At 51.5% G+C, this 139,859-nt stretch overlaps 2 protein-coding genes and 1 long non-coding RNA gene across 4 annotated transcripts; 2 read left to right on the plus strand and 1 right to left on the minus strand.

Annotated features, from left to right (window-relative positions):
• The first annotated feature begins 1,662 nt into the window (after positions 1-1,662).
• Positions 1,663-61,758, plus strand: GRK3 (G protein-coupled receptor kinase 3). The gene is made up of 21 exons (XM_086855460.1): positions 1,663-2,160; positions 15,558-15,634; positions 29,680-29,753; positions 32,228-32,329; positions 33,115-33,189; positions 34,123-34,184; positions 35,277-35,328; positions 35,952-36,043; positions 38,606-38,705; positions 44,114-44,192; positions 44,605-44,735; positions 45,474-45,568; positions 46,391-46,498; positions 48,489-48,555; positions 48,730-48,830; positions 50,346-50,412; positions 50,844-50,939; positions 53,042-53,204; positions 53,931-54,067; positions 55,013-55,126; positions 55,635-61,758. The coding sequence occupies exons 1-21, from the start codon at positions 2,048-2,050 to the stop codon at positions 55,794-55,796; spliced, it is 2,067 nt and encodes a 688-aa protein (XP_086711586.1). The 5' UTR covers positions 1,663-2,047; the 3' UTR covers positions 55,797-61,758.
• Positions 61,759-63,042: 1,284 nt separating this feature from the next.
• On the plus strand, positions 63,043-116,023 carry MYO18B (myosin XVIIIB). Of its 2 annotated transcripts, none has more exons than XM_086855905.1 (44): positions 63,043-63,115; positions 64,102-64,161; positions 64,728-64,885; positions 64,964-66,211; positions 66,442-66,508; positions 66,631-66,743; positions 66,887-67,063; positions 67,717-67,915; positions 68,562-68,704; positions 69,593-69,693; positions 70,117-70,180; positions 71,409-71,553; positions 75,078-75,242; positions 76,088-76,178; positions 76,416-76,608; positions 77,244-77,324; positions 77,670-77,817; positions 77,950-78,103; positions 79,125-79,308; positions 80,303-80,495; positions 80,974-81,083; positions 82,680-82,745; positions 84,024-84,152; positions 84,407-84,550; positions 85,736-85,825; positions 87,028-87,147; positions 87,258-87,366; positions 87,933-88,057; positions 89,018-89,172; positions 89,474-89,597; positions 90,190-90,384; positions 90,487-90,597; positions 91,308-91,412; positions 93,391-93,537; positions 96,781-96,894; positions 97,291-97,407; positions 98,104-98,187; positions 98,967-99,104; positions 99,266-99,451; positions 106,351-106,484; positions 107,104-107,145; positions 107,890-108,051; positions 113,301-114,586; positions 115,318-116,023. In XM_086855905.1, the coding sequence occupies exons 2-43, from the start codon at positions 64,125-64,127 to the stop codon at positions 114,583-114,585; spliced, it is 7,653 nt and encodes a 2,550-aa protein (XP_086712031.1). In that variant the 5' UTR covers positions 63,043-63,115; positions 64,102-64,124; the 3' UTR covers position 114,586; positions 115,318-116,023. The 2 variants fall into 2 exon arrangements, with proteins under 2 accessions (XP_086712031.1, XP_086712030.1); XM_086855904.1 differs by having other exon boundaries at positions 115,357-116,023.
• A 12,377-nt stretch (positions 116,024-128,400) lies between these two features.
• Positions 128,401-131,132, minus strand: LOC111936462 (uncharacterized). The gene is made up of 2 exons (XR_002868161.2): positions 130,582-131,132; positions 128,401-130,138 (listed from the first exon to the last, which is right to left on the minus strand). It is a non-coding gene; the product is annotated as an uncharacterized LOC111936462 (long non-coding RNA).
• Between the last annotated feature and the right edge of the window lie 8,727 nt (positions 131,133-139,859).

Here is a 139,859-nt window from a genome sequence, read left to right on the forward strand (position 1 = left end):
ACCCTGGTGCCTGCTGCTGCTGCCACACCAGCACCAAAAGCAGAAAGAAGAGGACAAGTTCCTTAACTTGGCCCTGACCAGACCTCACTTCCTAGAAACTGTCGCCAGGAATGTGTTTGACGTCTACACAACAATAATACCCAGCTAATAACGGTGAAAACGTGGCACAGGAATAAACAGGAGAGCATTAGGAATCCTGAGGGACATCTCGGTGGCCACTTTTGCTGTCACCACCACTGTCAAGCCATCCAAACATCTGAGCAAACACAGGGCCCTCCTGGCCCAGGCGATGGTTTCTGTTTGCCTGGGGTGTTTAGCAACACCCTGAGGTCAGAGCAGAGATCCTCCCCGTGTGCTGCTGCTTCAGGAAATGAAACCCAGCTCTTTCTGTGGAAACACCGGTGAGAGCTGGGCAGAGGGGCTGCAGAAGCCAAAACTGGGGAGTCCCCTGGGAAGAGCCAGCACAAGGCACGAGTCCCCAGGCTGAGGATGCGGTGAGAGGAATTTCTCTCCCATCACACCCCTGCAAATGGAGAGCGCACGAGGAGGCTTTGCAAGAAGCTTTGGAGTGGGAGCCACAGGAACCATAGCCAGCCCAGAGGATTTCAGGAGATAAAAATACCCCTTTCCATGTTGCACCTTGGATAAGTGAAACCTTTAAACAGGGCTGGTGGGGGACTTGACCCTGAACCTCCAGGAGGAATGTGCCCCACATCTTCCTCTGCTCTTTTCCACACTTGCTTGGGCACCCTGAGCCTCAGCTTTGCTCTGGGGCCACTGGTGGAGGAGAAACCTTCCAGTGGATCTGTTCCGGTGGAAAGTGTTGGCTTAAATTAACATTTTCAACAAAAAGCAGGTTCTCAGACGGTTCATAATGAGGCACATGGTGAAATCCTCCCAGCTGTATACTCTACCTCGCTTTAATCAGATCATTAACTTTCATAAAGATGTAGGCAGGAGGAGTGGCGGCACTTGAAAAGAGCTCAAAACACGCTGAGTTTCAAACTTCAGACTTGTCATTGACTTAGCCTTTCATTGAGCCAATTATTTATGACATATTTGACGAAATTCAGAAAAGAAAGCACTTGAAATCTGCATATCTGCTTGGCTGCAGTGGAGCTACTACTACTTGAAGGAGGAACACGAGCAGGGAGCTGTGCTCAGAGCCCGAGGACACCTGGGTGCCTTGTTTTGCATCATTATTTCCCAGCAAGTGCTTCAACGAGCAACGCTGGGGTGTCACACAGATGCGTTTATTTGTATCCCGTTTTTGTTCTGCACGCGTTTTAATAAATGATGAGGAAATGAATTCTGAGTTTACGCGTCCAACCGGGCGCTGAGGCTCGCGGGCAGCTCGGAGCTCCCCTCTTGTGGGACCGTGCAGTCCCACACAAGCAGTTTGGGTCCAAAGAACCTAAAATTCCCATCCCACCCCCTCGCCGAGGGACACCTTCCACTATCCCACGTTGTTCCAAGCCCCGTCCAACCTGCCCTCGGGCACTTCCAGGGATGGGGGCAGCCTGTTCCTCTGACGGGCCTCAGGTCGGAGCGGAGCCCCGGGGCTGGCCGGGCCGCCGAGCCCCGCGGCTGCGGTCCCCGCTCCGGCCGCCGCCGATCCACGTCCGGATTTTCGGCGGCGCCGCGGGGCAGCCCGGTCCGCCCGCCCATGGCCGCGCGCGCTGCGAGCGGCGGGCCCGGGGCCGCGGGGGCCGCGCAGGCTGCGAGCGGCGGGGGCGGACCGGCCGCCGCCATGGGCCCGGCGGGGGCGGGCGGGCGCTGAGGGGGCGCGGCGGGGGCTCCCTCCTTCCTTCGCTGCCTGCCTGCCTCCCTGCCTGCGCCGTCCGTCCGGCCGTCTGTCCGTCCCTCCTGCCGCCCGCCCGGGGCGCGGGGCGGGAGGCGGGAGCGGTCCCCGCGCTCCGCACACGCGCACCGGGAGCCGCTCGGCCGCACCGGCGGAGCCGCCGCCGCCCGCCCGCCGCCAACCCCCGCCCCGGGGGCGGCTGCCCCGGCGGAGCCTCCATCTGCAGCCCGGCGGCGGAGCGGGAACATGGCGGACCTGGAGGCGGTGCTGGCCGATGTCAGCTACCTGATGGCGATGGAGAAGAGCAAGAGCACCCCGGCGGCCAGGGCCAGCAAGAAGATCACCCTGCCCGAGCCCAGGTACCGCCCGCCCCGCCGCGGCCCCGGCCCGGCCCCCGGCGCCCTCCCCGGGCCGGACATAACGGTCCGGCCGTGCCCCGGCTCCCGCGGCCTCCGCCGGCACCGGCTCCGGCCTTGGCGAGCGCGGGGCCGGGCTGGCTGTGCTGGGTGTGCTGGATGTGTTGAATGCGTGTGTTTATTTGGCACAACTTGTGCGGGGACCCTCGGCGGGTGGAGGGGGGACGCCGGTCCCCTCAGGGACGAACCCCCCGTCGCTCGGGGGTTTGTGGATCCCCAGCCCGCTGCTCCGTCCGGCGGCTGAGGAATTCCGTCCGGAGCAGTCGGTAGCACCGAACCGAGCCGCTCTGGCCGTGCTGCTCTGCAGAGCGATTTTTTGGTGATGCTTCATGGGGTTTGACAGGGGATGCGGGAGGAGGACGGGGCCGGAGCTCGCCCTTAGCAGGCAGCTCACGGAGCGGAGGTGCCGGTGCAGGTCCCGGGCTCCATCGCCCCGACCTTCCCCGGTCCCACCGTGGGAGCAGACGAGTAGTGCCCTGCTACAGCCCAGGTTGTTTGCTTGGGTCTTAAAAGCAGCCTTTCTTCTGCAGAAACACAGCTTTTTCCTGTGCTTATGTGTTTGTTACAAAATCACCTGAGCATCGCTTATTTATTGCTGAAATTAAAGCTAAGCTTTTTTTTTTTTCCTATGGCTGTGTATGTATGTGTGTGTATATATATATATATATATATATATGTATTTGTATGTAATGAAGATTCAGCCAGCGAACAAAATACTGCAACAGGAAAAATCTAAACCAAATTTTACTGCAGAATGTGTAGGCAGTTTGGAAGCCTGCTGGTGGCCTAGCCTAGCTGTCTGCTGTGAGCCAGGGATCGCTAGAGCCCTCTTCCCACTTCTTCACTCATTTTCCTGCCTTTCTGCCGGAATGCTGGAAGGCTGCAGAGCAGGGGAAGGTGAAGGGTGGCCAGCCCATGTTTATCCCCCTTGCAGGGGCAGTGAGACCTCAGGTGATGAAATTTGGCTGTTGTTTTTAAAGTCTGGTTGAGGATGATCTGTTACTGGACAAATAAAGGTGCCTGCTTTGCTCCTGGTATGTGTTTACACTTTAAAACCAGTACAATATCCATGAAATTTCGCCTGCCCTGTTAGCCCGAGGTGCAGCTTTGCTGGTGGCTTCATGTGTCTCAGCGCTCAGGTGATGTCAGTGATGTGCAGCGGTGCTGCTCCCTGTTCCCAGCAGGGACCTGACCTCTGTGGGCAGGTGAAAGGTGGGACGTGGAGGGTTGCAGGGCAGGAGGAGCCCTCCCAAAGCCATCAGCGATATCAGCACAGCTGGTGCTTGTGGAGAGGCTCGAAGCCGCTGTCTGCACCGACATCCCTCGTGCCCGGCGCGGCGGAAGCCTCGTAGCAAGCGCAGCACGAGGCCTGAGGAACCTGCTGCGCTCTGCTCTCCTGCTCCAGGATTGACGTGGTGCCAGGGTTTCCCTGAGCTGGGAGAGATGGTTCACCTGCATTTGGCTCCACAAGGTGGGAAAGGCAGCCAGGTGCCAGAGGAAGTTTTGCAGAGTAGGAGGGAAGCGGAAAGGATCGGTGGCCAAAGTGCCTCGCTCCTTGGGCTGCCTGTGGAAGAACCTGTTGGCATGAGATATTAAAGGAGAAGCGTGGCTTGCCACCCTCCCTGCTCTGTGGTGCTCTGCAGGAGGTGAGAAGCCTTCAGAGAGGGGAGGTTTGGGGCTGTACGTGGCCCTGTGGCACAGGGACGTGCCAGGCCCTCGGCACAGGAGCGGAAGGAAGCACGGACATAACCGAGAGCAGGGACTTACCTCAGCCCGGGACCACAAACGGCTCTAGGGTGCCCGAAATGACTGAACCTCTCAGCTTCTAACTGAAACCAGGGATTTCCTCATACAGTAGGAAATTGTGACCGTTATTCTGGTGTCAGATATCTTTGTGCTGGCTTCTGGCTGGTTTTTTTGATCCCTCTCATTAGAGCAGACATGATGTGCTGGGTATACTGAAATATTCTGTATCGCTGGCAAAGTGATTCATTTAAAATGACATAAATCGGCTGGTTAAAGGCAGGTTGATATAGTAACAGTAAAAAAATACAACACACAGAGTCCTCTCTTGTTTGAAATCAAACAATTTTTCCAGATATTCATTATTTCTATGCGTGTGAGCAGCTACTTGGAGGAGCAGGAGCTCGTCTCTGTAACGCAGGGTGTGCAGCCATCCCCGCTGTCAGTCCTGGCTGTCACTGGGACAGAGAGCAGGAAGGTCACTGGAATATCACAGCCATGCTTGAGAATAAATGTCGCTGCATTATTTCAGCACTCTGCTCACGGGAATGTGTTGGTTTATCTCTGGCGGGCATCCACAGCCCACGGACGGGTCCTGTGCGCTGGTGTTATCTCCTCTTGAAATATTACAAAGGTTTTACCCCTTGTCTCCTTGCTGGAGCCCAGTACACCTGTCGGCACCCTTTTATCTTTCCTAGATAAGGCTGAGGCTAAATGAAACAAATGAGTTTACTGTAATGCAAATTTGAGGGGGCTTCCTGTTTACAAGGAAATAGCTGTAGTGCCGGCAGAATGAATTCCAAGGCTGCAGGCCAAGGCTTAGCAGCAAATAAACTATGAGGGTGAAGAGTTTATTGGCCGTAGGGCTGATTATTGCTGAGTTTTTGTGAATTATCCTCAGACTGGTTTTGTCCTGAAATCGTTGAATATTGCAGTTTGGGGAGGAAGGGCAGAAAACACTAATGAGCCAGGAGTGCCTAAGGAAGAGGATTAGTGTGTTTTTGGTTTTTTTAAACACCAAAACAAAACAACCCTTCTTCCATCCTCTGTCATCTGCTTTTCCTTCCCTTCTGCATTTCCTCCTTTCGTTTCTAAGAGCCTTGCCAAGAGCTGTGGTATCTTTCTGTTGTACATTGTTTCCTAAAAGCCTGTTTTTCAGGGAGATTCGCATGGGTGGGCAGAAAGGCTGTCTGAGACAGAATACCCTGCTGAAATCAGGCCTGGAATGGGAAGGAAGTCAGCCCTGTGGAAATATGATCAAATATGAAACCTAAGTCTTATTCTGGAGCATTGCTTTCAAATATCTTAAGTTTTGGTGGGAAAGCAGTAAATTAGCTGCACTCTGAATTTTATTTGGCTATTCAGCAGGCTGCTGAGGTTTTTTACTTTTCCATGTAAATTTTACATTTCCCTTACTTTGGTCAAAGGGACTGGAAGAGCACTATAGAACAGCTGTTTTTATTTGCCAGCAGCTTGTTCTGGTTTGAGTAAAGGATTTGCGTAATGTGAAGCTGAGAAAAATGGTCCAAGAAATCAGGTAACAAATGGGAGAGGGTTCAGGGCTTGCAGAAGCCTCTTGTGTGCACCACTGGAAAGTTGACATTAAACCTTTCTTACTATAAACATCACGTAAGCTTTGGGTGCTTTTGGTATACAAATACAACGGGCATGGTAACAAAACACTGCATCCATCTGTCCAGGCTTCTCTCCCTGAGGCTGTAGATATTTCTCATCTCATCTCATCTCTCCATTTCTAACCTGCTTTTGCTAATTACCTCTGTTTCAAGTTAATTCTGATTTTTGTCCCAGTCTTTTCCTTTGGTTTCCTGCATTCTTCTGAATCTTGCTCTGCTAGGGGAAAAGGGAGCATGTTGCAGTCACTTTTTTCTTAAAAACTATGCTTTTAACATGACATTTTTCCTCAGTTATCATCCCATCTTCACTTGTAGAGGTGAATTCTGGCCCCTGGTACCCAACTGCTTCTCGTAGGGTGGCTGATGTGCCCTTTGCTTTCTTACCCAGTATTCAGACTGGCTTGTTAAAACTCAGATTGAGGGCTGTTGAAAACACAGAGGTTAATTTGCCTTCCCAATTCTATCCCGAGCTGTTTGTGATTTGTTTTCCTCCTCTGTTGGTGCTGAATATTGTTGAAGTCCAAGCAACATCTCCTGCTCAGGTTTAAGCATCATTGCTCTGTTCTCTCTTGCTTCTGATTTTGTAATTCTGTGCTCTTGGCCTTACTTTGCTCTTTCTGTGGATTTCAGTTCTTTCTTTAAGGTGGCCTTCAGGGAGTTCTTGCACCTTTTGAAACTTCTGTAAATCTCCAGGTTGCAGGCTCACATTCCCCTGTCTCTGCTGTCAGTCTGGGTGACTTTGGTGGTGTTTTCTCTGGCATCGTTTAACGCCTCCGTGTTGTGTTTATTCATTTACAGCGCTGTCTCTGGGAAAATTTTCCTGACAATTGCTTGAGTAATTTTCATTTTTGCTGCTATTCCGCCTGTGTCAGCCCTCTGTGTCTCTCTAGGTGCTTTTATTTTGCTGCAAGAAAGTTCAGTTTTGGGCACCTTCCTGGGCAGCCCATTCCAATCAATGCCTGACAACCCTTTCCATGAAGAAATTCTTCCTGAAGTCCAAAATCTGAAGCTTAAATGAGTAAACCAAAGCTTATCTTGCTATCTAGCACTGCTAGTGTGAAAAGTCACATGTGAGGGTTCATTGGGAACTGCTTAAGGAAGGGGAAAGACTTGCATTTTTCTGAACTAACAGTACAAGAAAGGCTGAACACTTGTGTTCTTTGGTGGATTAGCTCAGGGTGAGACAGAGGAGTGAAATTTTGCTTGGAAATTCATCCTCCCTGCTTTGCTGTCAGCAGAAGTGTGTGGTTGTAAAAGCAGTAAGAAGTGGCTCTCAAAATAATTAGTTGTGCATGCAGAATTCTGGTGCTGCTGACAACGTGTACTTGCTTTTTATCTCAAGTCACCTTTGTACCACAGCACTTTCTTGGGAAGAATGGGGATGGATTCTGGCCTGTCAGTATAGCAGGCTGTATCCTGCTTGCTGTGGGTGCTGCTCTTGGCTCTGTTTGGGTGCTCCCTCTCTCTCAGGAATTCAATTTTTAGTGTACCTGCAGTGTTCCATACCCTGACAACAGACAGGCCTCTACAGGAGAGCGCAGGAGGATGAAAGTCCTTTGCAGAGCTTTATGAGATACAGAATGAGAGTGTGGATGAAGGACAGCTTGTAATTATCTGTATTGTCCAGATCAGGAGCCAGTTAGAAAATACCAGATGTACCTCTGTTCACGTGTAGCACCTTGAGCAGGTGCAGGAGTTGAAGCTGAATTTTCTAAGCCTCAGTGGAGGTCCTTGACTGTCTCAGCTCCTGAGCATCCAGTGCTTGGAGCATCTCTGGGCACAGGAAGGAGAGACTTGGCCTTTAGAGAGATGCTCCAATTACTTCTCCCTGGGGATGCTGAAGGATCTCAGCGTGTGTTTTGCAGCACAGACCTTCCCTGGGGCGTCATTAATTTAAGTAAGAAAAAAGGTAAATCACAGTGATCTGGGGGGAGATCAGTGTGCAGCCTTCTGTTCCTGTGCTGAAAGCAGAGGGATGATTCTAGATGTGTTTTTGGGGAAAGTAAAGTGTGATGTTGTGTTACAGGTGTGAAGCACTCGTTTGATCCGGTGCCTGGTGCAGGTGGGCTGCAGGTGCTGTGGGACCTGCCAGATGTGTTTTTTTTTCAGTAAAATTAATGAACTTTATAGCTCTTACTCCTTTTATAGCTGATGGCTTTTCAGTGCCCAGACCTTCCTGTGTGAAATGGTTTCAGCCTACTCTGGAGCTATAACATCAGGACATGAGCGTGTGCAGCCCTTGGTTTCTGTTCTGGTGAAATCATGTGGAATGGCCTGGTTTAATCTTCTTATCAATAATAGCTTTATTTTGTTGGTAATTAATAAAATTAGTAGAAAGCCGATCAGGAGCCGTCAGGTCCAGGTGCATAAATCAAATAACAAAATTTAATTGGACTAAATTGGTGCAAAAGCAGCAGTTTCTAGCTTAGAAAATACAGCTGTTTTCCACAGAGCTTCACTCCATTATCCAAAAAAATTATTCCAATACTGACTAAACACCTATTTAAATATGCCTTGCAGAAATAAATAACAAATTTTGAAAGCATTTGAAGGCTCACAGAGCCCCTCAGCCCCCTTCCAGCATGCCAGGAATTTGTCCTGTCAGCATGTGTCACGTCCTGTTGAGGAGGGAGCCGGGGAAAGGGCGGAATTCTGGGGATCTGGTGGAGCTGTGCAGATCAAAGGCATCATTAGGGATCGAGTCTGGGATGTGTGACAGCAGACAGGCACCAGCTGCACTCCCAGCTCCCGCAGCCCCGCTGGGATCTGGGATTGGAAGCTGGGAATTGCTGGGTGCTCCGGGGAGTTCCACCTCTGCTCAAGGTGCACATGAGGGAAGAGCTCCTGGCAGATTCTGCATCCTCCCGGGAAATTAAAAAGCTCCGGGGAACCCAGTGGAACGCTCAGTGCTTCAGACCTTGGGGAAAGAAAAGACACCCCTGTCCCGAGGGGCCAGCGCAGAATGAGCCTCCTCGTGACAGCTCCGGGGATGTGGCTTGGCTGCTGCTGTTTGTTGTGTTTCTGCCTCAGTTTCAGCAGGGAAAACGAGCTCTGTGAAAATGAGCTTCAGGTGGAGAAAAGGGGTGGTGGATCCAGGGTGAGTCCAGAGGGTGGTGGAGAATGGAGTTAGATCCACTTGACACCCAAGGGAAACAGCATCAAGTTGCATCAGGGGAGGTTTAGGTGGATATTTAGGAAAATTCCTTCATGGAAGGGGCTGTCCAGCCCTGGCACAGCTGCCCAGGGCAGTGCTGGAGTCTCCATCCCTGAAGGGATTTAAAAGCCGTGTGGATGTGACACTTGGGGACAAGGGTCAGTGGTGGCCTTGCAGTGCAGCAGGTCTTGGTGGTCTCTGAGGGCTTTTCCAACCTCAACAATCCCATCACTCAATTAAAAGAAGGCAAATCGTGTGTGAGTGTTTTGATGTCTCGAGTAGGGATGGCTGGGACAGCCACGGGAGTGGGACACAGCTTTGAGAGCGACATTCCTTTTTGAGCCTTCTCATCATTTGCTGTTGTTTTCCAGTCTTCAGCCTGGCTTCTCCATTTCTTCTCTATCCTTTTCTGTTCATTTTCATGTTTGAAGCAATTCTATGTTGTCCATCAGTCCTCTGATTTTTTTATTAATTGTTTTGATGTTTGTTTTTTTTAACCTGAGATTTTCCTAATTACTCAAAAATACAGAGACATTCCCATAGTTTTAACTTGTTGTTTAAAAGAGCTTTGAAAGATCTGATTCTTAGGCCAAATATTTCATCCCAGTTTTCACTTTTGATCAATCTTGCATTGCTGAACCTTTTAAATGCACTTGTACAAAGAGAAAAAAACAACCCACTTTCGGCTGTGGTGGCTCTGGGCCATTCTGCCACTGCTTTGAATTGTGCTTGTTGACCCTGTCATGCTTTCAGTTCAGAGGCCTTTGGGGCAGGATCTTTGGTCCAATTTTAGCAACTTTATGATGGATTTGGATAGTGGAAATAAACATTTAAAATCTCTGTAAAATTGCATCCTGAGCCTATAAAAGAATAAATAAATCAGAAGCGTTTGTCAGTGTTGGCTGTAGTTCTTGGTCTCTCAGTCAAGGTTTATACTTGCTACTTGCAAAGAAAGTTCTAAACATTTGAGATTGAGAAAGATTAGAAAAAATTGGCACGTCTTCAGTAATTTTGTGGGTTTTTTTAAAAAAATGTAATTTATGATTGGCGAATGCCTTAATTGCAGTCAGAGCGAGGAGATGTGATTTTGCTCTGATTTCCCTTTCTTATAATTTCTCAGCAGCAGCAATCTGGTGGAAGGGCAAGTCCTTGACACTGCAATTTGGTGTAATTATTCCTGAAAAATTCATGTACTTAGAAGCTTTTATATTAGTTTCAGATTTCAGCGCTGATAATGCCTCAAGGATCTCGGGGCTGGTGTTTTGTGAAGTTGGAGCTACACAGCTCCTGCTTCTGGCTCCCTCCTTGTAGACTTTCTCCATTAAAATAATTTGAATAAGTGAAGCTGCTGATGCAGGGACGGGAGGGGGTGTGGGCAGGTGTTGCTGAGCTCTAATCCCTTCCATCCCACAGGGCTCTGGGGTGAAATATGTCGCTAATCACCCACGACAGTTCTAAGAGCATTAGTTCACAGCAGTGAAATGACTTCGTATGAACTTCAGGGGGTGTGAAGGCACAAAATGGGGCAGAAATGGGTGAAGTTGGGCCAGAAAATGGTAGAGTCCCGTGGAGGTGGGGTGTTGTGTTTATGGAGAGAAATCAAAGTTTGGGGTCACTCATTGCTTTGTCAGCCGATGAGGCCGAGCACATGCACTGATTAATAACTGACTCACAGAGGGATTTGCTTTGGGAAAGACCTTCAAGAATGAGTGGATTCTGTGAGTTTACAAGTCATAGATGAACACATCAGTTTAGATGGTGTAATGATTTTTTTCTGTGCTGGGAATTTCGCCCCACGAGGTGCTGGAACCACGGTGACCATGTGTGAAGCAGCTTTTAGAGCATTGAGAGCCGAGTCATTTGGAGAAGTATTGACTTCTGCTGAACTTTGAGCTGAGTGCAGCCTGAGAGGAAGCAGAATTAAATGGGTTCAGTAGTTTGTGAGTGTTCAGTGTTTATTACCCCTGACACAGGAATAAATGAAGGTGGCTGTGATGTGGAGATGTGATGTTGGGAGTGCAGAGAGTGGACAGGCACTCTAAACCGTGGCAGTCAAAGCACTGGCCATGGGATTGATAAATATCTGGCATTTTCTTGAAATAATTATTAATTTGGATGTGCCAGGCGCCATCAGGAACTTAGTGTGCTGTTGGATACAGGAGGCACACGTGGCAGAGGGATGGTACCTGCTCTAATGACAAAGAGGAGGGAAAAAATAAATCCAGCTTTATTTTAGAAACGGGGGATCTGTGCATATAAAGTTTATGGCCTGCTTTTGACAATACAGGAAGTGTTGGTAGAGTTAAATCCTGAACTAATCTCTTCTCAGTCTCTGTGAAGCTGCTGTTTCATTCTTGTTTTGTTTTTCTGTTCTCCTGTTTCTGTTTCGGTCTGTTGGAGAATATATTAATGACTGGAACTGCTCATTTTTAATGCAGGTATGGCTCTTTAATGCTGCCCATTGTTTTTGCAAGCTGTGGTGGGTGTGTGTGCACCTGTACACCAGATAATATCCCGTAAATCTGAATTCTTATTGATTTACAAGAAAAAAATCATCTGCTCTGATGATAAATAATTCAAAGCTCCTTTAAGGGCCAGTAGTAGGAAGGCCAGTAGTAAGGAGCCTCTTGACCTAGTTCCATTGCCTCGTTCTGTGCCCTTTCCTTTTCTGAGGTGTGAGTTGCTTTCAGAAGAACTTCAGGGACAAAATCTGTGTGAAACGAATAGCACAACTTTTATGGAATTGTGGAATAATTTAGGTGGAAAGGACCTTAAAGCCCATCTAGTTCCTCTCCCTGCCATGGGCAGGGACACTTTCCACTGTCCCAGGCTGCTCCAAGCCCTGTCCAACCTGGCCTTGGACACTTCCAGGGATGGGGGAGCCCCAGCTTCTCTGGGCAACCTGTGCCAGGGCCTCACCACTCTCACAGGGAAGAAATATTTCCTAATATCTAATTTAAACCTCCTCTTTGCCAGTTTGAAATCATTCCCCCTTGTCCTGTTGCTACATGCTCTTGGAAAAAGTCCCTCTCCATCTTTCTTGGAAGTATCAGAACGAGTGCTGTTTGTTTTCCTCTCCTCTGTAAATCCTGGTTTTGGGCATATTCCCACACCCATTGGGGTTGTGCTCTTGGTGCCCTGTGGATGTTCCAGTGGGCATCCTTGGGCACACACACTCAGACACCCAGCAGAAGTTTCATTTCTCCTGCTTGGCAGGTTCTCCTTGGGCTCACAGGCTGTCCCTGCTCTGTTCCGGGGAAGCAGCAGGAGTGGCTGTTGTTGTCCAGTGCTGCAGCCAAGGACAGGTCCTGGCTTTGGCTGAGCTCCTTTCCAAGGCTCCTTCAGCCCTGCTGCTCCTGCTGGAACTCGTCTGAGAGGGAGGATCGTGGATGCTCTTGCCTTACGTGGCCTTTTCTGTGTTAGAAAGGACATAATGTGTTTTCTTCTTAGCTTTTCAGACATGTTTTTGAGTAGACATTTTCTGCCTGTGCCGACCTTGGCACTGCGGCTGCTGCCTGTGCCCTGCCAGGCTGCTCACAGACAGCGAGCTGTTTAATTCCAGAATGGAGTTTAACCTTGAAGGCTGCTTTTCAGCAGGTTTCTTTGATCAAGGCTGGAGTAACTAGAGCTCTAAGATGCAGCTTGAAGCTCCTTTCAACAGACTGTTCAGCTCATACTTGAAATAAATCCCTTTTCTGGGTAGATGGAGGAGCTGACCAGGTTAGAGCGACCCGTGCTGCTCGCAGAGTTTATGGTTTGCTGAGGATGCAGATAAGTCATCCTCTGCCTGCTTGGGGCAGGCAGTGTGCTCCAACCTGCTCTGCAGGCCTGGGGTGTTTTTTCAGCTCCTTCTTTGAGGGCAACTTCACCCAGGGGCTCTCAGAAGTGCAAGACAGCTGCTCACACCCCAGCAGTGCTGGGCATCTCCCCGGGGCCAGTGGCAAAGGACTTCCCTGTGTCCCCAGTTAAACCAGCAATCACAGAATCCCAGAATCACTGAGGTTGGAAAAGTCCTCCAGGAGCATCAAGTCCAAGCTGTGCCCAATCCCCACCTTGTCACCCAGCCCAGAGCACTGAGTGCCATGGCCAGATGTTCCTTGGACACCTCCAGGGATGGGGACTCCAAACCTCCCTGGGCAGCCCCCACCAATGCTTGACCACCCTTTCAGTGAAGATGCAGATGTCCAGAAAGAGGTACCCAGGGTCCAAGCTGCATTTCTCACCAAATTCTAGGCCTGACTTTGACTTCCCCTGAACAATACTTCAGTTGACTTGTGGTATGTGGATAGTAAACGGAGTGTTTCTGAATTTTTTGTGGTTTGCTGTTTTCTTCCTCTTCGAAATGAAAAAAAATATATGAAGAAAAGGTTTTGCTGCAGTCCAGTTGGATGTGCTTTTGTTTCTGAGGTCTCCCTGGATTTTGTTTTTAGCCAACTTTTGTTTCTGCTCCCTGTGAGTGCTGCTATTAAGGTGGATCATGCTGTGAACCGGGATGAACTCGTGCAGAAACGGCCACTTCTCGCATTAGTGCGTGGTTTGTGCTGATGGCATCTCTGGCCAGGGAAAGCTTTTCAGAAATGGCTGCATTTCTGTGAAATGCAGCTTTTAATCGCAGATTGTTTACGTGTAGGGCAACTAATGAGTCAATAGACTGAAGCAGAGAGGGAACCTTTCTTCCTGTTTGTGGAATGTGCTAAGCTCCATTTTAAAATTTTCCATCCTTCTGAAGGATACATGGACTCTGCTTCAATTCTCTGAACTCCAGAGGATTTCTACCTGAAACTTCTATGTGAGAATTAGGAGGTGATTATTCTGGGTAGTCATAATCCACTCCACATAATTTATTCCTATTTATTCATGTGGATAAGCGGCAATGATTTTAAAGAAGTGCGAGCATTGAGGAGCTGGAATGTAGCACGGACTCCTGTAGCCTGTGATCATTTTACAGATTTGTTCAGTTTCTGTGGCTGCAAAAGACATTTTGTTCCTTTGACGTTATCCATCAGACCAGAAGTACGGGATGTTGGCAGAGGAGGAGGCGCTGGAGAGGTTTGCTCCTTACACAATCCCTGTTTTCCTGGGCGCTTCAGTCGCACGTTAAATTTTCATTATCTTCTCCCATTGTCTAGACCGAAGATCTGTTGATGTAATTTCTTGCAGTGCACTCGTTGGAGCAGAGGAAAGCTTTCTTGATGTCATTATTATGAAAAAGGCTTATTCTGTTACTGCTGGTCTGGTGGTCAGTGGGAACGGGATGGTGCCAGGGGGTGATGGCAGCGCCGAGGGGCTCGGGGAGGAGGGGGAGCTGCGGGCTCTGGGAACTCGTGCCAGGCTTGTTCATCTCCAGTGGGTCCTCTGCAAGCACAGAGGGAAAAGGGGAAGGTTTGGTTGGCAAAAGATTTGGGTTGGATTTTGGGAAGAAATTGTTCCCTGTAAGGGTGGTGAGGCCCTGGCACAGACGAGCTGTAGCTGTCCCATCCCTGGAAGTGTCCAGGACCAGGCTGGATGGGGCTTGGAGCGACTTGGGATAGTGGAAGCTGTCCCAGCCCGTGGTAGGACATGGAACAAGGTGTTTTTTAAGATCCCTTCCAATCCAAACCATTCTTTGATTCCACGATCTCTTATTTACTGCTCCCTCTTCATTTAAATCAATATTTTGTTTATATTGTTAAAATACACAGAGGGCAGACCCAGTTCTTAATGAACAAATAAACAGCAAGTTCGTCACTGAATAATTTATAACCTCAAACCTGATTAACAGTGTTCAGCCCTCCCAGTTCTTGTCTGACTTGATGTGGTGGTTGGCCTCCAGAGCTCTCGCTTTGGATCACACTGTTTAGAGATCCGTGTTCCATGTGGGACTTGGAGATACACAGAAAACTATTAATAGGATATTTTCCTACATGGGAGTTTAGGGCCTTCCAGCAAAGTCCTTGGCATTATTATATACTTTTTTCTGGTCAAGTCATTCAGACTTCGTGCCTCAGGTCCTCCTCTGAGGAGGAGTGTGGATACTTTCCTCCCTCCCTGGAGGAGATGTTTGTCAGTATTTGGGAGGATTCACAGAATTTTAACGCTGGGGTCCCTGTGAGCACACGAGAGGGGATATCCCTGAGGTCAGCAAGGCTTAGCTGCTCAGTCTTGCTACTGCAGAAATACAAGTGATACTTAATGGCCTTGTATAGAGCAAGAGTACTTTGTTCAAAGTTATTTTTATAATAATAAATAGTATAATTATAATAAGAAGTAGTATAATTATAGTAATAAATAGGATGTATGGAAATTATCGATTTTAAAATTGGTAGCAGAGAAAGTCTGATGGAATTTTGACTTGATACTGTGACAATAGAGTTGCTTTACCAAGGCCCAGCACTGCTGTCCTGCATTGATTTTAAGATTTATGTACTTGTATTGTTGCCCATATGAAATTTTTATGGGCATTATATTACAACGAATATTGAGGATACTTGATAAATAAAGGAAATCTTTGTTAATGTGGTTTAAGTGAATGATTGTGACATTATAAATTAGGCAAAGTAGATGTTAAGTGCGCTGCAGCCAAGCAGGGCCTAATGGAGCTGCTGCTGTTGGCTCCTTGTGTGGCTGATCCTGGGTAGCTCAGGGCAACTTGTGACTTATTTTATTGTGCAGGCTAAACCTGAGACAGGAATAAAATGGTGACCAGGGTGTCCCCAGGGATCAGCTCACCTGAGGCCAGGCAGGGCTCCACCTGACTTTTCTTCAAAGGTTTAAAAAAAGCAATTTCAAATAACCCCTCTTTTTTTTCCCCCCCCCTCTTTTTCTTTCAGTATTCGCAGTGTTATGCAGAAATACCTCGAAGAAAGGGGTGAATTAACCTTCGACAAGATCTTTCATCAGAGAATTGGTAAGTCATGTCTCAATAAAATGTAACTCGTGTAGATATTTTTCAATAAAATGTAACTCGTGTAGATATTTTCAAGATCAGTCTGATTTTTACATTTTTCTGTGGTGCTTGCTGAGAAGTCAGTGATGTAGATTGTCTGAAGAACACTGGAGGGTGGACAGGACTTAGTGAAACAAAGGTCTTCAAGAAGATGAAATGTTGTGAAAGGGAAGAAGACGAAGCGAGGCAATCTGTCAACTTCAGGTTCTGGAAAACTACAGGGAAAATAATTCAATTATTTGGAAACATCGAGGACAAAATTATATTACTTGGTATGGGCTTGTCAACAATGTAATGTGACACATCGGTTAAACTTTTTTTTCTTTGCAGAGGTAATGAGCCTGTTGATAAGGGAGCAGGAGAAAAGGTCCCAGATGTGTTGTCTTGGCCCTCTGATATGGTGTTTCTGCTCACAACATGGGGGGATGTAGCCTGGATGAAACTGCTATGTGCAGGGGCTGAAACTGCTGGGAAAATGGGCTTGTGGAGCAGTTAATCAGTATTCCATGGAAAGGTGGATCCAGGGAATGGGAACATCAGAGATCAGTGTTTGGTTAAGTGACTGCTGCAGCGAGGAGCCTCTGTGTTCTGCTGTGACACAGCGAGGACAAGGACAAAAACTCCATACACCAGGGGAGGGGGAAAATGCAGCAGTGTTCTTCCTCTCCACCTGTGCCAGAGCAATCACACAGGCACAGCCTGGGGACCCTCGGGCCAGGGACTTGGCTGTGACAGCCAGCCCTGGGCTGTGTTGGCTCAGCTGGATCACACGACTAAATATAAAATCAGTGTTGTAGCCAGTGAGGCATGTGAAATAATCCTCTTCTGGCAGAATGTTGCGTCCATCCTGGCAGTGGATTAAAAAAATATACATGGACCTGCTGGGAAGAGTCCAGGAAAGAGCAGTGGGAATGAGCAGAGACCTTGCTGAGCAGTCTGTTAAATGTGACCTACAGGGAAGTATTGAAATGGGGTGAGATGTGGGCAGTGGATGGGAGAAGTGAGGTTGAACATGATTCAAAACCAGAAAAGCTGTTGCAGAAATGATGAGGTTAGTCCATTTTCCAGAGCTTTAATGTGTCAGTGAAAAAAAAAATAAAAAATCTGGCTATGAATAAAATTTAGAATGTTTGTGGTAGTGTGGGTAATAAAAGCAGGGAGTGGATTTCATGAGGGGCTCTTGGGATCTTTGTCCAGCAGATCTGAGGAGAGTGAATTGGCAGGGATAGCACAGTTGCTCCTGTCTTGGAAAATGGAGAATGGGCTGGGAAACCTTGAGTAGGTCAATGTTTTTATTCCTGTCTCAAATGAGGCTGTAGGGAACAAAGTACCTGGTTTTGGTGCAATGGGGGCATCTTTGGGCTGGTTGAATTTTCACTGGGCTCCCTTCTGGCTAGAGCAGAAACACCCCAAAATCTTCCTGCTTGCCTGGCAGTGTGCAGCTCACTGGAGTGGGAGTTTTAGGTATTGCCAAATTAAAATAATTGGTGTTTCTGTGTCTCAAGAGTATCATTAAAGGGTCTCAGAGCCATTGGAAGTCTTGGGCAGCTTTTCAGTTTCAGCAATTGGAGTGTGGTCTGTACTTGTGCTTAAAACTATGACTTTTTATTGTGGCCAAAACTTTAGCCTTGTAAATGCACAGATACCTTGTTTGCTTGTACTGACACCTCAATATGTGCTTCAGCTCCAATGCCTGTGCTGAATCATTAATATTTTGCTGTAGCCTGGCAGTTGCAAAATAAGCGGAATTTTAAGCAACCAAACATAGCCTGACTTCAACAGAGTCTCTTTGGGGGCAGTGAAATGAAGAAGTCCTTTTTTTTTTTTCCTTTTTTTTTTTTTTTTTCTCTAAAAAGAGAAGTCAAACAGACCATCTTCTATGTAATGGATATTTCTATTTATGTAATTGAATACTTTTCATTACCTGTTACAGTGAGGACTGTTGCAGTTATTTTGATAAGTTACAGCAATTACAGTTAGGTAACTGGAACCTTGGAAGGATTAGATCTTGATCTTTTTTTCCCCATGTTGGTAGTAGCCATTAAACCTGGAATTTTAGAGCCCAGTTTCATTAACATTTCAGTTTCTATGCACAGAGGAGAGGTTTCCTCCTCTTCTCCCCGGGAACAGGACTTGCCTTGGATTACCTGGAAATGAGGAGCAGTTCTGTGACTGCTGTGCAGGGGTTTCAGTTAATTCTGAAGCTGAAATAGGATTTAGAATGGAGTGAAAAAAGAAGATTAAAGCTAAACACCACCGTTTTTAACAGCAGACTTTGCATCACACTGGAAAATACAGTATTTCCTTGCTGTGGTTGTTCATTTAAATTTGATTGCGTTTTCTAGCGTGTTCTTTGCCATTCAATTAGCTCTGTTTCCAGACATTAATTAGCATAATTGCTTGTGGTAAAGTACCTGCAGTTTTAGGCAAGCGTTATGCACAGGGCTGTGAGAAGAAGTATGGGGAGGTAATTAAAACTCTAATCACATTTTTGTTCTCCTCTTGTCTCTTTGTCTGTGGTGAGACCACAGGTGGGGCAGGTGCCCCAGTGTGGGGGGACCCACAGGAGGATCCTCCTGCTCCGAGGAGTCTCATGAGCCTGGATCTCCAGTAATTTTGCTGGATCATCCCTGTTTTCTCCTCAGCTCAGGAGCCATCCAGCACTCCCTCCTTTATCCTTACACACTGAATATAAAGCCTGCACCAAGCTTCCCAGTTTTTCCTTGGCAACTGCTCTAAGATGAGAACTGTTTTCTTTTTTTTTTCTTTTTTTTTTTTTCCCCAGACCTAAATTCTTCCTCACAGCTCCAGGTCACTGTTTTTGGGGTTTTTTTCTGGTTTTCAGTATCCTTTCAAATGTAAACCCAGGCTTTGATCAGCTGTCTGATCCAAGGGCTCTGATGTCAGTGTGGAGTCGTTCCTGTGGATGTTTCCCTATGAATGTGTCTAATTATGGTGCTGATCTCATCATCTGCAAGCGTTTATTCTTAGTGAGCCCTAAAATCAGCTTTAGGGTCAGTGCTTTCCCAGTTCCACTGCCAAAGGTTGGCCCAAATTCCCTTCCTGCCAGGTGTGCAACTGCAGGGAGTCACAGGGACAGCTCTGGCTTGGAAACCAAAACCTTTAGGATCAGGATAAGAGCAGGAAGCTCATCAGGGTTGAAAATGGCCTGGAGGCTCCATCAAATCTGCATAAACAAGTCTGTCCCCTATTTACATCTCTTCCCCCAGGAAGGCAGATAGGCTGCTCTCATGCCTTTGGTGCTGGCACTGCTGTTTGCCCCCTGAGTGATGCTCCAGAACGATTTCCAGCTCTCTAAGAATGTCCTGGTGAGTCAGAGGACATGGAACTCACAGAAGCACCCAGAAGAGTGCTCTGGCAGTGCTGGCAGCCCAGCCCAGCTGGCTGTTCCTTCAGAAGCTGCTTCCTTCACAGCAGAAGCCTCTTGGGGAAGTACAGCCTGTCTCAAAGCCGAGTGCGTAACCACCTTAGCTGGTTTTCTTTTACCACATCCTGTTTGCTACAACACCAGATTATGAGTTTCTTTAGAAAAAGAAACGTTTTGGAAGCGTTCACGGCCAAGTTGTGCAGTGCTAGGAGCAGCCTGAGCTGGTGGGAGATGTCCCTGCCCATGGCAGGGCGTGGAATGAGATGGTCTCATTCTATAAGGTCTCTTCAAACCAAACCATTCTATGACTCTGGTAGCCCAGTATCCATAATTTACATGTGGAATCCACTCTGCTTCACAGCTGCACGTGGAATCCTTGTCATGTTCCCTTGCCCTGTGAGTTGGGGACACTTAGAGAGACTCTGCCCTCAGAGCAGATCAGGGGCTGCTGCAGCCAAAGCCTTCAAGGGAATTTATGAGATCATAACATTGCTTTAGAACAGGATTATCCTGGCTATTAAATGCTTTGGAGCAAACTTGCTGCCAGTTACAGTTCAGTGACTCCCGTGTCTGACTCGGCTTTCAGACGCTGCACTGCAAGGCAGGGAGTGAAGCTGGGTTAGAAATCCTGGGATGTGATGTTAAAGCATCCTACAGCTCCCTGCCTGGCTTAGGTTCAGCCTTGGGTTCTCTGGTGACTGCTTGAGACCCTCGTGAAGGCAAACAGGCTGCTCTCATCTCCTGAGGCTGGTGGGACGTGGCGGTTCCTTCACACCCTTCTCAGTTTCTCATCTCTTGCAGCGCCGTTGGGTCTGGGGGAAGGATGAGAACAGGACGTATTTTAGCTGTTTCAGCAGCTGGTCTTGCTGCAGTGTAAGTTTTCCACCTTGCCTAGGAAGTAACTTGCATTTTTCCCCCCACCCTGAAGTGGCTCAGTTTTATTTTCGTGAAGCAGACCTAATTAAAACAACTTGTAGTTGACGTAAGAAGTTACAAACCTTTTTTATTTTCCCTTATTTACCATCCACTTTCGCAGAGTGAGGGATGATCTTTCTGAGGTGATTCATTCCACTGTCTTCCATATCCTCCTCAACCAGCTCCAAGCTGGAGGTTTTCCCAGCAGGGGGGGTAGCATTTTGCCATCTGCATCAGTGCTGGTTCCAACCCACGGGGGCTGGTGGGGGCTCTCAGCCCCTTCCCTGCTCCTGTTGTCCTGATCCAGCTCAGCATGGATTGTGTTCATTCTGTGGCTCCTCAGCTGAGCTTCCAGAGGGGTTGGTGTGTTTTGCAGCTCATTCTGCACAAGGACTTTTGTGCCTGCCCTCCTCAGTTTCAGGGAAATTCGCTCAAACTGACCCCGCTGGCTGCTGTTTCCTCCAGCTTGGTCAGCGACAACTCTGTTAAAAAACCAAAACTAGGGTGAGAAGAGCTGCAGTGGGATTTTTTTGGGGGCAGTGAATTGTGTTTTCTGTTGATTCTTTCTCTAGTTATGGACTCATATTTCATTATTTCAGAGCTTTGGTGCTAATCATTAGATAGGAGGTAAAAATCTGTTGAGAAAAACATTCTTGCTCTTCCTCTTTCTGCTGGCACCACGCTCCCTGAGCTGCCTAAAAATAACAGGCTGGGAAAAGTGACTCCCTAGAGCATTATTTAAGCTATTGTTTAATTTAAGCAGAAGATCTATGTGCTGTTGGCATTCTGGACTAATTAAATAGTCCTCTGAGGAAATAACAATGAAGGCTATAAAACTTGGTTGGGAGTAAAGAAAAGCACCTGAGTTTTTGGCTGTGAAGTGAGCAGGATGATTTTTCTGAGCTGTATCATGAGAACTGTGATAATTTTGCTCTGTTCTGGTACCTTGATGACAAATAATGTGCAGTCAAGTAGCAGGGGCGTCATTACTTGGTGGGTTTTCTGTAAAAGCAGGGTCACAGGTTGTTTGTTCAAAGTGGTTTTATTCTGAGGTTCTGGTTCTGACCTGGCAGCCACCACACAGAAGTAGTCACCACCAAAATTAGGAAGTTGCCTTCCAAACAAAAAATGACATTTGAAATGCTGTTTGAAGACTTACCTTCTTCTTCCTCATGGTATTTCTAATTTCCAGTACAAGCTCAGCCTGGGATGTGGGCTGTGGACAGGCTGCAGGAGGTTTTCAGGGGCTGTGGAAGCCCTTCTGTCCTTGTGCAATTCTGTGATCAGTTAAAAACAACACAGAACCCAAACCACAAGGAGACATCGGAAACTGTGTGGCTGTAAACTGAAACAGAAACCGTTAATGTGAGATATTTCACAGGGGATCTGCTCCTCACACAATTCTCTGCTTGTACCAAACGGGGTGAAAGAGAAAATCCGTGCTCTGAGCTTTCTAAAAGTTGGCCTGTTTTCCTGTTTGCAATGTTTTTCACCAAATGAGTGTTAGATTTGTCTTTATTATGTTATAATTTCAGTGTTACTGGAAGCTACATTTCTTTCAACACCCTCTTATTTTGTGGTAAAATAAAATGATACTTGGCATGAATTACATTGAAGATCATTTTGAGGGGTATTGCTGAAGCTCCTGCTGTAGATTTTATGTGCATTGGAGTTGTCTATCTTGGTCAGGGATAAAGAGTATCCAAAGGGACTTTCAAAATGCATGTATTCATTTTGGATTTTCTTTTGATGATAAATAATTGAGCATTTCTTTGTTGGGCTGCAGCCTGATCCCCCTGCCTGCCTTTGTGGGGGGTTGAAGATGCTGAGTTGTGTGATTTCCCAGGGGAGCTGCAGATTAAATCTGAGCTTTAAAATAGGAAAAATATATACCCTATCATCTGGAAGGTCCCATGATGGATAATGTACACATCCTGGTGGATTAGCATTTATATGCACTGCAGTTCTTGAAAGATATAAGGCATGGGGAAAAAGTCTTTATCTCAGCAGAGCAGTGCAATTATATGTTTTTTAGGTTAAATTATCAAGAATTCAAGAATTCCAGGCAAACTGTCGATTTTGAACTGAAGTAGTATCATAGGAGAGTATAAAAGCTTGTTAAGGAGTATCACTCTATAAGAGAGAGAACAAATAAGAAATCATTTGCATGACATTTCCCTTGGATGTTTCCAGGGAAGCTTCCAGAGAACAGACACAAACACAAACACCTACCCTGATGTGCACCTGCCAGAGGTGTGTTTGGTTTGCCTCTGGAGAATTCTGGAGAATTGCCTGTAGGAGAATTCATTCCTTTTGGATCAGAGGGGGCACTGGGTTGTTGGTTCAGCCCTGTCCAGTCTCTTCTTGAGCTCTCCTTGCTGTGACTTAAAACTACATGAGGGAGGTTTAGGTTGGATATCAGGGAAAGGTTCTTTCCCCAGAGGGTGCTGGGCACTGCCAGAGCTCCAGGAGTGTTGGGTCAGCGCTCCCAGGGATGCACAGGGTGGGATTGTTGGGATGTCTTGCAAGGCCAGGAGTTGGATGGTGACCCTCTGTGTCCCTGTCAGCTCTGGATATTCTGTGGTTAATACTGTGCCAAGTGACTTCCACACCAAAGGTGGTGTTTCCTCTCTGCTTCTCCTCACTTGGGTGTTCTTTGGCCGTTCCTGCTGGAATCTTTTCCTTGAGCACTGCCACAGTTCACACACAATCCTGATTTCCACTTCTTCCCACCCAGCAATTCCCCAGTCAATCCGAAGCTGTTGCACTCCCATGGAGTTTTTATCAATGTGTCTTGGAACAGTTCATGGGCTAATGAAGCCTCTGAACAGCACTGTGAAATAGGGCAGTGTTAGTTTGCCATGTCTGTAAGGTGGCATAGTAACAGCTTTAATGAGTTTTACCTGCATAGCTGTGTGTTGCTAATAAAGCAGATCCTCTGGGCCTGCCAGTGCTGCTCATTCCCGTCAGTGGGATCACTCAGCAGCAGCAGGACAGCTCAGAACCAGCCCCAGTCAGTACAGTATGAATTACTGGAGCTATTAAGTGTTACCACTTTCAGGAGTGCATTTAAGGGATAGAGAGGTCAGAGGTGCAGAACAGAGGAGCTGGAGAGCTCTGACTCTCAATTACCCCATTTCCAGATGCTTTTATTGGTCCATACCAACATCTGTCCTAGAAAAGAAATATCCCTGGCAAACCCCCTTCCCTGACAGTGTCCTGTCCAGCCAGGGCCTCTGTGACATCCTGCTGTCACCTGTGTCCGTGGAGGTTGGATAGATGGGGTCAAAAACATACAAACTAGTTTCTTAATGTGTCTAGGTACTTCTGCCCTTGATTTCTGTGGTTGAAAGAGGAAGAGCAGCAGAACCATTTATTTCTGAGCCTCCAGCTCACAGCAACTTTCTTAGAGTGCCAGAATGAACCAGAGGAAGGCTCAGAAATTCCTGTAGGAGAATCAACTGGGCTCTGTCACTGTTGTTTTAGTGGTTTTGCTGCTCTTTACCTAAGTGCTGTGTGTATTTACTAACTGAATACTGCTGGCTTTGTGTTTTGACTTTGACCACAGCACAACAGTTCCTCGATGCTCTGGCTGAGCTATTTGGCTCTTCACAGTGGTTCAGATACTGAGCAGAACTTGCTGAGGCAAATACTGGCACCAGGGGCTTGAGAACACCCTTTGTGTCTTCATCATCACTCCATGTCTTCATCAAATGATCCATCACCTTGCTCCCACTGAAAGCCACACCTGGATCTAGGCCCTTCCTGAGGAGCAGAGCTGCAGCTCTCAGTGGAGTTTCTGTTTTCAGTAATTGGTAACAGTGGAGTTCATAGCTTAGAGCAGGACAGCAGGAAAAGTGTCTTTCTCAGTAATAAAGGGATATTGGCTTGTATTATGTAATTAATTTTAAAATGTTGTATAACGGAAAAATACTAGTCGGGAAAATAACAACTTTCAAGACCTTGGTAGGGCCTGAATTTTGATGTGGGGGAAGAACAGAGATAACAAAACCCAATCCACCACCATGAGGTTTTTAAGCTGCTCCTGGTTGTTAGCTTGCTCACAGCTTGCTGGTACTTTCTATTACCAGTTGCAAAGGGGTGGGAGTTTCTTCTGTTTACAAGTGAAGAAAAAAAGAAAACCTCAAGTGCTGTGTATTCCTTGATGGGATTTTGTGAAGGAATTTAATCACTTTCTTTGTAATAACTGATTGAAATGAAATGCTTCTGTGTTTAGTGGTCCTTTTAAAAATTAGAATCTTTTTGTGTATTTCTGTTTAGTGTTTTTACTCCTCCATCTTTTAGAGGAGCTTTTTCTTGTGTAAAACCCTCTTTTTTCTTTCACCTTTGATATGTTGAATGCCTTTGATACTCGACTTCAGACAGCTGGAATCTGCATGTTGAGTGAAACCAGAATATGAAATATAAGTAGTAAATATGGTTCAGAGCTAAGTTTTCCCCATTATTTTCTCTCCATGGCTTCAAAAAATGATTGATCACACAATCAGTATTCAGAACTACTATTTCATGAGGATATTCAGAGACTCCCTGAGTGCTTTGGGTTGGAAGGGTCTTTAAAGCTCATCCAGTTCCACCTTCCACTATCCCAGGTTGCTCCAAACCCCGTCCAGCCTGGCCTTGGACACTTCCAGGGATGGAGCAGCCACAGCTTCTCTGGGCAGCCTAAATAAGGATAATTGAGTGCTTTCAGTAAGTCTGTATATTCACTGCTTGAGATGCTCTACCTGTGTCAGGCTCAGGCTTTTGAGGTTTGACACAGAATTTGTGAATACCCCTCCACTGTGTCCCCAGTGTCAGTGCTGGAGGAACAGCTCAGCTCTCCTACTCCTCTTCCTGCAGGAATCCCAGGCATGTACAAGTCTGGTGTTTCAAATGAGGGCTGAGCAAGCTTGAAAAATTATTTCCCTGGAAAAATACTCCTATTTTTCAATATTTCCTATTGGAAAAATACGCCTGGAAATAAAATGTTTTTCTTTGACACTTAAAACCTTCTAGCCAAAGCTTATTTTCATATAATGATTTCTAGACGTCATTAAACAAACTACCTGGCAACTTGCAGCCTAATTTTGAGCTCAGTTTGGTTCTGTTCTGGGGAAATTGTTCTGTGCTCCTCACCATTGGATGCACGTCCTCATGAAATACAGTTTGTTCTCTTCCCCTGCTTTCTATGCACAGGAATATGTTTCAGTCTGTTACAATGTATTATTTTTAATGCAAAGTGAACGAACATTAGTCTCGATTAGGAAAGAATGGATTAGGGAAAGAAAAGTAGTGGAATGTGTGGTGCTTTCTGGGCTGAGAGGATTTTTGTGGCTTTGGACCTTACCAGAGCACAATTCCTGCACAGTTTTGCCTGGTAATCTTTGTTCCTGGAGAGGGAAATTGGCGGTTCTGTCAGTTCTGGAGCTCTGAGGTGGCCTGAATTACTCAGTGCTGTGGCAGCTCTGTGTGGGCACTGCACAGAACAAGAGTCAGAGCCTGGCCTGGTGTTCTGTGACACTTGCAGGCTGGTGGGAATCACAGTTTTTACATGGTTTTGGTTTCAGAGTAGACTTTGTCCCGATGCTGGTGTCTGTGACCCAGATGTGTTCCTGGTACTGATGGATCTGAGGGTCACTGAGGGCTATTTCAGGAGGTTGAACACAGCCACAGCTGGATTTAAACACAGCTATGCTGTAATGTCACCGTGCTGTGGTGATGAGCTTTGCTGTCCTGTGGCAGGGATGGGGAGGAGATGCCCCAGAATCCCAAAATCATTTGGGTCAGGAAATCCCTCCAAGACCATCGAGTCCAAGCTGTGCCTGATCCTCAGCCCAGAGCACTGAGTGTCACATCCAGGCCTTCCTTGCACACCTCCAGGGATGGGGACTCCAAACCTCCCTGGGCACCCCCTGCCAAGGCCTGACCACCCTTTCCCTGAGGAAATTCCTGCTGATGTTCAACTTAACCCTCCTGTGGCACATCTTGGGGCCATTTCCTCTCATCCTGTCCCCCCCCTCAGTACAGTGACCTGCCAGGGGGGTGCACAGAGCAGGATGTGAGATGTTCCTCTGGCCACGGCTTCTTGCTGTTGTCCGAGTTCACCAAGCACCAAAAACCCTGAGAGATATCTTGGAGTGACTGAGATTGGAGACCTTTAAGTGCCCTAAGCAGGGTCAGACCCTGTGTTGCAGACTTTGCAGAGCACCATCCCACATTCCCAAAGCTTTTCCTGCCCGCGAGCCGTTGGCCGGAGCGCCGGGAAAGGAGCCCGTGTCTGGTGCAGATGTCACTGCTGCTTTGTTTGTCAGGATTCTGTATTTATACACAGCACGTTTCGGGAGGATTTGGAAACAGCTTGATATTTTTGTTCTCTAATTTGCTATTTTGCCTACTAGAAAGAGGCTACATCAGCATTTTGGACCATGTTCAGGCCGGCTGTAAATAGATGCAGCTTCCTTTCAATCAGTGACATTGTGAACGCTTGTATTGGGGCTAAACATGGCTATTTTTAGCTCTGCTCTCTCACCTAGTCACTCCTGTTTGCTTTAATAAGGTTTTTATTTACTCCTGTTAAAAGGTTACTTGCATCAGATGCTCATAAAATTCCAGTTAGAATTAGTTAAGTCATTTTCTCTGAGTGTCTTATGGTGGAGTTCCTCGTTGTTGTTCTGGTTTATTTTATTTATTATTCCGTGCTGTCAGCTAATTGACAGGGATGAAGAGGTGGTGCTGTGGCTGCAGGTGACCTTTAGACTGCTGGAGGAGGCAGAGGCCAGTGCTGGCCCCTGTGGCTGCTGTCCTGGGGGGATGTTGGTAGAGCCACAGCCTGGGAGCAGGGCAGGAAAATGCCAAGGAAGTGGAAAATGAGAAGGTGGCTTTAATCCTGATGAGTGGCCCTAGTGAGGCCACATCTGTGTTCAGTTCTGGTCTTCACTGTTCAAGCAGACAAGGAGCCCCTGGAGAGGGTCCAGTGGAGGCCACAAACGTGATGAGGGGTCTGGAGTGTGTGGCTGGTCACCAGCAGCATTTGTGTTCTTTGATTGTGGGAAGGGCTGAATTCTGGAGACAAAAACCAGGGGTGGAGGGGTGCTGTTGATTAGAGTCAGGATTTAATGCAGAATTCCTGTGGTCATACTAGAAAAACATACTTGTTTAAAATAAATACTGAAGTAAACATTCATGTTCTGTTTTAAAGAGGTGGGTTAACTTAGCTCCCCTCCTTGTGCCCTCCAAGCTTGTGACAGGGAAGAGCTCTGGGAATACCTGGTTACAGGTGAGCTGTCTGACCTGAATCTGCTCTCCCCACCACCCAATCCCTGCCTGCTTGTGCCTCTGGTGAGCACTACAAACCTCAAAGTTTGCCTTCATCCCTCCTTGAAAGCCATTTTGCCATGCTAATTAGAGTCACTGCAATTCATGGCACTTGGCAAATTTGTTTTAGGATTGTCTGCACAAAGCTAAAGGGAAAATGATTGTCCAGAGACTGGGAAGGAGGAGGCTGGGAGCCCAGAGCAGCTGGGTGCTGCCTCGCACTCTGTGTGTGTATTATTGATATCATCCATCACTTTGGTGTTACCAGAAGAAGCTTTAAAAAAATATTTTTCCTTTCCCTTAACAACCAGTGATCTGGTTGTTGCAGAAATTATATAGTTATAACAGAAGGAATCTTTAAAGCCAAAGCTGTCAGCATCTTTATTTCATAAATAATTGCTGGTTCTTTTTAGCTGTTACTTAACGCTATCATTTTATTAATTCCTGCTTTCTGTTCCTGGGCTTATTTTTCTGTGTGCTGTTAACTGTGCTTATTGTGCTCCTCGTCAGCTCTCCCTGAACTTCTTAAAACTCCTGTCACTTACTCAATGCTGCATCTGTCACTTCGTTGTGCCATTATGTGAGAGCTGCAGTTTCTGGCTGATCATTTTTCACTCAATCCAAGAGCAGCAGTAAAGGAGGAGATTTCCTTTGTGTTGCAGGGGAAGTGCAGGGTCTGTTGATAGAATGGGAGGTCGAAACAGAAACAATTTCAGTCTGGGGAACATTAGGCTCTATTTGGATTTGTCTGAATCATAGAATCACAGAATGGTTTGGGTTGGAGGGGAACCTTAAAGATAATCCAGTCCCATGGGTAGGAACACCTTCCACTCTCCCAGGCTGCTCCAAGCCCTGTCCAGCCTGGCCTTGGACACTTCCAGGGCTTGGACAGCCCCAGCTTCTCTGGGCAACCTCTGCCAGGGCCTCACCACTCTCACAGGGAATGATTTATCCCGTATATCTCACCTAAATTTCCCTTTCCCATCTGAAGCCATTCCCCCTTGTCCTGACTCCAGTTCCTGATGCAGAATCCCTCTCCAGCTTCCTCGTAGCCCCTTCAGATCCTGGAAGGTGCTGTGAGGACTCCACACAACCTTCTCTTCCCCAGGCTGAGCAGCCTCAGCTCTCAGTCTGTATATTTTGGGTATATCTGGGATTTTGCAGTGCAGTGCCAAGGGGCCTCGGGGAGGAGCAACCCCATGTCCTGTGGCTGCATAAGCCTCTGATTGTTCCCTGTGCCATGGGCTTGGGAACCTCTTCTTTCTCTGCCATAATTAAATTTAAAAAGTTTGGAAAATACTAAGCAGGGCTGGAATGTTTGGCGTGGCCTTGCTGGAAATGTGTGTTGGTATATTTTCACACTCCTCCCACAGTTGTCTTTGTGGTTTATTGTTGTGTTTTTTTGTTGTTTGTGGGTTTTTTTGGGCCCCAGCCAGGAGCTGGGACCAGGCCAGGGATTTTTCTTTCACTGCATTCAGCGCTGTTTGTGCCACTCTTCAGTCTCTTAATTACCCAATCTTCTTTGGTTCATTGTCCTAGAAAAGTTCAGTCCATTCAGCAGGATTCTGCTCCCTGCTGCCGCTGGTTCCGTCATGTGGGAAATAAGGAATTGAAGTCAGCTCCTGAAATTTCACTTTTTGTCCTCAGAAAGCCAGGCTGGCAAGGAGAGGTGGAGGTGCAGGTCTGGCTGGGGAGGTGGGGGACTTTGGGTGGTTTTGGCAGTGATGGGGACATTTGTGACACAGATTCCTGTGTGAAATTCCAGGGTAGCAGGTGCCAGCTCAGAGGCAGGGAAAGACAGTGCTTCCATGGGATGAGGCTTCTGACAGAGCATTAAAATGCTCCTAATGGAAGATTCTCATCTGCAGCCTGCCGGGGTCATGCTCTAAATTACTTGCAAAGGAACTGTAAAGACCCTGATGTAATTTATTGAGCAATAAAACCCATTAGAGGTAACATGAACCGGTAATTCTGAAATGGGAATGCAGAAGAGGTTGTGCTTCATCAGTGAAATGTAGGTAAATCTCTTGCAAAAAACCCCAAAATGGTGAATAGTGTCTAGTTTTTACTGGGGGGAAAAAAAAGAAGGAAGAAAATGTGGTCTGTGAGAAGGATCAGGATATTTTGGTGCATTATGGAAACGCCTCATAAAATCCTCAGCAGGTGGAAGCAGTAATGGGCTTAATACACCTGTGGGCTGCGAGGCAGGCTTGGCATCCTTTTGTGCTGGGAACGAAGAGCTGGAATCAGAATCCTAAACCTTGGCAACTGGGGATGCTCCCACAGGTTTATCCAGCCCGTGGTGGAACTCAGGTGGTTTCATGAGCCCTTTTACTGGACATCAGCGCAATGAGACAAGGTTTTCTGATTTTTCTGGTTTTCTTTCCAGGATTTCTGCTCTTTAAAGACTATTGCATGAATGAGATCGATGAAGCTGTCCCTCAGCTGAAGTTCTATGAAGAGGTAAGTGCTGGTGATGGAGGTTTGGGGCTGTGCAGGGAGTGAGGCTGAGGCAGGCTGTGCAGTTCCTCCATCAGGGAATGCTGAGAGGGACGGAGAGGGTCCATGGTGGGGAGCAGTGTGGATTGCTAGAAAAGGAGCTGGGGTGAAGTTGCTGGTGTTGGGGTGACACTGAGACCCTTCAGATCTTTTCCCAGGAGTTCACCTGTAGAAAAGGCAGCAGGGCACAGCTGGAGGGATTGTGGAGGGATGTGGGGTGGGAGCTGCTCAGATGCTCCAGGAGATGCCGTGGCAGGGCTGCAGAGGGGACACGAGAGGTGGCCTTGGATGAGTTGTGTCCCTTGTCAGGGGATACCCAGTGAAGGAGCTGACAGGCACTGTGCAGGGCACGTCCCAGAGGATCCATAATTCCAAGGAATGCCCTGGCCCTCTCCAGCTTCTGCTGCTGCACGGTCTGAGCTCCATGGCTCTATTCATTCGTTCCCTGTTACATCTGTGGCACTGAATAAACCCCCAGTGAATCCTCTGCAGGTGCTGATTTCAGGGCTGACCTGCCCATGCCTGATGCTCAGGGTTAATTAGAGCTGGGATAGCCTTGGCTGCCTCACTCTTGAGCTGAGAATTTAACTTTTTTCTTGCTATCAGCACAAACAGCTGGTATCAATTTGGAGATCAGTCCTCAGCAGGACTCCATTCCCCCACTCAGATCAGATACCTGCTGTCAATAAAGAACCTTTTTCTGTCATTTCTATCTCTTTATACACTTGAAGATATCACTGTCATAAGTAATCCAAAAAGGCCTGTTGTACCAGATTATTTAGCAAGATATTTTTGGCTGCCTCTTTATCTCTGAAACAATTCAAAATTGTATTTTTAGGTTATTAGCAAAGTGTTGCCTCAAAAGAATTTCAGTGCTTTGTCATGTACTTTTGGAAAAATCCCATTAAAGATATTTAAAGAGAGGTTCATTGTGTTTTCCTCTGTGACATACCGGATCCAGGAGCTTTTCCTTTTTTTATATATTTGATTTACTTGCTGCATTTATTACACATAGAATAATCTGAGTACATTGCTACATTAAAAATCACTTGATGTAGAAGAGCTCCGTACTCCAGGGATTTCATATCACTGCAGCTGGAGTCACGATCAGGCATTTAACAGGATGAGTGATTCATCCCGATCAGTTTCAGAAGGAAAAGAAAAGGAATTAAAAAGAAAAAGTAGAGGAAAAAAAAGAAAAAAAAAAAAGGAAAAAAAAAAAGAGCTTCTAAATACTTGAAAACAAATTCCCTCTGATCCCAGTTTTTGAGGAGATCCTTTTGATCTCTGGGGGAGCTCTGCTGAGACCCCTCAACACTGGCTGGGGAGTTGAGTCCTTTAACAACCAAACATTGAGGGACAGGAGGTTGTACTCAAATAAAACAATCAGATATCCATCAGGCTTCCCTCCTGTACTGCTAATTATTTTGTGTCATTGCATTAATTAAAAGTGTTTCTTGGGCAAAGACATTTTGAGTCATTTTAATTATAAATTGGTATCAAGGGGGAAGCAGCACAGATGGCAAATCGGGGTGGGACTGGTGCCTTATCATGTCAGCAAACAAGAGGAGTACAGCTAGAAAGATACTGAGTTTAATTAATGTTCCACCTCCAGAGGTAGGTAGGTTGATTCCAGTTTGTCTCTTGATAATTGGATTTGATGATCTTGGAGGATTTTTTCCCAACCTAAGCAATCCTGGCATTCTGTGGCACAGAGCAGATCTGCTCACTGCCAGGTATCTGCGTTCCAGGACTTCTCAGGCTGGGAAAGTCCAGGAAGTCACAGCTGAGTCTTTCCCCTTCCATGTTTTTTTTACATTTTGTCATTCCTGGAAGAACTCTTTTCCTTTAATACGCTCCAGAGGACCTGTGGACTCGGTGAACTTTTTGTTCTGGAGCTGGTGGTCAGGTTTTGTTCTGTAAATGAATTATCTGGGATTGCTGTTTCAGCTGGGACGTGCTGATCTCTTACAGCACACCTGAGGAGACGTGATGTATTTTGTAAAGCTGTCTTTTAGCCACCTTTAGGGTTCAGATCCACGGTGTAGCTGAGCTGTATGAGCATTCTGAAATGTGCTTTATATTCTTTCTTGGACACCTGTGCCCGATGTGCAGTGATCAAGGAATTTTTGGGTTGGAAGAGCCCTCTCAGCCCATCGAGTCCCCCTGTTCACTCAGCACTGCCAAGGCCACCACTGAGCATGTCCCCAAGTGCCACAGTTAAATCCCTGCAGGGATGGGAACTCCACCAGTGCCCTGGGCAGCTGTGCCAGGGCTGGAAAATTCCAATATTAAAGGGAAATCCCAGCTGTAACTGTGCTGTTGCAGGTGATTTTTCACCAATAAAGAAAATGATAAAATAAAACTTCAGCCAAAGCCCCGTTTTGAGGGAGAAATCACCAGAAAATGTGTGGTGTGTGCTTGTCCTTGTGCTGCAGATCAAGGAGTACGAGAAGCTGGACTCGGAGGAGGAGCGGCTGTCGCGGAGCCGACAGATCTACGACACCTACATCATGAAGGAGCTGCTCTCCTGTTCCCACGTGGGTATCCTGCCCTTTCCCCCTGCCTGGCAGCACCAACATCTGCTGTTCCATCCACAGGCTGCTCTGGATTTGCCTTTGAAATCCAGAATGATGCTTTTTAAAAATTTTTTTTTAATTTTTATTTTTGAGGTGTAAATTGCGTGCTGCAATCTTCATTTAACTTAGTGGCACACAAAGGAAGTATCAGGAGATTTTTCTGGTTTATGTTTCTTTAGACTAAATGCCTGTTTCCAAAAGGATGAAATAAATGCAAGGTGTGTGTATATAGAGATGTGGCTAAAGTCACTGAAAAGACACATTTCCTCCAGCTGAGGTTTGGGCCTGTTGATCTGTTCTTAACAGTTTCACATGTTCTCATTTGAAAGAAGGATTTGCAGGGTGTTGTATCATGCTTTGGGTGGAGGGTTTAAGTTTCTAGTTTGTTGTTTTGTGTTTTTTTTCCCCAAAATGCATTATTTTATTAGTAAAATGTCCATGTCTGCTTCTGGCTCTGGAGCTGTGCCTGTAAATGGGATTTTTCATGGATTTGTTAAAGGAGGATCATCACCCTCTTTGATTTTTACCTTCCTCCTCCTCATCCTCCCCTCTCCTGCCTTTCTGCATCGGAATAATCCTGTTACCTGGATCATTCTGCACATTTCACACAATACCTGTGGGAGCCCCTTTTGATTCTCCTTGGGGTCGGTGTTTTTATTTGGGGAAAAGAAAAACAGTGCTGTGACCTGAAATGAAACTCCTGACAGTTCCAACTGTTTGAAATCTTCCTTTTTCTTTTCCAAAAGCCTTTCTCAAAGCAAGCTGTAGATCATGTACAAACACATTTAGCCAAGAAACAAGTGCCAGCCAGCCTTTTCCAGGTGAGCTTTCACAGTCTGAACATTCAGCTTCTGTGACAGAAAGTGACTTTCTAGATATTGTTTAAAGAGACAGAATAAATGGGACTGCTACATATTCTGTGCTGTAAGTGGGACTGAAATGCTTTTCCAAGTCAAAATTACAATTTACTCTTCTTATCTATAATATTTTCAAGCACATTTAGAAAAGCAAACTATACCTTGGTGTGTGAACAGAAGAGTTTTTATAGTTGTGTAATTTTAAGCCATTAAATGATTTAGAGTAAATCACTTTCCATCAGGAAGATGCTCATCCTGTCAGGGTGAACTGAGCTGCAACAGTGGAGAAATTGTCTTACCCATCGTGGGGGTGTTTGTAAGCTTAAATGTCTTTTATCTAAATCTGATGTATTTTTATATGCTGAAAAAATGTGGAGGTTGCCCCTGCCTGGTGTCTCTTGTGCTCCTGAGCTGTTCTGGCTGTTGCCATGAGCTGGGAAGTGGTGATTGCAGTGCTGGGTGATGTCTCAGCACTAACTGGGGGAAGGTTGGGCCATCACACACCCAGGGAAGGGATTTCCCTGGAAAAAGTCACCGGTGGTTTCAAGGTGCTGATCTCTCAGCAAGGGCAGAGAGGAGAGAAGCACCACAAAGATGAGAGAGCAGCTCTGGGAAGTTTGGGTTCCACAGGGGTGACAATTTACTGTTTAAATACATTTGAAAGAAGAATTTTTTGCCCCCACACCCCTTAAGGATTTCTAGCTCACAAAAATATTTTGTGTTTGACTTCAGGGCACCTGCTCACATTCCAAAAGCCAAATAAAGCTAAAATCCTTTGTTGAGGGTTCTTGAGGACAACCCAGGAGCTGTGTGGGGCCAGCTATATAATGGATGGGACTGAAAAAAGCCATTTATTGTCTGCTTAAATACTAATTGTGTTTCCTCACCCTTTTTTAGCCATATATAGAAGAAATTTGTGATAGTCTCCGAGGAAAAATATTTCAAAAATTTATGGAAAGGTATGAACAGGGAATATTACCTGAATTATCTGCCTAGTGTAGTGGGAAGGCAGGTCCTTTCAGTACTGCTGTAAATAAGGCTAAAAATGTGTATTAATGCATGATTAATCAAATGGAGTTTCTCAGCAAGCTCTGTAAATACCCAGCTTTGTGGGATATCCTGATCAGTGTCGGGATGTGTGAGTGGAACAGCTGGAAAGCTGAGGGATTTCTCAGTCTCAGCAGGGAGAGGTTGGAGTTTGGGCTGTGAAAAGGCAGAACTGGGGTTTTGGGGGTGTTCTGTGAGTGCCCATCTCTGGTGTGGGACTGGGAGACCCAGCCCTGATGGTTTGGGGCTGAGCCCCTCGAAATGAAGGTGTAATAAAGAATTGCAGGCACATGTCTGGCTCTGCAGAGCAGCCCTTTCCTGCTCCTGTGTCTGGCTCTGGAAAGCTCAGCTGCCACCCAGGAACACCCAAATCCATTTTCTAAACTGGTTTGGTGCCATTCTGTGATAATTATAAAAATGCCTCCGTAAAACTGTTATTTCTTACTTTGAAAATAAATACTTAATTATTCATGTAGGAATAAGCAACTGTTTTATTCTTTTTTTTTTTTTTTTTCCCAAAGCCTGTGGTATTGCTGATGTCTTCCCTATTTTAAGATAAAATGAGTTTAAAATGTTCCTTGGAGTATATGGAGGTTCATTAACATAAATCGAGCTGCCTGTGTTTTCTTATAATTATCTTTCTCTTGATGTAATTTAAATGTTTGTTAGCTCCAAACGTAGTTGTTTAAAAATTGAAAACCATCTTTGAACGGTTGAAAACCATGCAAGAGAGATGTGGGGACACACTGAGCACTGCCAGGGATAAGGTTATCTGCTCCCTTTCTCTCCCAAGGATGTAGAACATGGAGTGTGCTCTGCCTAGGAATTGTTTTTCTTGGTGGGGGTAAGATTACAGTTGGTGAAAGGAAGGCTGTCATTTATTAAATACCACCCCACGCCCTAGCTCAGACTAGATTTTAAATATCAGAGTCTTGACATTTCCTGTAATACTCTACACAATAGTCTCAGACAACTTTTAAACTTTTTTTTTTTTTCTTTTGCAGTGACAAGTTTACTAGATTTTGTCAATGGAAAAATGTAGAGCTAAATATTCATGTAAGTACTTACAAGTATATTTATCTTGTCAGAGGCTGATACAGGAAAGAGAATGTTCAGTTTTGAATCCTGCTCTGCAAAGGCCTCATTAAGGAGGGTGGTGGATGTCACTGCTCTGCTATTCTTAGGCACAGCCCTGATGATTCCTGTCTGGACGTCCCCTCTGCCTTCCTCAGTTAATAGAATTGTGATTTTTTAATGGCTGAAAGAGCTGAACTGCCAGAATTGCTGCTCTTTATCAGCCCCAATCCCTGTCCACGTCCCTTTCCCACTCCGGTCCTGCCGTGACCCCAGCACCCTCTGAGCCCCTTCCCTTGGCCTCTGCTTTTGTCCCTCTGCACTTCTCTGTGACAGCTTGGGCTGCAGAAATAGCCCTGAATGAGACTGGCAGTTTTTGGGAGCAACAGCCTCATTCCCCTTATTGCTACTTTGTGCTGTAGTGCTTCCAAGTACATGGAAATATCAACAATAAGGGGCTCCTTTTCCAACACAATAAATGCTGTTGAATTACAGTTGAGGATCTCAACACATTCATGGATCATTTAGATGTTTTCACAGTAAGTTTTTTTTTTAATGCTGGAAAAATGAAGGTCTTGTTTTGTTGTTTCTGTTTCCATTTGCAGCTGACTATGAATGATTTTAGTGTACATAGAATAATAGGAAGAGGGGGATTTGGTGAAGTGTACGGCTGCAGAAAAGCAGACACTGGAAAAATGTGAGTATCACACACTTTATGGCAGAGGTGATTGTAAACTCTGGACTATTGAGGAAATCCTTCCAATCCTTTCTTAGGAAATCACTGGAAAGCAGCATCACGTTGCTGTAAAGTTCTTTGTAATGAAGTTTCATCCCCAGAGGTTCTGATTCCTGGCTCACTGCAGTTTGCTCTTGGATCCTGTTCCATGCCATGCAGGGGCTCAGTCTCACACAGCTCCTGGGCACATGGAAATATCCTGTCAAAACCAGTGGAAAATGCCCATGTGTTAAAATCAGGTGTGTGCTCCAACAGTTCCTTGGGTCAGAGCCCATTCCCCGTGTGCTGTTCCTGGTTCCAGGCATCAGTGCCATGTGTGGTGAAAGCAGTGATCCCATCTGGAAAGGGATATGCCACTGCTGCACTTGTGCTTCCCAGAGCTCTCTGTGGGAGCACCAGGGTCTGCCCTGGGTGGTTTTTTATTCTTTTTGTGGTCTTACCACTCACACACCTCCCCTGATCATCAGATTTCCATTCCTAGGCATCATTGTCCCATTGTGTTCTGATCTGAACATCTGGGCATGGATTTAACCAGTTGTTCTCAATGTCAGTCCATTTCTTTATTTACACCCCACCCTTCCATCTTGCTTTTCTCCTGACAATTTTAGTCCACAGCCCATCCTTAAACATTTTCCTTCCAAGTGAGCAGGGCATGTGTGAGGTGCCCTGTGTCTGGTTCCAGCTGGCTCTTGTGTGTGCCTGACATCCTTGTTAATAATAAACTTCTGACTCTTAACAAGTGGAAGACATCTTAATGTTGCTATTATTATATTCAGTATTTCTGCAGTGACTTCAAGTATTTATATTAATACTCTTACTAACAACGCTGGCTTTATTCTTGCTTTGGTACTTTTTGTCCATGTACAATTCATTCATTTGTCCATGTACAAAAATAAACATTTTATTTAGCTTGAGGCACGCTCAGCAGGCAGTTCTCAGAGTCCCAGCCATCTCCATGTCTGAGCAGGGCTCTGCCAGGAGGTGGATAAACCCTTGGGAAGTGAGAAGGACAGGAAAAGTGAAGCGAAGGACAGGTTTTATCAGATATAAATAGAGCAAAGGGAAGCGAAATGCGGGAAAACCGACCTTCTTTTTCAAATTTGAAGCAAAAATTAAGATGAGGCTCAGCTTCTGGGTAGAGATTTGGTTTAGTTCTTCTTGATCCAAACCCTGTGTGCCCATCCCTGACCCAGATCCCATCCCCTCTAGATGGCTGCCTCTGCTGCATTGGAGCCTGCCAGCAGCGTGGGAAGCTTCCCCTCCCTCCCAGGTAACACCAGCAGCGTTCACTGAGCACCCACACACCTGAGGCTTCTGCCAACCACCCCTGCCAGCACCTCTAGAGGGGCCAGAAGCAGCATTCCAGGGACAGCAGGACAGCCACAGACTTGATTTGGGACGGGTTCCAAGAGAAACTGTGGCTGCCCCATCTCTGGAAGTGTCCAAGGCTGGGTTGGACAGGGCTTGGAGCAACCTGGGATAGTGGAAGGTGTCCTTGCCTATGAATTTAAGGTCTCTTCCCACCCAAAGTATTCAGTGATTCTGTGATTTCCATCAGCCTTGAACATCCCCAGTGACACTCTCCAATCAGGGCAGGGTTAGGGCTCATTTTTACTCACCCTTCACAGACTCCTCAGCAAGAACACATGAATATATTCCCAGCCTGGAAACTTAAAATTCACCCTCACTCCCCCGCTCCCAACACACTGATGTCAGGAATGACGTGGCTGTTTCAGGGAGCTGCAGCCAAGGTGAGGTCCCAGGGCTGGATGGGGATGGGCATTGAAGCACTGCTGTAATTTGGTGTTTTCCTAAAAATCCATGGGTTCCCATGTCTAGGAGTCTTCTGTGGAGGAACACACGTGTCCTTCTCACTGATGTCTATTAATGAACACCCCACAACGTCTTGGAAAAATACCCAGCCTGTATCATATCCTCCTGTGGTTGGTGGTTGTTAGGGTAACATCCTTTGTGAGCAAAATTTTATTAATTTGTGTAGCACAGATGGTAGAAGACTAAAAAAGCTTTCTTGTGTGTATCTGACCTTTCTCTGAGTAGAAAGAAAATTAAGGAAAAAAATAATAAAAATATATATATATATATATAAGACTCAGTGTGTGTTCAAGATATTGCTTTCCTGGTGGAGCTGAAACTGTTGGAATTAAATTGAACCATAACAGAGTTTCTGTTATTTAATTCCTATGGCAGATCCTTGCTTGTAGGTATGAGAAAATGAATATATGTTGTGTAATTCCTATCTCACTGTGATGGTTTGGACATGGAATTATTTGTTAAAGCACATTTCTCTGTCAGGAGGCTTCTGCTAGAAATATGTTAATTCTGGGAGATTTTTGGAAGTTTTGTATTTAGCCTGAAATGATGTTTTTAGTCCTGGGTTTCAGAGTTTCAGGAGCTTGCTTGCAGGATTCTGTAAATGTGCATGGCCTGACTGCCAGTGAATAGTTCTGATAGAGGAGATTTTTGGTGCTTTTTCTGAGTGGTTGTTTTGGTTTTTTTTTTCAGGTATGCAATGAAATGTTTAGATAAGAAGAGAATCAAAATGAAGCAAGGAGAAACATTAGCCTTAAATGAAAGAATTATGCTGTCTCTTGTCAGTACAGGAGTAAGTATCACTGTGTTTTTCTTTCTTTCTTCCATATAATGTAAAAGCTGTTACATATAATGCATATTCCATCAATTCTGTTGAGTGAGATGCAAAAATTAACCCCCACTGGAGCCCTCCCCCTGATTCTTGCAATGTGTGTGAAATGAGAAGGGAAAACCAAACTTGCTTGATCAGTTTGGGTCCTACAGAATGAGCATCCTTGCTGCAGAGGCTTGAGGGGGTGCCCATTTCTGAGGTAATTCATCCTCCCACCCTCCTGACTTTTTAAATATCCTTTTTTAAGTATTTTTGTTTGAAACTTTTCCAAAACATGATTCTGTCTTGTAAAAAAGATTCTTTTTTTCTTTTTCTATATATATTTTTAACTATAGTTAGATAGTACTTTGTGGAATCTAAAGTGCTAGTGCAGACAAGACTCCAGTTCATCTTCCCTTTCCTGTTGCTCCGATATCCAATTTTTCCCTTTTTGTTTTCTATGTCCTGTAGCTGAGCCAAGTTGTACCAGGCCAGTCTGCCCATCTATTCTATTTATGAGCTGGATTAAAATTGGATTAATTAGAATCTAAAGTGGAAACCATCACTGGTGTGTGTAAAAAGCCAGGACCTGCCTGGTGTTGGCTCCCCAGCCCTGGGGCCGCTGGGTGGTGGCTGAGGTGTGTTGGGCTCCGAGAAATTCCAGGCAGGATTGGAGGTGGCTCTGCCCTCATTGCAGTGACACTGTGGTTGCCATGGCTACGGGTGATGCTGGCAGGAAGGTTCACTTCCCTCACCTTGCGGTGCATGAATTAAACACTCAGTGTGGGAACACATCCCCCGTTCCCAGCAGACACGGGAGGGATGAGCGGGGATCCTGGCTGGTTTTGTTCCAGGCTTGTGCAAGGAGCAGGATTCCCAGCAGGGAGCAAACAGTGGGCTTTGTTCTGAGGCACCAGGGCTCTGTCCCCAGAGATGAGAGGATCTTTTCTGTGGGACAGATCTTGAAGGTCCTCGAGTCCAGGCATTATCTCTGCATTGCCATGGCCACCATGAGTGGAGCCAAGGCTCCAGGGAGAGCTTAGAGCTCCTTCCAGCACCTAAAGGGGCTCCAGGAGAGCTGGAGAGGGACTTGGACAGGGGAGAATGGTTTCCCACTGCTGGAGGGATATTAAGAAGGAATTCTTCCCAGTGAGGGTATGAGGCCCTGGCCCGGAGAAGCTGTGGCTGCTCCATCCCTGGAAGTGCCCAAGGGCCAGGTTGGAAGGGCTTGGAGCAACCTGGGATAGTGGAAATTGTCCCTACCTTGCAGGGGTAGAACTGGATGAATTTTAAGGTCCCTTCCAACCCCAACCATTCTGGGATGTGTGATTTATCCCTTCAGACTTTGAGAACAAGTTACCTGTTCTCACCAGAGATAGGTCGTGGTTTGTCCATGTCTCAGGATTCATGAAAACCAGTGGGGAGTAGGAGACTAGACCAGAAATTGAGGCAAATGACTAATAATTGTCCCATTAACTTTGTGTTTCTGTGGCTCCAGCACTGAACGTGAATTTGCATGTCTAGAGATTCAAAGAGAAAATAGATCAGGAGCTGCTGGTGGAGGCAGTTTTCTCAGAGGCCAGCACACAGTGAGGCTTTGAGCAGGGGGAGCAGCAGGAGGAACCATTTGTTTCTTTTGTTAAGGATTATCAGCTCATTAGAGTGACATTTCTTTTAGATTCTCAGAAATCTGAAGGACTTTGAAGAGAGGTTTTGTACAAAGTGCTGCTCATTCAGGTCAGGTACACCTGGGCAGGAGAGGCTGGAGCACTTGGAATATGCAGAATGAGACAGGTTTTGAAGGTGGTGGAATAAGAGAATTCCTTCAATCCCTGAATAGAAGCTGGGAGGCTGCAGTGGCACATGGTGTGCCCGGGGACAGTTCTATGCTGCTCGGGGCAGAATGGACTGGGATGTCCATCACAGTACAGTTAGTCATTTAATTGGGAATCCAGATGTCTCTGCAAAATGCAGAAGAACAGCTGTGCAGATGACACAGCTGGCTGTGTAATCAGTTCTGTTCATCCACCTCAAGCTCTGGAATTCCTCAGCACTCCTGGACCAGGGACTCCACGCTGGAGTCGGTCGTGGCTGCGTGCTGAGAGCAGCTTTCCATGGCCCCATTTCCAGTGGGTTCAGGAATACAGCAGGCACCTCTGCAGAGCATCTGGAGCCTCTTGGATGGGCCTGGTGGCACCAGGCTGGGCTCTGCAGGGCTCAGTCTCCCTTGGTGCCTTTGCTGTGTCACTGTGGTGTAACGGGGACAAACTGTCACTGAGCTTTGGGTTTCCTCTTCTGCAAGACACAGGCCCCCATCTTCCCCTCCCACAGAGACCTTCAGGCTGGAAAGGCATTGTGAAATCCTTGGAAGGTCACAGAGTAGGGAAAAGATTTTACTTTCAGTTAAAAGAAAAATATATTCAATTTATGTAGTAGCCTGTATTTGGCCTGATTTCTGTTCAAAAACTGCAGCATGGAAATCACCAAAGCAGTGATGGACCTCATGAAACCAGCTGGTCCCAAGGTGCTTGTGGAAGGGAGTGGTTATTCCAGGAATCCTTTCCTGAGGGTAGGAGGGGATCATTCCATCTGTCTGTTGCAATTCCAGGGGCCTTGCAGGGCTGTGGCTCCTCTCTGTTGTGGCTCCCACTTTTTTCTTTCTAAAAAAACCCAGCAGTTCAGCTTCCTTACCCAGATCTTGAGATAATTTTACTGATGGCTGGATTCAAGATTTCCTCCAAGGGATGATAAATAGAATACCAGAACATCCTCACTTGGAGGGCCCTGTTTTCCAGGGATTCCCACCCATCATGAGCAATAACCCTCTGAGATCAATAATCTGTTTTTTGGGGCAGAACAGGTACTTGGTTTTAATGTGTTTCAGTCAGTGACTGACACATCTTTGAGTGGCATGTCAGGACAGAGCTGCCCTCCAGTTAAAATGGGACACAGCTGCTCTGAGCACCTTTGTCCCCATTTTGCTGTCACTTTGTGTCCCAAAGCCGAGTGCTTGGCTTTCAGTGAACAGCCAAAACCAAATGTTTCCTCCTAGAGCACTTTTTAATGTGCTAATGTCTTTAAAATATCACATTCCTATTTTATTTTTTTTTATGGTTGCTCTAATACTTCTTTTTTTTTCCTTCCACATGATTTATTGCCACAAATTTGACTTCAGCAGTTCTCTGGACTCAATCCAGGATTGTTTGGATGTAAGGAACTCTTTCCAAACTGGTCTTAATTCACACATTAATGTCGTAATGTTGCTTATTTTCATTAGAGCAGAAACTTGACTGCAATGAAGAATTGCTCTCCTGGGGAAATAGGTTTTATTGCTTTATGTGTCCTTTAAAAAAATAATTGTATGGTGGTTTCTTTTTTTTTTATTATTTTTATGCTGTAAAATACTCTTTTGCTGTGGTTTTTGTGTCAGAAAAATACAGAACTGCAGTAGAGTTTTTCTCTCTGTTAAGCAGGGATGAAAGGCAGCGATGAAATTAGGAATGCTCACACAAAAATGAGTTATGCATCACATTTACACTTCCAGATAACTTTTATTTTTAAAATCCATAAAAATATAAGCAAGCTATGCTCTGATGTAGAAAAACCTCTTTATTTGTCTATATGTGGTGTTTAAAAATTCTGCCACTAAATCCTTCTGGGTAATTAGATTGCTCTGAAAATTTAGGAGCCCTGCTTGGGCACACTTCTGAATTACCCAGTCGATGCAGGAAATTAAGTTAATAATTCTGCTAAAGCTGCTGTTGTGAAGTTAAGTGGCAGCTACAATAGTCCCCAACACAGAGTTCATAACCAGAGGTTGTATCTTGTGTTAAGACACCACATCAGGCTCCTTATTTTTAGGGCCATTTAGGAATTTGGCTTTTTTTCCTGGATGTTGTGCAGGTGTTTCACACCCATCCCTTCCCTCTGCAGGGAGCGTTTAGGGGGAGCAAAACATGAAGTGCAGTGGGGTTGGAGAAGGGAAGGATGTGGCGCTGTGGGGATCCCTGGGGTTACAGTCAGGTCTAGAAACCTTTATATTTCCACCTCGTGGAAGGATGAAGGGGCTCTGAAGTGTCCCTGTCCCTCCCTTTCCTCTCTCCGGAGCCGGCCCGCGCTGCCCAAGGCCGCCGTGTTTTGCTGTTTCTAAATTGGGAAGGGAGTGAGTTCCTGTCAGAGATTCCCAGAGCTTTCCCTTGTCCATCCTGCAGCACCAGGAGTTTTCCTCATTGTTGGAGTCACCTGAGGCCACGCTCTGCTTCCTGCGGGGTGTCCTGGGCTCCTCTGGGATCGTCTCCCTGCCGGCCTCGGTACTTTGGGATCAGATGTGGAATGGGGCAGCCCAGCCTGGCCTGGAGCCCAGCCATTCCCAAATGGATCTCTGCAGACTCACCAAACAGCCCTGCTTTTGTACCACAGCCTCCCATCAAAGTGTCCCTGCCCATGGCAGGAGGTTGGAATGAGATGAGCTTTGAGGTCCCTCCCAACCCAAAGCAGTCCATGGTTCCATCCCGTAGGGCTTTGGAGAAGAAGTTGATGAGGTGACAGCCACCCCCTGGTCTCTAGCCAGGAGCCTCCTGGCTTGTATCAGCAGTAGTGTGGCCAGCAGGACCAAAACAGGTCCGTTCTTCATGGAAAGGATTATCCAGGCCTGGCACAGCTGCCCAGTGCCGGAGTCACATCCCAGGAGGGATTTAACAGCAGTGTGGATGTGGCACTTGGGGACACGGGTTAGTGGTGGCATTGGCAGTGCTGGGGGATGGACTCCATCATCTCAGAGGGCTTCTCCAACCTCAGCAATTCCATAATTACGAATTAGCCCTTGCATCCAGCACAGCCCAGTGCAGAGGAAGATCTGCCAGCTGCTGCCTTGGGGTTTTGAACGTGTGTCATGGAGGTGCCAGCACCTGAGCAGACCTTGGGAACAAAGATGCGTTTTTCCGGTGGAATTTTTTATGGCTGCTTAAATATGGAGTGAATTGAGGTTCAGGTGCATCAGGAGGTGGGGTGTAACCCATCCCTGCCCTGGCTGCTCTGCTCTGACCTCCTAAACTTGCTCCCACCACCCTTGTGTTGTGGGTTTTGCATGATCTGGATGTTGCTGTAGCTGCATCCTGGACATTGTAACGCTCCAGAATCCCAACTTCCTGCCTGGTGTGTTTGCATCCCTCTGTTGGAAATGCTGCTGGGGGGCCAAACACCTTCACTGTCACCTGGGCAGGGCCCTCACGGGGGGACAGGGGTTACCAGGGTAGCTGCATTTCAGGAGTGAGGAGAGAACTTGGGAATACTGGCAAATAGCACAGGGAAAAGAGCAGATGTATTTTTAGCTTTCCTAAGTCACACTTTGCTTTTTGCCTGAGGTGAGCCTCTTTACTCTTCCCTTGCAGGACTGTCCTTTTATAGTCTGTATGACCTATGCCTTCCACACCCCTGACAAGCTCTGCTTCATTCTGGACCTCATGAATGGTAAGCAAGACTTGTTCAGATGATGATGATGATATTACAGAAATTTTGGCAGGATTGCTGAGGTGGTTGGTCCCTCAAGCCTGGGCTTCTCTATGAGCTGATTTATTGAGCTCTCCACAAACCAATGTGTGGTACAGCCTTTGCTTGTGTGGAAATCCTCTTCTGGATTAGTCACTGAATGCAAATGTGTATGAAATAAATGCATTTTAAAATGGAGTTTCAGACTGATCAGATCTCTGCATGAACTTTCTCAGCTATTTTGTCACCACACAGATTTGCAGAGGGTGGGGCTGTGTGCTCCACAGGTGATAAGAACCTACAAAAGCTGTGCTGTTCCCCCACAGTGTCACCCTGGGTGCCTGCAGGATAAGATTTTACTGTTCACTTAATTACATCTCAATTCCCATTTCAGGAGGAGATTTGCACTACCACCTCTCCCAGCATGGAGTGTTTTCTGAAAAAGAGATGAGGTTTTATGCTACTGAAATCATCCTGGGGTTAGAGCACATGCACAATCGCTTCGTGGTGTACAGAGACCTGAAGGTAATGGCTGTTGGGTGCCTGCCTTGGATAACTTCCATGGATTACCTTTCCTGAAACCTTTCCTTGGCTGGATTATTTCTTTATCTGCCTGATTTCTGTAATAAGTTTTCAAAGTCGTTCTAATCTGTGCCATTATCCAGTTTAACCAGCCTGGGAGAGGCTTCCTGGGGGTCACAGTAAATCCTGTGAAATGTTACTTCTCTCCCTGATGGGAATAATCTAGAGGATATACTGTATTTCTGGGAGCTTTGAAAGAGGCCTTTGTGTGTGTGATGGGGGACAACAGCAGGAGAGATGCTGAGGGGTTTCACTGACAATTGGGAAATTGAGGACAGGTCCCAGAGAAGAGTCCCTGGACCAAGTGACAGCACAAGGGGATGTAAGTTTGCCCAGAGGCTGGGAATAAAAGGTGTAAGAGCCACACACAGACCCTGCTGTGTAGAAACCCAAAGCAGCTTGAGGCCAGAATGGATTATTCATTTATTACCTGCTTTGTGTTTCAAACCTTGCCTGGTTATTCCCTTCCGTTATTCAGTATTTCATAACCTGTGGAGTTGATGGTAGTGCTCTGTGAGAAGGTAGATTTTTATCTAGGAAGTGCCTGGTACATTGATGTTAAATAAAAGAAGGCAATTACCAATTACCAGGGAGTATTGATGTTTGAGTTGCTGTGCTGTGAGAGTTTGCAGTTGTCAGCTGGGGAATACCAAGCACTCACCTCCCTGTGTTGATTTCCAGCCTGCAAATATCCTGCTGGATGAACACGGGCACGTGAGGATATCAGACCTTGGGCTGGCTTGTGACTTCTCCAAAAAGAAGCCACATGCCAGTGTGTAAGTATTATGTCTGGTAGCTTTGCTGCACATACAGGTAGTGCTAAATTCATCCTGAATTTGTCTTTATAACTTGACTTTGCCTGAAGGGGAGGAATGACACTTGTATGGCCCAGGCTTGCTGAGCTGGAGGCTCTAATGAGGTTTTTTGGGCTCCTCTCCCTGTTTTCCTGCACAGTTGTAGCAGCTGATGTGTAGGCATGGCTGGGAGATGACACATTATTTCAGGATGATTCACTGCTCAGAGAAGAACCTGACTGAGTTAAAGTACCAGATTGCTTTAATTGTCCCAACCTGGTAATTAAATATTCCCAAACCGACTAAAATCCTGGATTTATTGTGTCTCTTTTCTGGATCTTCATGGAACTGAAGGCAAATTATGTTCCTTTCTGCCTCTTGCCATCAGGATGTAACTAGGATCTGAATTCCTGGAGTTGTGTGTGGATTCACATCTTACCTGGCATGTTTTATTCTTGGGTCCTCAATTGCCCTGATTTAGTCTCGAAATTTATGCAAAAAAGGAAACTCCAACCTGTCACACTGAAGACATTTGCAATTCAGTAGCTTCTTGAAAACAGTCCATATGTTTTGAGCATGTCAAGGTTAAAAGCAATGCGTGGTGGTGCCCAGGGGTGAGTTCAGGAGTGTCCTGTGCTCACCCAAGTGCCACATGAAACCCCTTTGGAAGCCAAATAAAATGGTTAAAATTAATTCTTTCCAAACTGGGCTGTCTTATTGATAGAATACTGATTTTTAATGATTTATTTTTTTTTTTTTGGCCAATGATAATGTTGGATGTAATGAATGTTTTGTGCTCTGCAGAGGAACCCACGGGTACATGGCCCCCGAGGTGCTGCAGAAGGGCACAGCCTACGACAGCAGCGCCGACTGGTTCTCCCTGGGCTGCATGCTCTTCAAGCTGCTGAGGGGGTGAGTGGGGCTCCTGCCTTGCCTTCGGGAGCCTCTGTGGGTGTCCCTTGGAATAGCAGGCCATCCTGTGTGACAGATTGTCTGAAGTGATCCCTCAGTGCTGACCCATGTCAGACAAAACCAGGCTTTTCCTTCCAAACCCAACCAAACGCAAGCCCTGTGTGCTGTAAAGCTATAAGTGTGGGGCATGAGGAAGGCAGGTCCTCCATCTGCTCCTTGAGCTGCTGTTGCAGCAGTTGAGTCCTCTCTTGGCAGCTGGTAGTGTTTCAAGTGCTGTGATGTTGCTCCTTGGAGTGCTCTAAGCAGCCCTGTTAAATCGTGGGCTTTGTGTTAGGCTGAGACCCGGTGGTGTGGAGAAGTTCTTGGCTGCACTGGTCCCTTTTTGTGCTCCTCAGCCTTCCCTCCTGCAGGGTTTGGGCCAGGTACAAAGTGTGGGTCCTTCCATTTACCTTATCTGTGTCCAAAGGTACACAATAATTACAGCTTTGCCAGCAATTACCTTCTCATTAAACTTACATGTCTAGAATTGATTAATGCCATGGGGTTTATCTGAGCAGTCAGCAAGCACTGATGGGCAAATGCTTGTTGAAAATGGCATTCTCACTGTTAATGGCAAACCAGAAGAAATCTGAGGCTTTTCATAGTGCTTCTCTGTAAAGATTGATCATTAGGTCATCCTGTGTTCTCACACATAATTAATTATAAGCTTTTATCTCCATGCAGACACATCACAAAGGAAGGTCAGAGTGTGACTTGTGAATTGAACTCTAGAACTGTATCAATTTAACATTAATTGTGCACAGAGCAGACTATGTAAGGGTGCAAATAAAGAAAGAAGTGGTGTTTAAATTGCCAGTCTTTGGGCTGTGATTCTCCCTGGCAGAGATGTTCAGGGTGGCATCAGTGCTCAGCCAGAAGCCAGAGCATTATTCACGATGAACTCTTATTCCTCATCTGTTCTGAAGCCAATTAAACACATCCCAAAACAAGGGCTGGGCACATGGTGCCATTTCTTGGTATTTGGTAAATTCAGTCTGGCACAGAATCTGCCCATCAGTCGCCAGTGAATCATTTTCTTCCCTGATCTACTCAGAGCATCCTTGTCAAAGTACATGAGGCTGTGTGGGAACCATTTACCTGTCACGCTAAAAAGAGAAAAATTGGAGTCCTGGTCCATCCATTGCATCCATCAATCAGAACATTTTTGAGAATAAAAGGAAAGTAACTTGGGAGTAGCAGGTCTCCAGTTGAAACATGCTGGTACACGCTGCCATGTGGTAAGCCAGAATGCTTTAGAATAGCTAATTAATGGAATTGATAAGTGAAAAACATTTTGATTGTGAAAAACATCATCCCCTCAAGACTTAAAAGAAAAGAAGCAGGGAATATATCCTGAATGTAATCAAAATATCTCTTACTACAATACTGCTTCTTTCTTTCATGAGGGACTGTGTGATAAATCTCTAATGTGCCACGGTCTTCCATAGCTCAGAGGAAAATTCAAATTCAAACCAGAATTATGAAGCAGGAAAGGGATGAAGCTGATAATTTACAAGATACCATCAGATATCTTTCCAGTGGCTGATGCTGTGGGATCTGTGATCTCTTATCTCCTTACTGTCCATGCTGGGGAGTGGTGAGTTCAGTGGGTCATGCTCACCTTCCCTATAGAAATCCTTGGGTTTAAATCCCTGTGGATGATGGCTGCTCGGGGTTTTTCCTTGTTAGCTGGAAACTGTTGAGGTTTTTGGGAGATAGATGTAATTGGTGAGGCATTTGAAGCACATCTTTAAGGCCAGATCACTTTTTAAGAACTACCCAACTTCCTACTCGCCTTCCTGTGGATCAGATTGTTCTGCAGGACAGGACTGATGAGGGGGAAGGATGGGACTAATAGGATGCTCCACTCTTTCCTGGCATTGGCACAGCTGAAATACCCTGATTTACTGTGGCTTTACATTTATTAACATCCTTTTTCCTCTTTCCACAGGCACAGCCCTTTCAGGCAGCACAAAACCAAAGATAAGCACGAGATCGACCGGATGACGCTCACCGTGGTAAGGCCTGGCCTCAGCGACATCCCCGTGTTCCCTGAGCTCCCATTTCCCCTAAAACTGGAACTGCACCCCCTGCTCTTCCAGAGAGCTGTTTCCAAACACCACCAGAGACCAGAAAAGCAGAACAAACCACTTCCATCATGGGATATCTCTTTGTGCTTCCTTTCTCCACAGAATGTGGAGCTCCCGGATTCCTTTTCTCCCGAGCTGAAGTCCCTTCTGGAAGGGCTCCTGCAGCGGGATGTGAGCAAGAGGCTTGGATGCCAAGGAAGAAGGTAGGTGTTGTCTTCTCCTTGGACCTCTGCCTTGAAAAATTTCCACTTCTCTGTCAATGAGTGAATTCATTTCAAGTAAAAATCTGCTTCCTGTTGTGAGGATTTTAATTTTGGAAAGAGAACATTAAAAAGTGCTGCTGCATGGAATTACATTTCAGCTTCCTTCAGTTTGGACATGTTTTTTTGGACATTTTCTGTCCTTAAAGCCTTCCCCTGAGTTCCCTGCTGTCATGCTTGCATTGGGTGGTGTTCCTGCTTCTCATCCCTCGGTTGTTGTTCTGGTTTTGCCTGATCTGTTTTGGCATGAAATCATACGACTTGACTCAGACATACTGACAGGGAAAATTTATTGCTTATATTGTATCTGTAATGATAGGAGCATATTACATACCAAAAAGACCAAAACAACAACCCCAATCCCAAAACCACCAAGCAAAAAACTGTGAGTATTGCTGGTGCTGCCTGTGTCACTCCATTATTCTAAGGAAAAGAGCTTTTGTTTTGTTTCTTGACTACAAGACACTCCTTGCTTCTTTAAGCTCACCTTGCTTGTAGCTATTTATGAAATTGTTATCTCCTGCTTAAAAAGCCAGTGTGAGACTGAGAGAGAAAAGGAGTAAACAACTGTTGAGAAACCATTGGGATGTGTGATAACAGGTAGCTGATGGCCACACCTGAGCCTGGGGCTGGCTCCAATTCCAGTGGGAAATTCAGAAGGGTTTTTGTCTTGGAGGCTCATTGATAATGACCTGAGATTGCTTTTCCCTGAAGCATACCAGGAGTAGTTGATTATTTGCCCATAAAATTTGTATAATGTGAAATGGTGTGGAGTAATCTGCTTATTTACAAGCAGTGGATGGGATCTGACACAGATCCACGGCTGGGATCTGACACAGATCCACGGCTGGGATCTGACACAGATCCATGGTTGGGATCTGACACAGATCCACGGCTGGGATCTGACACAGATCCATGGTTGGGATCTGACACTGATCCATGGCTGGGATCTGACACAGATCCACGTTTGGAATCTGACACAGATCCACGTTTGGAATCTGACACTGATCCATGGCTGGGATCTGACACAGATCCACGTTTGGGATCTGACACAGATCCACGTTTGGGATCTGACACAGATCCACGTTTGGGATCTGACACAGATCCACGTTTGGGATCTGACACAGATCCATGGTTGGGATCTGACACAGATCCATGGCTGGGATCTGACACAGATCCATGGTTGGGATCTGGCAAGAGAGGAACATTGCTGTTGGAAATGATGGAGTACCATCAGGAGTTCTTGCCTGCCAGCCCTAAAGCACTGTTCCAAGTGTTTCCACATGAAAATCTTCTCTCTTGTTGTTTACCCAGGAATTCTTATGTTTTTCTCACAAAAAAAGAGTGTTTTCCCGATGTTCTCAAGTGATAAAAATGTAACCTTTGAGGGCTTTGTATTCCTTGAATACACTTGAAAAGCCCCTTCGTTTGTTGACTTCAGTCACTTCTGTTTTGCAGCGCACAAGAAGTAAAGGAACATCCTTTCTTCAAAGGCATTGATTGGCAGCAAGTCTATTTACAGAAGGTAAAGGATGAAGACAGTAATTTTAGCTGACTTGGTAAAGCAATTGAAGGAAAATAAACCCAAACAGGTACTGAACAGAAAACTTGAGGGTCACAGTGCCCAGCACGTGTGCTGACTCACACAAATACAGGGAGGGTTGTTGATGAATATTCATTACTACAGATCTTGACCTGATAGAAATGAGTTATTATATTTCCATGGCTTCCTTTCCTCTGCTCTCTAAACTGAGGAGTTTTATCCCCAAATTTTTGAAGGAGCTCTAATTAAAAGAAGTGCCAACAATTTTGCACTGAAATTTAATTCCAGGGGGGGCACTCTGGCACAGTCAGGTGTCATCTGTGCAAAAAAATACAGAGGTTGTGCATGACTACAAAATGGAGTTAAATAATGCCCATTAATTTGTCTTTAATGATGCTGATTTCAATTTCTAGTACCCTCCCCCACTGATTCCTCCCCGGGGAGAAGTCAATGCAGCAGATGCTTTTGATATTGGCTCGTTTGATGAAGAGGACACTAAAGGCATTAAGGTACCAAACTCTCAGTGCTGGAGGGTGGCACTGGGACTGCTGTGCTTGGCTTTCCATGTGTGTGTGGCATTCCTTTGCTTCAGGGCTCTGGATGTGCAAGGAATTCCTTCAGGCTGGGAAAAATCAGTCCATGCTGGTACCTTGGGCTGGTTCCCTGTTTGTTGTTGCTTGCCAAGTCCTTACGTTTTTAGATTAACTGAAATCTGCTTTCTTACCAAAAGTTCTATGTGATAAAGGAAATTTTCAAGAATACCTTATGGTTTCTGTGTTCAAAAGTTGGGATTCATTTCTGGTAGCTTGGAGAAGTGGAGCTAAACCTTGTTTTAATAGTTGAGAGGTCAGAGAGTGCCAGGGGAAACTCTTAAAAATGACAAACTGCGTTAATACTAGCAATGTCATAAGTTAGAAAAGTGGTAAAAGAAATTTTCAGGTTCTGATATTATCCAAAATGTAATGAAAATAATATAAATTATATTTTAAGAAAGAGAGAAGTTAGAGCTGCTGGCCCCTTTGGGACTCACAGGAAGGGGGTGACCCCCCTGTGAATTCCACTCTCTGAAGTTTCCCTGGGACTCTGGGACAGCAAGGCTTGGGTCAGTGCCCTTCATTGTTTTCATCACCCATTTCTGCAGTAGAACAGACCTCGTTCTTGTTCTTACAGAAATGAGTCAGGAGGGAAACTAATTGTTCTAAACTTTATAAGCAAAAAGCCCCATTAAGTACTCACTGAGCCTAACAGGGAGCTCGTCTGTCAGTATCACCTGCTGTGGTGACAGAAGTTGGCACAGAAAAGTGCAGAGAGTCTAGGATGTTCTTTATCCCAGAAAATTCCCCATCTTCAGCATCAATGTTAGCCTGGCAGGATTCCAGTCTCCTATAATTCTGCAATGCCAGAATTCAGAGGAACATTTTGCAAGGAGGAACCAGGCGGTCTTTTTATTCCTTGAGGGGATCAGATATTCTCAATAACATGATTTAGTGAGAAATCCTGTCACAGCATGTGAATCACCAGCAGGTCAGGGCTGTGTCATCTGCAGTTTGATCTGAGAATCTCATAGCTCAGGCTGCCCATGGGATAAATTTACCCTTGGGGGTCAGTCAGGGAGGGATAGCGCAGCTCCCCTGGGTGTCACAGGCGTCCAGAGGGGACGGGAGGTTTCCTGCTTGAGTCAGCTGCCAGCGAGGTGCCAGGAGCTCTCTCTGCCCTGGGCACCACAGTTTGAACTCCTTACTCTCCTCCCTGCTCCCTGGGATTGTGTTTATCCTGCAGAGTGGTCTGTGGCCCCAAGAAGGGCACGTGAGCTTTGGGGTGATGAGGGGATGCCTGTGGCTGTCCCCCCTTCCTCAGGTGCTGCAGGGAGTCCCTGCAGTTGCAGAGAGATCTTCTGGGAGTGTATTTTCCTGCTGGGTTATGGCAAGGATCTCTGAAAATGAGGAGAATATCTATTCCAGCAGTGTCTGGCCTGACTGCAGTAGGAGAATTAAGCTGCTCCAGCTGTTGGTGCTGCATCTACACACCTTTAAACCCCTCCAGGGATGAGCACTCCACCACTGCCCTGCTCATTGCTGGATAGCCCTTTAGGTGAAGGATTTTTTTCCTAATTTTCTTCAGTGCAATTCAGTTAGTTTAAGTACTCAAAGGATTAGTGGAGAAAATAATCTTTATACCAGGAAGATCGAGGTCTGCAGCACATGCTGCTGAATTCCAATGGTTAATTATTAAGAATACAAAGCCAAGCTGTGGAATGGAGCTTTTGTGCTGAGGAAGTTTTTGTGCAACAAAGTTAAGAATACTGTTGCTAAACTTTGGAGTAATTACTTAAATGTCTAGAGAGCATCATGGGGCAGTGTTGAGTGAGGATTTTGGAGCTATCAAACCAAACAAGTTTTGAGCAGGTGGCCTGTTCTCTGCACATAAATTAATAATCTTTGCTTAAATTAGTGTCTGTGCTTCTCTTGCTTGCATCTGTTTGTTTTGTGAAGGTTTGAGTTCAATCCATCTTGTAAAATAATACTGTTGCATGGGTAACTATTAACTGTTGGGGATAAGAATAGTGAAAGTTATTAAAATGTTGGGTTTTTTGTTGTTTTTCTCTTGCAAGTTGCTTGATAGTGACCAGGAGTTATATAAGAACTTCCCTCTGGTAATATCGGAGCGTTGGCAGCAAGAAGTAGCAGAAACTGTTTATGATGCAGTAAATGCAGACACAGATAAAATTGAGGCCAGAAAAAGGGCTAAAAATAAGCAGCTTGGCCACGAGGAAGGTAATCTGTCCTTACACTTCTCTCATCTTTTGCTGCTAGGTAGTAATTCCTGGGTTTGGAGTTCCACAGACTCCCATTGCCGTCATTCCCGGGAATCGTTAGGATTCGTTTAATCACTGTCATGTTGCTTAAGATGTTTCTTAATGTTTTGAAATGCTGAATGATGACATCAAGCTTTGGAAAGAGATTCATGGAATCCCAGAGTCCTGGAATGGTTTGGGTTGGGAAGGACCTCAAAGCCCATCCAGTGCCACTCTCTGCCATGGGCTGGGACACCTTCCACCATCCCAGGTTGCTGCAAGCCCTGTCCAACCTGGCCTTGGGCACTTCCAGGGATCCAGGGGCAGCCACAGCTTCTCTGGGCACCCTGTGCCAGGACCTCCCCACCCTCCCAGTCTGGGGGGTTTGATTTCCTGCCAGAGCTGGGAAGGGCCCCAGGAGGTTTTGCACAGCAAACTGCAGCTTGCACGGGGGTGTTGCATCAAACCCCCAAACTCTGGAGAGCAGCATTCAGTGCTTTTAACAACCTCCTCCAGTGAGATTCTTCTCCAAGAGCTGAGTGCTGTCCTTGTTCCTGCTCTGCAGCCACAGCAGCTGTGCAGTTAGGGCAGAACTGGGGCTGTGTGTGTGATCTGACCCTGCTGCGGGCACTGCGTGTCCAGGGCTCACTCAGAATGCTTCCAGCTGCACCTCCTGCCGCTTTGCTAACATCTCCTCTCGCTTTAGATTATGCCCTGGGGAAGGACTGTATCATGCACGGATACATGCTCAAGCTGGGGAACCCCTTCCTGACTCAGTGGCAGCGGCGTTACTTTTACCTCTTCCCCAACCGGCTGGAGTGGCGAGGAGAAGGAGAGTCTCGGGTGAGTGAGGGGACTGGGGAGCTGTGCTGGAAGGCAGGTGGAGGTGAGACACACCTGGAGTGCCCAGGAGTTCTTGTGGGGAAGGAGTTTTCACTAGAGTAAAAGCCCAGTGGATTTGAGTAACTTCTCTCGAGTCTCACTGTAGTTAATGGGTAGCTTACACTGCACGGAGGAGACGTAAAGTTGACTTGAGAAACCTGTTTGCTCTGTTTTGTTGTGTTTTTAAAGGATTTTGGTAGTTGATGGTGTTGTTTTCCATTTAGGATCTCTGGACTATTTATACAAAAAAACACAAACTGGTAAGGTGACAAATGCTATAGCATTTTATTGCCCAGAAAATGCTATAGTGGCTGTAGTGTAGCCCAGCTGTGCTCATGTGCAGGGCAGATAATTTGTGTATTTAAGTTAAGGAAGCGTTTGGAATTTAAGACATTGTGTCCTCTGCAGTCCATAGGGAGAGTTTTCCTGCACACTGCAGTGTATGTTCTCTTTGTAAGTATTCAGTGCTGAAATACTGAAATACTCCCTTTCTGCTCTTTGAAATGGTAAAATTGGCTTTTGTTTTTTGGTTTTTTTTGGTAATAACAGTAATGCTTGAAAAATGTATCAAATTATATGCAGCTCTTCAGGGAAAATAGTGAATATTCTGTTTGCAGACACACCTATTTGTAGATTCTTATTTCGTGCTGTCATTACTGGCTTTTAGAGCTGATATTTCGTTGTCACTGTTGAAGCAACCAAGCCCCTTGTAAATCTCTCTCTTACCTTATTATCTATCTTTAGTTCATGACCCAGCCTTCAGAAATAAATGTTTGTGTAATGACTCTCAATGTTCATCACTTAATTCATGTGGATAGTCCAGGAAAATGGAGATAGTGGCTTCATATGATGGGCAACAGGGGTTTTTTTTTCAATTATTTCTCTGCTCTTTTGCAAATGCTGCAGCAAAACCTGCTGACAATGGAACAAATTGTATCTGTTGAAGAAACACAAATTAAAGATAAGAAATGCATCTTACTGAGAATTAAAGGAGGAAAACAGTTTGTCCTACAGTGTGAGGTAAGACTTGATTTTTGATAGCTTGATCAGATTGTTTTGCATATGATAAACAACTGACAAGTTTTTCAGGTCATCCTGTTGCATGTTAACTAAGGCACTTGGTGAAGCAGAGCTGAAGTGTTTATCACACTCGAGTTTTGAAAGCAGGAAACCTGCAGCTGTGCCAGTTCCCATCATGGATTTCAGTGGTTTTTGGGAGAAAACGAGTTTGGTTTATTAAATAGCTAAAAGCTCCCAAACTTCTCAAGCTCTGTGTGCTCCAAGGGGCTCATTGGCTCTTGCCTCACTGTGGGGAGCTGCTGGAGCTCATGTCTGGAAGGGGGAAGTGCTCAAGTCCTCAAAACATTGTACCAGCCTTCGTTGGGGTGATGGAGAAGCTAAGGGCAATACCCAAAATCGCTAATTCCTTCGGAACAATTAAAATAACTTCCCTAAAGTGCTGTCTGAGAGAGAAGACGCTGTTGGCCGCGTAGGACGAAGTGCCAAACTGCTTCTGTGTCTCTTGCAGAGCGACCCCGAGTTTGTTCAGTGGAAAAAAGAGCTGACAGAGGCTTTCACCGAGGCCCAGAGGTTGCTGCGCCGGGCTCCAAAGTTCCTCAATAAATCCCGCTCCACGGTCGTAGAGCTCTCGAAGCCCCCGCTCAGCCACAGGAACAGCAACGGGCTGTAGGAGACACCGACCACGTTCCCACAGGGAGAGCTGCTTGGTGAACCTGCAGAGTGTCCCAGAATCCTTGTGAACGAATGACTTTGTGCAGTCCTGGGCGCGGGACGCGCTCGGAAGAGGAGGAGTTGGATGTTTACAGCGTGGGGTCACGTCAGGACTCTGTCTCCGGAGTTTGTGCGGACTGGAAGGGTGGCGGGGGTGTCCCTGCCCCCGGCAGCGCTGGAAGTCACCAAGCGGAGAGGCTGCTCCTTGCTCCCACGCGTCCCCACTCCCGGCGGGGCCCGGCTGAGCTCCGTCCCTCTGGAACTACTGATGGAAGGAAGGAAGGAAGAGGCTTTTTCCCCGCCGTGCCCTGGCTCGGCGGCGCCGGGCCGGGGGTGGCGCGGGTGCTGCTGGCCGGGTGACGCTCCCGCGGTGACACCGACGGAGCCGGAGCTGCCGCCTGGCCGTGGTGGGTGCCCCTCACTCTGTCGTGTTGCCGTGTCCTTCCCGACCATTACTGCTGACTTCTCTGATAACCTTGCTCCATACTGCTGATGATCAACAGTGTGACTCTGATGCACTTCAAAGTACTGAATTCTAACTGTCCTGTGGTTTAAATGTTATTGCTACTTCATGGGAGCGTTGAACTCGAATTATTCCCTGGGTTTGCTGTACTCACTAATAGTAGCTACCACCGTTTTGCTTCTTCTACGTATATGCAGTACTATAACTGACACAATAGAGTAATAATTGGTGAAGAGGAATTTATGGTAGCTTCATCTAGTGCTCTGTTGTATAAATTGACTATTTTAGCACAGTTTTTAAAGAGCAGATTCCTTTTGACAAGTTTACAGTGAACATAAAAGACAGTTCTTTTCCATTTCAGGTCAACTGCACTTTTTAAAAAATTAAAAAGAAATTATTCAAATCCAGTGCATTCTAGAGCATGTGCTGGGTTCCGGTGTGTGTGGGTACCTCGGTACGTATCCCGGATCACTCCTCAGTCCTGGGACTCGGGATCCTCCTCTGCTGTACACAGGTGTGTTCCCATAGCATAGAAATCCCCAGAAATCCCCAGAAATTCCCAGTTCCCCCTGGAGCCCGGCCCAGGAGAGGTTCATGCACATATCACAGCTCGGCTTAGGAAAGGATCTCTCATTTTCTGTTCTGAAGAGTTCAAACTGCCCACAGTGAAAGCAGTGTGAGAAAACTGAGCATGGAAGTGACAGAACGAGCTGATGAAATGCCAGGTTTATGTTAATTCCACCTGAGGCACCAGGTGTGTTGGGTGGAAAGTCTCACTGAAGGAAAGATCTAATCCTGAGCTGTCCCACAGCTTCAAGCTGGGCCCTGCCCTGAGTGTTGTGCTGGTTTGTAAGAGAGAGGTCAGGGCTGAACTTAAGCTGTTTTTCCAATTCAGTGACCAGCTTAGAGAAGATTTTTCTTCCCATCTACAGGGGTACAACTCTCACAGTCCCTGAAGACAGTGGAGTTGTGCCTGTGGAAGTGGGAGTAGAAGTTGTGCGTGGTTTCTCGAGCGTGTGTGGCTGTCAGATCACCACGGAGTTCCTTGGAGAAAAGTAGTACAAGTGGCTCTGTTTGCTTCTGCATGAGAGCTGTGTTTGCTGCACAGCTTGTGCAAACCCTGGCTGACCACCTGGGGCTGCTGCAAAGGGAAAATGCATTCTGGAAAATATCCCCTGAGAAAGTGCTTTCTTTCAATGATTTTTTTTTATTTTCTCCCCCCGTTTATTTTCTAAATTATTTTGTGTAAACAGTACCAACCTCTCTGTCATTCCTATTGAGCATCTCAGCTCCTCTGTAAGGAGCAGTGTCAGAGGTCAGTGGTTGATGATCTCGGAGGTTTTTCCAACCTAAAATGATTCCATGATTCTGTGTTTGGTATTTAAAAAGTGTTTGGGATAAAAAATGTCTCATCCCGTTGGCTGTGGTTCAGCTTTCCCTACAATACCATGCAATGCTCGTATTTTTCTCCTTGATTTAGAAAAAAGCCCTCAGATGGTGTTAAAACCTTCTCACAGTTCTTGTGTAACTTGTTTTTACTTTTTTAGTCCCTGCTCAGTTCCATTCTTCTCCTTCAGTTATTTTCCATGGCTGGATTTCACTCTCACTCCCTGTCAGCAGACTCCGGTGCCGATGTCAGTGAGGGGGGAACAGGTCATCAGCTGGGAAACTGTGCCTCAAACCCAGAGATTTTATGTGAAATGAAGGCTGTGTATTGATTTAGGGAAATACATCTATTTTGGAATGTGATGGGATGGCTGAATATCCTCATTATCCTGGTCCTTGCTTGCCCCATCCAGTCTCCAGCGGGAGGGGCAGGAAAAGATTTGGATTTCTTTAGCCAGCTGATTTATTGACAGTTGAAAATAGCTTTATTTTCGTGACTTGTATCTAACTGTGCAGCTAGGGGGGAGGAGAGGTTATCACAGTGACAAACTCCTGAATGAAGGTGGGATCCCAGGAGGAAATGGGGCTCTGTGTGGAAGTGACTGGATGTGCTGGTGCAGAGGGAGAGCTGGAATTGCACTCTCCAAACCAAAAAATCCTGGTTACTGCCCCAGACTGCCCCTTCCTGGTGTAGCAACCAGAGTCTCTGAAGTTTTTGTTTTGGACAGAGATTCCTGGTGGTGTTAATTTGCAGGAGGGTCTTTGGCTGTGTGTTCAGGATCCCTCGTTTATTTGCTAATTATTTTGCAAATTCACAAAACTGTTAAAGGAGCATTTACTGCAGGGTGTTTTTTGTGGGGTTTGTTTTTCAATCCTTCATCCAAGTGTTGGCCATCCACTTCTCCAAGTGTAAATCTTCCTCCTCTTAGTTGTGTTTGAGCCTTTTGTGTTCTTGTCCCCGGTCCAGCAGAGGCTCGGCTGCAGGCTCACGGGTTCTTCCCTGAGTGCTGCTGTGAGAGAAGCTGGAGTAATGCTGGAGTGGATCCAGCTGGGACTGACATTCCTGGTATGTTCCCCCACCCCCCAGCAGGCTTCAAAAAATCTTGGAGCAGGCTAATAATAGCTGGAAGTGTGTCTGGGAAGGGAAGCCTGGCAGGTAGGGAAAGAACAGCTCTGGGGATAGACCTTGGCTTAGTCACATTTGAGTTTTCCTGAATTTCTTGGGGCTGCCCTGAGCAGGTCCAGGAATTGGACTCTGATGATCCTTGTGGGTCCCTTCCAGTTCAGGATATTCCATGGTTCTGTGATTCAGCACCTCCCCTTTAGAAACCCAGTGGAAGATTTTCCTCTCCCAGTTCTATCAAGGGGGAAAGCCCTGAATTGTGAAGGTTGTGTTTGGCTATGAGATAAATCAGGTGTTTGCAGCCCAGTGTGGAGGTGCTGGAAACACTGGTTTGTGCTAAAAAAGGCTAATTTTGGTCATGGTCCTGCCCGTGGTGGCCAGAGGAGCTCTGGGGCTCGATGTTCCCCGAGCAGGAGCAGCCCTGGGGCTGGGGGTGACTCGGCATCGTCATTCCTCGGGTTTACAGTCAGCTGATGAGGAATGAAATCCCTGGAGCTCTGAGTTGCTCTTTCCCTGGCAGCTGGTCAGCTTTAAGACCAGGTTCCTTGATTCCATGTCCATATCCGTGTCCTGCAGCCGTTGGCACGGCGCTGTCACCTCCCAGCACGTGGCAGTGACACGGCCCCTCCGCCTCTGAGGTGTTTGCACCCGAAATATCCCCAGAGGAAGGACTGGTGGAAGTGTACAGTAGACAATAAATAATTCTAGCTGTGTTGATTAATATAAGGAATGAGTCAGTTCTACAAATTAAAGAGGAAAAAAAAAAAAAAATCTGAAAAGCGTATTTTGACAAAGCATAGTATTAATTTTAATATTGTAAAAAAAAAAAAAGGAAAATATCTAAAATATACAGAGAAAATATGTATATCCAAATGTCTGAGGAGTTTCAAGATAATCTACTTTTGTTTCCTGTTGGTTTCTATTCCATGGTGTACATATTGTGTGGATGGAACATTGGCTGTTTTAATACTATTGTTAAATTGTATTTTTATTTTGTGTTAAACTAATCATCACAGACTCAGCTTTATTTTGTTTATGTAAAGGTTGCTATGCTCTGTAGGTATAAACCCGAGAATTCTATTTTAACAGAAAAAGCATTTTATATTATTTATTAAATACATGTTTCTCCAACTTCTTACATTCCACAGAAGTTCTGCTCCTTGTATGTATGGAAGTGGCAGCTCCTTTCAAGCAGGATCAGCCAGCTTTATTCTGTTTTTCATGACAAAGTAGGGACGGATTCCCTGAGGCTGTGCAGCCATTCTCTCCCAGCACAGGGACTCCAGGCTCTGTCAGGACCATCTCAGGTGGCTCCTGAACGCAGAAACACCTGGAAAACTCCTGCAAATCCACCCCTCAGTGGGATATTTCCACATTTCTCCTTTATCCCTCAGCATTCCCAGAGCAAGTGTTTATTCACAGGAGTCTGTGCTGAGTTAAAGAGAATTAATGACCTAAACTGGGGCAAGGAGTCAGCATGGTGTTTGATCCAGCTCAGCCATCAGGGAATTGCAGAGCTGTGAGGGGAAGGAGCGAGCAGAGGGAGAGCCTGGAGCGCTGGACACGGGGCTGGGCTGCAGGAGCCAAAATGTCCTTACAGGAGATGGGTTTGGTGTTTGAGGGAGATCAAAAAAAGCCCTGAGGCAGGAGCAGTGCCTATCCTAGGACAGGACCCTGCAGGGACTGTCCCTCGGGGCTGTGGGGAGGGTGACACCCAGGCAGGACCCCCCTGGCTGTGGTGCCATCCCTCCAGGAGCTGCCTCTGCTGGGCACATCTGGGCACATCTGCAGAGCCAAGCCCAGCACCTCCATCCCCAGTGAGGTACAGAAATAGCCCTAAATTCATCAGGTCACTCAGCTTCCCAAATGTGTTCCAGTTGTGAGCATGGGCTGTGCAGTTTGAGGAATACTCAAGGTATAACATTGTGTGCTCAGAGGTCTGTGCTGGTCAGGGCTGATCCCCGTGGCATTTCTGGGGTGAAGTGTGGCGTTTTCCTGCTGCTGAAGTTCTCACTCAGGGGCTGCCTGGGGCAGGGAGGGATCCTTGTTGTGCTCCCCGGAGCACTCTCTGCCTTCTTTCCCATTTCCCTCTCTGATCCCATGGGATTTTGGGGTGAGCTGTTCCTGGAGGGAAGCAGGGAGCTGGTGGTGGGTGGGACTGTGCCGATGGCATTGTGGCTCTCTAGTGTCACCCCTGGAAAGGTGCCCTGGTGGGGACAGTGCTGAGACCCGTGCTGCTGCCCTGGGGTGTGTCCAGGCAGGGATTTGGCAGAGAACCTGGGGACAGCTGCAGGAAGGTGGCCTTGTCCAGGGCCAGGTTGGTCTGGGTTTGTGTGACACGCTGTGTTTCCAGGCTGGAAAAGGAGATGGGCTGAGGTTTGGGCTGGGAAGAAGCTTTCCTGTTGGTAGCAGGCATCTTCTCCTCAGGGAGAAGGGAGAGAGCAGACAGTGGGTGAGATGGCACAAGAAAATCTGTGTGAAAAACAGAATAAAGCAGGAGCATCCTCGGAGAGGGGATTTGTGAGCACTTCCAGTGCCTCACTCGGTCTTTTAAAACAAAAAGGAGCAGATTCACACGAACAGCTACTCGCGATGAAGGAAACGATCGAAAGAGAACCTGTCCAAAATGTGTAATTAATGGCAAGCAAAGCCAGGATCTGTAAATAACTTTAGATATTGTATCGATGAGATCATTCCTTGTTTTATGTACTTGGCTCTTTCCATATTTATTGTGGGGAGGAGGGTCCCGGTGCCTGTGAGCTGTGGCCTCGCTCCTCACGGACTGTCCCGGAGTTTACAGCCCCGTCGTGGCGGGTGTGCCACACTCGGTTCTTGCCGCCAGTATTTTTTTAACGGATTATTTTGGCACAGCTAAGCTGCTTCTGTGTGTTGGTCAGTACAACTGCTCTCCTACGACCAGACCCCAATAAAAACCGTCCTTTGCGTGTGTGCTGGTGTCTCGTTCTTTCCTTGTCCCCTGTCCCCACACTGAGCGTGAGGCTGTACTGGGATGTGCAGGATGCTGCCAGGACCCTATGCCCTGCTGCCCCATGCACAGGTAAGTCCCTTCCTTCTCCCCAGCTCTGGGCATCCTGTTTTCCAAGGTTTTTTCCTGGTTTTTCCCAGGTTTTTCCGAGGTTTTTCCTGGTTTTTTCCTGGTTTTTTCCTGGTTTTTCCCAGGTTTTTTCCTGTTTTTTCCCAGGTTTTTCCTGGTTTTTCCCAGGTTTTTTCCTGGTTTTTCCCAGGTTTTTCCTGGTTTTTCCCAGGTTTTTTCCCGGTTTTTCCCAGGTTTTTTCCTGGTTTTTCCGAGGTTTTTTCCTGGTTTTTCCGAGGTTTTTCCTGGTTTTTCCGAGGGACACAGCAGCTGTGTCCTGCAGGTGAGACGGTGCCAGGAGGTGTGTGATAGGTGACCAAGAGTGGCTTTCCAGCCAGCAGTGGCTGCAGCACCACCTGGCAAGGACCATGGAAACTGGGATCCATGAACTGGGATTCATGGAATCCCAGGTAGGATTTGGGTTGGTGAGATGCTCAGCCAGCCCTCGGGCTCCAGGCTGACAATCCTGTTTCCTTTTTTTACCACCAGAGCCATTCTGGCTGTGGGTGCCACTGCCCTGGGTTTGTCCCTGGAGCTTTTGGGTCAGATGCAGGCCCAAGAGTGGCTGAGGTGGGGACGTTGCCCCGCTGCAACTGCTGGCCCTGCTGGCCTTGGCCTGAGCTGCTGGCCTGCACCCTGTCTGCCTCTTGGGGACATGGGACACAGGTCCTGCTGGGCCCCGGGGGTCACTCTTTTCCCCATGTGGTCACCACGTGTCCACTCTGCTGCTCCCCTCCCACCTGTCCTGGCCGGGTGCTGACCATGCTGCTGTTGGTGCCAGGGGCTATTTTGAGCTCCGCTCCCAGGTCCTCCTGCAGCTCGGCCCCATCTCAGGGCTGGGGGTGCTCTGGGGACCCCCGTGCTGGGCTCCCAGCCCGGGGTGTCCCCCTGGGGCAGCGCCAGAGCGCTCTGGGTGGGCTGGCACCCGAGCAGAGCGGTTCCCCCATTTCTTTGGGGTGCAGAGGTGCGCCCCGAGGAGGGCACGGGTGACACACGTGTGCACAGGAGCAGGAGCAGGAGGGCCCCGCGCTGCCACCGCCTCTCCCCAGCCGAGGCCCCGGTGCCACCGCCGCGGGTATTTTTAGCAGTGACATGTGTCACCTCAGCTGCCACCGCGGCGGGGGCGGGGGGAGGCGGCCGCTGACCCTCGGGGCGCTCCCGGCGCTGCCGCCGCCGCTCTCGGCTCGCCGGGGTCCCGCAGCCCCCCAGCAGGTACTCGGGGGGTCCGGGGTGGGGGTCGGGGCCCCCCGGGCCGGGAGGGCTGTTTTTAGCTGGGAATGGATGGCGATAGCGGCAGCCCCGGCTCCGGGGGCGGTTTCCAGACGCGGGGCTGTGCTGCGGGAAGGAGCGGCCGGGCAGCGATGGGGACGGGGACGCTGCTCCGTGCCCGGGGCAGGCTGGCGCTGGCTGGGGACCCCGCGGTGGCCACCGGGGTGGCAGCGGGCCCCGGGTGGCGGCAGGAGCGGGTCCCCCCACCTGGGGCCGCATCCAGAGCGGAGGGAGCGGGGCTGGTGGCCGTGGGGCCGGGCCCCGCCGGGGCCACCCTGCTGCTGGCTCAAGGCACGTCCCCTCCGTGCCTCAGTTTCCCCGTGTGCGGGGCAAGGCGCACGCTCCCTCTCCGGCCGGGGAAGGGGTGACAATGCCCTGTCGCTCCGGGCTCTGCGGTGCCACCGGGGCCGGTTCTCCCCGGAGCGCAGAGCCCGGCTGGGGACACGGAGCGGGGGCAGCGCCGGTCCCTGAGGGCACGTGGCGCTCGGGGAAGGCAAGTGACATTCCCAGCCCGCTCCTGGCCGCTCCTGCCCTTTACTGTAGAAGGAGATGCGGCTGCCGGAGAGGCACAGCAGGGCCGGGCGAGCCCCGGCGCGCTCGGTGCATGAATGATCCCGACAGGTGAAGCCGGGCTCAGCCCCAAGCGGGGCACGCACGGGCTCCTGCGGCCACCCAGCCTGGGGCCGCGGGGTCCCACCATCGCCCCCGTGCCACCAACCCTCTGTGCCACCACATCCCCACGCTGCCCTGGTGGCCTCGCCCTCCCCAGCGCCGCCGCCCGTCCCCGGCCACGCTGGGCGAGCTCAGGTGGGCAGTGCCCGGCAAGGTCACGGCGCTGCCGGCCTGGCACAGCTCCGGGGCCAGCAGCAGCCCCTGGCTAACTCTGTCCTCTCTCTCTGCCCGGCGTGTCCCCACGTGTCGCCGCACAGCACCGTCCTGCCTCGCCGCCACCATGGCCATCTCCTCGCGCCTGGCGCTCTGGGAGCAGAAGGAAAGTCTCGCTCCAGGCTGGCACCGCTGGTGTTTCGGGGCTGGGTGCTGGGAGGTGTCACTGCTGCAGCTCCCCGTGCATTTCCTTGCGCTGTGTCCGGCCCCCTGGCTCTGGGTGTTCTGCTCTGAGTGATTTTTGCCTGCCTGGGTGAGCCTGGCAGGAGGCTGCGGGGTTTGATGGTGCTGCTGCTGGAAAAGCTGCGGGAAGCGGGGCTGGTTTTGCCCTGGGGCCCGGCACGGAGGTTCCTGCAGGGCTGCATGTGGCTGCGGTGATGCTGGAGCTGCTTCTCGCCTGGCTGCAGCCGGGACTGTTCCTCCTGTGGCCACCGCAGGGCTGTGGCACAGGGCAGAGCTGGCAGGGCTCTGCTGGGGGCTGCAGCAACCTGAGCGCTTCTCTCTGGGCTTTTCTTCTCGGTGCTTCTGCTCCCACAGCATCCCTGAGCCAGCCTGGTGGTCTCACAGGGGAGCTTGGGCAGTGCCTCAGCCTGAGCAGGGTGCTCAGCCCTGCTGCACTGACAGGCTGTGCTGGCTCCTGCCCCTGTGACCCACCTCTGCTCCCAAAAACAGATTCGTGACGAGGACCGGGGGCCACCCCCGTCTGCCCCCCCCCTGCTGCTGTCGGTCATCCCCGGGGGGTTCATCAAGCAGCTGGTGCGGGAAACCGAGCAGGAGGCCAAGGCGGCACGCAGGAGGAAGGAGAGCAGGGTGGGCACCAAGGACGAGGTGAGTGCTGGGGGTCCCCAGCTGGATGTCCCCAGGTGTCCCCAGGTGTCACAGCAGGCTCCTCTCCTTTGCTTGCAGCCCGTGGGGAAGGACGGCGAGGCCCGAGGAGGGGCGGCCAGCGAGGGGCCACTGCGGAACGGGCTGAAGGCCGAGGGGCAGGGGGACAAGGGGGTCACAGCCCCGGGGGACAAGGGGGTCACAGCCCCGGGGGACAAGGGGGTCACAGCCCCGGGGGACAAGGGGGTCACAGCCCCGGGGGACAAGGGGGTCACAGCCCCGGGCGACAAGGCGGTCACAGCCCCCCCGCACAAGGAGCTGCCCCCTGAGAAGGCTGTGCTGGGCACTGTGCCCAGCAAAACCCCAGCCCCTGCACCAGGCCCAGCAGTGCCTGCCCCCAAACCGGCAGAGACACCCCCCAAAAAAGCAGAAACATCCCCCAAAACAGCAGCATCTGCCCCCAAACTGGCAGAAACACCCCTAAAAAGAGCAGAGACGCCCCACAAACCAGCAGAGACATCCTCAAAACCAGCAGAAACATCCTCCAAAACAGCAGAGGCTTCTTCCAAACCATCAGAGACCACCCCCAAGCCAGCAGAGACCCCTCGGCCAGGGGCTCCCAAGGTGGGAAAGCCATTGTGGCCTGGGAAGAGCCCCAAGGACTCTTTCCTGGGGGGCAGCCCCCCAACTCCAGCCCCTGCACCCAGCCAGGGCCCCCAGCGCAGCAGCAAAGTCCCAGTGAAGGAAGGGGACGTGCCCAAGGGGACAATCCCTGAGAGCACCAAGAAAGAGAAGGGGACAGTCCCTGAGAACACCAAGAAAGAGAAGGGGACAGTCCCTGAAAGCACCAAGAAAGAGAAGGGGACAGTCCCTGAGAGCACCAAGAAAGAGAAGGGGACAGTCCCTGAGAGCACCAAGAAAGAGAAGGGGACACCTCTGAGGCACGAGGGGCCTCCAGCCAAGGTGAAACCCCAGAGGGAGCTGTTGTCAGCCAGGAAAGAGCCAGAGAAGATGAAGAAAGACGTTGGACATGGCAAGAAGGAGCCAAGGGAAATCAAAAAGCCTGAAAAAACCACAGAGGAATCAGAGGGTCCCAAGGGGGAGCCGGGAGGAACCCAAGAGAAGTCCACAGATGTGAAAAAAGAGGTGGGGAAGGAGAAGGAAGATCTGGGAAAGGGTAAAGAGATGCTGAAAGAGAGCAAAGGCACTGGCAAGAGCACAGACAAGGACCAGGCTAAAGAAACGTCGGGAAGGAGCAAAGAGATGAGCAAGAGCATGGAAAAGGACCAGGATAAAGAGGCATCGGGCGAGAGCACGGACAAGGACCAGGTAATGTTCGGGTGTTATCTGGATTTCGGGGCACTGATGCAGTTTTCTGGTTTCATGCAGCTCCCCCCGTTCCCGTGGGCTGGGGCTGGCAGGAAGGCGACCCCGGGCCTGGCTGGGTGGGCAGCAGAGGGGCAGGAGTGTGGGAATGTCCCTGTCCATGGGGCAAAGGCACTTTGTTCAGCTCACTTTTCCTCCTGCTCCTGCCCAACTGCCCTGTCCCCTCCCCACAGGCTGCGAGGGACGTTTGGTACGAAGCAGAGAAGGTCTGGCTGATCCAGCAGGACGGGTTCACACTCGGTAACTCTCCCTCCTCTGCCCTGGCTGAGACGGGGGCAGAGCAGGCTCCGGGTGGGGCCGGGGTTGGGTTTGGCCCCTTGGCATGTCCCCACGCCGGGGACACTCACCAGCCCCTCGTTCAGCCACACAGCTGAAGCCAGACGTGGGGACACGGGAGCTGCCTGCGGGGAGGCTCAGGGTGCGCCGGGACGAGGATGGCACCGTCAGCGAGGTGGACGAGGACAGCGTGCAGAGGGTGAGCCCTTCCCCAGCCCCCGCAGGACAGCGCCCGGGCACAAAGATGCTTCTCCCATCGCCCCGGGCTGGCTGTGCACAAGGTGTCGGGGTGCCAGCGGCTCTGGCATGACAGCAGAGGGGTCTCTGTCTCTCTTCCCGCAGACCAACCCCCCCAGCCTGGACCAGGCCGAGGATCTGGCCGCCCTCATCAGCCTCAATGAGTGCAGCGTCATGAACACCCTGCGGCAGCGCTTCCGTGCCCGCCTGCCCTGCACCTACGCGGGGCCCAGCCTGGTGGCCATCGGCACCGGCCCCACACCCCCCGGCCCCGCCGGCAAGGTGAGAGAAGGGACCTGGGACAGCCGCATCTCCCGTGGGGAGCGGCCACCAACCCTCCTGGGGACACTGGCGGAGAGCGCCGGGCGCGGCGGGGCCGGCAGGTGGCACCGTGGGACCGTCACAGTGCGGGGACAGGCGGGACCGGGGATGCTCAGGGGACATTTGGGACCAGGGTTGCTCAGGGGACATTTGGGACCAGGGATGCTCAGGGGACATTTGGGACCGGGAAATCTCAGGGGACATTTGGGACCGGGAAAACTCAGGGGACATTTGGGACCGGGGAGGCTCGGGGAAATTTTGGGACTGGGGAGGCTCAAGGCACATTTGGGACCGGGGATGCTCAGGGGACATTTGGGACCGGGGATGCTCAGGGGACATTTGGGACCGGGAATACTCTGGAGACATCTGGGACTTGGGATGCTCTGGGGACACTCGGGATCGGGCATGTTTTGGAGGCTGATGCTCCGGAGATTCTGATGGCCAGGAATGCTCTGGGGGTGCTTGGTCTTGGGGCTGGGGGTGCTCTGAGGACTCAGTCACGGGAGGTTCTGCACCCTGGGGAGAAATCTTCACCCTGAGTGTGAATATCTTCAGGATTTTCTCCATGAGAAGTCTGTTTGGGATGTGCTCTGTCACTCTCTCCCTGCCCGCAGGTTCCCAGGGGGAAGCGGGATAACCTTCCCCCGCACATCTGCTCGCTGGCACACAGAGCCTACAGGAATCTGCTGATGCAGCGGCAGGACCAGGCCATTGTGCCCCTGGGGCACAGCGGGGCCGGCAGGACCCGGTGCTGCCAGAGCGCTCTGGAGTACCTGGTGGGCATGGCAGGCAGCCTGGAGGGCCGGGTCTCAGGTAGGGGCAGGGTCCCGGGGATGGGCAGGGGTCTCAGGGATGGGCAGGGTCCCAGGGATGGGCAGGGTCTCAGGTATGGGCAGGGTCCCAGGTATGGGCAGGGTCCCAGGGATGGCAGCAGCTGCTCGGTGCTGGGCAGAGGCAGCACACACAGCCTGTGCAGGCTCGGGGCACACAGACACACCAATCCTGTCCTGATCTCTGCCCTCTGGGGTGGCTCCTGAGCAGCCGGTGTGGCCGCGAGTGCCATGTCCCCGTCCCAGGCTCAGCAGATTCGCTGCTTTGATAAACAGCGGCAGGGAATTACTGGGAATTACTGGGATGACCCCAGTGCTTGGGGCAGCGCTTTCCCACCCGCTCGGGTTACCGGGCTGCTGCTCGGTCGGCAGCGGCTTCAGAGGGCAGGGCTGGATTTCGGAGCTCTCTTGGGTACACTGTGCTCTTGCAAAGGGTTCAGGGACAGTCTGTGACGGTCTGGGCAGGCTGGCACATCCTTTTCCTGTCGGTGTGGGACACTGACCCCATGCCCAGCCAGCTCCCCAGTGCTGGGACAGACCCCGGCAGGAGCAGGCAGAGGTGAGGCAGGAGGTGACACCTCCTCCAGAGCTGCAGGGCGGCTCAGGGGGCTCTGATGGTGGTTTTGCAGTGGAGAAGATCCAGGCGATGTTCACGGTCCTGGGAGCCTTCGGGTCGGTGACCACCAGCCACAGCAGCAGCTCCACGCGCTTCTCCATGGTCCTGTCGCTGGATTTCAGTGCCACTGGCCAGGTCACTGCCGCTCACCTCCAGGTACCTGTCACCTGTGAGATGGCAGGGCTGGAAATGCTTGGGTGGGGATGAGCCACCCCTGTGCTGCCAGGCTGGGAATGAGGAGCGATGCTCGGCTCCCTGCTCTGCTCCCTGCTCCTCCTAAACCCAACCAGCCCCTGAGCAGAAGCTCTGCCAGCAGCATGGCAGGGTCCCCCAGCCTGTCCCCACGAGCTCGGAGCAGTGCCGGGATGAAATGGTGATGAGGAAATGTATAATTTAACATTTCATTAGTAGCACCTCACGGCCGCCTGGAGCTGAGTCTCAGAGGGCTTTTATCACCGTCAGGGCTCTTATCAAAGGCTCTTTAATCAGAGCTGCCCGTGCTCCTGGGCCTTGTCTGAGGAAGGAGAAGGCTGGAGCCTTGTCAGCTCCTGGGGAGCACCAGGGCTTCCCACTGCTGTCCCTGCTCTGCCCAGGGCACCCACGGGGAGCTGGTGGCCCTGTGCAGCTGTCCTTGTGCAGGAGTGGCACTGTCCCCATTAGTGCCACCAGAACCATCCTGGCATGTCCATGGGATGGGGACCCCCTGCTCTGCAGATTCACTGCTGGCTCCAGTGCTGAACACCTTTGGCAAGGTTGGAGCTGAGCTGGGCTCGTCTTGAGCCCAGGCAATGACTTATCCCAATCCTGCAGCATCTTTGCTGGGGCCATGGCACTGCCCAGACCTCTGGAAGCTCACAGGGACCGTGGGTGTTGCTTTCACACGCTGAAGTGCTGCCCCTTGATGCCTGGATCATGATTCAGCTCTTGCTTGCACAGCCCTGGGTGGGAGGAGCAGCCCCCAAACCCTGCAAGGAGAGATCCAGCCCCTCCTTGGCAGCTCCCAGGAGCATCTCCCCATCTCCCTGACCCCTTTTCCCTCCCCAGACATTGCTGCTGGAGAGGGCCCGTGTTGCCCAGCAGCCTGAAGGAGAGAGCAGCTTCAACATCTTCCCACTGCTGCTGGCAGGGCTGGATGTGGCAGAGAGGTGGGTGTGAGGATTCCCCATGCTTTATACCCAAATTCCCTCCAGCAATGGGGTTTTGAGACCTCCTGATAGAGACACCCCAAGAGATTGTGAGAGTAATTGCATTAATGGGGCTGCAGAGATCTTTCTGCACATACAGAGATTTTCTATGAAGTGAGGCCATTTCCTGGTTTTTGCCCCTCCACTAAAGCTGAAATTGGGGTGATAAATGAGACAGAGATCCCTTTCCCTGTCACTTCTGGTTCTCCCCAGGCTGTGTCCCCAGGAGAAGGCTCCTGGGGCAGCAGCTCATGTCCCTGTGTGGGGCAGTGCTGTGGTGGCCTGTCCCTTCCAGGTCCCTCAGGTGGTGCTGTGAAGGTGGCTGGGGGTGCTGAGGGCAGGCAAGGAGGGAGCCTGACTCTCGTTTTTTGTGACTACTCCCAGGACGATGCTGCACCTGCACCAGGTGGCTGAGAGCAATTCCTTTGGGATCAAACCTTTCACAAAGGTAGGGAGAGGGACATGCTGGAGTCTTGTGCCCACTGAGGATGGCTTGGAGTCCCTGGTTGCTGGGTGACTCGTGATGATGCCACTGTACTGGGAGCCTGGAGGGGAGGAAGGGAATATTGGGATGTGAAGAAGGATCTGCCCAAACAGCCCCCCCAGCACCCCTCTGACAGCCACAGGGGAGCTGCACAGGGGCTGCCCTGCCTGGGATGTCTGCTTGGGTTTCACACATGCCACAGGCACCTTGGGACCAGATCCTGCCGCTCCAGCATCACCTACCCCTGATATTCCCCTGCTGCAGCAACTCCCAGCAGCAAGAGCATCCTTTGGGTAGCCCAGAATGTGAATTTTAGGGGTTAAAGCTCCACAGCTGATTCCCACCTCCAGCCCCTCATTAGTCTGAGCTGTCTGCAGAGCCCCAGCAGATTGTCCACGAGCCAAAGCACTGGGATGAATTGCAGCAATTTGCAGTTACATCATCTATTGATGAATCCAATATTCCATCTTCATTAGGAAGCTCCTGCTCCACTTCAGCATCCAAAGGAATTGGCTGCTGGAGCAGCAGCTCCAGGGAGGGCACAGAGAGGTCCTCACCTTGCTGGTGCAGCAAACCTGGGTTCAGAGGTGGGGTTTTACCCTCCTGTCAGAGCTCTGATTTCTGGGGCTTTGCCATCCCAGCATGGAGGTTTTTCCCTGGTCCCTGCTGAGGTGGGGTGCTGCCTGCTGGAGCTGGCTGCTGGCCCCACAGAGCAGCCCCAGCTCAGGGACTGCAGGAGGGGGTGTCCGTGGTGGGAGGTGGCAGGTGAGGTCCTGCTGGTGGCCAGGAGCTGCTCAGCTCTGGGCAGGTGTGTTTGGTGAGGAGTGAGGGGACAGGGCTGGATGGGCAACCTGGGCTGTGGAAGGTGTCCCTGCCACGGCAGGGGCTTGGAAGGACACGAGCTTTAAGGTCCCTTCCAACCCAAAGCACCTGATGATTCCATGATATAAAACATCCATCCCCAGCTGCTGCTCTGTAGACACTCATGAAGTGGGAACTGTATGACAAGGTGATGTACCCAGCTTGCTCCTAACACCGGGCACCAGAGGAACCTGCCAGTGGCTTCTCCACTTGGTCCCAATTTTCTGAGGGTGCCTTGCTGTGTTTCCTTGCTGTCCTGATGGTTTTACTCTCCTGTCGGGCACAGTGCCCAGCAGAGGCAGTGACATCCTCTGGCTCTGTCCCCCTGCAGCCCGAGGACAAGCAGAGAGCTGCGGTGGCCTTCTCCCAGCTCCGGGCTGCCATGGGCACGCTGGGCATCACCGCAGAGGAGCAGGCGGCCGTGTGGCGCATCCTGGCTGGAATCTACCACCTGGGAGCTGCTGGAGCCTGCAAAGGTGAGGGGAATCCTGCCTCTGCTCCTTGTCTCTGTGCTTGGAGCGGGGAGGAGCGTGTCCTGGCAGGGATCAGTGTTTGGGGGTGTGCAGGGATGATGCCCATCCCAAGGCTGCTCTGTTTGTGGTGGCTCCAAGTTCTTCCTTGCTCTTCCTCTGTGGTGGGATGTGGGATGTTGGTGTCCTGCTCCGTGGGGGCTTCTGGAGCAGGTCTGTCCTTGCCACATGTGGCTGGGTGTGCTGGGTGTCACCTCATGCCAGCTCCTCATGAAGGACTGGGGTAGGTGACTCCTTTGTTGGCACGTTGTCCCCAGTGACACCATGAAGGGACAGCTTTGGGTAGCACTAATTTCATCATCTCTTGAGTGTCTACCACAGTAACTGAATTATAATAGGCTGAGTCTGGATGAAGATTGTATTTATAGAGACTTTGTTAATATGGACGAGCAGAAATTGCCTTATCCCTTACAAATGATTTTAGGACATGCTCTAACCCATTTTAGAGGCAGCCACATTGATTTACACACTTCAATTTGTGAGGGCTGCATAAAGACTTCCATAAACTAAGCCACAGACATTTATAAATGTCTCTGCAACACGCCATAACACATCTTATGGTAATTTATGCCATTAATCATTCATTAATTATTTTAAAAGGATAGATGCTGTCAGGACTTACAGTGAGTTCTCTTTTCTCCTTCTTTCTGGTGTTCTCTTTCCTCGTCTCCATCTACCTTAATGCCCTTCCAGCTTTTATAGATGACCCTGTGCTCTCAGGCTGATGAGGGTCATAAGGCTCTTGGCCAAAAAAATTTGAAAGTCCTTCTGCCCTGTGTGTTTCCAGCAGAGCAGATTTTGGAGACGTGTCTCAGTTTGGGAGTGCCCAGCTCAAGGGCAAGCGGAGGGATGGTCATGGGGAGTTTTGCTTTGCTCAGACTTCCTGCCCATTCTGCCCTGAGCCCTCTGTAAATCAGTCTGGGAGGGAATGGAATGCTGTATCCAACAAATCCTGCTCCATTCTTTGATCAGGAACGGGAGTAGCGGATCCAGGCAGGGCTGCAGCTCCGAGCACACTCTGGTGTGGGATTAACAAGCAGAGCATGTCTCAGTGTCGCTCACTCTGGTATTGATTCCCCCACCGTGTGTCAACAAAAGGCGAGAAATGAAAGGAAATATGGATAAAAAATGGATCAAAGCCGGGTGGAGCCAAAGTCTCAGTGGGGGCGACGACCCTTTTAATGTGGTTAAACCTGTCTCCCGATAGCCATCTCTTCCCTTCCCCTTTCATGCCCTTTGATGTTGTGTATTCCAAATCCTCTCCTTGAAATCTCGCTGAAGGGAGCCTCGGCACTGCTTTTCCAGGGCATTCAGGAGCTCAGCCGGGCGCCTCCTCCATCCCCATCCACAGCCACAGCCCTGGCACGTGTAAAATGAGCCCCGGTGTGGGCTAAAGGCACCTTCCTCCTTTCTCTCCTCACCCATTCAGTTTGTGCAGGAATAAACCAGGAGGGAACAGCACCACCTCTCCCTGGCTGGGGGTGGAAAATGCATTTACAGCTATAAAAACGCTGAGAAGAAAAGGTTGAATTTCAAAAGCTCGTTCTGCTTTCTCCCGGTGTCAGCCCTTCCTGCTGCCTTTGAAACGTATTAGAGCAGCTCTTTTATTAGGAAAGCAGCCTGGCAGCTGGAGGCCAGCGGGGCACCCTGGGCACCATTCACCTGAGTGCTCCAGTCCCTTTGTGGGCTGCAGAAAATCCCCTGGTTTAATTTATTTGCTGCCCCTGTAAGCAGAAGGGAGGTTTGGGGCGCAGCGGGGCTGGCGTGTGGCTCGCTCCCATGCTGTCCTTTTGCTGGCTGATATCAGAATAAAGCATTGTGGCTCCCAGCTCCCTCTGGCCTTCCCAGCACGCTCCTGTAATGGAGGTGGCTGCCATTCCAACCCTCCTGGTGCTGCCACAGATGTGTCAGGAGTCACTCCAAACCCCCTGGCACAGCGAGGCCGCTGCAAATACAGCCTGGTGAACTCCTTTGGATGGAGGAAAACCACAGGGCAGGAGGGCTGGAACCTGCTGCTCAGGTGGAGAACACTGAGCTGCCCCAAACCCCGAAGAGTTCAGGGGCAGCAGGAGGGACAGGAGCACCCAGACAGCTAGGGGGGAATTTTGGGGTCAGTGAGACCACCAGCAATAGCCCAGGGTGAGTTCTTGAGCTGCATGGGGGCTGCTGTGGTCCACCCCTGTGGCATCACCAGGAAATCGGGCACTGAGCAGTTTGGAAATGGGCTGGGGCTGCAGCAAGAGAGGCTGAGCTGCCCCTGTGAGTGCTGACCCAGTGTTTTCCTTCTGCTTCTCTTAAATATTACCTGGGTCGAAGTCATTCCCTTCAGGTGTTAAAGTCAGCGAATTTTCCATGGTCACATCACACTCAGGAGAGCCATGGGGAGCTGCTGCTGGTTATAGATTATGGAGGGTAAAATGGTGCCAGGGCTGAGTGGACCCTCTTGTTTGTCCCAGGGATGCTGGAGAGGGCAGTGTGGGATGCTGGAGAGGGCAGTGTGGGATGCAGGAGAGGGCACTGTGGGATGCCAGACAGCTCTGTGCAGCCCTGGCCTTCCAGCCCCTCCAACTGCCTGGCAGGCAGAGCTTTTGTGTCTGACAAGAATCAGCCTCTGTCCAGCTAACTCAGATAGGAACAAGTGAAAACAGAATAAATCAAAGCCTAGAGTGTTGAGGCAATTCCTCTGCCTGCTCCAGCACAGCCCTTGATGTTGGAGTCCTTCAGTCAGCATAGAAAATACTGGGAAAGGATCAAAGGGGAAGGGAGAAGGGGGTTGACTCTCATCGGTGTGCTGTGAAGCACTCCCAGCCCTCCAGCCCTGCTTTGTGCATCCCCTCGGCCAGGAGTGGGTGCCCCATGGAGCTTCTCAGGATGTGGCCTCCTCTCACTCTCCATCCCACACCCTCTCCCCTGCCACCAGCCACCAGCTGTGTTTTAAGGGCCCATTTTAGCTGCAAGCTCCTCATCTACCACCCAAAAGTGCCACCCTGAGGTGTCTGGGTGACTTTGGCTGCTCCCATTTGTGCTCACCCTCCGTGTTTCTGAGCTGTGCCGACCTCCTGCCTCCAGGGCACCTTTCTGCTCTGGGTTTGTAAAAGGATTAATCCTGCAGATTACTCCCCTATTGATTTTAATCATTAAGCTGGAGTCGTTATCACCAGATGTGAGCGATGTGTGCTGGTGGGGAGGAACTGCTGCTCCCGGCTGGAGGGACAGCAAACCCTGCGGGGACCCTGAAAGGTGATCCCGGATTTCGAGGGATTGCTTCCTAATCCCATCAGCTCCCACCAGCACATCTGCTGCTTTGCTCGGCTCAAGAGCCTGAAACACTGATGCCGTGTGGCTCGCCTGCTCCCCGGCTCGCCTTGGACCATTTTGATTTTGGGGGTGCGCGAGGGAGGGCGCGGGAGCGTTTTGGTGATGCTGAGGCAGGGCTGGCCCTGGCTGAGCCCCCCTGTGCCTCTCCCCAGTTGGCAGGAAGCAGTTCCTGAGGTTTGAGAGTGCCAGCCGTGCTGCCGAGGTGCTGGGCTGTGATGTGGAGGAGCTCAGCACTGCCGTCTTCAAGCACCACCTGAGGCACATCCTGGCACAGGTGACAGCCCGGGGCCAGCCCCAAGCAGAGGAGAGCCAGCCAGGTACCGGGATACCCCATTTTCTCTTTATTTCCAGAGGGAGAGGGAATGGTGAGGGAAACTGTCTTGTTCTTCTTAGGCTGTGAATCCCATTTAGGTGTGTTAATATTAATACAATCATTAACTGTGCTCTGTCGCGTCGCTGCCCTCTGCTCTCCTCGCTGCCCCTGCCTGACCCTCCTTAGGGACACGTGAAATCAGGTGAATTCAGATAAGTGATGTGGCTCAAGTGCTGTGAGAGCTCTGCCTGGAAAAATGGGGGAAATTCCCCAACTCCAGAATCAGAGCTGAGCTGGTCTTGTGCTCTGAGCACCTGCAAGGAGATCTGGATCAGGGATTGTGCTGCTGAGCCACCATAAACCTTAAATTATTGTAGGGATCTAATTTGTGGAGGCAGCTCCAGCATGTGTGAGGTGGGAGGGTGAGATGTTGCCTGGATTTCAGGTCAACCCTCCCACACTCCTTAAAAGTTGGACTTGATGATCTTGGAGGTCTTTTCCAACCTTGATGATTCCACGATGCTCAGCAGTGGAATTCCAGCTAGGCCCTGTAAGTTATCTTTAAAATAACTAAAATAAACTTAAAAAAAAATAATAAAATGGTAGAAGCAAGAGCCTGAGGAAGTGACCTTTGACATGGCAATAAACCCATGTGGGGCAGGAGAGGAACTGAAGGCAGGAGAGGAGATGTGCAGGAGCGATGCTGTGAAGTCATGTGGGTTCTCCTGAGCCACAATCCAGGGAATCTTGGGTCCCACCTCAGCTCTGAGCAGGCTGAACTTGGCTGGAAATAACCACATTGCCTGTTCTTCCCTTCCCTGTGTCCTGCTCTCCCCTTCCCCGTGCCAGAGCCGAAGATGACGGGAGCGGAGTGCGTGCAGGGAATGGCCTCGGGGCTCTACGAGGAGCTCTTTGCTGCCGTGGTCTCGCTCATCAACAGGTACCAAAGAGCTGCTGGGCACTGGGGCTGGGGGTGGCAGCCCCTTCTCCAGGGCATGGAGCAGGTGACAGATTCCTGCTGGGAAAACAGGGAGTTGTGTGACAAACTTTATGTGGGGACGGCACTGGCACTTGGCACGCTCGTGTCCCGCGCCCCTGTGTCACGGGCACCGCGAGGGCCTGGCTGGCACTCTGCTGCCCGTGGATAAATCCTGGTGGTGTGTGCGGCTCTCCCCAGGTCCTTCTCCTCCCAGCACCTTTCCATGGCCTCCATCGCCGTGGTGGACAGCCCTGGCTTCCAGAGCCCACGGCAGCAGCGGAGTGAGCGGGCGGCCACCTTCGAGGAGCTGTGCCACAACTACGTCCAGGAGAGGCTGCAGGGACTCTTCTACGAGAAAACCTTCCTGAGGGAGATGGAGAGGTACAGAGAGGTGAGGAGCAGGGGCTGGGAGCAGCTCCCAGCACCTGGGAGTGGGGCTGCCTTTGTCCCCAAGGGTCCCTGTGTCGTGCTCTGGTGTGAGTGAGTACCTCATGGGCTTTACTGGGAGGGCTGCAGCAGAACTTGGGGGGATCCTGCATGGACCTGCCTCTCTTGTCACCCCCTGCCTCAGTTCTGAATCCTCTTGGCTATTTCTGATGTGGCAGAGATGCTCTCTTGGCATCTCTGTGGAAGCTGCCATGGCAGGGGGGTTGGGATGAGATGATTTTAAGGTCCCTCCCAACCCAAACCATTCTGGAATTCTATTACATACTTGCTCCAGCTCAGGAGAATTTGTGCCTTTCTCTTGGCACAGCTGACTTTTTCCTCAGGTGATGAATAATAGCAAATAGAAAGGAAAATGATAAATTATTGCAGAAATAAGCTGCTGAGAAACCTACAGGCAGAGATGAACTTATTATAGGCTTGAAGGAGTTACCATAATGCCTCTAGCCTGGGGAAAATAGCTGAATTCCTAGGCTTTAACACACACATCATCGAGTAAGGATAGATGTGCCCTTCCCTAGTGATGAAGACTTCCAGATGCCATCCCATGACTGAAACAAACTTTTAAATGATGTTTTCCAGGAAAATGTTGAGGTGTCTTTTGATCTTCCAGAGCGCTCTCCAATGGCCACGCTGTCCATCATTGACCTGAGCTGCTCCCAGGTACCCTGTCCCCTCTGCATCCTGCTGCTCTGAGCAGTGAGGGCTCCAGAGGCAGAGTTGGACCTTATGGAGCATCCCAGAACAATCTGAGCTGTTACAGGGGTGGGGCACAGCATCCACCAGGACCTTTTTGGCTGTTTAAAATACAAGGGCCCTCCCTGATCAAGCTCTCCATCACCCCTTCCAGCCTGGGGTGATGAGCTCCTCTGGGACACTGTCACTGCTGAGGGTGATGTGGGGAGGGTCTGCTCTGGGGTAGGGGGCACAGCTGGGCGGTGGGAGCAGGCTGGAGGGAGCAGAGCAGGATGGCGTGGCTGTGGCTGGAGCCCTCGTGTCCCTCGGCAGCCGCAGGTGCTCCCGGGCAGCGCCGGGGCCGCTCGCCGGGGGCTGCTGTGGATCCTGGATGAGGAGGTGCTGATCCCAGGCTCCGGGGATGGCACTGCCTTCGAGCGCCTCTGCTCCTACTTCGCCACCAAGGGACCAGACCAGGAGGGTGAGTTCGGCTCGGCTTGGCTGCCCAGCCTCTGGCAGCAACATTTGGCTTTGGGAGTTTGGGAGATGCAGATGATAAACCCCTCACTGGGCTTTTCTCTGGGCTGTTCCTGGGGTGCTGTCACCGCCACAGGGCACCTGCGCAGGTGTGAGCAGACGCTGCACTTCGAGATCTGCCACCAGCTGGGCACGGCCCCCGTGCGCTACGACCTCACGGGCTGGGTCAGCAAGGCCAAGTTCAACCTCTCGGCCCAGAATGCCATCCAGGTGCTGCAGAATTCCACAGTGTAAGTGCCACGAGGTGCCACAGTGCCGCAGGGGACCCCTGTGCCCGTGGGATGGGGTTGAGGATGGCCCAGCTCCAGAGACAGAGGCTGGTGTGGAGCATCCCTTGTGTGAACTAGGGGGAATGGTTTCCCACTGCCAAAGGACAGTGTTAGGTGGGATTCTGGGGAGAATTTCCTGGCTGTGAGGGTGGTGAGGCCCTGGCACAGAGAAGCTGTGGCTGTCCCGTGCCTGGAATTGTCCAAGGCCAGGTCAGACAGGGCTTGGAGCAGCCTGGGCTGGTGGAAGGTGTCCAAGGCCAGGTCAGACAGGGCTTGGAGCAGCCTGGGCTGGTGGAAGGTGTCCAAGGCCAGGTCAGACAGGGCTTGGAGCAGCCTGGGCTGCTGGAAGGTGTCCAAGGCCAGGTCAGACAGGGCTTGGAGCAGCCTGGGCTGGTGGAAGGTGTCCCTGCCCATGGGGGTCCAGCACAGGTCAGAGCTGTGAGGCTTCACCAGCAGCTGCCCAGGTTTTCCCACTGCTTTGAGCAGCCTTGCAAACTAAATTGGAACTGAAAGGGAACTGAAGTGCTGCAGGTGTCTGTGCACACAGGGGGATTTTAACCTTCCGCTTGCATACTCCTGGCTCATTTGGTTTGGGCTTCAACCTAGCGAAGCTTTAACAGCAGCGACCAGCTCCATGCTTAGACCAGAGAGGATGGAGTGGGTAGGGGGGTCCCAGCATCCCGCTCCACTCCACAGAGCGGCACCAGTTTGGAATCTGGGGCTCTGGGTGTGAAGCTGGGAAGCTGAGCGGGCCCTGTGTGTGTGTGTGTGTGTGTGTGTCTCTGTGTGTGTGTGTGTGTGTGTGTGTGTCTCTGTGTGTGTGTGTGGGTGTGGGTGTGTGGGTGTGTGTGTGGGTGTATGTGTGTGGGTGTGTGTGTGTGTGTGTGTGTGTGTGTGTGTGGGTGTGTGTGTGTGGGTGTGTGTGTGTGGGTGTGTGTGTGTGTGTGTGTGTGTGTGTGTGTGTGTGTCCGTGTCCCGGCAGGCCCGCGGTTCGGGAGCTGCTGAGGCCGCGGGCCGGGGCTCCGCTGTCCTGCCGCGGCCTGGCCGGCCTGGAGGGCCGCTCCCAGGCCGCCCTGCACCGCAACGCCTGCCTCAGGAAAACCTTCGCCAGCAGCTTCGCCGCCCTGAGGAAGAGGTCGGTGTGTGCCCAGATCAAGCTGCAGGCGGTGAGTGCCGGCACCGGGAGGCTGTGGCTGCGGGGCGGGGGGTGTGAGGTTGTGGCACAGAGCACCGGGACCCCAGGCTGGGACCCTGCCTTGGGAGCACTCCCTCAGCCCGGAGATCACACCCAGCACTGACCTGTCCCCACTGCGGCTGTGGCCATCGGGAGTGCTGCGCTGGCCTGGCCAGCCAGACTGTCACACAGGGAGAGCCACCCTGGCAAGATCAGGCATGGATCACACATGAATCACAGACGGATCACAGACCGATCACACATGGGTCACACATGGATCACACATGGATCACACACATGGATCACACACGGATCACACATGGGTCACACATGGATCATGTACAGATCACACACAGATCACACGCATGGATCACACACATATCACACTCAGATCACACACAGATCATATACAGATCATACACAGATCACACACAGATCACACACATCACACAGATCACACACGGATCACACACAGATCACACACATATCACACTCAGATCACACTCAGATTACACAAACACATTGCTGCTTTAATCCTCTTAAGTGCTCAGACAGTAACCGGCCCTCGCTGCTGGGCATGTGCCAGGCTCCTGCTGCTCTCACACTGAATTAAGTGTCCCAGCTCTCTTGGGGAGATGAGGCTCAGGCTCTACTGATTCCATGACCAGCCCGTTTTGGGGTCTTCCCTGGCAAACCCCCTCCCCAGCATCCCTCAACCACGTTGATCTTTAATCCTTGCAATCCAAGCCATTCCATGATTATGAATCCTGGTGAATTTTCTGGCCATCACCTGAACACATGGGGCATTAGGAGGAAGGGTCCTGCTCACCACCTGCATTCACCCCTCTGACTGATGCTGTTCCCAACTCGGAGCTGACTCCTCCACCTGCCCAGACACCCTGCAGGTGCACAGGGAGCATCTCCCACTGCCAGCACGTGCTGACCCTTTGTCCCCTCCATCCCCTCTGACCTCTGCTGCCCTCCAGGATGCCCTCACCAACCTTCTCCGACGGTCCCAGCTGCACTTTGTCCACTGCCTCCTGCCAGGGATGGGCCAGGAAGGGCCAGTTCCTCGGCCCCCGGCGCCGCCGGACGCAGCCCCACAGCTGGATGTGGTGGCCCTGAGGACACAGCTGGAGGGGACCCAGCTCCTGGATGCCCTGCGCCTCCACCGTGTTGGTATGTCCAGACCCTGCCCTGGCCCATGCCCAACCCACCTGCTGCTCCCTGCCCCTTCCAGCCTTTGCTCATTACCTGTGTCTCACCAGCAGGCAAGGAATCCCCTCCTTCTGAAATTCCCCATTCAGAAATTCTCTTCAATTTTTATTCCTGCTCTTTGCAGGGGTTCTGAGACCCTCTCATGCCTGAGCTCTGTGGCCACAACCACGGCCCACGCCATGGGGAGAGGGAGCTGTGCAGGAGTCCCAGGGACATGTCCTGTGTGACACGAGGTGCTGGGCTGGCATCTGGCCACCTCAAACTCATCTCAGTGCCCTCTCCCTGCCCTCACTGCAGGGCTTTCTCTCTCATGGCAGCTCCCCATGTCCCCTCCACCCCCAGTGGCCTTTGCTGTGCACAGGATGGCCCAGCAGGTCCCTCCCCAGCGTGCCAGTGCTCTGGGGCTGGTGCAGCCCCCAACACCCCTGTGTGCCCCCAGGGTACTCGGATCGACTGCTCCTCACCCAGTTCCGCAGACGCTTCCAGGTGCTGGCTCCGGAGGTGATGAAGAGGCACAGCTCTGCCTACGAGGTGCCAGATGAGAGCAAGGTGTGTGCTGGGCTGGGGGGCACGAGCTGAGACCCCCAGTGGGGCTGGGATGATGCCAGAGCTATCCCAGCAGGACAGGGCACCAACTGAGGGCAGGATGTGGGTGTTACTGTTGGCCCAGCAGAACAGTCCCTCTCCCTGGCTCACCCAAAACCTGGGACTGAGGACAAGCCAGGCAACATTCCCAGAGACCCAAAAGAGATTCCACTGTGGAATCTTCTGTGGTCTGGGCATCACCTGCAGCCCAGGGTGACTCCTCACCTCACCTCACCCCATGATGGTGAAAGCCAAAAGAGCTCAGGAAGGAATCTGGACCTGTGCCAGTTTTATTTGTTTCCTAGTAAATCTGTAGCAAAACCAGGGCAAAGCCATGCCTGGAATAAGGCTATGGATGAGCCACGAAGAGCTGAGAGCAGCTGAATTAAAGCTGGGCACGTGCTGTGTTGTGCAAACTGCAGCCAGCATGGGCAAAGGCAGTTAAGACCTCGGGATTTAATAAGACAAGTCTGACAATTGGGAAAGGTCAATATTGCTATGAAATGCTGTCAGAGGCAGAGGGTGCCTTGTCAGCAGCATGTAAGCAGGGGATTTGGAAAATCCCATCCTCCCCGGAGCTTGCTGCCACGAGGGTTTGTTAGCTGGGAAATGCTTCCCAGGACATGGCGTTAACCCAGAGCAGGTGAGAGGCTTGTCAGCTGTGAGGGGACAGTGCAGCAAGAGCTGGCCCTGTGCTTGTGCTGGGATGGGGCTGCACAACCCTACACCAGTCCCAGCAGTGCCACCAGAACAGCCACAGCACTGGTGCTTCCTCACCCTGGCACGGTGTTTCAGGCTCTGTGATCCATATCCTCATTCCCTGCTGTTCTCCATCCCCTCATTGCACTGGTGAGGCCAGGGGTGCGATTCTGCTGCTCCTGGGCCCGTGGTGGAATATTCCTTCTGTGGATTTGCCCTTTGGGGAGGAGCTGTGTGAGGCTGCTGGATGATGTTGTGTGGAGTGAGATATTAGCAGCGGATTTTGTTAAAATTTCTGTAGCCCTGGGGCTGTCAAGCCACCCATCCGTCCAGACAGCGTGGCTGCCCCGGGGGAATGGCTGGTGTTGCTGGCTGCTACAAAGCTTGGAGTAATTGAGTTTAGGCTTCTCCTTGCTTGAATCCTCCAGGAGTTCTGTGCTGTGCTGGTGGGCTCAGGGAAGAGCTCAGCCCTTCCCCCTGTTTTTGGCTCCGTGGGATGAGCTGTCAGTGAGGTGGGCATGGAGGATGGTGCTGGGACAGGCACTGTCCCCTGTGTCACCTCCTGCCGTGCACCAAGGCTCTGCCAGACCAGGGATAGCAGCAGAAGGAGAAAAGTCTTGCCTGCAGCTGCAGATCTGTACTCTCCATCCTGCTGAAAGCGTCGGGGGAGGAAAGTCCTTGCACTGGGACTTGGCTATGGGCAGCTGGGCTTTGGCAAGGGGAGGAGGAAAGGAGGACAGAGCTGGATGAACCCTTACTGGGTGCTCCTGAGGACTGGGGGTCTCTGCACCCCACTTCAGCAGCTCATAGCAGGGTGTGGGTGTTTCCTGAGCAGTCCCATGATGTGCCCCTTCTCCACAGGCTATCGAGGAGCTGTTCCAGGCGCTGGATCTGGAGAAGAAGAGCATTGCCATAGGACGCACCCAGGTACGATGACTGTGCCCTGCTTCCCCGTTTCTCTGGTGCATGCCAGGCTCCCCAGCAGCCCAAAGTTCCCCAGACTGGGAAGAAAGGCTCTCTTTCACTGCTGCATGTGGCACCAGGTGGGCTGGGAAACTGAGACTCGTTAAATATCAGAGCAAAAGACTCCTAATTCTCATCTGAAAGCAGTACCCAGGGTAAATCCTGTACCTAATTACCAAAATCCAGCCAGGCCCTGGTGGTATTTATGTTCCTAATTACCATTGATGTCTCCTGGGAGCGAAGGGGGCTTGGGCAGCTCGTGGGTTTGCTGCCGAGCAGGAACTGTGGCAGCAACAACATTTGAACTTCAGTGTGATGTGTCAAAGAATAAATTAATTTCACGTACGCGCTTGCCTTCAGCTCTGGAGTTTGCAAAGAAAGAATTCATGGAACGGTTCTGTGGAGCAAAATGACTTTCTTTTATCCTGCAGTGTGCAGTTTGTAATTATCTCCCCTCTGGAACCCTCGTTCTTAATCAATAGCGCGGTGGCAGCCCCGGTCACATTTCGTTAGGGACGAGTTCGCTTTGCCGTCGCTTTGAGCATTGATTTTGTACCAGCTGTGAAACTCACGGGGCTGGGGAGTTAATTCAGACATTAATGAGGCAATCGAATGGGTGGTGGAGCAATCATGGCATCAGCTCCGGAGAGCCGCTTTCCGTGGGATTGTGCTTTGATTCAATTTGGCATGGTTAAAATGCAGCTCTCTCAGCACAGCCCCGGCCTCGCTCGTGTTGCTCAGGGGTTATTAAAGCTGGGCCATGCCAATGGTTGGGAGATCCTGATCCTGGATTCCAAGAGCTTCTCCCAGGAGTGACCTAGAGACACTTCAGACACTCAGAGATCGATACCAGCCTGTGTTTGACACAGCAAATCTGTGTCATTTCTGAGGTGCTTATGACCAGTTCAGAGAAAGAAAACAATCTGGTTTATTTTGGTTTTGTTATTGTAACACATCGTTGCTGTTACCTGTGTGTCACCTGTCAGAATCCACTGTCAGTGGAGGTATCCATCCATCCATCCATCCATCCATCCATCCATCCATCCATCCATCCACCCATCCATCCATCCATCCATCCATCCATCCATCCATCCATCCATCCCCACAGTGGGGGGAACGGGCAGCATCCCACGGGAAAATTTTGAGAAATTGCACCTTGTGATGGTCGATGCCTCTTCCAAGCAGGAGGAGGGGGAGGTTTCAGCCCTGACCTGGGGGGTGTAACCTGTTCCTTGCTGCCAGGTGTTCCTGAAGCCAGGGGTCATGGCCAGGCTGGAGAAGCAGCGGGACAAGCTGATAGCCCAGAAGATGACTCTGCTCCAAGCTGCCTGCAAGGGCTTCCTCAGCCGACAAAAGTTCAAGAGATTGAAGGTACCATCCTGTGGGTTGGGGATACCTGAGCCTACCCAGGTCAGTGCTGCTGGGATATGGCCCACAGCACCCAAATAACAGCTCTTTTGAGCTCCTTTGAAGCGTCCCAGCTTTTCCCTGCAGCCATGAGGTGCTTTGCTGCCATCCCTGAGCTCCTCTGCCCCCCTTTCCTCTCCAGCCCGGTGTCCCAGCCCAGCCCTTCCCGGCGGTCCTGGTCCCAGCTGGGTGAGGTCATCGCTGCTGTGTCCCCCCAGATCCAGCGCCTCGCCATCCGCTGCATCCAGAAGAACCTGCAGGTGTTCCAGACAGTCAGGCACTGGCCCTGGTGGCAGCTGCTGAGCCACGTGCGGCCCCTGCTCAGCGTTAACCTCGCCGAGGAGCAGCTCCGTGCTAAGGAAGTGAGTGCCAAGGGCTGGGCTGGGCTGGGCTGGGCTGGGCTGGGCTGGGATGGGATGAGATGGGATGGGATGGGATGGGTGATGTCCATCCGTCCACCAGGATGGGTCAGGGTGCTTTAGGGCCTCTGCACTGGTGGATTGGTCAATTTGGAAGTCACTTCTGCTCAGGCAAAAATGTTTTTCCTGCCATCCAGAAGTTGCCATCTGTTCTTAGCCCAGTGTCACATGTTCTGCTGTGGTGGGACAAGTGACTTGTTGCTTAGAGGGACAGTAGCAAACACACCATGTCCCCACAGTCAAACCCCATCCCAGGGTTCCCCCACTGCCCTCCTCGTGCCCTCTGCAAGCTCCAGGGGCTGTCCCCTCTGAGCCAAACCCCTGGGGATGGGCTCGTCAGCCTGTGGTGGAAGATGAGCATTCAAACACGCCTGTGACAGAGAGGACTCCACTCTGTGCTGTCCCCTGTGCTGTTCTGGCATCCACCTGTGTTGCCCTGGGTGATGGGAGATACTAATGGACATTTTTTGTCCCAGGAAAGGCTCCTTTCACCCTTCTGCACCCTCTGAGACCCATGCTAAATTCCTACTCTATCTTCCCTGGAGTCCTGCTCCCCCTCTTGCCTTAGTGAGATTGTAACAAGATGTTTTCAGGCTGGCTCAGATGAAATAAAAGCTGCTCAAGCCTGTTTTTGTCTCCAAACCCACCCGGGACCCATCAGGCCCCATCATCTGTTAACCTCTGTTTTTATCACGACTCTGCATGTTCTGCTGCTGCTCAGTGTTGGACATCAAAGCGGGACAAGGCTGCATGGAGCAGCTCCTGCTGCCTGGGAAGGAATCACAGCCAACACCGTGCCTTTGCACCGTGCTCTGATACCTGCCAGGGCCCTGGGACGCTCCCTGGGCATGATCCAGGCCCCTGGCTGTTCATCCCAGGCTTTTGAGGTTTGCTGCTCTCTCATAAAACATGCTCTACACACACCAAAGCTGACATTCCCTCCAATGGAATTCATGTCAGGAGCTGTAGTCCCGGCAATTTGCAGTGAGCAGCCTTCAAAGTTGCCTGGTAAATTTTATTAATAAGGCAGCTATGTCTCTTCCACTTATTTTGAACAGAAAACAAGGTTTTCATAAATAAACCGAGGATGCTGGAACTCTGCATGTGTTTTTTTCCAATCTTCCCTAGGAGGAGCTGGCGGCGCTGAGAAGGAAGCTGGAAAAATCCGAGCAGGCGTGCAGTGAGCTCAGACTGACTACAGAGAGTCTGGAGAGCAAGGTACAGCCCCAGAACCTCTGGTACAGCCCCCAAAACATCTGAGACAGACCCCAAAACCTCTGCCACAGCCCGGTTTGGCCAGGTTGGGAAAGGAGCTGATGGGGCAGGAGCACCAGTTCCATCAGAGCAGGAGCAGCCATGGGGAGGGGCAGCTGCCAGGGATGGTTCTCTGGACCATCTCTGGACTCCGGACAGGCTGCAGTGTCCAGCTGCAGAATTCCAGGCTGGCATCACTCCAGGCTGCCCAGAGCAGCTGTGGCTGCCCCATTCCTGAAAGTATCCAAGGCCAGGTTGGACAGGGCTTGGAGCAGCCTGGGCTGGTGGAAGGTGTCCCTGCCCATGGCAGGGCGTGGGACTGGATGAGCTTTAAGGTCCTTTCCAGCCCAAAACATGCTGGGATTCCATGTTCCCAGCTGGCTGCTGGTCCTCTATGGGTTCTGCTCTCGGATGCACAGCTCCTTGTGATGTGCCTGGGATTTTGCCAAGCATCATGAGGAGAAGGAGCTCCCAAGGTTTCTATAAATACCCTGGGTTTTCCCAGCTCCCTTGGCTGCAGCAGGGCTGAGCTGGGTCTAGGCTGCAGCTCTGCCTAATGGAGCCAACAGCCCCCAAGGCCAGGATCCTCCTCATCACTGGGGGTAAAGATGATTTAGTTTAAGCTCCTTGGGAATGCTGAGCAAGGCAGCTGCCTCAGAGCAGACCTCAGAAAACACCGTCTGCCCAGGGAGAGAAATCCTGTGGGATTTGCTTACTAGCTCCAACCTGTGGGACTCCCTAAGGAGCTGGTGCCTGCACAATGTGAGGTGCCTTAAAATGCTGTCAGACACGGGAAAGGAGTGTTGGAATGCTGTGTTCTCCTGTGGGCCCGCTGCCTCTACAGCCCCTCGCTGGACTGGCTGAGCAGAAAGCACCACGTGCCCATCTGCTCTGCGGAAAATGGAATTGATTTTCTGGATTAATAATCCTCCCCTTCATTCACCCGCTCCTGGTTCCAAAGGAAATGTGATGCAATGCAGGAGGGCAATGGAGAGGTGTGATGAGCCCTGCCTGCAGTGCAGGCACAGGTGCTGGACTCCCACTGCTGACACTGCCCGGCACTGGTCTGTGCTCCCAAGAACAGGCAGAGCTGTCAGGACTCTTGATGGATGTGGGATGGCAGAACCGCCCCCAGCCATGCCCACACTGACCTCCTGCTCCCCCAGATCATCGACCTGACCACGGAGCTGTCGGATGAACGCTACAAGGGCGATGTCACCTGCCAGGCCCTGGATGGGGAGCGGGCGGAGCGGCTGCGGGGCACCCGCGAGCTGCAGGAGCTGCAGGTACCAGAGCCCTGAGCCCCTGTGCAGTGACAGTGGCTGTGCCACCCCTGACACAGCCCTCCTGAGTGCCCCAGAGCTGGGTAGAGCTGCTCCCTTCCTCCCTTCCCCAGAGCAAACACGATCAAGTGCAGAAGAAACTGGAGTTGGTGGAGAAGCAGCTGGAAGAGGCCCAGCAGCTGGTGCAGCTGCGTGAGATGAAGATAAGCGGCTCTGGAGGAGGTAGGGATGTCCCTCCAGAGGCAGTGCATGCTCTGGGCATCCAGCCTGAACTGTGGGGCCACAGAGAAGAGGGCAGAGGTTTGTGTCCCCCCCAGTCAGTGCCACTCTTCAGCCCTTGGCCACTCCAGAGTGTTCTGTCACCCTGCATTGCTCATCCAGTGGGAGCTGGCAGTGACAGCTCGGTCACACAGCTCTGGCTCTGGCATGGGGCTGGTGGTGATGTGCCTCAGGGTGCTGCTGGCACTGCCTGGCAATGCTGGCACCTCTGGGTGTGTCTGAAATGTGTGGGGTGAAGAGGAGGCTGCTGAGACACAAGTGGGATGGGATGGGATGGGATGGGATGGGATGGGATGGGATGGGATGGGATGGGATGGGATGGGCACACATGCTGTGCCTGAGGCAGGGCACGTGTTCTGTGTGAGTGGGGCAGCCCTGGGCTCACAAAGCAGAGCAGTGCCCCGTGAGCTCTGTGCTGGTGCCGCTGCCTTGTGCATCCCCAGCAGGAGCACAGGGGCTGGCCAGGCCCCAGCACCCACCCTGCACCGCTGGGTGTCTCTTGTTGGCAGAGGACGAGTGGCAGGTGAGGTTTGACTGTGCCCAGACCGAGATCGTTTTCCTGCGGAAGCGGCTGGCACAGCTGGAGGAGCGCCTGGAGGCAGAGCTGGGCACCCGGACAGGACTTGAGCAAAAGGCAAGTGCTGCCAGCCCAGGAGGGGACAGAGACACCCAAGGGAGCAGGGCTATTCTAGGGCTATTCCTCTCCCAGCTCCCAGGAGCTTTGCAGGGCTGAGGCTCAGCGTTGCATCTGCTTCTTGTTGCTGCTCCCACTGACCAGGGAAAACTGGATATTTTCTACTGGTTTGAGCCTCAGAAATCTCTTCTGCATGGCAAAATTCTACCTTGGTCAAGTGTGAGCATGGGCAGGGGGTTTTTAGTGGTGGGTCTTAGTGCTGCTCTGGCTTTAGGAGCTGTACAGGGCTGTGCTCCCCCATCTCTCACACAAAGGACTGCTGGTGGAAGGAGCTGTCAGCTCCCAGGCTTTGCCCCGAGGAGGGAAAAAGCCTCCCTGAGTAGTGCCTGGGAGCCAGGTCACTTCCCATAAGGATAAAACAAAGAAATAAAGATTTCTCATGGTACATTAAATAGTAATAAGAAAGAAGCTGAGTCTTAGGAGCTTGGGTAAAGCGAAGCAGCCCATTTGCTCTCAGTTAGTTTGGAATTACAGGCTTCATTAATGCAAGATTTTGCTTATTTAAAGTCATTCCTTAACGACTCCATTCCCTGGCGTGGGAGAGCTCTTCGTGTCTGTCCCAAACACAATGTGAACCCTTGGGGATTCCAGTCCAGAGGCTGCTTTTTGCAGACAAACGGGATCAGGCATTGCCCCGGGACAGCTCTGCTGACTCAGCAGGAGGGGTTGGGATGCTGCAGGCACTCGGGGGGTGCCTGGAGCTGGAGGGGTCACAACACCTCAGGTTGTCCTTGTTTAGTGAAAAATCTCTGGGGACTGAAGCGAGGCTGAGTCCTGGTGGGGCTTTTATCCAGGGGGGGTGTGTGCTGTGGGGTCAGTGGGATCCCACCTTCGGTGGGGTCCAGGGGGTCCGTGTGTCCCTCCCTGGACATGCCACAGTGTCTGTGCCCCCTCCTGCAGCTGGGTGAGGCGCAGGCTGCGTGCCAGGCGGCGCGGGACGGGGCACAGCGGCTGCGGCGGCGCTGCCAGCGCCTGGCCTGCGAGCTGGAGGATGCCCGGGTGCTGGCCGAGAACCAGCAGAGCCGCAGCCACGAGCTGGAGAAGAGGCAGAAGAAGTAAGGCTGGGGTAGGGCTGGAGGTGCTGGAGAAGGTGCCAGGGAATGGGGAATGGGGAGGGTTGGGGTGAGTGAGGAGCTGCTGCAAGGGTGGAGCTGTTTGCATCTGTTTCAGCTGCTGGGAGTCCACCCCATTGCTGTGTGACTGACACGTGGTCTGATCCCAGACTGGTTTGGGTTGGAAGGGACCTTTAAAGTTCATCCAGTTCCATCCCTTGCCATGGAGGGGGAATATCCTCCTCCCACTATCCCAGATTGCTCCAAGCCCCGTCCAGCCTGACCTTGCTGTGTTCCCCTCCAGGTTTGACCTGCAGTTAGCCCAGGCCCTGGGACAGTCTGCCTTCGAGAAGAGCCTCCGTGAAAAGCTGTCCCAGGAGAACACTAGCATCCGCTGGGAGATGGGCAAACTTCAGCAGAGCCTGGAGGTAAGAGGAGAGCCCACTTTGCTGTGTTGTACCCAGTTTTGGGAGCCTCTCTGGGAGCCAAGCAATTACCTTTGCAATTAGAGCAGAGGCACTCAGGAAACTTGATTCCAATTTCTCTTAGCACAGTTCAGTGTGTTTAAATAACTTTCCCCTTCCAGAAGAAGGGCCGTTGCTACAGTGATCCCCATCCCATGATTCAGCTAATCAGGGCCACCCCAATTTCACTGGGGTCACTTGTGCTCTTCCTCACATTCCTACCCCCAATCCCCTCTTGGGGAAGGTGCTGGTCTGTGCCCTGTGGGATGGTGCTGCCCTGGGGGATGGTGGTGGCAGGAGCGTGGCTGCTGGCATGGGGGCAAGCCCCAGGGGTGCTGCCAGCACCCCCAGGCAGTGGGGGCTGCAGGGAACCCAGGGGGGACACCCCAGGGGAGTGGGAAGGTGAGGTCAGGATCAAGAGGGGAAGGTAGGGATGGTGCTCTTGATGTGGGGCAGGGGCTGGCCAGCCCCAGCTGCTGCTCCAGGGAGTTTGGAAATGCAGTGGGTTCTGAGAGTGGGGTGTGAGTGTCCGGGCTCTGAGCCCTGCTCTGCCCAGCACAAGGAGGCCGAGGTGGCCAGGCTGGAGCAGCAGGTGGCTGTGCTGGCCGGGCGAGTGCAGGAGCTCAGCAGCCCCGGGGGCACGGACACGGTGCCTGCACTCAAGAAGAAGCTCTGGGACCTGGAGGGCAGCGCTGCTGAGCAGAAGAAGGAGCTGGAGAGGCAAACAGCAGCTGTTGATCACCTGGAGCAGGTAATGTGGGGCTGGGGGAGTCTGTCCCCACTGGGCACATCGAGCCCAGGCCAGCACCATCCTCATTCCCTCGGGGCTGTGCATCGTCTCTGGGTGTTTCAGGCCCACGAGAGGCTGGAGCTGGAGATTGAGCGGATGAAGCAGATCCACCAGAAGGAGCTGGAGGACAAGGATGAGGAGCTGGAGGACACACAGAAGTCCTGCCAGAAGAGGGTAGGTCCTGCTTGGGTGGGTTTGATGCTGGGTGCTCGCCAAAGCTCCCCACGTCCCCAGGAGCCCTTCCAGGGGTCCATGTTCTCAGGGAAGTGCGGGGTGCTGCTGTCCCACCATCACCCCAGCGTGAGCCTCAGTCACAGCCTGGGGGTGCAGATCAGCCTTTGGGTCAGGGGTGAGCCCCTGGCACGCTGGTGGGGCTGTTGGGGACAGTGTGTGATGCAGCACATGGGTTCACTGCTCCCAGTAACACCAGAGTCACACCAAGGGCACCAGCTCCAGGGCTTCGTGTTTGGGGATGATTTGTAAGAAATCCCCTTTCCTCGAGGCTACCAATGAGGTTGATGGGTGCAAACACGTATGCCAGAGCTGCAGGGCATGACTGGGTGTGCTTCAAATAGCCCATCCTGTCCCCAATGTCCTGCAGGTCCCTGGACTGCTTCCTCTCTGCTGCAGTGGCACTGCCAGGGGTAGGACATGGCCCATCCCTGGTCCCCAGTGCTGGCTGCAGAGACCTCGGTGCACTCCCTCTCCGAATGGAGAAATGGGGTTTGGAAATGGAGAAACGGGATTTGGAAATGGAGAAATGTGATTTGGAAATGGAGAAATGGGATTTGTAATGCCAAACCCCCACTGTGGCAGTGGCCCTGCCCTGCTGGCACTTGGAGGGGTGGCCGGGCACTGAGCGTGGCTGGGTTTCTCCCCCACAGCTCCGGCAGCTGGAGATGCAGCTGGAGCAGGAGCACGAGCAGAAGCAGATGGTGCTGCACGAGAAGCAGGACCTGGAAGGGCTCATTGGCACCTTGTGTGAGCAGGTAAGGGGCCAGTGCCCTGCCCTAAAACCAGGAGTGGGGATAACAAGGGCAGCCGGAGCAGCAGCCTGGTGTTGGTGCACGTGCAGCTGCTCGTGGAGCTCGGTCCCTCATCTCCCCCAGATGCCATCCAGGGATCTGGAGGTGCTGGGACTGCAGGGATCACACAGGAGCCACTAAGGACCTGCAGAGGGGAAGTGTTCCCTTATGCACAGGAAAATTACCCAAGCAGGGGGAGGCGTCTGCTTGCTCCTGGTGTTTCATGAGAGTCAAACTAGCCAGGTTTAGCCCTGGAGTGCATCCAGCTGCCTAGAAAAGCAGTTTATCCAATCCTGCTCATCACAGAGGAATTGTTATTTTTTATTATTTATTATTTATTTAAATAATTAATTCTTTTTATAACTTTTTATATTTTAATTTTAAAACCTAAAAAAATTTACTACTTAGTTTCATGTGGTTTTTTTTTTTTAACTTAAATTATAAACTCACATTTTTGCTTATGGTTTCTAAATTTGGAAGCTTTTTCTAAGGTTTTAGGTTGAACTTGGTGTTTGTTTTTGTGTTTGGGCTTACATGCATGAGATTTTGAGAAGTTTTTGTGCTCGGAATTCCTACATGGAGGATCTGTCCTGATACCTCCTGCCCACCCTCAAGCTGCCTTGTCCCAGTGCCACCCACCCTGGCACAGAAACGAAGCCCTGTGTCCTCTGGCTGTTGGCACAAGCTGGATTTCACCATTCCAGCAGCCCTGGCAGTCCCATGTGCTCATTAAATGGGATAAATCTGGGATCTTTGCAGCTCTGGAATGGGGGGCATATTTCAAGTAGACACAAAATGTGTCTTATCCAACACAACCCTCCTGCTCCTGGCTTAGAAAATGTTTTGGGAACTGTCACAATAAATAATGCTGTATCAAAGCAGGGGATTATTACAACAATCCAGTGTGTGGGTGGAGGGGAGCTGAGATGGATAAGGGGGCAGCAGAAGCTGGGGGGGCTCAGGAGGAAAGGCTCCTTGTCCATCCAGGAGAGCCCCCAGCCCGCCAAGGGCGGTCCTGGTGTAAGGGAAGGGGAGATGGGGCCATGCAAAACCACAGTTTGGCAGCAGCTATTAAATCAAATCCTGCCTTTGTCACTTAAAAATCCTGGGCTGCAGTGGTGGGAGGGGGCAGCTGGTTCCAGCCATGGCACCAAATTTATCCCCTGTGGTCGTGGACAGACCCTGAGCAACAGGAAAATGATGTGAGCAGCATCCAGGTCTAGCTGGAGGGATGGCAGGAGGACAGCAGTGGTGGTGCTGCAAACACCCTCTGCTTTGCAGAGGACAGTTCATTAAAAAATGGAAAGAAAGCAGCCAACCCAGAAAACTAATCAAGGAAATGGAGATGCCAATGATTTCTTGTTCCAGCAAATTCCAGCCAGCTCTAAACCAGGCTACAAGGTCAAATCCACACAGTTGATTTTAGCCAGTGAACGGAAAATAGGAGAAGGAAGGGGTTTGAAACGAGAACTGTGGAAAACAACCTAAATGGAAAACGTTCTTATACTTCAGTTATGCTGAAATCAAGCACTGAAACAACATCCCTGTTTATTTGGTTGTTTTCTAATTCCTTTATCCCTGTAACCATGGTCGCTCTCTCCCTCTCTCCAGGTTGGGAGCATTGAGGGTGGGTTTTTTAAGGTACTCTTTGCAGCTGTGGGGCCAGGCTGTCCCTCTGGCCACAGGGGTGGTCACTGGGGAGGATGTGGCCAATGGAGACCAGGAGTGGGCAAATGTTTCCAGAGGAGCAGCTCTTTGGTGGGGACAAATACGGAACACCCTGGAAGTGTTGAAGGAACAACTCGCCTCTACACTCAGTGCTCTGGTGCAGCTGACCAAAATATCCCTAAATTGCGCGGGGAGCGCTTTGGGGTGGGTCGGAAGGGCCTGATAGGGGTTCCAGGGAGCAGCAGAGCTCAGACACCCCCTGTCCCCTCCCCAGATCGGCCACCGCGACTTCGACGTGGAGAAGCGGCTGCGGCGGGACCTGCGGAGGACCCGAGCCCTCCTGGCCGATGTTCAGCTGCTGCTGCCCGCCCCGGCACAGCCCGCAGGCAGCGCCCAGGAGCTGGAGCACCTGCGCAGACAGGTAGGGAGGGAGCTGTGGGGTCCATTTCCCATCCCCAGACCATTCCCATCCCCAGACCATTCCCATCCCCAGACCATTCCCATCCCCAGACCATTCCCATCCCCAGACCATTCCCATCCCCAGACCATTCCCGTCCCCAGACCATTCCCATCCCCAGACCATTCCCATCCCCAGACCATTCCCATCCCCAGACCATTCCCAGCTCCCCTGCTTTGACTGAGCGGGGTCGCCCGGGAAGGAGCATCTCCCTGTAATTAAGCCAGCACTGGTGAAAGTGGGTTTCCCCTTTATTTTTATTTTTATTTTTATTTCCTGTTAATTACCTTCTGTTTGGCGCGTTTCTGTGTGTCTCCTACGGCCGGGCTGGGGCGGCGTTGCCATAGGGATGCTGGAAGCGGGAGAGGGATCTGGGGGGGATTTGAGCACAGGCAGCCCCGGGCTCAGCGGTGTTGAGTGACCTGGGGAGCGGCTCCAGCTCTGTGCCAGCTTGTGTCACCACACTGGGGACATCCCTGGCCCCAGGGTGAGCTCTTAGTCCCATGGGGTGCCCTGCCACGGGGCTGTCCATCCCCTTGTGGGCCATTCCCAAGTGCCAAGCAGGGGCTCGGTTGAAGATGCTGGTGCTCTGAAACCACTCAGGAATTAATCTGTTCTGCACATTTCCCCTGGACATAAACGAATCTGGAGGCACGAGCAATTCCAGCAACATCCAAGTGTAATTGGGAGGGTCGTTGTGCATAAATAACAGCTGTGAGAAGCAGCTGTTCCCAGCTGTGCTGAGGGAGAAGGGGAAGGTGAGCTGGGCCTGATGGAGCCAGCGGTGTGTCCGTGCCTGTGTCCATCACCTGGATGTCCAGGGCAGGGGATGGCCATTTTTTGCACTCACTAACTCACTCTTTAACTGTTGTTAAATATTGTTGACCCAGTGCTGCAGTGCTACACTTCATTAATCCCTCAGTGTTTCCCAAATCCCATTTTGGGGCTGGAGAGGTTGCACTGCCCCTGTTTTTTCCCAGTCCCTGGTGGAAGGGAAAAGTGGCAGGGTCCTGCCGTCAGGTCCCTTCCATGTGCTGATCTGAGGGACCTACACCGATGCTGAGGTGCTTCCTCTGCCCATCCTGAATCCGTCCTGTAGTGTCCAGCCCCATGCCCAGTTCACCTGGGGAACAGAGCTGGGGAAATAGATCTTTACTCTAGAGAGGAAAGTCATAGGGAGAGCAGATGAGGGAGCTGGGAAAGGGGCTCAGCCTGGAGAAAAGGAGGCTCAGGGGGGACCTTCTGGCTCTGCACAACTCCCTGACAGGAGGGGACAGCTGGGGGGATCGGGCTCTGCTCCCAGGGAACAGGGACAGGAGGAGAGGGAACAGCATCAACTGTGCCAGGAGAGGGTCAGGTTGGACATCAGGAGGAATTTCCTCATGGAAAGGGAGATCAGGGCTTGGAAGGAGCTGCCCAGGGAGGTTTGGAGTCCCCATCCCTGGAAGGACTGGACGTGGCACTCAGTGCTGTGGGCTGGGTGACAAGGTGGGAATTGGACACGGGTTGGATTTGATGGACCTTGGAAGTCTTTCCCAACCTTATTGACTCTGGGATTCCTGCTCCCTGCACCCCTTTCTCCCTGTGATTCCATTGAGTGCATCCCTGGCTCTCTCACTCCATGGCCTGTGCTCGGCTCCCTTTGTGTTTGGAGACGAGCAAACAGCCTGGATTTTGGGAATGTGGAGTTTTTGCTGCACCACCAACACTGAGACTCTGCATGTGTTTAAAATGCCACATGGTTATCCTGTCCTTTAAACTGAAACAATTTCTAATGGCATTCATGACGACTTTCTTAAAAGCCAATGCATCCTACCACCAGCCCACAGACCTGCACAAGAAGAAAAACTCTGCTAAAATGCTACATTTCCGTTAATCAAAATCCATATGGCTGGAAGTGCAGCATTGTTTCTTAATAAGGCTGAGGCATCCATTTTATGCAGGTATTTAACAGATGGTGTTCACAGCAAACTAATGTTGTTCCACAGTTCATACATTATGCATTTTTTGGGGGGAATTTCAATTTATTCTTCCCAAGTGGGAAAATTCCATTACACGAAGTGAATTGGAAGCTGATGTTTAATGAGGGGTCCTGGAGATGCTTTTCTGTCTGACTGAACTATCAGGAGTTTGGTGGGAATTGTGGCAGGGAAGAGGCCAGTCCGAGGGCTGATTGTGAATGCAGCAGTTTCTGGAGCAGCTGGACAGGTGGGAAAATCCTCAGCCATAAAACCAGGAGTTGATCTGAGTGGCTTCTTCAACTCAACCCAGCAAAGCACAGAGACTTTTTTTCACCTGATGGAAGAAAGTTCTTCCTCCTCTAGTGAAAGGTCTCAATCTCCCCAAATAGAGGAGGGAAGCGAGCTGAGGATTGCTCCGGTTTTAGTATTCCATGATCCTCCCCAGCTTTTCTTTTATTTTTATATTTTTTGAGGAAGAGAGATGAAAAAAGAAAGTAAACCCTGAGAAAACAGCCTAAATTTCTCAAACTCTCACCATGGTACCATGGCATGCAGCTTTTCCCCTTGCTCCCAGGAACTCCACAGGGAAACCAGGCACAGGAGCAATGAGCAGAAAGGTTTAGTTTTCTTTTTCGTAGAGAAAAAAAAGAAACCCCAAGGAGCAGGAACTGGATGTTCAGGTACAGCCTACGACAGCTCCTCCATCCAGGCAAGGGGGGAAGTTTTCAGGATGATGCTGCAGCTTCCAGATGTTTGCAGCCCATTGAAATCGTTGTGATCTTAATGGCTGAGCTGTAAAACCCGAGAGCAAATTAGCGTTTATAAATGGGATCTTCCACGTGTATTTGCAAATGCAATTTATGCCACGTGAAAAGCCCATTTGCAAACCCCGAATCATGAATTGCTCTAATCAGGAATTACATGTAATTCACATAATTTTGCAAATTAATGATCCCAGCTCTACCTCACCGAGGAAGAGGGAGGATGTGCCATCGAGGCTGCTGAACTCGCCAGGGCACTCAGTGGTGTTGGGATCTGTGCTGGGAGGTGCCAAGGAAGATTTGCTTGTCCTGTAAACCAGGAGGAGCAGCACAGGGTTAAAAGGTGGAGATTCTGTGTTCTTTAGGAGGGGAAGAAAAAATTCCTGTGTGGAAGTGGAAATAAATGTGCCTGTGTGGCACGGGGACAGCACCATCAGCATGTGGTTCCTGCTCCTTTAATAATGATCCCCTGCTACTTTTCCCAGCTGGAAGAGAGTCAAGCAAAGTGTGCAGAGGTCCAGGGAGCCCAGCAGACAGCAGCCCAGGAGCTGGAGAACCTGCACACCGAGCTGGAGACCCTCAGCAGAAGCAAGACCCTGGTGGGTTCCTGGAGGTGTCACCAGGGCAGGTGGGAGGGCACAGTCCCACCTCAGGAGGGTTTGGCAGCAATCAGCAGCTGCTGTGCTAAATCAGCCACTAGCAGAGTGTTTAATAAATCACCTCGGAGTGTTAATTACACCACGGAGGATATTTACAAAATGTCTGAGCGTATTTACTAAGCCTCCAAGGATATCCACTCAATCACCTGGACTGTTTGGAAACACCAGCCCCCCGGGTGGTTTAATGGGTGGATAGAATTCCTGCAAGGGAGCAGCATCCCGTGGCCTGCTGTGCCTCTCTGATGGGTTGGAGGCTGCTGACAGCACATCCCAGAGGGGATTTGGTGGCTTCCCTGTGGGATCCAAGAGCCAGTGGTCCTGTGGATCCTCCTGCAGGTGGACGAGCAGCTGGTCCAGCTGCAGCATGAGAGAGCCGACCTGCTGAAACGCATCGATGAGGACCAGGAAGACCTGAACGAGCTCATGGAAAAGCACAAGGCTCTGATCGCCCAGGTAAGAGCTGGGGCAGTGTCTCCACCCCTGGGAGGGCTCTCAGAAAGCCCTGCAGGCTGGCACAGAGCAGGTGGTGGCTCCTGAGGGGGCACAGGGGGGTGGGGACCCCAGGACACTGAAGCTGTGATGAGGAAGGGAAGGCTTACGGTGCCAGCTCCTCTCACCTGCAGCTTTAAGTCTTCTTTCAAGAGATGTTTTAGTTCCAAATCTTGGGGAATCCTACAGCTGCCCCTCTGGATCGTTTTTGTTCTTCCTTTCACCATTCTCTCATGCAGAGGTGAAAAAGTGCTGCCAGACAGCCCTGGGGCTTTCAGTGCTGTACCCAAACTATGTCAGGCTCTCCCAAAGGATTGTCCTGGGAGCTGAGGGACCCCAAAGCTCCCATGGGAGAGGGGCAGGCTGGCCAGGCTGACAATTCACAGTCTGGTGGCCCTTGCAGAGGTGATAGGGATCCAGGGCCGGGGTCTGGAAGGGTTCTGAGGACAGAGGTAACAACCTGGTTTCTGTCCTGACCCACAAATACTTGTTTCAGAAATTAGGGAAGCTGCAGTGAGTTAGGAGAATTAAGCTCCATCTGGGCAGTCCAGGAGCAGCTAGCTGTCCCAGTGGCAGGAGGTGCAGGCAGGAACCAGCTCTCTGCTCCGAGCCCTTGGTTCTGATCCTGCTGCTCCCACTCCAAATTTTCTGTTTCTGCAGTCGGCCACAGACATCGCTCAGATCCGGGAGCTGCAGACACAGGTGGAGGATGTGAAGAAAGAAAAGCAGGGCCTGCAGGAGAAGGTAATTCCTGCCCAGCCTGTGGCACTTCTGCTGAGGAGTGGGACCTCTTTAGGCTGGGGCAATCTTTTCCTGGCTGAGTTCCTGGGATTCACAGCCTGTCTTCTCCCTCCTCCCCTGCTGAGCAGCCGTGGCTGGGATGGGCTGACCCTGGGGCTGCCCTGGGGTGGGCACCAGCAGGGGCTGCACCCCCTTGCCTCTGTGGCTGTGCCAACCCTCCTGGAGTGGTGGATTTAATTTTAAACACATGAGTAATCCCATTAAGTTAAGTGCTTTATTGGAGCGTGGCTAAGCTGCCCAGGAATCAGAAGCAGGACTCGCTCGCTCCGAGGCGGAGCGGGTGGTGCTTTGGAGATAGGCCGGATAAAAGGAGACAAAGTCCCATAGTTCTAGGTCAAATTCAGAATCTGAACCTGAGCTGTACTGGGATCACTAAAAGGGCAGTTTCCTTTGGAGGTCTCGGTGTCAGAGCTGAGGAAGCAGCTTGGTCCAGGCAGCTTTCCACAAAGGCTGTGAATTTTTACGCCTGCTGTCCTCAAAGAGTGTGTGAGAAGAGAAAAGCAAAGGAGCCCCAGACACGTGTCCCTGGCCAGCAGGTTCTCCATTCAGAGAGACACTGCTGTCACTGCTGTCAGACCTGTGCTGTGAATTCTTTGGGAAGTGAGGGCAGAGCTTGGCCTCATCACCTCAGGGCCAGGAGAGACCCCCAGTGCCTGGGAGGGGTTCAGCAGAGGGGTTCAGCAGAGGGGCTGGGGGTGCTGACACAGCCCCTGCTCTCCCAGCTGCAGGCAGCTCAGGCCAGGGTGGCACAGCTGGAGCAGTGCCCGGCCGAGCGCTCCATCGTCAGCCGGCAGGAAGCTCGGATCCGGGACCTGGAGAGCCAGCTCGACTTCCAGGCCGTGCAGATGAAGCGCTTCGAGGTACCCCCTCCTCACCTGCGGGGAAAGGAGCACCTGGGAAGGGCTGGGAGGGACAGCCTGGCTGGTCGGTGGCACTGCTGTCACCTCCCTGTGGGGCTTTCTGACAGCCAGCAGTGCTGACAGGGAGCTTTCCAGCACCTCACCTTCCCCTCGCACCCCAGGTGCTGGTGCTGCGCCTGCGAGACAGCATCATCCAGATGGGAGAGGAGCTGGAGAAGGCGGCCGAGTCGGAGGCTCGGGAGAAGGAGAACACCAGGTACTACCAGAGGAGGATGGAGGAGATGAAGGCTGACATGGACGAGCTGGTGCAGAGGGAGCTGGAGTCCAGCCGCCGGCGCATGGAGCTGGTGAGGGGGTGCTCCTCCCAGGCTTTGGGGGGTCCCATGGCCACGGGGGATTTGCTGCAGCTGGAGGTGGCCCCTCATAACCTCTGGGTTGGTCTGAGAGCCCCAGAAAAGTCGTTTTCTGTGTGGTCCTTTGTGTGCTATGGGTCTGGGAACAGAGAAGGTACTCCCTGGGTCCTGGGCTCCTCTGGGAGGGGCAGGGAATTGCTTTGCATCTCTGCAGCCCCAAACCATTGAACCAAAGCTGTCCTTGAGGACCCTCATTCTCCCTTTCTCCGTGGCTGGTCTGGGAGCCTGGACAGTCGCTCTGCTCCATGGTTTTTTTGTGGGAAGGAGGTGGCTTTGCCTTCCCCACTCATAGAAATGCATTTCACGTGTGGATGTGGCACTTGGGGACATGGTTTAGTGCTGGACTTGGCAGTGCTGGGGTAACTGTTGGGCTGGGTGATCTTGGAGGCATTTCCATCCTAGATGGATCTGTTTTTCCAAGTTACTCGGGTCATTCCTGCAGCTCCTCATGCTGGTTCTCCTCATGTCAGGCAGAACCAGGGTGGGTGGGAAATGGCCCTGCAGCAGCCCCTGAGAGCTGGTCACAGGGATGGGTGTGCCAGGCTTAGCCCAAGCACCAGATCCTCCTGGAGCTCTGGGCTTTGCCAAACCACCCCCGTGGCTGCAGCTCAGACAGAGCCAACCAGCAACTAAACCCACTCCGAGCGAGCAGAGCCCCAGCTGGGTTTGGAAAGCAGCAAAAATAGATTCACCTTCACTTTCCAGCCCTTTCCCAGCGTTTCTTTTCATGTTGTTTCTTCCAGTAATCCAAGGGAAAGCCTTGCTCCAGAGCGGTAATTGAAAGATATTGCAGCTCTGCTGGCAGCAGGGCCGAATTAGGAGCAGTTATTTTATCAATAATCTTTTAGTTAGCAATCAAGGAGATTTCAGGATTTATTCTGCCCCGAGGCTGCCAGCCTTCCCAAGGGGAATGGTGTGAATGATTCCCAATCCTCTGCCTGAACCACGCTCAGGCTTTGTCCTTGCTGGGCCAGGCTGAGCTCTGCGTGCTGCCAGAGCAGCCCCCCCTGGGCATGGAATGAGGTCGGATCTCTGAGTCTCTGATGCTCTGCAGAGCCATGGGATGGTGGAGTGAGAGGCTCTGCTGAGGTGCCATGGGCATTCTGGGCTCCCTGATGCTGCTGCTTTCCCTGTGGGATTGAGGGAGCCACGGCTGTGGTTGCTGTGATATCGGGTGCTCGTTGCAGCTCTGCTGGAAAGGCAGGGTTTGGAACATGGAACTCTGGCTGTTGGGATAGGGGTGGGTTCTTTTTGCTGTGTTTTTGTTGTTGTGCCTATATTTTTAGAAGCTTTTTGAATGTTTCATATGGGGATGTGAACGACGGGTGAAGGAAGGTTCAGGAATATCTTGGCACTTTTGCGCTCTCCAAATAAAGTGTGCAAAGAGGTCTGAAAGGGATTTTAGAGGCTCCTCCCTCAAAAAAGACACAAAGCCCCATAAACAGCTGAACTTGTAAGGCAGAACTGGGGGGTCTGGGTTTATCCAGGCACTCAGATATTTGGGGTTATGTGGCATCTGCAGGAGAAAGGAGCGGGTGGGCTCCCCTGGACACACCTCCCCATCCTGGTTGTTTCATGGTGATTGCTCCCTGGGAGCTGCATCCATGTGCATGGCCACAGCCAGGGACTGCTGTGACATTCCTGGGAGCAGAGGCATCCCCCAGACTGTGTGTCCTCTTAGGAGCACTTAAATAAAACATGGGGCAGATCTGTGATCGAGGAGCCCGGCCGAGCTCGTCGGGAGCCTGGTGGGGAGCATCAATAGTTAATAGAAAGCCACTTATGGCTCTGCTCCTGCTAAATCCCCCATCAATTATAAATCCAGCGTGAATTATTCACTTGACATTACTTAAGTCATGCTCTGCTCCTAACAGTTTTTTTTTAATTTATTTAAATACACGGTGGTGAGGTTGTGGACTTACCACACCCTGTCGAGGTTTAAAGGGGGAGTGTTGAAGGGACAAATTTCTAGCAGAGACTGGGTAAGAAATCCTGTCTTGTTTCAGAGCTGCTGCCTCTATATATAGATATATATAGCATATATATACAATATAGAAAATAGAAGGTATTTTGTTCTCCCACCTTGTATTTGTCAGTGGTGGATGCACTGGAAAATCCCATGCCACCATCCCCAACCAGGCTCTGGGTGTCTATTCCATCTCTCCTCCTTTTCCCACCCAGCTTAGGGCAGTTGGGAGGGAGCCTTGTGCCATTCAGCAGGGAATATCCAGTGAGGAGCAGGGATGAGAGCTGGCTGCCAGGCAGATGGCTCTGCCTTATGAATTTTGTAAGAAGGATGGGTTCTGAACACTTTCCAAGCATGTTTGGTAATGATGGGGGTAGGACTTGGCCCTGCTGGACTCTCTTTGCTCTGGCTGCACATCCTGGGTTTCCTCCCTGGAGCTGGAGCTCCTCTTCCAATAAAATCTGGATCCCAGCCTGCAGCAGCTCCTCATTTCTCAGCTGCTGTGCTGACACACAGAGCTTGACAGGCCAGCCCCAGCCCCCTGGTGCTCTCAGACCATGGCAGACACTGAGTCATGGTGAGGAGTGAGGGATGGATTTCCAGCTTGGAGTTAATCCTGGGGAGTTTAAACCCAAGCCCTGCTCTCTGTGTCCATTGTGTGTGCACTAACGCTCATGCTCATGTCCCCTGGTGAGGCTGCAGTGCAGGGAAGGGTGGAACAGGAGCTGGGAAGGATGGAGAAGGGCTGGGAGCAGGATGTGGGACAGTGAGTGGCTTGGCACAGTACCTGGGACAAGGCACTGTCTGGGATTTCCCTCCTGAGGCTGCTCTTAGGGAAGGACGGTGCTGGCCCTGCTGCTGCTGACTGACCTTCCTGCACAGCTTGGATTTCATGGGAGAGAATTCAAGCATCTGGATGAGGGCTCTGGGATGAAAACTCTGGAACAGGCTCAGCCATGGGCAGGAGCCCCTCAGGTCTCTTCTCCTGGAGAGCCAGGTTTCTCCTTGATGGAATGCCTAGGGAAAAAACAGGGGCTGATCCAGCTGGGATGAAGCCCTGGCTGGCTGAGGCACAATCCAGGGGTTCTCTGGGTCTCCTCCTGCCCCCCTGTACCCAGCACAGCCCCACTGACCCCCCCAAGAACACCACAGGGGCTGCTGTCCTAAAATCAGGTTTCTTTAATGAAGCTGTGAAATTCATCAGCACAATAATTAACTAATTTTACAGAAAGCTGCAGTACAGGTGTGAAGATACTCTTCACAAGTTTTTGTTTGTGAGATCCTCAGTGTAAATAACTTTTTTTTTTTTTTTCCCCTGGTTCTTTTGCTGGCAAATCTTTGTACCCCAGCCCTGCTATGGCCATGTTGTATAACACAACACAGCCTGAACTCCAGGATTTGGGGGTTTTGCTCATTTGCAGTCTTTAAAGGGTTTGGTTTTGGTTTTTTTGGTTGGTCGGTTGGGGTTTTTTTGGCTTTTATTTTATTTTTTGGGGTTTTTTTGTTTGTTTTGCTGGGGTTTTTTGGTGGGTTTTTTTGTTGTTGTTGTTGTTTTGGGGTTTTTTTTTGAACTTGAGGAGCGAAGTGGGAGCTGTTTGTGCCTCCAGCTGGGAATGCCACGCTCCCACCCAGGCAAACGCTCAGCTCCCAGCAGGGTCCCAGCAAACCCTCTGATGTCTCCTGGCTCTTGTGTCCCCATCCCCGCCTGCTCCTGGGTCTTTCCAGCTGCTCTTCCCTTCAAGAGCAAATGTCTTTGAGGAAGTGTGATGACAATTATCATCAAAGGCAGCCGGTCCTTAGAGGTGAGGGTGGGTGATGGAGGAGCCAGGAGTGAAAGCTCGGCTGCACGAGCTAATTAGGGCTGTTGTGATTCTGCTTTGCCATTAAAAGAGTAAATTCCTCAGGAATCCATCAGCGCCGGTGGCTGCTCGAACACCAATTACACGGTGCTCACCCCATCTCACTCCAGCCTTCAAGTGCGCAAATTTTGTCACTTCAAACTTTCCGAAAAGCCGGGAGTTAACGGCTTAATTAAAAATAATAATGATGGATGAATTCCGCAGGTGCACGCTGAGCTATTCGAAGAAAAGTGACCCAAATTGGACTAATTAGATTATACTTCACTTGAGGTGGATGGCAGCAAGCAAAGGTGGCGTTGTCACAGCAGAAGCACAAACAAAAATACAAGGTGGTGACAAGGACGTGGTGCTGGATGCTCCGGCCTGGGAATCCTTGGGAGTCCCACGGATCATTTCACTACTGGCTTTGTTTATCTCCCTTTAACTTCTCCTCGAATAATTCTGAGACAAAATTAGCTGAGGGGAAAAAAAAAAAAAACGCCTCTTAAGAAAAAGAAGGTTTAGAAATCCCCTTCCATGTGCAGAATCTCTTCCCTGGGAGCCCAGGGCGAGGGCAGGAGCCCAGCTGAGAGCAGCTCCCTGTGGGTTTGCTGAGTGCCAGCCATCACTGAGTGAGCTCTTGTCCCCTTGTCTTTTGGAAACCTTTAATCCAGGCTCCTTGTCAGCAGAAATCAACCTTAGCCTTCTAAAATCATGCTTTGTGACCCACCAGCAGAGCCAGCCCTTTGCTCTGGGGCAATCTCTCAGTGTGAATGGGAGAATCTGGTTTGGAAATGTATTCAGAACCGGGCAGGATTTATATTTTATTTATTGGTGATAAAATATACATCAGCCAGGGGTTCTGAGCTGGTCAGGCTGGTCCTGCTGTGCATGTCTGACTGGTTTGGTGAAAGCAGCCAGAGATTCTGGTGCCAAGAGGGGTTTAAGAGCAGAGGATGCTCCTTTCAGCACCTCAGGTCCAACCGTGGTGCAGTTTGCCCAATGAGTTCTCTCAACTGTTTTATTTTTCCCTTTTTCTCCCCTTTTTCTGCTCAGAGGAAACAAAAAGCCAGCTCTGCCCAGTGTGAGGGTGTCAGTTCTCAGCCCAGGGACTCTGTGAAAAGAGAAGAGCTCCTTGCATTTACATTTAGATAGAAACAACGTGTGTCAAAGGTGTCCAACAGCTCCCTGGGTGCCGGGTGCTGGGATGGGCCCTGTCCATTTGTGATATGCAGACAGCGTTTTTCCATCTGAAATTGAATCATATTGGAAAAATTATTCCTTTCCTGGAGACAATTGTAGGGCATGGAGAAAAACACGAGGTGTCTCCATGGATGAGATCTGGGACAGCTGGGATGTGGGGTTGAGCAGTGTCAGCTCGATTTTCTGCCTCACGCTCAAATTACCCCTCAGGTGGCCTGGGGGGGACCCCGGGGTCACCCACAGTCCCCAGTGTCACCCTGCAGGTGCCCATCCCAAGGCCACCAGTGTGGGTGCCACCAAGTGTGGGTGCCCAGGGATGTCCTGGGGGTGGCAGGTGGAGCCCCAGCTCAGCAGCATCACCTGGGGTGCTCCCTTTCCTCTCAGCATTCCCAGAAGAAGGTAGAATTCCCATGCAGAAGGTAACGAGGTTAGAGGGGACCCCACCAGCCAGGGGGAGCCCTCCAGCCCTCAGGACATTCTGTTTGCTGTTCCCACAGCCATTCCAGGGGATTTCTGTGTCCAGAGGAAGAGGGTTTGGGGTGCTGGTAGGGGGACACTGCTCTGTGACTCCCTGCCCATCCCTGTCAACAACAGCAGAACAGAGGAGTGGAATTAAATGCAGCCACTGAACTATATTTAATTTGTGCCATAGCCTGCAGATGAAGAGCTGGGTCAATAGAGGCTCTTATCAGGCTGTGGAAGGGCTCAGCTCTTTATCAGGCAGCAGTTTCACTGCCCCAAATAGCTGAACACAGGCACGTAGGCACCTGGAGCTTGGGGCTCTTTTCTCAGGGCTTGGCGTTTCACCGTGTGCCCTGTTCTGAGCCCCTGAGGTCCTTGATGGAATGCTTCCCTTGATGAAACAGCTCCTTTCCACCTTCTGCCTGAGCCAGGAGGGAAGTGGAGGGCTTGGAAACACCAAGTTTCAGAGAACTTCTCAGCAGCACTGAGGTTTCCAGCAATTCCAGCGCGCTGCCAGGAGCTGCTGTGACACCGTGCGACCCAAACGGGGCTGTTTCTTTTCATGTTTTGATGAACTGAGATGCTCTTCCCCTGGGGCCTGTGTGCCCAGTGATTCCAGGCCTTCCATTATTTACTGTGACAGTGTGCCAGCTCCTGTGCCGTGGCCTGTCGCAAATCATCCCTCACCTTGTCACCGCCGCCGTGGCGATTTCACAGCTGGCAGCTTCAATCACTCTGGATCTGCTTCTCCCTCCTCTCCACCTTGGGATGGCTTAGGAACAGCAGGAAGGGTCCCTTCCCAGCTGGAAGGACTTGGAATGGGATGGTCATGGGTGCAGGGCCAAGTTGGTGTCCTTGATGTGCAAGGTGGGCGATGCTGGGTGGATGGAGCTGTGTGTAAATCCTGGGATGGTTTGGGTTGCAGGGACCTCAAAGCTCATCCTGTTCCACTCCCTGCCATGAGCAGGGACACCTTTCACTGGCCCAGGTTGCTCCAAGCCCTGTCCATCCTGGCCTTGGACATTTCCAGGGATCCAGGGGCAACCAGAGATTCTCTGGGCACCCTGTGCCAGGCCCTCACCACCCTCACAGGGAAGAATTCCTTCCCGATATCCCATCTATCCCTGTCCTCAGGCAGTGGGCAGTCATTCCTTGTGTCCTGTCACTCCCTGCCCTCACCCAAAACTCCTCCCCAGCTCTCTTGGTGCCCCTTTAAGCCCTGGAAGGTGCTGGAAGATGCAGTCCATGCAGGTAACCAGCACCAACAGGCTCTGGGAGCACTGGGGTGAGGGAGGGATGGTTCAGCACTCACCCACTCTTAGCTGAGGTGCAGGTGCAGACCCTCACCTGTGTTCCCCGTGCAGGAGCAGCAGCTGGCAGAGCTGGCAGAGGTGAGGCAGGTGCTGCAGGCTGACCTGGGCACCTCCATCCGCCGCATCGCAGACCTGCAGGTGGCCCTGGAGGGGCTGCGTGACAGCGATGACAGCGATGCTGACAGGTGAGGGACAGGGCTGGGGGGATCTGGGGGGGCTCAGCTGCTCTGTGTGGGGAAGAGGCAGCCCTGGGCTGTGCCAGGGTAGTTCCACATCCTCATCCTCACGTGGCTGCACAAAAAACTCTGTGTTAATGGAAGGTTTCATGGAAAACCAAGGTTTTCACCCTTGAAATCATCCTGTGTGGCTCAGCTTAAAGTGAGCAAAAAGGGTGGGAATGGCCCCATTTGTACAGCAGGTCCCTGGCAGCAGTTTGTTGGTGCCTCAGCGCTGGGTTCATGGAGTGAAAAATCCTGCTTTGATCATCCCCAGGAGCCAGAGGAGACAGTAAAACTGGGTGATTGGGTAGAGGGTTTTACCAGGAAAAAAATGAGGGAAGAATTCCAGTGCATTTTTCAGGTGTTATTTCTAAAGCCCTTCAATTTTTTCCCCTCTGCCACACAGCTAAAGGGACTTCATGACAAATGGACAAAACAGATAAATTAGTTAAAAAAAAAAAAAAAGAAAAAAAAAGGAAAGGAAAGCTTGTCCCAGGCACAGAGGCTCTGCTGAATCAGGCTGGGAAGTTTTGTGGGTTTGGGGTCCCCACGAGCCATGGCTGACCCTCTGCTGTGCTCCTTGCAGCGTGCGGACGGCGCGGGAGTCGCTGTGCTCCAGGAGAGACACGTGAGTGATCCCAGGAGATGGTGCTGCCAAAGGACAGAGCCTGGGCCTGCTTCTGCCACAGCTTGTGGGCCACCAGCTGCTGCACTGAGGGTTCTGAGCCACATCTGGACAGGGCTCACACTGGCATCCAGATGTGCTGGAGTTGTGTGCCCCATGCCCATCGACCCACTCCCGTTCCCTGGCAGCTCTGGCTCTTATCCCAAGGGATGCTTCCACTGCTCTGGGCTGTGCTTGGAGATATGATCTGTGGCTTTGAAGGAAAACTGAGATCCTGAAGGATCTCATCCACTACACATGGTCTGGGGGCTCCTGGAGGGTGGGCTGGGGTAGCTCTGGCTCTAGGGGAGCCCAGGGGTGCACAGTGGGGTACCCAGGGTCCCAGCAGCTCTGTCACTGCAGTCCCAGACCTGGGGAAGCCCTGGGGTGTGTAGGGCTCTGTGGGGTGCCTGGGGTCACATTGGCTCTGTCACTGCAGCCCCAGGCACAGCAGGCAGTGCAGGGTTTTCCTGCCCAAAGTCTACGGGGCACTTGCAAAAGCTTGAGGAAATAATGAATGGCAGCAACAATGCTACAAGGAGCAGGCTGCCTGGAAAGGTTCCCACAAACCAGCCCGAGCAGAGCCCAGCAGCTGGAGCTGCAGTGGTGGAGGTGTGAGGACTCTCTGCTCCGTGTCACCATCAGGGTGACCCACGAGCCCTCCTGCCTGCAGCTGCAGAGCTGACAGGTCTCTCCTGTCCCCCTCAGGGATGCCTGCTCCAGCGTTGGCTCCGTGCTCAGCCTGGAGCCCGCGGAGAGCATCAAGTCCTGGCCGAGTTCCTCTGCGGGCTGGACGTCCCTGGCGAGCGCCAGCGTGGCCGGGAGCATTTCAGCACCGTCCCTTGGCAGCCGCAGCACCCAGAGCCTCAGGTAAGGGACCCCCAGCCCATCCTGGGGGTGCTGGGGGGTGCTGAGATGTGGGGGCTTCAACTGGGCTCTCTTGGGACGTGCAAAACAGAGCACAGCGGGACCTGTGGTGTTTGAGGTCAAAACATCGAATCAAGGAAGGCAGGCACTGCCACGCCAGGATCAGTGAAACACCAGATGAAAGTCACTACATCAAAAACATGCTTCAAGCAGGAAAATATCCCTTGATGTATTCTCTGGAGATAATTTAAAGAGGCAGCGCAGCCTGTTTGAGGATTTGTATGCCATATGCTCGCTGCTGAGGGAGAGGGATGCATTTCTACCCTTCTAATATCAAGTATGTTAATTTTTGATGGTGATGCTGATGGGCTGGGAGAGAGCTGGAGAGGGACCCAAGCACCTGCACAGCCCAAATGTCCCTGCCTTGCTCTGTGGGTGCCCAGGTGCCCATCCTGAATTGGTGCCCGTCAGAGGGACCACCCAGTGCAGAGAAAAACCCCATTTCCGGGTCACAGAGAAACTGGTTCTTTGTGTTTCATGTGTGAAACAATCACAAGGGTTGAGTTTGGAAAAGCTCTGTAAATCAGGGTCTGGGGCTGCACTGTGGAGAGGATGAAGGAGGGTGTCAGATCCCCTTGGAGGTTTGTGAGGGCAGAGATGGAGCAGGGATGGAGTCCTGGGGCAGGGAGCAGAGTGGGGTCCAGAGAGCATCATCCCTCTGATAGGATGGGATAGTGGATATCCCTCTGATAGGTAGGGAAGGTGGAAAAGGTGGCAACCATCCAAACTCAGGGTGGGCAGGGCTGGCAGTGCCCCAATTTGCAGCCCCTGTGATTTTGGGCCTCCCCACCCTGCTGCTTTCCCAGGGGTGGTGTCTCAGGACATGCATCACTATTTTTGCAGTTTTTCTCTGCATAAACAGGGCTGAGGCTGGGCACAGCTCGCTGCAGCTCCCACCTGCTCCCTGCAGGTGTGTAGGTAGATGCTCCAAGGTGACAGAATTTGTCAGGATCGTGGAGCACATTTTCACTGCAGACATTAGTATTAATCTCCATGCTCTGATTCTGGCGAGCTCTGTCCCCACGGCCCCCACCTGCCTTGTACAGGAGAATCACTGTTGTCAGAACTGATGTTCTGAAGAGCAGTTCCCTGTCAGGAAACACCTTGGGTGAGCTGGAGCAGTTTGGGGAGGCACAAGGCAGAGTTTGAGAGCAGTCAGGCGGGGCAGAGACCTGTGGGGAGATCACAGAATCCTGGAGTGGTTTGGGTTGGAAAGGACCTTAAAGATCATCTCATTCCAACTCCCTGCCATGGACAGGGACACTCTCCACAGGCCAGTGATGAGTGGGAGCCCTGTGAGCAGCTGGCTGAGCTCACTGGGACCTCACATAATAAATAAAGTCCTTCCTAAGTGCTGCTGAGGAGGCTTTGGTACAAATGACCCAACTCTGATCATTAATGAATGACAGAAAAACAGGCATTGTGGATAATATCTTATTTCTGAGCTGAAACACCTTGGATTTATAGTAAAAGACACACAGGCTTTCAATTTCAACACTGAGAGGAATTTCCTTCTGGAAAGGGTGGTCAGGTCTTGGCAGAGGCTGCCCAGGGAGGTTTGGAGTCCCCATCCCTGGAGGTGTCTAAGGAAGGTGGCACTCAGTGCTCTGGGCTGGGTGACAAGGTGGGGATTGGCCACAGGTTGGACTCGATGGTCCTGGATTCCTTCCCAGCCTCGGGGATTCTGGGATTCTGGGGTTTGCCAGACTGCCTGTGGCCCTTGTGAAAAGTGAGGTGTCACAGCATGACCATCACCCTCTGTCCTGGGGCTTGTGAAGGGGCAAATTGCAGATGCAATTGTGTGGGAGCTGTGTTTGGCTGCAGCTCATCTATGATGGAAATGGAGCGAGGAGGGGACGAAATGCAAACAAACAGGAGACGAGACTGGAGGTAATAAAAATGAGATCAGGGAAACGAGCTCTTCCTTATTAAGATTCCTTTGTCTTACACAGCTCCCAGTAATGAAAAACGAGACTTGCTCGTGTTGGCTGCTCAGCACCACATCTGGGGTGTTTGCTGAACAAACAGCTGCCAAGAGCCAGAGGAGAGAGAGGAGCTCTTATCACCCGTGTGCTTACAGGAAGGAGAGCTTTGATTAACGTTTCCTTTAATTCTCTGCTATTTAAATGCCTGTACAAAACACTGGCCAGCAGAGCTAAGCCTCCATAAATATGACACAGTGCAAGGTTGGGATAAATATGGTTTTTTTATTAAGAAGCCAAGTTAAAAGTTTATTCTGCCCCTTTCCAGGCAGGTCAGGGTTGTGTTGTGATGGGGGGGTTACCCAGAAGTGCAGTCAGGGAGTGGATCCACAGCCCAAGATCTGCCTCTCCATCCTGCACCCCACAGGATTGTGGCATCCACAGCCCTGGCATCACCCCAGGATCACCCTGACAGCAATTCCCCTCCCACCCTGGGTCACAAAACCGAGAGCCCTGGTCCCAAGGCTGCTGGGGTCCGACACGTTTATTTTTAAGCACGACTGTGTCAAAAGCAAATCATTCCGTGGGAAACTGGGAGCTCTTGTGTAGATGACGGTGTGACAAGAAAATCCTCTTCTGACAGAAATGAGGCCAGTGTCTCTCTTCCCTCCCTGAAATGGAGCTGTCTTGGCTTTATTTATGAGCTCCCAGGAAAAGCATCCCAGCCACACTTTTGGCCTTGGTCATGTGTTGCAAAGCATGTGTGGATTTTATTGTATAAATGATTTCAACTGGTATAATTGTAATCATGCTAATTGCTATGTAATCTTCACTAATTATTGTTGTATGTCATTTGGTTTGGTGAATGGCAGATTGCAGAGCTCTGCTGGCTTCCATCTTTTGCCTTTTGCTGGGAAAATCATCTTCCCTGAGGATGATGGAGGAGCAGGGCTCTGCTCGGGGCTGGAGGGGCTCATGGTCCTTCCTCCTGTGGCATCACCTTCCTTTGGGGCTGCCTGTGACTTCCTGGGGTCACTCTGAGCCCTGGGAATTCGTGCTGGCACATCAGCCATTTGCCAGGGATTTATGGATGAGTGGAGGATGCTGCAGGATGGGGAGTGACCACTCTTGTGTCCTGCCTTGTGAGGAGGAGGAGGAGGAGGAAGACTAGCCATGATTTTGGAGGGGATTTTTGTAGGCCTAAGGGAGCAGTTAAAGAAGTAAATCATGGAATGGTTGGGGTGGGAAGGAGCCTTCAAAATCATCCAGTTCCATCCCCTGCCATGAGCAGGGACATCTTCCACTAGCCCAGGTTGCTCTGAGCTCTGTCCAGCCTGGCCTTGGACACTTCCAGGGATCCAGGAGCAGCCACAGCTTCTCTGGGCAGCCTCTGCCAGGGCCTCACACCCTCACAGGGAAGAATTCCTTCCCAGTATCCCGTCTAACCCTGTCCTCTGAAAGTTTAATGGGTGCAGAAAATGGGACCTGTTGGGAGACACAAGGATGGATGGGGCAGCCTTGGCCTTTTGCTGGAAACCAGGGCATGGAGAGTGTGAGGTCCCTGCTTGGAGTCTGGGGCTGTGTGGCCCTTGCCAGCCATGGAAGCTGGAACAATCCCACCTTTGCAGCTTTCACTCCATTTCAGACTCCAAAGATTTTCATAAAAGCAGTACCTGTCTGTCATGCTGAACAGGACAATAAATACAGCGTGTTCAGTCCTTGTTCACAGCCCATTAGTGGTTCTCACCTCTCCACTCACTTTTATCTCAGCCTTAAAACCCAAATAAAAACCTTGATGCCGGTGTTTAATTTATGAAAGCCATTCATGCAGCACACAGGTTACAATATTATTTGGAAACGTGCAGAATGAATGGAGCAATTTCTGTACAAAACCTCACCGAAGGATTACACCAGCCATTTAAGTAAGATGCAATTTAGGATCCTAAAATCCAGCATTATTGAAATGTCTCAAACTATTAATCAGCTGTGGTGCTTTGACAGCATCAGCACGGGATGGCCCTGAAGGGTGCAGTGATTCGGGGAGATGAAATCTCTGATTAATTCCTTTTGTAATGAATGATCAAGTGATTTAGGCTGGTTTAATGAGTGGGGAAAGGTGTTGGGTACCAGGATAGGGGGACACCTCTGTGCCATGGGCTGTGCCAGTGGGTGCCAGGAAGCTGGAGCTGCTCCATTTCCCCTTCCCGTCTGCACTCACGCATTTCCCAGCTCTGGAGTTTGTCTTCAGCCCATCTCAGCATGTAAATTATTTCATGGGTCAGCAGAGCCTGGTCCGAGCGTCCCACGAGGTGCCAGCATCATCCGCTCCCACCCCATTCCCATGGCAACAGCGCATTCCCAGGGCAGGAAGCTTCATTGCGGCCATGAACAGCTCCAGTGCTGCTCCCTCCCAGAGATGGGTTTGTTGTTTGGGTCCCTCTGCTTTGCTTTGCCCTGTTTCCTCTTTTCCCTTCCTTTCTGTCCCAAATTCACATCCCAGCAGAGTTCCCAGTCAGGCCAGTCCTGGGTTCCCTCAACTGGGCAGTGTTTGGGCACCTGGAAGTGAGGACAGCAGACAAATGTAGGTGCTTGGAGAGGGTCATGAAGTGTCCCACCAGGGCCTTAGTGACACCAGTGACCCCAGGCCCACTGGTGACTGCTGTCCCCCCATCTCTGTGCATCAGCTGCACGAGGACAGCCTGGCTGGGATCCTGGTGTGGATCCTCAGGGCTGAGCAGAGGTGGATCCCGAGTGGTTCCTGCAGCAGCCCCTTGTCCGGGATGTGCTCCTGCCTGGCCATCCCCCCTCGCTGTGCTGTCCCAGGTGTTGCAGGGCTCCTGCAGTTCAGAGCTCTTGGAGCAGCAAGCCTGGGTGAAACATGCCCAGCCGTAACATTGAGATGTGTCGGGGGTGCGCTGCGAGCTGGCTTCATAAAATTTTAGTGAATAATCTTTGGCTTTGACAGAAATAAAATAAATCCTACATATTGCTGTAATCTGTCAAGAAAAAGGATATTTGGAGGTAAGTGCTGGCTTGGCAGAGCTGAAGCTGGTCACACCACATGGCTCTACAGCAAGAATTGTCTGAGCTGGCTGACCTGGGCTTATTTAAGATAAAATCCTTGGGCATTGTCCAGCTGCTGGATGCAGCAGTGAGTTTATCCCGAGACTCCCATGGCAATGCCAGCTTTTCACTGCTCAGCCTTGTCCTTGCTGGATGACATCCCCGGGAATCCCGCAGTCTAAACTAACAGCAGTTTCTGTTGTTCAGGGTGAGCAGAGACACCAAGGACCCCGCTCTGACCCCGCTGTCCTCCAGGAGCGCTGCCCGGCCCGGCGAGGCTGCGGATGCGGGGAAGACGGAGAGCCCCCTGCTGAGGGCCAGGAGACGGGAATACGGAAAACCTCTGGCAGAAGAAGAGGAGCTGGAGAGCCCAAAGAAGGCGGTGGATAGGACAGGAGAGACGTCCCCATCGGTGGTGCGGCGGGGCGGCTCCCCGGCTGCGGACGGGCGGTTCCCCAGCGCCGCGTCCCCGCCGGTGCCCGGCAGGAGGAGGCTCTCGGTGGCCTCGGGGCCGGTGCCCAGCTCTGCCGCCCTCTCCGAGTACGTGGAGGAGCTGCGGCGGCAGCGGGAGCCGGGGCTGCCGGGGCTGCCGGGGCTGCCGGGGCTGGGGGACACCTCTCCCCTCCCCATTTACCGCACCACCGGAGCCGCGGCCCTGCGGCGCTCCAGGGCTGTCCCGGCGGCCGAGGAGCCCCCGGGGAGGCTGCAGGGGGATCGGGCAGGGGAAGGGGAGGGAGCGGCTGCCAGCCTCACACGCTCCTCCAGCCTGCGGAGCATGGCCTCGGAGCCGGCCGAGCCCCCGCCTTCCCCAGCGCTGAAAAAGGCACCGAAATTGGGCTCCTACGACTCGCTGCTGCCGGCCCTGGGCGGCTCCGGCCGGCGGCCCGGCTCCCCGGCTGCCGGCACCGAGGGGCCGCGGCTGGGCCCCGGGAGGAGCTGCCTGGAGCCGGCGCTGGAGGATGCGGAGCCGGGGAAGGAGCCGCAGGGATTTCTGAGCTCCCTGCCCAGCCATGGGCCGGGCGAGGGGAAGGGGAGCGACCCCTTCAGCTGGCGAATACCCACCCTCAACTACGAGAGGAGAGCCAAGGTTGACTTCGACGATTTCCTGCCGGCCATCCGCAAGTCGTGCTCCGCCAGCAGCCTGGCCAGAGCCCGCAGGGACAGGAGGGACGGCCAGCGGCCCCTCACCGTGCGCTTCCAGGACGAGGCCGTAGCGGGTGGTCTGGAGTCCTCTGAGACCAAGGCCAAGTGTGGCTCGGCCTCCCGGGAAGAGCCCGGGGACTTGTCCGACTCCTCCTCATCCTCCGGCTCCCGCCGGTCCTCCCGGAGCGCCGGCAGCGTCCAGCGCCGGCCGCAGCCCCCGAGAGCGGACGGGGAGGGCTCCAGCGGCAGAGCCGGGGCCCAGGGCAGCGCCATGAGCCAACGAGACGAGGCCGAAGGGAAGGAGGACGATGTCAGCAGCATCATGAAGAAGTACCTGGGCAAGGACTAAGGTAACTGTGCCGAGGCACCGCTGGCTCAGAGCTGTGGGGGCTCCTTTGGGATGCTGGCCCTGAGCTGTTGTTCCTCCTCCGTGTCTGGGCTGGTGCCAGCAGTGTGTGGGGACAGCAGGAGTCCCCATGCTCCTCCTGGCATGTCAGGGGTGTCCCTCAGGGTGTGTGGCACTGGGACTGGTCCCCCCTTTGCACCTTCAGAGCTGTGTTGGGGACACTGCTGGTGCCAGGGACAGCCCCAGAGCCATCCACAGCACCAGCTCAGAACTCACTGGGGTTTCCCAAGAACAGCATCCCTCAGCTCCCACCCCAGCACCTGGCAGACTCATCCTCCCAAGGCCCTCGAGCGCTCCCTCCTCAGGGGCCCAGGGTTCTTTTGGTGATTAGAAACCCGCTCAGGCTGGATGCTGGGGGTTCTCTCTCTGGAGGATGGGGCTCCCACTGGCCCAGACATCCTTCCCCCAGTCATCAACAGCCTCCAACACCCGCTTGGATGCTATGTCTGGATTGCAACTGACACTTGAAGAATTAGGATTTATTGCTGCAGTCCCGGTTTGAAAGCAGAGTCCCTAATGAATGCGCCACAACTGTAATTAAGTGTTTAAAATAGATTAGAAAAACATTTTGTAAAACCATTGCCTTTAGAGTAACTTATTGGATGTCAAGCTGTGACCAAATTGACTAAGCCAACACACGAAGGGAGCGCATGTTAATAAAACATTTCTTTCCAGGAAGCAAATTTGCATAATGCAACGTCCCACTTTCCGCAGGATTTGTTTCCATCAAGAGCAGGAGCTGTCCCCGACCCGCAGTGATGAGGAGCCACGTTGGGCACACGGCTTCCCTGCTCCTGGCAGAACCACCTCACGTGAGCAGAGACCTCAAATGGCTCCACAAAAGTCACAAACTCTTTTTGGCCTTGCACACACCGTGGTTTCCTTGTGCTCCTGCCCCGTTTCCCAGCGCAGCAGCTTTGCTCAGGGCCAGCCGCAGGGACAAGGACTTTCCTGTTCTCCTGCAGTTGTTTGACTTGGGAGTTGGTGCTTTAATTAAAACCCAGCGGCTGCCACAGATGCTGAGGATGTGCCATGGCCTGGGAAAGGCCACTCTGAGAGGAGCTGGAGGGACACCAAACCCCTCCTTTGTAACCCAGAGCTGCAGCCCAGGTGTCTCATCCCACATTGCACTGCTCAAAAATCCGCTGATCTTCGAGGATGCTCTTGGGTCTCAGTGTGACACCCAGCAACAGCAGAGCTCTGAAGCTTTTATAATTCCACAGGTATTTGAAGATGGATCCATCTGTGCTTCCATGGCTCCAGCCTGTGGGGGACATCTGGGCACATCCCAGTGGCATGCAAGGCACATGGTGTGGGGGCAATGGGGGGCTCTATTTAATGCCTGCTTGGTTTTTACACAATAAAATATTTGCTTCTTTGACACACAGCTCCCCTCTTGTTATTCCTTTCCCCACGCTGGGAGCAGGTCCGTGGAAGTGGCACAATGCGGAGCTGTGCACGTCCTTCCACAAAAAACTCTTTTCTCAGCCTCAGCTTTCTTTCCTAGAAGAGATCCAAACTTATTCCTTGATCAGAGGTTTGGGGAAAAAGGATGTAGGTCCATGCACAAATCTATCCTCTCCGTCAGGGATTTCCAAGTCATTTTCTTGGCTGGGAAATTTGCACAATTTGCACAACCTCCCGGGACCCCCCGGGACAGCCACAGGGCAATGGCATCTTGAAAGGCCAATTGGGCTCTGTTCAGCATTTTGTTTTTCCCGTTGGATTCTTCACCTTCACTCCTAATTTAAAGCAAAGCCTTGCAGCAAGCAGCATTTTCCTTGTCAGCGATGGATGGGGAGCCTGGGGATGAGGGCTCACATCAGCACTTTGCTCGGCCGCCTGTCAGCAGTTCCCGGCGATTCCTCGGTGCCGGCGGCTCCGCGGGGCCAGCAGCCTGGCAGGAGGCAGCTCTGCTCAGGGTGACATTCCCCGCGCTCCCACGTGTCCCTTTTGCGACGTGTGCCTCATGCAAGAAGGCAGCAGATGAAGAAATTGCCTCTAATTAGTTTTAAATTGGTCTTTTTTTTTTTTTTTTTTAATGATTCTGCTGTTTCTAGGAGGGAAAAAAAAAAACCAAGTGGTTTTCTCTTTGCAGAGAGTATTGCTCCCCAGAGGGATTTCACAGAACCAGGGAATCACAGAAGGGTTTGAGTGGGAAGGGACCTTAAAAATCAGCCAGTTTCTCCCCCTGCCATGGTCAGGGATGTCTTCCAGTAGCCCAGGTTGCTCCAAGCCCCATCCAACCTGACCTTGGACACTTCCAGGGATCCAGGAGCAGCCACAGCTTCTTTGGGCACCCTGTGCCAGGGCCTCACACCCTCCCAGGGAATGATTCCCTCCCAATATTCCATCTATCCCTGCCCTCTGGCAGTGGGAAGCCATTCCCTGTCTCCTGTCCCTCCAAGCCCTTGCCCCAGGTCCCTTTTGAGCTCTCCTGTAGCCCCTTTAGGCCCAGCCTGGCTCCATGGCAGAGGAGCTCCAGCCCTTGGGACTCTGGTCTGCCCCAAGCCAGCTGGTGACACCTGAGGGGAAGGACAGCAGTGGCACCTGGAGCAGGGACACCCAGGACCAGGAATCCAGTGCTGCCCCACTTTTGAAGTCCAACCTACAACCGTGGCCAGCCGAGGTGTGGCTTTGCAGCTCATTTTTAATCTAATCTCCAAACGTGGCATAAATTGCTCATTATTTGTGGCTGTAGCAAAATGATTCTTTTGACACAAAGCCTTTGATTTGGAATTACTACAGGGCTGGGTTTGCTGGAAATTAAGCTGTTCCTATTTCAACTTGCAGGAGAAAAGCAGATTTGTGTGTAATGCGCTGACTTCTTTCTTTTCCTCTTGCTTTGCAGGACACAAAGGAAATTGCTCTGTCACTTGGAATGGCTGTGCACATCCTTTAATGACAAACCAGGACAAAACGATGCTTGGCCTGGAGCGTTTCAGGCTGAGTCCAGAGAATTGTTTGCCCTTGGAGCAGCCAGAGAGCAAAGCTCATGGATGGTGAGGCCGAGCCATCCATCAGTGCTGGCCGGCAGAAAATATGGCACAGGAGAGAAAGCTCTGGTTCCCTGCTCCCCCTGGGATGCTCAGGAGACACAAAACTGATGGCTGAGCCAGCCAGGAGCAGGACCACGGCCATTTATAGCCTGGAGTGGGAGGACAGGAGTTATTCCCTTTGCTCCTGTGTTTTAGCACATTCACCTGCTCTCAGCACAGCAGCTTTGCCCTGTGCTGCTGGCAGGGATGGAGCCCGTGGGGAGGGAGGTGTGGAGGCTCCATGTCACCCCTGGAGAAGGGAGAGTGCTGCCAGTCAGCTGGGATCCCTCAGCTGAGTGCACCTCAGAGCTGGGATCAGCAGGAATGGGAGTGCAATGCTCCTGGAGCCCAGCACTCCTGTGCCCACATCCCTCCCTCTGCAGGAGATGCAGACCCTGGCAAAGGGAAGTGGCTCCACATCATGAGCAAAAGTACCAAGAAACGAGACTGCCAAGTCTCTAATTAGCATAATTAAAGCGTGCTCTTTTCTTCCTCTGGATGTGCCTGTGGAAAGCCTTCCTCAGAGGAGTGATCTCTCTGAGAGCTCCTTCTTTGCATGATGCCCATCACTCAGGATTGAGTGTCCAGAGCCAGCCACTCCTGGAGCTGGGACCAGCTGCTTTCCTGGCAGCACTTCCTGAGGCTCATCACATCCATCTCTCACAGAGAATCCAGAGCAGTGTGGCTGAGCTGGGCTGGTGCAATTCCCAATCCCTGCTGAGGTGGGAACCAGGGCTGGAGACCTCCCTGGTCTCCCCATCAGTCCCCTGAACCACGGCACCTTTTGCAGGAGCTGAGCATCAAGGGGATCACAGAATTCCTGAGTTGGAAGGGACCCACAGGGGTCATCAATCCAACCCCTGGTCCTGCACCACACCACCCTGAGGATCCCAGCACGTGCCTGAGGTGCTCTGTGGCCTCCTCCAATGCTCTCAGAGCAATCGGGGAACTCCATTTACTGCACAGTTGGGGTCTGTGAGCCTCTTTTCCAACAAATAAGCTGCTTTTCCCAGCACCTGTATCTATGAACGCTTGGCTTTGACTCCCAACTCTGCTCAGGGGGACGGGAAGCACCAAGAGCTGCACATCCTTACCTGGTAGAGAAGTCCTGGTGGGTTGGTGGCTCTGGCAGAAGGATGGGGACTTGGGACCCCCCCCTCCCCTGCACCTGACAGGATTCAATTTCACGGCATTTGGATGCAGTGAGTTAATTCCTGACTCCACTAAACGTGTCCCTTCCAAAAGGGAGATAGAATTGGAATTATTCCTCCTTGGGGTGGCTCAGCAGGCATGGCAGCCTCCCCTGGCCCTGCTCACTGTTTGCTGCTGTGGCTGGGCTCCAGCAGTGGCCAAGCCCACACTCAGTGATTCCAGATGGGTTTGGAATGGGGAAATGGGTCTGTGAAGAGATGAGCCAGGTCTTTGGCATGGTGTGGCATTGCAGGGACAGATGGAAAATGAAAATGGACTGGATTTGCCAAAGCAGTGCCACCTTGGCCATGCTCCTCATCCCTGTGTGGATGGAGAGCAGGAATTGTGTCCCTGTGTTGTGTTTAGGGTGACCCCAAATCCCCTGTCCCCATGGAAATCAGGATCTTCCCCCGCCCTGTCCCCCCACCGCCCATCCCAGCGTGGGGCCTGTCAGGAGGAAGGCAGGATGTGCTCCCTGCCCAGCTCCTGCCTTTCCCCCTCGCTCAGGGCCATCTGGCAGGCTGGGGCTCCTTTTGATCAGGCTGAGCTTTATCCTTATTGAATTCCCGCTGGGATTGCTGCCTCGGTGGCAGGCAGCCCACACCTCGTGCCACGCCGGTGACAAGCGCGTGCCACGCTCCGGCGAGGCTCCGGCAACCCCGGCAGGGCCCAGAGCACCCCAGATCACCCGGGGAACATCGAGCACCCCACACACAGCAGAGCCTCACGCTCTCCCAGGGGGAAAAACCCCTCAAGTCGGGATGAGGAGTCAGAGGAGGGAGGCTGAGGCTTGATTTAGGCGGACACTGATCCTGCTGCTCCAGGGGTCTGGGAATGCTGAGATCCAAATGGCAAAGGGGGATGTGGTGGGGCTGCTCAGGGACCCCCAAGGCTGGATCTGCCCAGCAGCACCACGGACAGGCCTGGCCCTGCTCTGGACTCCCCCTTGTCCCTGGGTGGCTCCTGGTCTCTCTCAATTCCAAAGCTTCAGAATATACATTATCTGCATTATAGAGTATAAATATATTAAATATATTATTCATTATATATATCTAATTATCTATTTTAATAGATCAGTATATATTTTAATTATCAATTTTCTATAAATAAAATATCTTTCTATTTTATATAATATATTATATAAAATTTATACATATCTAATATATATAATATAAATATATCTAATATTTATCTAATATATATCTAATTATCTCTTTTACTATATTTGTTATATATTTTAACTATTTCATATAAATAAAATATTCTTATAACTTATATAAGATATTCTATAAATTTTATAAATATATATATGTATAATATATAAATATAAGTACAATTTTAATATGTTTTATATTTATAATATATTAATAAATATATAATTATATTAATAATATATTTATAATATAATTATATTAATAATATATTTAATAATATAATATATATATAAATATTTATATTTAATCTGAATCTGAATCTGAATCTGAATCTGAATCTAAATATATATAAATATAAATATATAATAAATATAAATATAAATATATAATAAATATAAATATAAATATAATTTTAGATATAGATATAGATATAGATATAAATATAAATATAAATATATAGAGATAAAGATAAAAATAAAAATAAAAATAAATATAAAAATATAGAAATATGAATATATTTTATATACTATATGAGATATTTTATACAATCTAATTATATATATATTATAAAGAAACTATTTGATAAAAATATATGGTAGATGCATATTACTGATACATCTTAGAATTACATTGTATATTATATAATAGGTTATATATTCTGTGTTCTGTGTGATGCATTTTATTGATGCATTCTATATTTATAGAGAAGCTTGCTATGTCATCAAATGACTGATACAGTAGGGAAAAACCACTATAATTATCTTCATTCTATTTTCCACTTTCACTAAGTGTACTTCTGAGCTGTTATAATGGCTATAATTAATTTTTGGTTGTTATTTTGGAGTGCAGGCCCACGCAGGCCTTTCCCACCTATATCCAAGAGATCATTTTTACCACACACCCACAGAAGGCCACCCTGGCCATTAAGGAAAATTACTGCCACATGAACTTAATACAAATTAGATTTAGCTGGACAGGCAGTGAACATTCCCAGTAATTTGGATTGTGCTAAATAATTTATATTTAAGAGAGATGTGCCCTCATTTGCTCACCCGGGTGATGAAGAGGGAGCAGTGCCACTGCTGGGCATAAACCTCCACACATTGGCCAAGGCTTTGGGGGAAAAAGTGTTGTTTTTCCCTCAATTCCCAGTCAAGCTGCTCTTTCTGAGTGATGAATTTCTGTGAATCAAAGTCCTGAAAGAACAGCGAGAGCTTAATTACGGTGCAAGGTCTTTGTGCTCATGTGGCACATTGCAAAGCAGCTGGGGAGAGTTCCTGCAGCAGCAACCTCCCAGAGCCTCCTGCTGCCACTGGGGTACCTGGAGCACAGGGAGGGTTGTAAAGGGAATAAAACACACCCAGCAAAAGCAAATCCCAGATCTGAGGCTCATTTGCATTCCCATTGCAGAGCTCTGGGCTGGCACTGACTCCAACCCACCCAGGCATCACCTACAGCAAAAATCCAAAACTGGGGCAAACCAGTGCCGCTGAAAATGCTTTTCCTAAGGAATATTCATGTTCTCATCTGCTGGTTGGAGCAGCCAGGGCACCATGGCTGTGCCTTGGGAGAAGGGCCCCTCAGAGCCAGCCCTGACCCTGAGCTTGTCACGCTGCTGCCACTTTCTGCTGATGTCTCAGAAATAGCTCAAGGTCTCGGGGGTTTTAAGACAAAGGTTTGGTACCTGTCCATTTTAATTACTCTCCAACAGCACAGCCTTTGTCAGCTGCCATCCTGAAGGATAAAGCCATCCTGCTTTGCCAGAGTTTCCCAGCAGTAGTGGGTGGGATTTCACAGGGATTTTGTCTGCCTGGTGCTGTACAAACACACCCAGGAGAGGTGCCAAGGATGGGGAGCAGGGTTGGGCGCTGGGGTGCCCCGGGCAGGCACCGGGACCAGCACCAGGACGTGGAAGCTCAGCCGAGCACGGGGAGCGTGGGCAGGGATCCAGGGAAACAGGATTCTGTGCTGGAAACCTGAACATGTGCTTTCTGGGGAGTGCCAAGAAAGCAACATTTGGAGGTTAAGAAATGGCAGAAAACAGACAGATTTTTCCATGTGAAATTCGGAGAAACGACGACTGCGAGTTTGGCGGAGCCCAAGCTGTGCAGTTTGGGTGATTAATTATTAATATTTTCAGGGGGTTTTGGGCTCCTCAGATGAAAGGTGTCGGTGGCATTGCTGTGATGGGTGGCCAAGGACAAGGCAGGAGCGATGGGGTGTGGGCTCTGCCACAAGCCCCCTTTTCCCCTGGGGGTTACAGGATGGGCTGGAGGTGCACACCAGGTGTGTGAGGGGGGCACAGCCAGGGCACACCTGGAGGGCTCCATGCTCAGGTCCCTGATCCCTGCTGGAGCACAGTGAGATGGGCTCCCCTGCCCCACCTCTGCGCCCCCCAATATCTTGGCATTGTGGTTTTGAGCCCAAAACACCCTTCAGATTAAATTATTTATTCCTACGAAATGTGCTTACAACTGCAAAAGGATTTTGCTTAATTGAGAGTGCAGCCAGCGTTTTAATAAAACTATAAAAGGGTGAAACGTGCATAAACAGAAGAAAAGTGTTTAATCTCAGCACAATCACTTGATGTTCGTGAGAGCATTTAGCTTCCAATATAGCAAAGCAAATAATACCGAGATCCCACGAGCAAAGAGATATTTTTATCCTTTTGCACAAGCCTTGGGTTTAAATCTGACATTATAATTGTGAATTATGGTAGTCCATTACCATAGCTACAGGAGGCTCTGACCAGCCAGGGGATCACGTTACTAATGGCTGCCACAGGTTGGCCGTGGTGACAGCAGCCCCTTGGGACTGCCATGCCCTGGGTGACACGGCCGAGGTGACATTGCAGCACGTGGCACCACAGGCACAGCACGGGTCGGGGGTCAGAGTGGCAAACTTGTGTTGAAGCCACTCCTGCCTGTGATAGAGAGCTGGGACCAGCATCCTCCTGACACTGGGTGTGGGACCAGCATCCTCCTGACACTGGGTGTGGGACCAGCATCCTCCTGACTCTGGGTGTGGGACCAGCATCCTCCTGACACTGGGTATAGGACCAGCATCCTCCTGACACTGGGTGTGAGACCAGCATCCTCCTGACTCTGGGTGTGGGACCAGCATCCTCCTGACACTGGGTATAGGACCAGCATCCTCCTGACACTGGGTGTGGAACCAGCATCCTCCTGACACTGGGTGTGGGATCAGCATCCTCCTGACTCTGGGTGTGGGATCAGCACCCTCCTGACACTGGGTATGAGATCAGGACCCTCCTGACACTGGGTGTGAGACCAGCATCCTCCTGACACTGGGTGTGGGATCAGCATCCTCCTGACTCTGGGTGTGGGATCAGCACCCTCCTGACACTGGGTATGAGATCAGGACCCTCCTGACACTGGGTGTGAGACCAGCACCCTCCTGACACTGGGTATAGGACCAGCATCCTCCTGACTCTGGGTGTGGGATCAGGACCCTCCTGACACTGGGTGTGGGATCAGGACTGGGTGATGACTGAGGCTCTCGGAGCCCCACACTGGTCCCCACATCCTCACACCAGTTACAACAGGCAGCACATCCTCCATCATTTTATAGCTGGGGGCAGCTTGTCCCGGCCTTGGGGTTTGGGATTGCACAGAGCCCATTGGGTCTGCTCAGACTGCATCGCTCAGACACCTCTGCAAAACCAGCAGGAGCCCCTTCCCCACCCCCTCCTGTGCTGAGCATCCTCTCAGCAGCACCAGGTATGAGGCAGGGAGATGGGGAACCTCTCCAGTCTGGGATTCAAACTCTCAGCTCAGCCTGCTCTCCGAGAAAAGCATTTGTGTGGCGTACTGTAACCAAGGAGACTGGAAACTCAGGGAATGGCCAGTCCCACTTATCAGGAGCTTTTCTTCATCTCTGCTGGCGCACAGGATTGTGCCTGGTTTAATAAAGAGGTTGAAACCGCGTCGCCCTTTGCAGGGAGAGACAATTCTTCAGCAGGCACTGACGTCCCCGCTGGCATCTGCCGATAGGAAAAGATGGACAGCTCAGAAATCAGCTCAGAATCCAGCAGCGGGAATGCTCTGCACTCCTCCAGGCACCAAACTTCCATCCCAACTGCAGGAATTTCTGGGCAGTTTCCAGGCCTTGGCACCACGCCAAGGAAGGCTCCGGGTGCCAGCTGGGGTGGGGATTTGGGGGGCTGCATCCACAGGCTGTGCCCGAGGGAAGCCTGGGGTGTGGCCAGAAGACATGGAGACAGAAACCACCGGGAAAATCCCAGTGGATGCTGCACTGGCGCCTCTGTGGCCCCCAGCAAGGTGCTGCTCCTTCCATCCGTGGGACAGAGAGTTAATGTATTCCTGCCTATCTCAGAGCCTGCTCCTGGGGAGGAAAGCCATTATTTAAACATTAATTCCTTGTGTGGGCTCTCCTGCAATAAAGCAGAAGTGCGGAGGTGTTGAAGGAATTACGTTTTTATTTAATCATGGAGTAATTACAGGACCAGAGCTCTGTGGAGCAGCTGTGATTGATTTCCCAGCTCAGCCCCAGCTCACAGGAAGGGCCAAACTGTCTGACACCAAACACACAGGGACAACCTCACCCCAGGCATGGCCACTGCAACAGAGCTGCTGCTGGAAGCCTGTCAATGTGCCACAGAAATGTAAATAGACAAATATAAATAAATGTATCTGTGCACATGTTTATAATGTCCTATAAGGAGAGCCCCTGCCCAGACAGGGCTCTGCTTCCAGGGTGGTTTTGCACCAGGGAGTTGCAGCCCCATGACCCAAAGCAGGACCCTGGGGATGCATCCAGACCATTCCCCAAATTCCAAATTTTGCACTCACACCACTTACCAGGAATTGCCCCAAGGGTGAGAAGTGTAAGGGCAGGGCTTGTGGCAGGACCAGCAGTCCTGGCTTCACTGAGAACAGGATTATGCTGGGAAACGTCTCTTCTTCCCATTCCAGGGAAATTACTTGAACCTGGGTTTGCCTTAAAAATTCCACCAGTTTTACCAAAAAGCTGATTTTGAGGCCAGAGTGTTCTGCAGGGTCTGGGCTGACGTTCGAGCACAGGCAGTAAATTCCTCCAGTTGTTTTTTGCTGAAGTGAAGCTTTTTCTCAGGGAAAAAAACATCCCAACATAATTTGAAAACTTCAAGAGACTGAGAAAGCACCACTTCCCCTTGATAATTTGTTCCAGTGGTTAATTACCTCACTATTAGAAATGTGTCTTTTGTTCTAATTTAAATGTGTCTGGCTCCAGCTCCAGTTGTTGGCTCTCTTGTGCTTTCCCTGCTGGATTAAAAGGCCCTTTCAGAGCTTGCTGTATCCCAGGAACATTTTTGCAGAGCGAATTCAAGGCACCTCTGGATCCTCCTTTGGCTAAACCCCAGGGACCTCACTCCCTCCTCGCCTTTCATTGGTGTTTTTTCAGTCCTCAAAGAATTTTCCTCCCTCTTTTATTCACCCTCTCCTCTTTGCCAAACCCCTCTTTAATGAACCACATTTCCCAGCCCTGCATGGAATATTCCCCTGGGTCCCACAGGTGCATCAGGCAACCCCCTAAAGCTCACCAGGGCTGTGCTGGGGCCACTGCCTCCAGCCTGGAAGGTGTCAGAGCCCTAGGAATGCCTGTGGAGCCGCTTTTGCTCCTCCAGCCTCTAAATTATTTTCACATTTGATGTTTTCTGGGACGCAGCCTCCCAGTTTGTGAGCATGGCCTATATTCCCTGTGTCTAGATCGCAGCACTGCCTTGGATTTGATTAAAATGTGTTTTTTTCTTGGATGGCAGTAGATTTACCGAGGAATCCAGATTCCCCCGCTCCCGTAGGACACTGTCTCGCCAGCAGTCCCAGAAAACAGAGCTTTTTACCCAAATTTTGTGGGATGGGAACTGTTTCTCAGTCCCAGAGAGCCACCCTCAGCATGGAGCCATCGGCTGCTGCCAGCACTGACACGTTTAGCATCAGCCCCATGGATTAAACCCCTCAGTGGAAGCAGGGCTGGCTTTGTGGGAAGATCAGGGCTCAGGGATCCCCGTTCCCATCCCAGCAGCCTGGGAAGCACTGAGGGAATTCCCTGCCCTGCTCAGCCCTCGTGGCTCTCCCACAGCTGCTGCCACAGCCACGCCACCGGCACATCCTGGAGTGTGAGGGGTGGCCAAGAAAAGAAGGGGTTATCCAGCAGCAAAGGGTCCCAAAGAGGCCACGGGAGAGCTGTTGGCTCCTGGGAATGCAGGTGGGAAAGCCGAGGGTGCTGGAGGTGCCCTGCAGGTGGGTGTTCCGAGCAGCCCCATCCCGGGCCGGGCACGCTCCAGGGCTGGCTGCGGAGCCAGGGCTGGCACTGGCCCAGCCTTGGCACTGCCCCAGCCCTGCTGGCAGTCACGGGCTGCCATTCTGAGCTGTTCTCAGCAATCAGATGTCACCTCTAACGATGGCTCCAGCGGGAACAGGACAGCTCTGCCCCTGGAGCAGGGGACACCGGGGACACTGCGAGTGCCGCGGGCGGTGCCGCTAATCCATGGTGGTGGCATCACTCAGCCCTAAGGACCCCATCCCAGGGGCATTCCTCTCCCCCAGCACAGCTCCCTTCATTCCCACATTGTGTGGGGCTTTGTGTCACCAGCTGGCTCCAGCTCCCTGGCTGCTGGTGGCTTTTTGAGCTGTCCCCTCTGGGGACACGGCAGGGAGCTCAGGGGGAATTCACGGATTCCTCCTTGCGGCCCCTCTCCCTGGCCGGGTGACAAACACGAAGGGACCCCGCAACACGGCAGGAGGAGATGTGGGAATATTCTATTCTATTCTATTCTATTCTATTCTATTCTATTCTATTCTATTCTATTCTATTCTATTCTATTCTATTCTATTCTATTCTATTCTATTCTATTCTATTCTATTCTATTCTATTCTATTCTATTCTATTCTATTCTATTCTATTCTCTATTCTATTTTCTATTCTATTTTCTATTCTATTCTATTCTATTCTATTCTATTCTATTCTATATTCTATTCTATTTTCTATTCTATTTTCTATTCTATTTTCTATTCTATTCTATTCTATTCTATTCTATTTTCTATTCTATTCTACTCTATTTTCTATTCTATTCTACTCTATTTTCTATTCTATTCTATTCTATTCTATTCTATTCTATTCTATTCTATTCTATTCCATTCCATTCTATTCCATTCCATTCCATTCTATTCTATTCCATTCTGTTCTAGTCTGTTCTATTCTGTTCTGTTCTGTTCTGTTCTGTTCTGTTCTATTCTGTTCTAATATAAATATTCTATTTCCTCGGCAATAGAAGAAACCTCTGGCAGCTTCTCTGATCGAGGACCGGTTCCCTCCTCCAACAAGCCCAGCAAGGCAGAAAGAGCCCTCTGCCCTGCACGGGAGAGTTCATAAATCATCGGCGTGCTCAGCCCTCCTCCCGGCAGAGCCAGGCTGGAAGCGCTCACGGAGGCTCCTTGTGGACCTGCCCCTCCTCCTGCGAGGTCTTCCACAGCGAAACCATCGAGTAAATAAAGATAAGACTCTTACTCACCGCTGCCCACGTGAATCATCGCTGGGTCCCGTTAGGGCAGCCAAGGAAAAACGCTCCGTTTCCCCAGAGCTGTGCAAAGCAGCAAAAGCGATCCTGGCTGTCCCCTTGCCCTTGCTCCAGGCTGTGCCGGAGGCGCGGAGCTGCCGGAGCCCAGCGCAGGAACCTTTGCTGCAGCCCGGGCCGTGCTCCCGCAGCCTTCGCTGCTTTTCTGCATCCTCTCCTCCTCTGCCACAGCTCCGGCACAGGGGGAACGGCACGAGTGGGGAAGGCAGCGAGGAGAGGCTGGCGGAGGGGTGAGAGCAGCAGTGGGGATGGCAGCAGCCCAGGGAGCTGCCAGATCCACGCTGGTGGCTCCACATCCCAGCCAGAGCCAGCGCCCAGAGGCTGCAGCCCGGACACTGGGGCTGGAATGCTGTGCTGGACCTGTGCTCTGCTCCGGGGGATTCAGGGATCTGCTCCTGGAGTGAAGCACCCAGCACAGCACCCCGTGGGGCAGAACAGGCCACCGTGCTCAGCCGGGCTCTGGTGTGACAGCTGGGCAGGTTTCATGGCTGAACAAATGGATGATTCCCCATCCCTGGAAATGTCCAAGGCCAGGCTGCAGTGACGTGCTCTAGTGGAAAACGCCTCTGTCCACGGCGGGGGGTGGGACAAGATGGGCTTTAAAGCCCCTTCCAACCCAAAGAGTTCCAGGATTCCATGAGAACAGGAGCTCCTGGCAGGAGCAGGAGGAGAGGCAGAGCCGGCATCCCCCAGGCCGCTCCCGGCGCAGGGCACACGTGTTGCTGCATGATGGATGTTTGCTCTGTACCAGCCCAGGAACCGAAATAAACTGCAGCTATACAATGAAGAGGCACTTTATTGCTCAGGCATTAGGCAAAGCTAATGTAATCCGAACCGATATTGAATACAAATCCTTGGCTGTGACTCACCCTGCTATTACATTGTGTTCTGCAGAGCAGCCGCGTGCCATCAGAGTCAGGCTTTAGGGAAAAATAAGAAAGGAACAGGCTTTTCTCTCTCCCCGTGAAAGACAGCTGCAATGACGGCCAAATCACCCAATCATTGCCTTAATTAATAATTATTTGGAGCCTCCTGGGATTGATTGGATCATTATGACGCCAAGTGAAGCCTGAAGAAGAACTCCGGGGGGAAGATGGTGCCGATTCCATGTTCCCTTTGGCTCTCTCACTTGCAGGAGGAGCATATCAAAGCTTCAGGAGCCCACAGGGGGAGAAAAACCTGCATTTTTCCTGGGATAACTCATTCCTGCAAGCAACACGAGACTTTACAACCATCACCTGCTCTTTCTGCCTGAAGCCCAGCATGAGGTCCTTCCGTTTTGCCAGGGCAGAGCTGCAGCAGAAGGATGAGGGGATAGGGGAGCTTTATTCCCCAGCTTTCCTCCATCATCTCCCTCCCCCCCGAGCCTGGGGCTGCGATCCTGCTCAGCACAACGTTTGGTTTCAGTGCCACCTTGGTGCCTGATGCACGAGCAGCAGCCAGGGCTGTGGGTTGCACTGCCAGAGCATCCTTCCCCTCTGGGAATGGGGGTGCTGAGGAGACAGTGATGAATCAAGACCCCAAACACTCCTGCAAGGCAGGAGCTATCGCTACCCAGCCCTCTGTGAGGTTTAGAGTCGAGCACAGCCTTGTGCTGAGTTAGGAAATCTCACCATACCTGAGGTCAATACTAATGCAGTCCTTGATCCTGGGGCCAGCACTGCAAATCTTCCCTCTAATACAGCCAGGAACCTTCCCCTGCTAAAGCTCTCCCTCTCCCTTTAGCTGCTCACTTCGAGAGCAAACAAACTTGGGGAAACCAAATTGTGTTCCCCTGGGCCATGAGCCCCAGAGCACCCCAGCATCTTCAGCAGTGCTGAAGGGCAGAGTCCATCTCTGCTCAGACCCTGATCCCCTGCCAAAACTGCACCCAGGCACCCCTGGGGAGAGTCTGTTCATCCTCTTCACCACTGTACAGAATTCCTTGACAGAAGCATGTCAAGAAAATAAGCATGATCCCCCAAAGAAAAATCTAAATCCCTCCTGCTCCTGTGCTGGATCATCCCCCCTTGGATATCCACGCTGCGAGCACATGGGGATGAACTAACAATGAGGGGTGAGCATGGAAATGGCTCTCCAGCACACTGAGGTGTCTTCCCTGGCTGCAGGCACATCTCCAGCCCTGTGACTCCCTTGGCTGCTTTGGGTCATCTCACTGGCTCCTTCTGGGCATGAGAGCTGGAAATGGGTCATTGCTCTGGGCGGCAGCAGGATCAGCACCAGCAAGGAGCACCCCAATCTCTGTCTGGCATCTGCTCCCAGTGCCTCAGGGAGCTCCCAGGCCATGTTGCAGTAGTGAACACACCTGCTTCTTCCCTGGCTTTGGGGAAGAGGGAATGAGCCATCCTCACGCTGCCAGCAAAGCCCCCAGTGGAGGCAATAAGACATATTGCTCCCCTCCCGCCCCTGCAGTGCTGCCCTGCTTGATGAGATCATCCATCAACACGAGTTTTGGAAGCTGTCAGCTCGGTTCAGGGTGAAAGACTCAGCCACCAGCCACAGGGATCCGTCAGGGTCTGAGGAAGAGGCAGAGGCACCGACAGATTCCCAGAGCAGCGCTGCCCTGACCCCCCAAGCCCTGTCCCACCACCAGCACTGCCCATCCCACAGAGGCCCCTCCTGCCATGCCGTGATGCTCGAGGCTTTCTGGGCACAGAGCAGTGATCCAGACACGGGGATGGGCCCCTTTCCTGGCTGTGCCGAGCCTGTGGCACAGGGAAAGCCACGTGCAGCAGTCCTGGGCTGCCGGAGCTGCTCCCTGCAAAGGTCAGGCTGGCACAGCGCAGTCACCAGGAAAACTCTCCCAGCCCCCAGTGCTGCCAGCCCTGGGCCATCCCTCAGCTGCTTTATTTGCCCTCTGACAAACACGGGAAGCAGTGCAGAACCAGGGAGGCGCAGGGGCAGAGGGATGAAAGGGGATGAAAGCAGACAAGGCAAGACTGGGAGGGACCAGAAATACCTGGAAGGTTTGAACTTCAGAGAATCGGTCTAATATGCGAATAAGTGCATTTTCCACAGTGCTGTGCGTGGCAGGAGGACAGGCAGGGGCTGCTGCTGAGTGCCTTCTGCACCATGAAATCAATCCCAGCCACAACACACAGGCTCGTTCCACCAGGAATCCGTCCCGGCTCTCGCTGGCCCACCTCTGGTTGACACCCACAGCTCGCAAATGGAATTAGAGCAGTGATGAGTAAATGGAGAACTTTTCCCTCAGAGTGGTAAAAAAGCTTATGAAAATGAGGAAAACACCAGGAATGACAGGGATTTAGGGAGGTGTGGGACAGGGCAGTGTTGAAGTGGCACCCAGGGTGCTCAGAACTGGAGTCTGCAAATGAGAGGCTGAGGATGCCCTGGGCAAGGGCAAAGCCACGTGTTTATTCCCAGTTTGAGCCCCTGGATGAATCCCTCCTGCCCAGGCAGCTCCATCACCACCAGGTCTAACCCTGCAGCATCCACCTCCTCTGGGCTCCCACTGGGATAGCCCAGAGCGGTGATGAGCCCACTGTGGCTCACCAGGGGCTGCCATCCTCCCTCCCTCCCTCCCTCCCTCCCTCCCTCCCTCCCTCCCTCCCTCCCTCCCTCCCTCCCTCCCTCCCTCCCTCCCTCCCTCCCTCCCTCCCTCCCTCCCTCCCTCCCTCCCTCCCTCCCTCCCTCCCTCCCTCCCTCCCTCCCTCCCTCCCCATGTACCAGCACAGTGCCACACTCCCAGCTCCGCTTATCTGCTGCCAGGCTGACCAGCTCTGGCTGTAATTTCATGCTGTTATAAGCAATCACACTTGTAAAGCAAAAATCACGGCTGTGTTTCATGACACAGAATGTGAAGGAGGCTTTTAAGCGCTGGAGAAATCCCAGCTGATGGCTCATCCCTCTATCCCTGTGCTGGCACCGCTTCATCCCGATGCCCGGACATCCCCGCAGCCACCCCCTCACCCACAGCTTTCAGAGCAGTCACAGAAAATAATTTCTTCCTAATATTTAATCTAAACATACCCTCAAAGCCATTCCCACCCACCCTAGCACTGCACACCCTTGTAAAAGTCCTCCCCATCCTCAGTCTCCTGCACAGCAGCAGCCCTGGAAGGGGCAACCCTGCTTTTACAGGGTAAAGAAAAGGTAGCAAGCCCCAGGTGGAAGCAAGAATCACCAACCTGGCTGTGTCCCACACCTGCCCTCGGCTCCCAAACCTCCTCAGTGCTGCCTTGTGACAAAGAGTGGGTGGCCCAGTGGTGGATGTGGGGTGACAGAGCTCCCCTGTGTCCCCCTGACTCCCTGCTCAGGGATGAGGATGACGCCTGGTTGTGCCTCTCACCGTGTCACACAGCCTGGCACACGCACCTTGTTAGACAGGCAGGGAACGTGTGGTGTGTTTTGGGAAGGAAACAAAACTCCGTATGGCGCTCTCCATCTGGGCTGAAAGGCTGCCTGCAAGGAAGGAAGGACAGCCAAGAGTGCAGACCACTGTCCCAGGGTGACAAAACCTGTCCTGCTCCCAGCCCAGCCCCCCTGCCCGTGTGCCACCGACCCCACCAGCATGGGGCAGAGGGTGTGGGGGCCCCGGCTGTGGCAGGCGGGTGGCACAGGGAGGGCACAGCGAGGACAGCGAGGGACAGGATGTCAGGCTGCGGTGACGCAGCTCTTTGGCAGAGCAGGAGAGGACTGAGAGCAGCTCGGCTGAGCCCTGGGGCTCCAGGGGAGCTGGGGGAAGAGTTTCTCCGCCTGTGGCTGGCGATTTTCAGCAATCAGCTGGGCCAGGGAGGGCACAGCCTGTGGCTCTCTGGCAGGGACGGGCTGAAAACGCTGCAGGTTTGCTCTGAGCTGTGAGGTGGCTCTGACACCCTGCCCAGGGACAGCCCCCACACCCCTGATTTCCACTCTTGCATCTCTGGAGAGTCCACAATGGAAAATCTTTTATAGGAGAAAAACTCTCCCCAGTCATTTCATTTAGATCAACACAGGACGAGTCTGTGAGGAAAAGGCTGTAAAGGGAGGTGAGAAGCTCTCAGGGCTGTCAGCACGGCTGGCTCCTGACAGCCCAGAAACCCCCAGATCCAACTGGGCTTAATCCTCGACCCTGCCACCGTCCTCACCTGTCCCCATCCTTCCTCTGCTGCCAGGAGGGACGGGGCTGCCATGGATCCACAGCTTTTGGCAGCTTTCTGCCCTCCCAGTCTCCCACCAAAGCCTTCTGCAGATCCCTCCCTCCTCCAGCACCTCCCCAGCCCTGTGAGTTTTCTCCTCCTGCAGTAAACAATGGAAAACCTGAAGAGTTTTAGGCAGGAGACCGTGTGCTTTCCACCCCTGCATGCCCCGTGCTCATGGCCTGGCTCCTGCCAGGACTCCTCCCAGTGGTGTTGTGTCCAAAGCTCCAAGTCAACAGCTTGTCCTGGGGCTGTGAGGATCAGGAGGAGCTGGTTGGCACTTCCCTTCTCCCATCTGTCTCTAACAGCAGGGAAACAAAGCTTTGGAGGGTGGGGAAGAGCTGGCAGTGCTCAGGGCCCTCCTGAGCCTGGGTAAGGCTTGGACTCCAAGATCCCAGAGGTCTTACCCAACAGAAATTCTACAATTCTCACCCATGAGCTTTCCATGCCCTCATCCTCCACCTTCCCTGGGCAGCCTGGGCACCCCAGAGCCTGGACACCATCCTGCTGGGTGAGCCCTGTGCTGGCAGGGCCGTGCCATCCAGAGCCAGCCTCGTCTCGGGAGGGGGATTATTGATCTGCATCAATAGAGGCCAGAGCCTGCTGCAAAGTGTAATTAATTGATCAGTAAGTGCTCCGAGATCCCAGATGAAAGAGCCACATAATTACCAAGTATCATCCAGTGGCCCTGGGAGTAATTGTGATAACGGCTCAGGGTTAGCACTGGAGAGGCAGAATTACCTCGGTGCTTAATGTCACCCTCCAGGGGCAGAGCGTGTCCTCCCTGTGCCACCTGGAGGGGACTGGAGAGCGAGGCCACGGGAAACAAAACCCCCCTGTGCATTCCCTGGGATGCTGGTCCCTCTGGAGAGCCTGGGGACAGCGGGAGGGTGGTCAGGAAGGTGCAGGGTGAGGGGCTGCTCTCCAGAGTCAGAGCAGAGAAGGGATCTCTGGCTCCCAAAATTATTGGGAGGTTGGACAGGACCACTGGAGATCTTCATCAGTGAAGATCACCCATCACCAGGACTGCAGGAGCCCGGTGAGCACCTTGGGGTTTCCAGAGGAAGGCACTGGAGCCTAAAAACTGCGGCTCCAGAATTTCTGATTACACAAAAATTCACCTTCATGTGGGATTCTCTGACAATTCCCAGCCTTATTTTAGATTTTTACGGTCTGCCATAAAAGCAGTAATAGTAAATTATTAGACCTACGTGTGGGCTGTCAGGAGGCTTCTTCCCTATGAAATCCCCCAGGATGTTGTGTCCTCCCTGCACTCAGCTGGGCTCTGTGTCCCCTCCAGCCCCAGCACAAGCTGGGCTCAAGGCCACCAAGGCTTTGGGGACCTGGGGCTTTCCCAAAGAGCTTTTCCCAGGTGTGTAAAACCCTCCTGGGAATCAAACCCAGTCCTCACTGTGTCATCCTAATGGCCAGGTCAGGGAGAGCAGAGCAGGATTTGCTTCCGTTGCCAAGCACAAAACAAAAGCTGATCTCCTGGGTGCTGGGGAGAGATTTACAAATTTCCCTGCTTTATTCCATTAACCCCGTGGCTGCTCGGGGATCTCAGCAGTGCTGACTGCAATAAAGTGACCTCCTTTAACCTGCAGCCAAGGCTCCTTCCCACTCTCCCAGCTCCCAGCCCCGCCTGAGCAGCTCTGGTGCCATCTCGGGGTGACAGGAGGGGGACAGGGCCATCTCCCCGGGGGTCACAGAGAGCTGAGCTGCCGTGGAACATGCTGGAGTCACTCAGCTGACACACACAGTAACTCCGTGCCTCACACACTCATTGTCTGCAACTGGAAATGTCTCTCACAGGGCTGGGATTGGGGTGGGGTGGGAACCACGGGGGTCAGAAGCATCCTGGGGTGCTGCCTCGGTCCGTGCCTGGTGGGACAAGCAGGCAGAGGATGCGTGGCCAGCAGGGTCACACCAAAGCACCAAATAATGCAGTGGGTTTAGGGCTGGCTAAAATCACCAGGGCATTTATTTCTCACTGTGAGATACAGCTTAGGAGAAGGGCAAAACAGGCTTAAAACTGAAAAGGAATAAAGAAACTTTATTAACAGGACTACAAGAATAAGAAAGATCAGAATAAAACCTCCAGAACACCTTTCCTCCCCCTGCCCAACTCTTCCCTTTCCCAACTGACCACGCAGAGACAAAACCTGGGATGTTAAAGCAGCGCCAGCTGTACAATAATCTTTCATCAGCCCTTGTAGGGAGAGGGGTTTTCTCTTGTCATGCCACGGAGATTTCTCCACCAGGAAGAGTTTTCTCGTGGCTCTGTGCCCCATGGAGAGGCAGGACCTGCTCCGAGCTGCGGGAAACCTCAGCAAAGGCCGCTCCCTGCACTCTCAGAACCCCTGCAGGAGGACGGGCAGCAGCAGCCACAGCCCTGGCTGCTCCAGGAGCGCTTCCCTGGCGGCAGGCTCGTGTTTGCACTCCCCAAATCTCACGGCAGCTTGTGCCACATCTCCCAGCTCGGAACGCACCCGCTGCCACGCTGGAGCTCTGCCACATGCTGCTCTTCTTCCTCCTCCTCCTCCTCCTCCCCAGCCTCCCTCCCAGCCCTGCCCGGATCCCTGCGCATCCCCTGGGGCTGCTGTGCCGGGATCTCTGCCCACCCTTCCCAAAACGGAGCGATTCCCTGTGCAGAGCCCCGGCCGGACCCTGCCCGGAGCTGGGAGCCCCAGGCTGGCATCCAGGGACCATCCCCTGCAGGGAAGGCTGCTGGATGCCGTGGCCGGCTGTAGGGAGCGACAGGAGCCGCCTTAGAGGCTTCCATGGCCACAGATCCCGGCTCCAGGCGTTATTCCAGAGGCTGCGTTCACCCGGGAGCGCCGGAGCTTTCTCGCCGGCCTCTCATCAGGCTGACACACAGCAGGGAGGTCCAGCGAGCTCCCCAACAGCTCTGCACGAGTGAAATGTTGTGATTTTGTTAGGGTTTCTGGGAATTATTATCCCTGTGTCCACAGAGCTGCGGGATGGGCAGCGTGCGTGGGGAGCGCCCCCAGCTCCCCAGCCCAGGGCGGAGTGGGAGCACCCCAGCCACGCTGTGGGGACCGTGTTTTAGGGCTTTTCTTCTTAAAACAACCCCAAAGCCTCCACCCAAAGTCCCCCGGGAGGCGGAGGGACGAGGCTGGAGGCGGTTAATGGCTTTCCACCTGCGGGAGCTGCGGAAATGCTCCCAGCAAAGCACGGGCTCTGCTCCAAGCTCTTACAAGCTAATCAATGAAACATCACAGCTTGGGAGCCGGGGCAGAGCAAAGCAGCACAGGATGGATTTTATTTTTTCATGCAAAGAGCTTTAGTACAAATCCCCTTTTCCCCCCACAAAGAGAGCAAGCAGCCTCTGTGGAGGAAGCCAAGCCTGGAGCACCAGGGAGGAGCAGGGTGGGCTGGGAGGGGGCTGTCACCTCCCCTGTGAGGCACAGCCACAGTTAGTGCCACTCTCCTGCTCCTTGTGCCACCCAGTTCATGGATTCTGGTCCCTGGGAGGTGCCCAAAGCAGGGCAGGTGCAGGGGGGGTCCTGCTGGCCCAAGGCCACAGACACCACCAGGAGTGGGCTCTGTGGTGCTGCCACTGCCTCTGCAGAGCTGTGGGGGAACAAAGCACAGCTCCCTGCTCCAGCTGCAGGGGTTTTCTGGGACCTGAGCGATGCCACGACCTTCAGTCCCTGGGAGACCCCAACCCCCTGTTTTCACGGCACAGAAAGGGGTTGATGCGAGTGGCTGGACTGCTTTTGGCTGAATAATTGACTGTGCTGTGCTCAGGGCTGTGCTGTGTGGCTGCACGTCCCGGTAACCAGCCACTGATCCCGGCCTGTGCAGCATCTCCAGGGATTTGGTGTTTGCCTGCAGGCCGTGGGAACTGGGAGCGGCGACAGAGCAAACGCCAGGTCTGAGCGGGCTCATTACTAATTCCTCCTTGCGAGGATGATTCTCCTCATCTGTCTGTTCTCGGGATCTGTCAATGAGCCAGTTCATTCCCACTTAGGATGCGCTGTGCTGATACTGCATCACACTGATTCCAGGAGAATGTGCCTGATGCCACATCCAATCCATCACAACAGCCCACGGCAGCCATCGGAGACCTCCCTCCCCCCATCCCTCCCTCCCTCCCTCCTTCCAATGCATCATCCCCTCAAAGATCACAATCAGCTGTTGGACAAAGCCTGGCTTTCACAATGCCATGGTTACTGGTGCCGATTGTAATCTGTGATTTCCTTCTTTTCCCTTATTTCCTGTTCCTTTCCCTTCCCACCCGCTGGTGCTCGCCCCCTCTCTCCAGTGTCTCCAACAACTCAGGGATTATTCCCAATCAGCAGCACCGAGGCGTGCTGATTGCATCAGTTCCTCACAGACTGCTTTTATGATTCCCACGGGGAAATTATTTGAGCCAGACAAATGAAAAATATTTACCTGTGGTTGGTGCTGAGGGCCAAGGTCTGCATCCAGCTCATCCCATCCTGCAGACACTTCCAGCCTTCCCGGGCATTCCTGCCTGGCTCAGGGTGCTGAGCACCGGTGCTGAGCCCTCCTGCCTGGATCAGGGCACTCTGAAATGCACAGGGGTGTGAGGGAGAAAGCCAGAGCATTTTCCTGAAGACAATTAATGGATTACAGCGAGAGTAGAGTAATGCAGAGGCAAAGAAATCCCTCTCTCCAGAGGCAGTGGGATAGCACTAAAATCGTGCTGCACTCTGCCTCACTTCATAAAAACTTCTTGTTATTCCTCAAGGAGGAATTGCAAGAGAGGACAACAGTTCTGTGCACTCCTGGATTTACAAATGCTGTTTTATGTATCAGTGTAATCTCTCTTGCAATTTATATGGATGCAATGAGTAAACAGCAGCAGTCCTGGCAGGAATACTGACTCTGGAATGGATGCAGAGAATGGAGGACAAGGCAGGAAAGCCTCCCCAGAGCAGGTATTTTCCAGCTGAAAGGCAGATTTGTAAAAGGCAGATTTCGTGGGGATGGTCAGGATGGGGGGACCTTGGCTGCTCTTTGACTGATGCAAATCCTGCTGGAGCAAAGAACTGAAAATCACAACACAAGAGTCCTGAAAACTTTTGGGACGTCACAGAGCAGCAGTGAGGCATGGATACAGCAACCAGAGCAACACCATTGCCTTGGCAGCCACGGACTGGGGTGGCTGGAAGTGCCTGGAGCTGGTGGGAGCCTCTCCGGGCATTGCCACGAGGAGCTTTAGTTAATTAAACTCTGAATGATGAATTATGCATAGAGCACAAAACAATGTCCTGATTTCTGGCTGGGGAATTAAGGAGCCTTGGGCTCAGGTAGGTGCTCCCAGGCTTCAGTCCTGCTGCACAAGGACAGCTTTTGCTCTGTGGGGAGGTGGCTCACTGGGATGTGCCACAGGCACCGTGGGGCTGTGCTGGGGAGCACTCGGGGACACTGAGGGGTGCAGAGGTGATGCTGGGGACACAGCACCCCGGGCAGGCTGTCCCTTCCCTCCAGTTCCACAGGGATGCTGCTGCATGCCTTTCCCCACAGCGGGTTTGTTTCCCTCAGCCCCCTCCAACACGCAGTGGGCAACAGGGAGCCTATTTGTGAGCTGTGCAAAGTCTTCTTCTGTCGACAAGGAACAAGGACTTCCCTCCTGAGCGGGCCCCCAGCTGTGCCCGCCGGCACTGGCTCAAAGGGGCTGGATCCCAGCCTGGTCTCCAGCTCAAACCCCCCATTCAGCACCGTGTTTGGAAGGCAAAGCAGGGAATCAGCCCCGTTCCCAAAGCCAAAGGCTGGAGTGGCTCTGCCATCTCGGAGGGACAAAGGCCTTTTCTGCCCTGGGACAATATTGCCACTCACCAGCAGTGCCCCCAGCCAGCGGAGCCTGGGCACGGCTCCTCAGAGCCGCCTTTCAGCTGCACTACAGGGCACCTCTGCTCCCAAGTCTAAAGCTGAGGTTATTTTTCCGCTTCCTTCTGCCATTGAAGCCCCCCCGGGCACTGTGGAGGAGGGGTGAAAGCTTCCCAAGGAAGCTGCAGGGAGGAGGCTGCAGAGCCTGGCACCCCGTGCCTGCCCTCTGTGCCCACACGGGAGCCCCACGGAGCAGCTGCATCCTCAGCAGGATCCCCAGCGTGTTTTGGGACGGCTCACATGGATCTGGAGCCGGGATTCAGGGGTGATGGGGTCTGTCCTGGGGGGGTCTGTCCCCCCAGACCAGTGTGGGGGGACAGGAGCTGCCTGGGAGGTGCTGGGAGGCTCCGGGAGCCACAGGGTCTGTCCCACCCCGCTGCAGGGCAGCTGCTGCAGCATCCCAGGATGTGGATGTGTCCCAGGGTTCCAGAGACAGTGCCCAGGCTGGATGGAGCCCCTGGCAGCGCTGTCCCAGCGAGCGGGCAGCGATCAATAGGCACAACTGCAGAGCAAACGCGGCGGCAGCGGCGGCTGCGGCACCGGCGCGAAAATAAACGAGAGATTGATTTTCCAGGCAGTTCGGGTCTCGTGGATCCCAGCTGCTGTGGCAAGCAGAGCACAGGCATGGCCAGAGCTGTGGGGCTCTCACCTCCCTGCACTCCCCAGTGCTGAGGAGCGTGGGGGGTCAGGCACACAAAATAAAAGCAACTCTTTGCCAAAAGGTAAAGCGACTCTGAGCGGCTCCAGAGCCTCTCTGCAGTGCAGGGGACAGACCCCAGGCAGGATTTTGGGAAGGATGGGGCAGTGGGTGTCCTGTGCTCCCTGTGGGACCCCCCTCCCCATCATCAGCCCCTTCCCAAACCGCAGTGAGCAGCACCAGAAAGGCACCGTCTGCCTCTAACATCTTATCTCCAAGCTGCTCCTGCTAAGTCACATCTGACTTAATTATGGTAATTAAGATTGACATTAATACAAGATTAAAATGTGAAATTAAAATTAGCTGTGAAACTTATCTGAGTTTTTAGAGCAGTTATTGATTTTCTCCACTGTTAATCAAAGGTCTGAGGTAATGGCCGATGAACACGGTGCTAATTAGAGCAATGCCCATAAAGTGGCCTCAGGAGATGTTTGTCTTATTTCTCAGAATCCCTCAGGTTCCTGACCACACAAACACCTCTGGCCCTGAGCGCTGCTGAAGGAGCTCAGGAGGCCACGTTCT

Source organism: Cyanistes caeruleus, chromosome 18 (genome assembly GCF_971803275.1).
Source record: "Cyanistes caeruleus chromosome 18, bCyaCae1.hap1.1, whole genome shotgun sequence".
Lineage (NCBI taxonomy): Eukaryota > Metazoa > Chordata > Aves > Passeriformes > Paridae > Cyanistes > Cyanistes caeruleus.

What these genes read in the sequence shown, in the direction of transcription:
- GRK3 (XM_086855460.1), top strand. Translation starts at nt 2,048, where the DNA reads ATGGCGGACCTGGAGGCGGTGCTGGCCGATGTCAGCTACCTGATGGCG. An exon ending in GATCTTTCATCAGAGAATTG is followed by an intron (nt 15,635 to 29,679) that starts GTAAGTCATGTC and finishes TTTTCTTTCCAG; the next exon opens with GATTTCTGCTCTTTAAAGAC. An exon ending in TTTCAAAAATTTATGGAAAG is followed by an intron (nt 34,185 to 35,276) that starts GTATGAACAGGG and finishes TTTCTTTTGCAG; the next exon opens with TGACAAGTTTACTAGATTTT.
- MYO18B (XM_086855905.1), top strand. Translation starts at nt 64,125, where the DNA reads ATGGCCATCTCCTCGCGCCTGGCGCTCTGGGAGCAGA. An exon ending in CCCAGATCAAGCTGCAGGCG is followed by an intron (nt 79,309 to 80,302) that starts GTGAGTGCCGGC and finishes GCTGCCCTCCAG; the next exon opens with GATGCCCTCACCAACCTTCT. An exon ending in TGCAGATGAAGCGCTTCGAG is followed by an intron (nt 99,105 to 99,265) that starts GTACCCCCTCCT and finishes CTCGCACCCCAG; the next exon opens with GTGCTGGTGCTGCGCCTGCG.